Genomic DNA, 125,291 nt, shown 5'->3' on the forward strand with positions numbered 1-125,291 from the left:
GTGCTTTGCTTTTCCTCAACCTATTTAATCGATTACGCCACTCAGCTTTTAAAGCTTTTGAGCTTTCAAATGTGACTTTGACTTAAATCCATCACGTTGACATTCCCAGCCTTCCTAGCTCTCACAAAGGCAGTGTGCTCTGCTCCTGCTTCACTCTGCTATGACTCTCTAGGTGGCACAGAGAGCTTTAATTATGTCCAGTTCCATTTGCACCCACAGTACCTAGAAAAGGTAGAAAATATGTGAAAGCTCAGAATAGAAGTAATTATCCCATAAGGGTCTTTAGCATGGAAGATGTATGCAGAGCAGAGAAGAGAAGCTCCCTTAACCCTGAGTTAGAGACTGAGTCCGAGTTAGAGACTGAGTCCGAGTTAGAGACTGAGACCGAGTTAGAGACTGAGACCGAGTTAGAGACTGAGACCGAGTTAGAGACTGAGACCGAGTTAGAGACTGAGACCGAGTTAGAGACTGAGACCGGGTTAGAGACTGAGACCGAGTTAGAGACTGAGACCGAGTTAGAGACTGAGACCGAGTTAGAGACTGAGACCGGGTTAGAGACTGAGACTGGGTTAGAGACTGAGACCGAGTTAGAGACTGAGACCGAGTTAGAGGCAGAAGGGAATACACCCATTCATGTGATTAATACATGGTTATTATGCACTTCAGAGGTTACATGAAGAGAATCTCTCTCTTAACGAGAGTTTGTTTATTTGGCGGACAATTTCTGAGTCTGAGTTGTGCTGTACAGTACGTTGGGATGATGATGACTCACATAGGCCAGACAGAGATGGGTCACTGCATGGGCTAATGAGAAGGCCTAGCTCTGCAACAGCAAATCTCCATCAACCAACTTCCACTATAGGTGGATTGGAGCTGCTTCCCTCTTTCCATTATCAACCCCAAATAACCACTAAGTAATCAGAACATATTGTCTGTCTACACTGTATGACCGGGAAGGAAGATAGACTAGTCTATGATCGCTAGTTTCTCTCATTCTTTTCGTCTCTCTCTCTCTCTCTCTCACGGTACCTCCTCCTGGCTAGATTGGCCTTTTTCTCATATTGCTTTTGTTTAGCAATCAGAATAAATCAAGGCATCTGACTGGTAATCGTTCTGACTGAAGCGTGAGGACAATGAACGGGATGCATCTGTTATGCCTGTGTAACTGGCTATTATGTTGTGCTCCGTGATTGGTCCTATTCCTATTTCCCACTTCGGGCTTCTGGATGCTACCTGCCGGGTTTTGTTTTGTGGGGTGATGGGGGAAGACAGGGAGGCAGCCAGCTAATTCAAGTCATCACAAACACTTTTCAATAGGGATTTGTGTTTTGCAGTGTCATTCTGTATGAAGGAACTTAACCAAGCTTTTAATCGTTGTTTGTGTGTCTGTCTGCTCTCGTTTAAGTCACCTGGCAGCAATTTGGAAGGTGTGCAACATTACTCAAATTAAAATGAAGTTCACAACACCTCAAACGCCCCCCCCATATACCTCTATTAGATCATACTGTAACATGGTCGTTTGTGACTCTGAACAATATAGAGCAGAAATGGTAGATATTACAGTGCCTCTGTCAAGTCACACAAGATCTTATAAGATGCGACTTTTGCACTCCTCGTGAGAAATCGTTGAGTTATAAAATATGCACGTCACCTTTGGCTCCTTTAGAGAAGCATCTGTGTACTCCCTGGAAGAGTGAGGGGAATTTTAGGCCAGGTCAGTGTGTCAGAAATCTCCTACACACACACACACACACACACACACACACACACACACACACACACACACACACACACACACACACACACACACACACACACACACACACACACACACACACACACACACACACACACACACACACACACACACACACACACACCCTTCTCTACCCCTCTACCCCACTTAGCCCTCTCCTGATGAAACAGGCTGCCAAACTCTCTTCAAAAAAGACCCTCAACTATGAAATGTTCTCCCTGTTCCTCGTTCCCTATGAAATATGAAATGAAGATGAATTATCCAGAGCACCTTCTCATCTGAAATGCTATTATATGTACAACGAATGACGAGGGCATACAAGGGCCTGAACACCTCATTTGGGCGCTGTCTGAATCATTCTCTGGGATCACACCCCAATGTCTTATTGATATATGAAATATTTGATATTGTTTCATTATTGGCTTCACGTACTTGAGGCATTGTGAATCATCACAGGTGGTAGGTTCTTACTCTGAACAGTGTTTAAATCTGTTATAGAGGGACTGAAGTATTTTGGTATGAAGGAATATTTTCAGGTTGCCAGTGTACTGTATATACCGCATTGTAATTCAACTGTAGTGTTAAATCTTCATTTGGAAGTAGTTGCACTGTGGGAAGAATTTTATGACAGTGTGAGTCATTCTGTTGCACTGCAGCCCTTGAAACGTTGATTTTACAGCTAAACCTTGAATAAAAAAAAACATCTTATATATGAATACCTTCCCTTTATTAACCACTGATGCATATGTATGCTCATTTAGTATTGCCCAGTAAGGTGCTTTTGAACAGCTATCTCTCTACTCTCACCGGCATCATTTGCATAAATAGGGATATTTTAAAATGTCAGTATGAAATTAAGCCACCTGACGCACTAATTTACTGGGAGATATAAGACCATTAAGTTTATTAGACTGGCTGAAAATACTCCAGCGTGGGAGGGAGGTACTTCACGTTTGATTCATGTCGTCTGACATTTCTCAGTCAGTATGCTTGGCTTGTTGAATAAAATGTACTGGAGTGAAGACTGTGGAGAGACAGCAAAGACAGTGCCACAGAGTCATATCCCAGACAGGCCCAGCCGAGCTATTGATGTCTGCCACCCGAAAGGCTTGGAGGGGCCTGCGAGGGGATGAAAAAAAAAACTTCTCCGTTTACTCGGCATACTGCTTGGAGGAATCGCTCTTTGTTTGATCTCACATGGAGCTTCACGTGGGAAAGATAACTCGTCTCCCTCTGTAATGCTCAGCCCTGCCCAGCTCACTCTCCTCGCCTTGCCCTCGCCCCAGAAAAGTGAGAGGAAGACTGGGGGATGAAGAAATGGCAGAAAAGGACTTATGAATTCCTCTCTCTCACTCTCTCCACGTAGAGGGGGGGGGGGGTAAACAATGCTGTTTGCACAGAGGGTGTGTGCAGACTTGGCTGTGTGTGTTCATTTTATCTCAATCTCTCTCTGCCTCTCTCGCTCTCCTCATTCTCTTCCCTCCGTTCTCTGCCTTTTAATAGAGAGACCCTTTGTGCTGACTTCTTGAAAGGTCTTGCGGGTGTCAACCTGGCGGTAGTGGGTAATTGCATTTCGCAAATTGGAGGTAATATCTGATCTCGCACAAATGACTGTGACAAACGTCTCTAGTTGTCCCTCCATTGACATACAGTCGTCTACTGTTTCACTTTGCACATATTACTTCGCCTTACTGTGCTGTCAGCATTTATGTTCCGGTTATTTTTGCCACAACCTTACATGTACTGTACAGGCGCATATTGAGAAACAACGCTGACATTTTGTTCTAGTTGAAGCTCCACCAGGGAACTTGAAAGTGAGGAAAGGCCTGGGGGCTTGTGGCATCTCTACAGTTTCACATTTATCCAAGCTCATTAGTAGTTCTTTCATTCACGTAACAGCAAGAGGGCCTATCGTTATTCTGTCTTTAATGCATTATTTTTACTTCATGCTTTTACCTTCTCTAACTACATGGGCTTCTTAGCACAAAATAATGTTTTGCATATTCTTGTTAGTGCTTTCAGAACACAAACTGGCGTATTTGAGTTCCTGAAAGCCTTCTTGGAATAACCGAGGTACTCTGTAATTCCTATTGTCAGAAGCCTGTGATTAAGAACCTCTATAAAGGTTGCTTAGGTTTTTCACATCTTTACATCAAAGCTATCTCTCACAAAGGACTAATGCAATGCAACACATTGTGGGATCTCTCTGTAGACGGATATATACGCTGGGGGAGGTGTTTATCTCTAGAATGGCAAGGTGTGTGAAATTCAAATGGAGTTGTTTCTGGGCAGTTCCACGGTAAAGTAATTGCTCTCAGACTCAGACTATTTCAAATGTGGGCCAAACAAAAACCATTGATTTCAAAGTTTAACAAGCCATACAACTCCATGCACAAGGACTACTTTTAACAGTTTTACACAGAACATTTGTCAGGATTTGGCCAGGGTTGTTCCGGTTTTTGGTCACTAGATGCCCCCATTGTGCTTTTTGACCTTTTGTTTTCCCTTGATCCCCATTATTATTTGCACCTGTGCCTCGTTTCCCCTGATTGTATTTAAACCCTTAGTTTTCCTCAGTTATTTGCTCTGTGTTTGTATGTTAGCACCCAGCCCTAGTATTCTGTGTACTCTTGTTGATCCCGGTGGACTCTCTTGTGGAATTCTGTTTTTTGTTCTTGTTTATTTATTTTTGAGTATCTTTTGAGGCTTTTTATGCTATACCTACCACCTTGTGGATTTACCTTTTTGTCTTGGAGGATTACCTTTGTTTTTGTGGAATTCCTTTTGAGGTTGTGGAGTTACATGTTTTCCTGAAGGACTTCACTTTTTTACTTCATTAAATACACTGTCTCAAGTACTGCTGTGTCTGCCTCATCTTCTGGGTTCTGCCGACTATTCGTGGCTCAGTTGGTTAAGTGACTATTTCTCACTCCGGAGACCCGGGTTCGTAACCGGGTCTTGACAGAAACACAGAGCCAAAAATGAACCCAGAGGCAGCCAGTTCCCAGGACCTTGTTGCCATGCTGTCCCACCACCAGGAGACTGTCCAACGCCACGAAGCCGCCCTGGTTCAGCAAGAGGCCTTAATGGCTAGACATTCTCATCTTCTGTCGGAGATGCTGACTTCCATAAAGCAGATATCTGATCGACTTACCCCGGCAACAGTTCCCGTCCCAGTACCTCAGATTCATGTACCCATGGCAGTTAACCCCCTGGCTAAACCTCGTCTTCCACCTCCCCAACGGTTCTCAGGTGATCCAAGTGCTTGTAAAGGGTTTCTCACCCAATGTTCTCTCTCCTTCGAGCTGCAACCCTCGTCGTTCCCCACCGACCAGTCTAAGATCGCATATATCATCACCCTGCTGTCGGAAAAAGCCCTGGCCTGGGCTACTGCTGTGTGGGATGCCCATAGTTCCTGCTGTGCCAGCTACTCTGCCATTGCTGAGGAATTCAAACGACTGTTTCAAGGCCCAAGCAGTGGTCCTGACTCAGCCAAACAGCTCCTGACTCTCCACCAAGGTCGGCGCAGCGTGACGGACTATGCCATCCAGTTCTGCACGGTGGCAGCAGCAGCGAGTGGCTGGAACAACGAGGCGCTCACGGTGTGCTTTCTGAAAGTCCTTTCCGACACTATCCAAGATGAACTGGTCACTCAGGAACCACCGGACAATCTTGAGTCCCTGATCATGTTGGCCTCACGCATTGACCAGCGTCTGAGAGAGAGAGAACTCAACCGTAGACCTCTAGCCCCTATCAGTCCCAGCTCCGAGTCCCCACCTTTATCCTCGCTGGCTCCACCGGAACCCATGCAGATTGGATGCATCTCCCAGGCTGAGAGAGACCGCCGGATGAGGGAGCGACGCTGTCTATATTGCGGCAAACCGGGCCATTTCCGTTCCACGTGTCCCGGGCTCCAGGGAAACGCTCTGTCCCGTACAGACCGGGGGGAACTGTAACGGGAAACATAACCTCCTCCCATCCGTCCAACTCCCGTCTGCTCATTCCAGTCACCCTTTCCTGGGACAACCACAAGCTTCACCTTCAAGCCTTGGTAGACTCTGGAGCCGCAGGTAACTTCATGGATGGTGTCTGGGCGAAGGAGAATGGCGTTCCCTCTGAACTTCTAAGTGACCCCATGAGGGTTACTACATTGGATGGAAGCCCTTTGGGATCTGGACTTGTCACTCATGTCACTACCTCCTTGCGACTTTCAGTTTCACAACACCAGGAATTGATTAACTTTCATTTGATCTCCTGTTCCAAGTTCCCTCTCGTCCTTGGATACCCCTGGCTTCACAGCCATAACCCTCACATCGACTGGTCTGTGGGCACTATCAAGCAGTGGGGTCCTACGTGCCAAGCTACTTGTATTTTCCCGAATTCCCCGAGTTCTACTCCCGAGTCTTTAGAATCCATCGACCTGACCCGAGTTCCCGAGTGTTACCATGACCTCAAACTGGTATTTAGCAAACAGAGGGCCACCATGCTACCACCCCATAGACCTTATGATTGCCCCATCGAACTGTTTCCGGGCACTTGCCCCCCCAGGGGTCGGATCTTTTCCCTATCTCCACCCGAACGAGCTGCTATGGATACCTACATCAAGGACGCTCTGGAAGCAGGCCTCATGCGTCCATCCACCTCCCCGGCGGGAGCAGGGTTTCTCTTTGTGGCCAAGAAAGATGGTGGATTACGTCCTTGCATCGACTACCGGGGACTCAATGCCATAACCGTCCGTAACAGTTACCCGCTACCCCTTATGGCCACAGCCTTCGAGCTACTCCAGGAAGCAGTTGTTTTCACTAAGCTTGACCTGCGGAACGCATACCATCTTGTGCGGATCAGACCTGATGATGAGTGGAAGACCGCTTTCAACACGCCTACTGGTCACTATGAATACTTGGTGATGCCCTTCGGCCTGACCAACGCCCCAGCGGTGTTCCAAGCGCTCATAAACGATGTGCTTAGGGATATGCTTAACATATTTGTGTTCGTTTACTTGGATGACATCCTCATCTTTTCGAGCTCTCTTCAAGAACACACTAAGCATGTCAGACAAGTACTCAAACGCCTCCTAGACAGCCATCTGTACGTTAAGTCAGAAAAATGTGAATTCCATTCATCCCGAGTACAATTCCTGGGATTTGTAGTGGAACCCGGTCGAGTCCAAATGGACCCCAGGAAGGTAGGGGCGGTAGCGGATTGGCCCACCCCCAAATCCGTTAAGGAAGTTCAGCGTTTCCTGGGCTTCATTAACTTTTACCACAAGTTCATCAAGAACTTCAGCTTGGTGGCAGCCCCTCTCTCAGCTTTAACCAAGGGTGGCAATGCAAGGTTTTTGTGGGGAAGAGAAGCTGAGACGGCCTTCCAAGGACTCAAGCAGCGCGTCCTCTCTGCTCCCATCCTGATACTACCGACTAAGGATGAACCATTTGTGGTGGAGGTAGACGCCTCAGAGGTTGGTGTTGGAGCTGTCCTGTCTCAGAGGGGTGAAGACAAGAAGCTTCATCCGTGCGCTTTCTTCTCACACCGGTTTACCCCGGCTGAGAGGAACTACGATGTGGGGGATCGTGAACTCCTAGCGGTTAAGATGGCATTGAAGGAATGGAGACACTGGCTCGAGGGGGCTTCTCACCCGTTTCAAGTGCTTACGGACCACAAAAATCTGGATTATATCCAGCAGGCGAAGCGGTTGAACTCTAGACAAGCTAGATGGTCTCTTTTCTTCAATCGATTCCAGTTTATCCTCACCTATCGGCCCGGGTCGAAGAATCTCAAACCGGATGCCCTGTCCCGAGTCTACGCTCCTGCCATTCGAGATGACACGGACATGCCTGTCCTTCCTGCTGCTAAGATCGTGGCTCCGATCTCGTGGCAAGTTGAGGATTCCGTGAGACGAGCTCAAGCTATTGAACCGGACCCGAAAGGAGGTCCTGCCAATCGGTTGTTTGTCCCCAAGGCAGTGAGGACTCAGGTCCTTCTGTGGGGGCACTCCTCTCGCCTCACCTGTCACCCGGGCGTAGGTCGCACCTTGGAGTTCATCCAGCGTAAGTTCTGGTGGCCTACCATAAGAGAAGACGTTGCCACTTTCGTCAATGCCTGCCCCGTGTGCTGCCAGGGCAAATCTTCTCACCTCCGCCCTCAAGGACTCCTTCACCCTTTACCTGTTCCCCACAAACCCTGGTCCCATATCTCGTTGGACTTTATTACTGGCCTTCCTCCATCCCATGGCAATACTACTATCCTAGTCATAATCGACAGGTTTTCAAAGGCGGCCAGGTTCGTCCCTCTGACTAAGTTGCCTTCTGCCAAGGAAACGGCTGAGTTGGTAATTAATCATGTGTTCCGAGTCTTCGGCATTCCTCAAGATATGGTTTCTGACAGAGGTCCCCAGTTCGCCTCAAGGTTTTGGAAGGCCTTCTGCCAACTCATGGGGGCTTCTGCCAGTCTATCTTCAGGGTACCATCCGGAGTCCAACGGCCAAACAGAGAGGATGAATCAAGAGCTGGAAACCACCCTCCGATGTATGACTCGTAACAACCCGTCCACATGGTCGTCCTTCATTGTTTGGGCAGAATACGCGCACAACACCTTGCGCTCCTCCTCCACTGGTATGTCCCCGCACGAGTGTCAGTTTGGCTATGCCCCTCCATTGTTCCCGGACCAGGAGGCAGAAGTCAGAGTGCCTTCAGCCTTGAAGTTCGTCAGACGCTGTCGGCTTATGTGGAGGAAGACCCGTCTTAATCTTATGCGTTCCTCACAGAGGTACCAACAACAAGCCAACAGACGTCGCCGTCCCGGGCCTACCCTGCGCCCCGGCCAGAGAGTCTGGCTCTCCACAAGAGACTTACCACTACAGGTGGAGTCTCGCAAGCTGTCCCAAAAATACATCGGTCCCTTTAAGGTTGCCAGGAGAGTTAACCCAGTTTCTTATCGCCTACACTTACCCAGATCCCTTAAGATTAATCCCACGTTTCACATTTCCTTATTAAAACCTGTTGTTTTTTCTCCCCTTGTCCCAGCAGACAGACCTCCCCCTCCGCCTCGTGTCATTGGAGGCCAGCCGGCTTATACCGTCCATCGGATACTGGATTCCCGCCGGGTGCAGCGGTCCTGGCAGTATCTGGTGGACTGGGAAGGCTACGGTCACGAGGAGCGCTCCTGGGTTCCTGCCAAAGACATACTGGACCCTGACCTCATTCGTCAGTTCAGGGCCCTCCACCCCAAGAGAGCTGGTAGGAACGTCAGGAGCCGTTCCTAGGGGGGGGGATTCTGTCAGGATTTGGCCAGGGTTGTTCCGGTTTTTGGTCACTAGATGCCCCCATTGTGCTTTTTGACCTTTTGTCTTCCCTTGATCCCCATTATTATTTGCACCTGTGCCTCGTTTCCCCTGATTGTATTTAAACCCTTAGTTTTCCTCAGTTATTTGCTCTGTGTTTGTATGTTAGCACCCAGCCCTAGTATTCTGTGTACTCTTGTTGATCCCGGTGGACTCTCTTGTGGAATTCTGTTTTTTGTTCTTGTTTATTTATTTTTGGGTATCTTATGAGGCTTTTTATGCTATACCTACCACCTTGTGGATAAACCTTTTTGTCTTGGAGGATTACCTTTGTTTTTGTGGAATTCCTTTTGAGGTTGTGGAGTTACATGTTTTCCTGAAGGACTTCACTTTTTTACTTCATTAATCAAATCAAATCAAATGTTATTTGTCACATACACATGGTTAGCAGATGTTAATGCGAGTGTAGCGAAATGCTTGTGCTTCTAGTTCCGACAATGCAGTGATAACCAACAAGTAATCTAACTAATAATTCCAAAACTACTGTCTTATACACAGTGTAAGGGGATAAGGAATATGTACATAAGGATATATGAATGAGTGATGGTACAGAGCAGCATACAGTAGATGGTATCGAGTACAGTATATACATATGAGATGAGTGTGTAGACAAAGTAAACAAAGTGGCATAGTTAAAGTGGCTAGTGATACATGTATTACATAAGGATGCAGTCGATGATGTAGAGTACAGTATATACATATGCATATGAGATGAATAATGTAGGGTAAGTAACATTATATAAGTTAGCATTGTTTAAAGTGGCTAGTGATATATTTACATCATTTCCCATCAATTCCCATTATTAAAATGGCTGGAGTTGGGTCAGTGTCAATGACAGTGTGTTGGCAGCAGCCACTCAATGTTAGTGGTGGCTGTTTAACAGTCTGATGGCCTTGAGATAGAAGCTGTTTTTCAGTCTCTCGGTCCCAGCTTTGATGCACCTGTACTGACCTCGCCTTCTGGATGATAGCGGGGTGAACAGGCAGTGGTTCGGGTGGTTGATGTCCTTGATGATCTTTATGGCCTTCCTGTAACAACGGGTGGTGTAGGTGTCCTGGAGGGCAGGTAGTTTGCCCCCGGTGATGCGTTGTGCAGTCCTCACTACCCTCTGGAGAGCCTTACGGTTGAGGGCGGAGCAGTTGCCGTACCAGGCGGTGATACAGCCCGCCAGGATGCTCTCGATTGTGCATCTGTAGAAGTTTGTGAGTGCTTTTGGTGACGAGCCAAATTTCTTCAGCCTCCTGAGGTTGAATAGGCGCTGCTGCGCCTTCTTCACGACGCTGTCAGTGTGAGTGGACCAATTCAGTTTGTCTGTGATGTGTATGCCGAGGAACTTAAAACTAGCTACCCTCTTCACTACTGTTCCATCGATGTGGATAGGGGGGAGTTCCCTCTGCTGTTTCCTGAAGTCCACAATCATCTCCTTAGTTTTGTTGACGTTGAGTGTGAGGTTATTTTCCTGACACCACACTCCGAGGGCCCTCACCTCCTCCCTGTAGGCCGTCTCGTCATTGTTGGTAATCAAGCCTACCACTGTTGTGTCGTCCGCAAACTTGATGATTGAGTTGGAGGCGTGCGTGGCCACGCAGTCGTGGGTGAACAGGGAGTACAGGAGAGGGCTCAGAACGCACCCTTGTGGGGCCCCCGTGTTGAGGATCAGCGGGGAGGAGATGTTGCCTACCCTCACCACCTGGGTGCGGCCCGTCAGGAAGTCCAGTACCCAGTTGCCCAGGGCGGGGTCGAGGCCCAGGGTCTCGAGCTTGATGACGAGCTTGGAGGGTACTATGGTGTTGAATGCCGAACTGTAGTCGATGAACAGCATTCTTACATAGGTATTCCTTTTGTCCAGGTGGGTTAGGGCAGTGTGCAGTGTGGTTGAGATTTTATCGTCTGTGGACCTATTTGGGCGGTAAGCAAATTAGAGTGGGTCTAGGGTGTCAGGTAGGGTGGAGGTGATATGGTCCTTGACTAGTCTCTCAAAGCTCTTCATGATGACGGAAGTGAGTGCTACGGGGAGTTAGTCGTTTAGCTCAGTTACCTTAGCTTTCTTGGGAACAGGAACAATGGTGGCCCTCTTGAAGCAAGACTGGTATAGGGATTGATTGAATATGTCCGTAAACACACCGGCCAGCTGGTCTGCGCATGCTCTGAGGGCGCGGCTGGGGATGCCGTCTGGGCCTGCAGCCTTGCGAGGGTTAACACGTTTAAATGTCTTACTCACCTCGGCTGCAGTGAAGGAGAGACCGCATGTTTTCGTTGTAGGCCGTGTCAGGGGCACTGTATTGTCCTCAAAGCGGGCAAAAAAGTTATTTAGTCTGCCTGGGAGCAAGACATCCTGGTCCGTGACTGGGCTGGGTTCCTTCTTGTAGTCCGTGATTGACTGTAGACTCTGCCACATGCCTCTTGTGTCTGAGCCATTGAATTGAGATTCCACTTTGTCTCTGTACTGACGCTTAGCTTGTTTAATAGCCTTGCGGAGGGAATAGCTGCATTGTTTATATTCGGACATGTTACCAGACACCTTGCCCTGATTAAAAGCAGTGGTTCGCGCTTTCAGTTTCACGCGAATGCTGCCATCAATCCACAGTTTCTGGTTAGGGAATGTTTTTATCGTTGCTATGGGAACGACATCTTCGACGCACGTTCTAATGAACTCGCACACCGAATCAGCGTATTCGTCAATATTTCCATCTGACGCAATACGAAACATGTCCCAGTCCACGTGATGGAAGCAGTCTTGGAGTGTAGAGTCAGCTTGATCTGACCAGCGTTGGACAGACCTCAGCGTGGGAGCCTCTTGTTTTAATTTCTGCCTGTAGGCAGGGATCAGCAAAATGGAGTCGTGGTCAGCTTTTCCGAAAGGGGGGCGGGGCAGGGCCTTAGATGCTTCGCGGAAGTTAGAGTAACAATGATCCAAGGTTTTACCACCCCTGGTTGCGCAATCGATATGCTGATAAAATTTAGGGAGTCTTGTTTTCAGATTAGCTTTGTTAAAATCCCCAGCTACAATGAATGCAGCCTCCGGATAAATGGTTTCCAGTTTGCAAAGAGTTAAATAAAGTTTGTTCAGAGCCATCGATGTGTCTGCTTGGGGGGGGATATATATACGGCTGTGATTATAATCGAAGAGAATTCTCTTGGTAGATAATGCGGTCTACATTTGATTGTGAGGAATTCTAAATCAGGTGAACAGAAGGATTTGAGTTCCTGTATGTTTCCTTCATCACCCCATGTCCCGTTAGTCATGAGGCATACGCCCCCGCCACTCTTCTTACCAGAGAGATGTTTGTTTCTGTCGGCGCGATGCGTGGAGAAACCCGTTGGCTGCACCGCCCTGGATAGCGTCTTCCCAGTAAGCCATGTTTCCGTAAAGCAGAGAACGTTGCAGTCTCTGATGTCCCTCTGGAATGCCACCCTTGCTCGGATTTCATCAACCTTGTTGTCGAGAGACTGGACATTGGCAAGAAGAATGCTGGGAAGTGGTGCGCGATGTGCCCGTCTTCGGAGTCTGACCAGAACACCGCCGCGTTTCCCTCTTTTTCGGAGTCGTTTCCTTGGGTCGCTGCATGCGATCCATTCCGTTGTCCTGTTTGTAAGGCAGAACACAGGATCCGCGTCGCGGAAAACATATTCTTGGTCGTACTGGTGGTGAGTTGACGCTGATCTTATATTCAGTAGTTCTTCTCGACTGTATGTAATGAAACCTAAGATGACCTGGGGTACTAATGTAAGAAATAACACGTAAAAAAACAAAAAACTGCATAGTTTCCTAGGAACGCGAAGCGAAGCGAGGTGGCCATCTCAGTCGGCGCCGGTACTGCCTCAAGTACTGCTGTGTCTGCCTCATCGTCTGGGTTCTGCCGACTATTCGTGGCTCAGTTGGTTAAGTGACTGTTTCTCACTCCGGAGACCCGGGTTCGTAACCGGGTCCTGACAACATTTGACAAAAAACACATTCACTGGAAGAGCTATGCAGATTTGCTAAGATATTTTCAGTAAAATCTCCCTCAGTTTTATATGTGACCATGTTTTCCAAAAACTCTGTTAAATACAGTATCTGCTCTGTATTAAGATTCAGTGATGTATGCAGAAAGAATGGGGTGTCAGCCAATGTTCCCTCTAAGCTGTGTAAGTGCGCGGGCGCTCAGTAGCCCCGAGACTGCCACGCAGCTCCCCTAGGACTGCCTTGCAGAATAAATATTAGCCCAAATATTAGCCCACAGAGAAGCGCGAGATTGAACATCAAATCAAATCAAAGTTGATTTTGTCACGTGAGCTTAATACAACAGTGAAATGCTTACTTACAGGCTCTAACCAACAGTGCAATTTTTAAGTTAAAAAAAGGTATTAGGTGAACAATAGATAAGAAATAAAACAACAGTAAAAAAGACTCCACAAGTAGTGAGGCTACATACAGTAGCGAGGCTATAAGAGTAGCAAGGCTTTAGACAGGCAGGCTGATTGAGGTAGTATGTACATGTAGGTATAGTTAAAGTGACTATGCATGTATGATAAACAGAGAGTAGTAGTAGCGTAAAAGAGGGGGTGGTGGGTGGCGGGACACAATGCAGAAAGTCCGGGTGGCCAAATGCAGATAGACGGGCTAACTGAGGTAGTATGTACATGAATGTATAGTTATAGTGACTATGCATATATGGTAAACAGAGAGTAGCAGCAGCGTAAAAGAGGGGTTGAGGCACACAATGCAAATAGTCCATGCAGCCATTTGATTACCTGTTCAGGAGTCTTATGGCTTGGGGATAAAAGCTGTTGAGTAGCCTTTTGGTCCTAGACTTGGTGCTCCGGTACCGGTGGCCATGCGGTAGAAGAGAGAACAGTCTATGACTAGGGTGGCTGGGGTCTTTGACTCTTTTTAGGGCCTTCCTCTGGCACAGCCTGGTGTAGAGGACCTGGGTGGCAGGCAGATTAGCCCCAGTGATGTACTGGGCGGTACGCACAACGCTCTGTAATGCCTTGTGGTCGGACGCCGAGCAGTTTCTGTACCAGGCAGTGATGCAACCTGTCAGAATGCTGTAGAACCTTTTGAGGATCTGAGGACCCATGCCAAATATTTTTAGTTTCCTGAGGGGGAGTAGTCTTTGTACCCTCTTCATGACTGTCTTGGTGTATTTGGACCATTCTAGTTTGTTGATGAAGTGGACACCAAGGAACTTGAAGCTCTCAACCTGCTCCACTACAGATTTAAAACCCCAAAAATATTTCACCTTTATTTAACCAGGTAGGCTAGTTGAGAACAAGTTCTCATTTACAACTGTGACCTGGCCAAGATAGAACAAAGCAGTGCAACACAAACAACAATGGTGTTGAACGCTGAGCTGTAGTCAATGAATAGCATTCTCACGTAGGTGTTCCTTTTGCCCAGGTGTGACAGGGCAGTGTGGAGTGCAGTAGAGATTGCATCATCTGTGGATCTGTTTGGGTGGTATGAAAATTGGAGTGGGTCTAGGGTTTCTGGGATAATGGTGTTGATGTGAGCCATTACCAACCTTTCAAAGCACTTAATGGCTACAGATGTGAGTGCTACTGGTCTGTAGTCATTTAGGCAGGTTGCCTTTGTGTTCTTGGGCACAGGAACTATGGTGGTCTTCTTGAAACATGTTGGTATGACAGACTCAATCAGGGAGAGGTTGAAAATGTCAGTGAATACACCTGCCAGTTGGGCAGCACATGCCCGGAGCACACATCCTGGTAATCAGTCTGGCCTCGCAACCTTGTGAATGTTGACCTGTTTAAAGGTCTTACTCACGTCGGCTACGGAGAGCGTGATCACACAGTCATCTGGAACAGCTGATGCTCTCATGCATGGCTCAGTGTTGCTTTCCTCGAAGCAAGCATAGAAGGAATTTAGCTTGTCTGGTAGGCTTGTGTTACTGGGCAGTTCGCGGCTGTTCTTCCCTTTGTAGTCTGTAATAGTTTTCAAGCCCTGCCATAAAAGACAAGTGTTGGAGCCGGTGTAGTATGATTAAATCTTAATCCTGTATTGACGCGTTGCCTGTTTTGATGGTTTGTCAGAGGGCATAGCAGGATTTCTTATAAACTTCCGGGTTAGAGTGCCGCACCTTGAAAGAGGCAGCTCTACCCTTTAGAGCTGTATCCTGTAATCCATGGCTTCTGTTCGGAGTATGTACGTACAGTCACTGTGGGGACGACGTTCCTCGATGCACTTGTTGATAAAGCCAGTGACTGATGTGGTGTACTCCTCAATGCCATCGGAAGAATCACGGTACATTTTCCAGTCTGTGATAGCAAAACAGTCCTGTAGTTTAGCATCTGCTTCATCTGATCACTTTTTAATTGACTGAGTCACTGGTGCATCATGCTATAATTTTTTCTTATATGCAGAAATCAGGAGGATAGAGTTGTGGTCAGATTTACCAAATGGAGGGCGAGGGAGAGCTTTGCACGTGTCTCTGTGTGTGGAGTACATGTGATCTAGATTTTTTCCCCCTCTGGTTGCACATTTAACATGTTGATAGAAATGAGGTATAACTGATTTAAGTTTCCCTGCATTAACATCTCCGGCCACTAGGAGCACCACCTTTGGGTGAGCGGTTTCCTATTTGCTTATTTCCTTATACAGGTGACTGAGTGCGGTGTAAGTGCCAGCATCCGTCTGTGGTGGTAAATAAACAGCCATCAAAAGTATAGATGAAAACTCCCTTGGCAAATGGTGTGGTCTGCAGAGCAACATCAATTTACAGAAATTCTCATAATAAACATTGATAAAGATATGACTATTATACATGGAACTTTAGATAAACTTCTCCTTAATGCAACTGCTGTGTCAGATTACAAAAAAACTTTACAGAGAAAGCAAACCATGCAATAATCTGAGTACAGCCTTTAGACAACAAAGCAGCCAAAAAGATACCCGCTGTCGTGTCTATACTATCATAAAATTGAAGACTTCGTTTTTATCAAAGATTCTCTGTAATTAGTATTAAGCGATCAAACTGATTAATCATGTAACTGTAATTAACTAGGAATAATAATATATAATTTCCTGATATAACCTTTCAGATATTTTATATCTGATCAAATAGTCTTCTGATTAATTAATTATTTACTTTACCTCACATTAGTCTCATTCCAAATGTTGTAAATTGTTGGTTATCTGCATGAACCCAGTCTTCACTATGAGCCATCCATACATTCACAGAAATGCATAAACAAACAAACAAGGTAAATATGGTTACAATAAATTATAGGGGAATGTGCCCTAGTGGGCTAAACCGGCATCGCGGCTTGGTGGACAAAACGGGGAGTTAGCTGAGAAGTCACTACAGAGTGATAATTATAACAATTGAAATGCTAATCCTTTGCACATGAACGCTCACTCATTCGGGAACAATTGCAATCAATATATATATTTACGCTCAGTGTGTCGACTTGATCGCTGTTGAAAAGTTAGTTTCTGTTTGAGAGTTTCGTTCTCTCTCGCTCTCGCTCTCTGTGTCTCGGTTAGAGCGTATAGTTCAGAGTGACATTCTTTCATTTGTTATAGGTTGGATGTTTTCGCGGTTGTCGTTCTTTGCGTGCAATGATACCGAATTCCTAGCTGCAGACTAGTAATTAATATCAAAGACTTGTTCTTATTCTGTCGGTATCGATAGTCTAGTAGTTTAACCATGTGGTATGTTTAAAAGATTCAGCAATGGTCTGCAACCTTTGTCCCCTCCTAATGGAGAAAAACATGGTCTGCTGATAATTTCTCAAAGTTGGGCTTTATTCGGAATTGCAGAAAAGGGGCTGTCCCAGGATGCCTGACCCTAACTGGGCTCAGGGGCGGTCCTCTGATTTAGTTACACTCAAAAGGGAATTGGAGTTTCCTTCATTAAGCAGTCTAAAATCACATTGTAATATTGTGTAAACAGTATCATACTCACTCATTCATCTTATACAACAATTAGATGTAAACCTCATATCTGAGGCTATTATATAAACAGCGTTATGGTAATGTGGCTACACCGTCTCCCATGAGCTTCCCCAAGTTGTAACAAATGGACCAGTTCGTAGCTGGATTCGTCACTGATCTTTTATACTTTCTCCGGAGCATGAAATTTGTTCGGACCTCAAGTTCTGTGAGGTGGAAGAAATTCCTTTGTTCTCTATGAAAATTCACTCTGTCTCTTATACTGTGTGGCCATGTGGCAGGGTCTTCTCCTCAGGAATTTACGACCTCTCTCTGACCATAGCAGCCTAGTTGAAGGAGGCAAGGGTGAGGCAGGGAGAAGGGGATGGGCTTGCTGTACCCAAAGAGGGCAACGTCATGACATACCACCCCTGGTGGTTTGGATCTTATTTGTCCTTATTTGTCAACATAAAATCATGAACAAGTGATGTCCTGTTTGTGGATCATCGTTGCAGTCCCCTCTGGTGGTTGAACTTGGTAGGCTTCTCTGAAAGCGGAGCAGTCCACCACAAGAATGGCAGTTGATGTCCAGTTGATGATCGCCGTTACGGTCCCCCCCTAGTGATGTACCTTGGTAGGTTCCCTGGAAGCTGCAAAGTACCCCAGGGAGGACTCGCCGTTGCGACCCCCCTCTTGTGGTTTACCTTGGTAGGCTCTCTGACAGCGGGGCATGCCGCCACAAGGATGGGCTGTGTGTGTCCGGATTTGGGGTCGCCGTTCCGGACCCGTTGCCTGGTCGTCGTCCAGACTGGAAGATCTGGGCAGCAACTTAGGCAAATGTTAACCACGCACACACACTCATGAAATATATATACAGTGGGGCAAAAAAATATTTAGTCAGCCACCAATTGTGCAAGTTCTCCCACTTAAAAAGATGAGAGGCCTGTAATTTTCATCATAAAAAATCCAGAAAATCACATTGTAGGATTTTTAATGAATTTATTTGCAAATTATGGGGGAAAATAAGTATTTAGTCACCTACAAACAAGATTTCTGGCTCTCACAGACCTGTAACTTCTTCTTTAAGAGGCTCCTCTGTCCTCCACTCGTTACCTGTATTGAATGGCACCTGTTTGAACTTGTTATCAGTATAAAAGACACCTGTCCACAACCTCAAACAGTCTTAGTTATTGTCCTGCTGGAAGGGGAATTTGTCTCCTAGTGTCTTTTGGAAAGCAGACTGAACCAGGTGTTGCCTGTGCTTCGCTTCATTCCATTCATTTTTATTTTTTTTAAACCTCCCTAGTCCTTGCCAATGACAAGCATACCCAGAGCACGATGCAGCCACCACCTTGCTTGAATATATGAGATTGGTACAGATGTAGGATCTTAATTTGATCACTCTTTTGTTGCTGAGATTTTTCCTGCCCAGCAGGAAATGCAAACTTGTAGTGCATTTTAAGTTTAAAAGGCTTCTAACGATTGTAATTTCCACGTAGAAATGACAGACTTGATGATTTTTGCCCTAACAGAAAATGTCTATTAATTATAATCCACATTTCCTTTTACTGTAGGATTATTTTCCTGGTGTAACAAGCTGGCTCAAATTAAGATCCTACATCTGTACTCTGATGTGTTGTGTTGGATTATCCCCAAACGTAACGCTTTGTAATTCAAGAGATAAAGTTAATTTCTTTGCCACATTTTTACTTTAGTGCCTTATTACTAACAGGATGCATGTTATGGAATATTTGTATTCTGTACAGGCTTCCTTCTTTTCACTCTGTCGTTGAATTTTTATTTAACCTTTTTATCGGTTAAGACCAAATTCTTATTTACTATGACGGCCTACCCCGGACAAACTCGGATGATTCTGGGCCAATCGTGAGCCCTGTGGGACTCCGAATCACGGCCGGATGTGATACAGCCTGAATTTGAACCAGGCACTGTAGTGACGCCTCTTGCACTGAGATGCAGTGCCTTAGACCGCTGCCCCACTCGGGAGCAAATGTTCGCATCGTGGAGTAACTACAATGTTGTTGATCCATCCTCGGTTTTCTCCAATAATAGGCAATCAACTTGGTAACTGTTTTAAAGACACTATTGGCCTCATTGTGAAATCCCTGAGCGGTGTCCTTCCTCTCTGTAATTCCCCGTCTAGTCCTTGTGACTTATCTTTTACCCTTTTTCTCAAATTGTTCTCACTTTAGTTCTTCCCATAGTGGAACTTCTGGAGAACATTGGTCTACGTTTTGATTGTCCTTCAAACCTTTGTTACCCTTGTGCTCTGACACTTTTTGTGGGTTGGGTGCAGGAACGTAGCGAACAGGTTGATTGTAGCGGTAGTAATGTTGATGGCGACGTAATTTACAGTTATTTCGACCGCAGAGGTTATTGGAATCATGGTTTCGTGGTAGAAACTGTTGTTGTGCGTCATCTCTCAACGCTCCAATACCTGATAATGCACCCTCTGACTGGAGAGAGTGCTCCTGGTCAAACTTCAAAACCGAGTGGTCAGGGCTCTTAGCATTGAACTTTTGATGCCTCAAAAGCTGTGCTTGCAAGCTCTCTGAGTTGTAAGATAGGCAAGCCAACGTGGGCGGCAGGGCCCAAGTAGGTAATGAAGGTAGGACGCATGTTCGACAGGAACATTGTTATGCAGGTGAATGAGGACCCAAAAGCGACTTGGCGAAAACAGAGTCTTTATTCCAGTAAAGGATAAAAGCAATACTCCTGGACAATCAAAGCAGAAAACAAAACATGAAAAAAACTTAAATCCACTCGTAGTGACGAGGACAGACTGGAGACTCGACCATTGACTGCAGGTTGCCTAGGGAAGGCACCGACCGTAGCAGACTCAGACACCTGCTCACACGCAGCATCTGAAGGAGACAAGACACGACAGGGCGAGACAATGACACAGCACAGCGAACATCATACAAGGATCCGACAAGGACAGAAGCGGAAAACAAGGGGAGAAATAGGGACTCTAATCAGACGACAAAATAGGGGACAGGTGAAAAGACTAAATGAGTGAGTTAGGAGAATGAGGAACAGCTGGGAGCAGGAACGGAACGATAGAGAGAGGAGAGAGAGGGAGGGGGAGAGAGAGGGATAGAAAAAGGGAACGAACCTAATAAGACCAGCAGGGGGAAACGAACAGAAGGGAAAGCATAATGACAAGACAATATAAGACAAAAGATAACAGTACCCCCCCACTCACCGAGCGCCTCCTGGCACACTCGAGGAGGAATCCTGGCGGCAACGGAGGAAATCATCAATCAGCGAACGGTCCAGCACGTCCCGAGATGGAACCCAACTCCTCTCCTCAGGACCGTAACCCTCCCAATCCACTAAGTACTGGTGACCACGTCCCCGAGAACGCATGTCCATGATCCTACGTACCTTGTAAATAGGTGCGCCCTCGACAAGGACGGGGGGGGGAGGGAAGACGAACGAGGGTGCGAAGAAAGGGCTTGACACAGGAGACATGGAAGACAGGATGGACGCGACGAAGATGTCGCGGAAGAAGCAGTCGCACAGCGACAGGATTGACGACCTGGGAGACACGGAACGGACCAATGAACCGCATGGAGTCAACTTACGAGAAGCTGTCGTAAGGGGAAGGTTACGAGTGGAAAGCCACACTCTCTGGCCGCGACAATACCTAGGACTCTTAATCCTACGTTTATTGGCGGCTCTCACAGTCTGCGCCCTGTAACGGCAAAGTGCAGACCTCACCCTCCTCCAGGTGCGCTCACAACGTTGGACAAACGCCTGAGCGGAGGGAACGCTGGACTCGGCGAGCTGGGACGAGAACAGAGGAGGCTGGTAACCCAGACTACTCTGAAACGGAGATAGCCCGGTAGCAGACGAAGGAAGCGAGTTGTGAGCGTATTCTGCCCAGGGGAGCTGTTCTGCCCAAGACGCAGGGTTTCTAAAAGAAAGGCTGCATAGTATGCGACCAATCGTCTGATTGGCCCTTTCTGCTTGACCGTTAGACTGGGGATGAAAACCGGAAGAGAGACTGACGGAAGCACCAATCAAACGACAGAACTCCCTCCAAAACTGTGACGTGAATTGCAGACCTCTGTCTGAAACGGCGTCTAACGGGAGGCCATGAATTCTGAACACATTCTCGATAATGATTTGTGCCGTCTCCTTAGCGGAAGGAAGCTTAGCGAGGGGAATGAAATGTGCCGCCTTAGAGAACCTATCGACAACCGTAAGAATCACAGTCTTCCCCGCAGACGAAGGCAGACCGGTAATGAAGTCTAAGGCGATGTGAGACCATGGTCGAGAAGGAATGGGAAGCAGTCTGAGACGACCGGCAGGAGGAGAGTTACCTGACTTAGTCTGCGCGCAGTCCGAACAAGCAGCCACGAAACGGTGCGTGTCACGCTCCTGAGTAGGCCACCAAAAGCGCTGGCGAATAGAAGCAAGAGTACCTCGAACGCCGGGATGGCCAGCTAACTTGGCAGAGTGAGCCCACTGAAGAACAGCCAGACGAGTAGAAACAGGAACGAAAAGAAGGTTACTAGGACAAGCGCGCGGCGACGCAGTGTGAGTGAGTGCTTGCTTAACCTGTCTCTCAATTCCCCAGACTGTCAACCCGACAACACACCCATAAGGAAGAATCCCCTCGGGATCAGTAGAAGCCACAGAAGAACTAAAGAGACGGGATAAGGCATCAGGCTTGGTGTTCTTATTACCCGGGCGATAAGAAATCACAAACTCGAAACGAGCGAAAAACAACGCCCTACGAGCTTGACGTGCATTAAGTCGTTTGGCAGAACGGATGTACTCAAGGTTCTTATGGTCAGTCCAAACGACAAAAGGAACGGTCGCCCCCTCCAACCACTGTCGCCATTCGCCTAGGGCTAAGCGGATTCGCGGTTACCCACATCATAGTTGCGTTCCGATGGCGACAGGCGATGAGAAAAATAAGCGCAAGGATGAACCTTATCGTCAGACTGGAAGCGCTGGGATAGAATGGCTCACACGCCCACCTCTGAAGCGTCAACCTCGACAATGAATTGTTTAGTGACGTCAGGAGTAACGAGGATAGGAGCGGACGTAAAACGCTTCTTGAGGAGATCAAAAGCTCCCTGGGCGGAACCGGACCACTTAAAGCACGTCTTGACAGAAGTAAGAGCTGTGAGAGGGGCAGCAACTTGACCGAAATTACGAATGAAACGCCGATAGAAATTAGCGAAACCTAGAAAGCGCTGCAACTCGACACGTGACCTTGGAACGGGCCAATCACTGACAGCCTGGACCTTAGCGGGATCCATCTGAATGCCTTCAGCGGAAATAACAGAACCGAGAAAAGTGACGGAGGAGACATGAAAGGCGCACTTCTCATCCTTCACGTAGAGACAATTCTCTAAAAGGCGCTGGAGTACACGTCGAACGTGCTGAACATGAATCTCGAGTGACGGTGAAAAAATCAGGATATCGTCAAGGTAGACAAAAACAAAGATGTTCAGCATGTCTCTCAGTACATCATTAACTAATGCCTGAAAAACAGCTGGAGCATTAGCGAGACCAAACGGCAGAACCCGGTACTCAAAATGCCCTAACGGAGTGTTAAACGCCGTTTTCCACTCGTCCCCCTCTCTGATGCGCACGAGATGGTAAGCATTACGAAGGTCCAACTTAGTAAAGAACCTGGCTCCCTGCAGAATCTCGAAGGCTGATGACATAAGGGGAAGCAGATAATGATTCTTAACCGTTATGTCATTCAGCCCTCGATAATCCACGCAGGGGCGCAGAGTACCGTCTTCCTTCTTAACAAAAAAAAACCCCGCCCCGGCAGGAGAGGAAGAAGGCACTACGGTGCCGGCGTCAAGAGAAACAGACAAATAATCCTCGAGAGCCTTACGTTCGGGAGCCGACAGAGAGTATAGTCTACCCCGGGGGGGAGTGGTCCCCGGAAGGAGATCAATACTACAATCATACGACCGGTGAGGAGGAAGGGAGTTGGCTCTGGACCGACTGAAGACCGTGCGCAGATCATGATATTCTTCCGGCACTCCTGTCAAATCACCAGGTTCCTCCTGAGAAGAGGGGACAGAAGAAACAGGAGGGATAGCAGACATTAAACACTTCACATGACAAGAAACGTTCCAGGATAGGATAGAATTACTAGACCAATTAATAGAAGGATTATGACATACTAGCCAGGGATGACCCAAAACAACAGGTGTAAAAGGTGAACGAAAAATCAAAAAGGAAATAGTCTCACTGTGGTTACCAGATACTGTGAGGGTTAAAGGTAGTGTCTCATATCTGATACTGGGGAGATGACTACCATCTAAGGCGAACATAGGCGTGGGCTTCCCTAACTGTCTGAGAGGAATGTCATGTTTCCGAGCCCATGCTTCGTCCATAAAACAACCCTCAGCCCAAGAGTCTATCAAGGCACTGCATGAAGCAGCCGAACCGGTCCAGCGTAGATGGACCGACATAGTAGTACAGGATCTTGATGGAGAGACCTGAGTAGTAGCGCTCACCAGTAGCCCTCCGCTTGCTGATGAGCTCTCTTTTACTGGACATGAATTGACAAAATGTCCAGCAAATCCGCAATAGAGGCACAGGCGGTTGGTGATCCTCCGTTCCCTCTCCTTAGTCGAGATGCGAATACCTCCCAGCTGCATGGGCTCAGTCTCTGAGCCGGAGGAAGGAGATGGTTGCGATGCGGAGAGGGGAAACACCGTTAACGCGAGCTCTCTTCCACGAGCTCGGTGACGAAGATCTACCCGTCGTTCTATGCGGATGGCGAGTGCAATCAAAGAGTCCACACTGGAAGGAACCTCCCGGGAGAGAATCTCATCCTTAACCTCTGCGTGGAGTCCCTCCAGAAAACGAGCGAGCAGCGCCGGCTCGTTCCAGTCACTAGAGGCAGCAAGAGTGCGAAATGGAGTAATCCATAATGGAGTAATCCATTATGGATCGATCACCTTGACATAGGGAAGCCAGGGCCCTAGAAGCCTTCCTACCAAAAACTGAATGATCAAAAACCCGTATCATCTCCTCTTTAAAGTTCAGGTAATTGTTAGAACAATCAGCCCTTGCCTCCCAGATAGCTGTGCCCCACTCTCGAGCCCGGCCAGTAAGGAGTGATATGACGTAAGCAACCCGAGCTCTCTCTCTTGAGTATGTGTTGGGTTGGAGAGAGAACACAATATCACACTGGGTGAGAAAGGAGCGGCACTCAGTGGGCTGCCCGGAGTAACAAGGTGGGTTATTAACCCTAGGTTCCGGAGACTCGGCAGACCAGGAAGTAGCTGGTGGCACGAGACGAAGACTCTGGAACTGTCCAGAGAGGTCGGAAACCTGAGCGGCCAGGGTCTCAACGGCATGACGAGCAGCAGACAATTCCTGCTCGTGTCTGCCGAGCATAGCTCCCTGGATCTCGACGGCAGTGTTACGAGAATCCGTAGTCGCTGGGTCCATTCTTGGTCGGATCCTTCTGTTATGCAGGTGAATGAGGACCCAAAAGCGACTTGGCGAAAACAGAGTCTTTATTCCAGTAAAGGATAAAAGCAATACTCCTGGACAATCAAAGCAGAAAACAAAACATGAAAAAAACTTAAATCCACTCGTAGTGACGAGGACAGACTGGAGACTCGACCATTGACTGCAGGTTGCCTAGGGAAGGCACCGACCGTAGCAGACTCAGACACCTGCTCACACGCAGCATTTGAAGGAGACAAGACACGACAGGGCGAGACAATGACACAGCACAGCGAACATCATACAAGGATCCGACAAGGACAGAAGCGGAAAACAAGGGGAGAAATAGGGACTCTAAGGGGGAGAGAGAGGGATAGGAAAAGGGAACGAACCTAATAAGACCAGCAGGGGGAAACGAACAGAAGGGAAAGCATAATGACAAGACAATATAAGACAAAACATGACAAACATTTGTTTGAAAGGTAACAGGTCTTCCATACCTGTTTTAGTGAGTAGGCCAACGTAAGCTGAACGAAGCCTATGGTAGTAAGCTTGTGGGTGTTCGTTCCGAGCTTGTTTGACCTGTGTTAGCCAGTGAGCTATCGTGTTTGCGGGTCACAGAACCACTGAATTCTAATTTCGAAACTGCGTAGTCGTTTAGCACGTGTTGCTGTTGTAGACGAATGAATCTTGTCACGTGTCTATTCGATGTTCGCTTCGACAGGTAAACCCTGTCAGAACCCGTAGCGTTTGGGTAGCCATCCAATGCGTCCTCTATGTCAGCTAGGAACGTCTCAGTATCGTTTGGCTGACCTGGAACAGGGTCAAGGATGGGGATATTCTTGATGAGTTTGTCAAGGTATTCCGTGCCAAGCGGGCGGAGAGGGTTGGCTTCATCATGTGGAGAGATTGGGGCCGAAAGGCCAAGAGGAGAAGCCTTGTTGTTGTTTTTGGCCAAGAAGCGCAATATTACTCAGTGCCGAATGGCCAAGAGGAGAAGACTGAGGGACACATGAGGGAGGCAAGGTCTGAAACCTATCGTCTTTACTCCTGCGAGTACAGGGCTCCGTTTGCTTGGATTGGTAGTCAAGCTGTAGAGCGTGACCATTCTGGACTTCCTCCAGATGGTACCTAAGGGTGGTATTCTGCTGCATTGCAGAGTCCACATGAGTGCTTAGAGTACTGATTTTGGACACGTGAGTCACACTTGCTCCTTTCGGTCTCAAACTTATCTGTCATGGTTTGCAGATAGAGGTCTTGAGTACGGAGCTAGAGATTCAGTGATAAAATTCCCTCCGCTTGCTTAGAAATCAATATTTCCATCTTCATCACCTGAGTTCTCTCATCATTCATTTGGACTTTCTTGGTGACCTCACGTACTCAAAGACTTCAATGAGTTCTGTTGATTTGTCATCCAACTTTGTCATTGTGTTCATTAACTGATCGTCTTTGGTCTGCAGCATTTTGAGTAGAACCATGTTACTTTGAATAACGTTCAACAAAACTGCATGCATGTTATCAAGTTGAGCGCTCCTGTTTGTAGATAACTCTTCAGATTTATCTAGTTTGGCGTGGACATCATCCAATTTAGTTTTGGCTAAATCGAGTTGTTCCTGTATGTCACAGGAAGGCCAAAAAGATCATCAAGGACATCAACCACCCGAGCCACTGCCTGTTCACCCCATTATCATCCAGAAGGCAAGGTCAGTACAGATGCATCAAAGCTGGGACCGAGACTGAAAAACAGCTTCTATCTCAAGGCCATCAGACTATCACTAGCCGGCTACCACCCGGTTATTCAACCCTGCACTTTAGAGGTTGCTACCCTTTATACATAGACGTGGAATCATTGGCCACTTTAATCATTACATTTACATTTAAGTCATTTAGCAGACGCTCTTATCCAGAGCGACTTACAAATTGGTGCATTCACCTTATGACATCCACTGGAACAGCCACTTTACAATAGTGCATCTAAATCTTTTAAGGGGGGTGAGAAGGATTACTTTATCCTATCCTAGGTATTCCTTAAAGAGGTGGGGTTTCAGGTGTCTCCGGAAGGTGGTGATTGACTCCGCTGTCCTGGCGTCGTGAGGGAGTTTGTTCCACCATTGGGGAGCCAGAGCAGCGAACAGTTTTGACTGGGCTGAGCGGGAACTGTACTTCCTCAGTGGTAGGGAGGCGAGCAGGCCAGAGGTGGATGAACGCAGTGCCCTTATTTGGGTGTAGGGCCTGATCAGAGCCTGGAGGTACTGAGGTGCCGTTCCCCTCACAGCTCCGTAGGCAAGCACCATGGTCTTGTAGCGGATGCGAGCTTCAACTGGAAGCCAGTGGAGAGAGCGGAGGAGCGGGGTGACGTGAGAGAACTTGGGAAGGTTGAACACTAGACGGGCTGCGGCGTTCTGGATGAGTTGTAGGGGTTTAATGGCACAGGCAGGGAGCCCAGCAAACAGCGAGTTGCAGTAATCCAGACGGGAGATGACAAGTGCCTGGATTAGGACCTGCGCCGTTTCCTGTGTGAGGCAGGGTCGTACTCTGCGGATGTTGTAGAGCATGAACCTACAGGAACGGGCCACCGCCTTGATGTTAGTTGAGAACGACAGGGTGTTGTCCAGGATCACGCCAAGGTTCTTAGCGCTCTGGGAGGAGGACACAATGGAATTATCAACCGTGATGGCGAGATCATGGAACGGGCAGTCCTTCCCCGGGAGGAAGAGCAGCTCCGTCTTGCCGAGGTTCAGCTTCAGGTGGTGATCCGTCATCCACACTGATATGTCTGCCAGACATGCAGAGATGCGATTCGCCACCTGGTCATCAGAAGGGGGAAAGGAGAAGATTAATTGTGTGTCGTCTGCATAGCAATGATAGGAGAGACCATGTGAGGTTATGACAGAGCCAAGTGACTTGGTGTATAGCGAGAATAGGAGAGGGCCTAGAACAGAGCCCTGGGGGACACCAGTGGTGAGAGCGCGTGGTGAGGAGACAGATTCTCGCCACACCACCTGGTAGGAGCGACCTGTCAGGTAGGACGCAATCCAAGCGTGGGCCGCGCCGGAGATGCCCAACTCGGAGAGGGTGGAGAGGAGGATCTGATGGTTCACAGTATCGAAGGCAGCCGATAGGTCTAGAAGGATGAGAGCAGAGGAGAGAGAGTTAGCTTTAGCGGTGCGGAGCGCCTCTGTGATACAGAGAAGAGCAGTCTCAGTTGAATGACTAGTCTTGAAACCTGACTGATTTGGATCAAGAAGGTCATTCTGAGAGAGATAGCGGGAGAGCTGACCAAGGACGGCACGTTCAAGAGTTTTGGAGAGAAAAGAAAGAAGGGATACTGGTCTGTAGTTGTTGACATCGGAGGGATCGAGTGTAGGTTTTTTCAGAAGGGGTGCAACTCTCGCTCTCTTGAAGACGGAAGGGACGTAGCCAGCGGTCAGGGATAAGTTGATGAGCGAGGTGAGGTAAGGGAGAAGGTCTCCGGAAATGGTCTGGAGAAGAGAGGAGGGGATAGGGTCGAGCGGGCAGGTTGTTGGGCGGCCGGCCGTCACAAGACGCAAGATTTCATCTGGAGAGAGAGGGGAGAAAGAGGTCAGAGCACAGGGTAGGGCAGTGTGAGCAGAACCAGCGGTGTCGTTTGACTTAGCAAACGAGGATCGGATGTCGTCGACCTTCTTTTCAAAATGGTTGACGAAGTCATCTGCAGAGAGGGAGGAGGGGGGAGGATTCAGGAGGGAGGAGAAGGTGGCAAAGAGCTTCCTAGGGTTAGAGGCAGATGCTTGGAATTTAGAGTGGTAGAAAGTGGCTTTAGCAGCAGAGACAGAGGAGGAAAATGTAGAGAGGAGGGAGTGAAAGGATGCCAGGTCCGCAGGGAGGCGAGTTTTCCTCCATTTCCGCTCGGCTGCCCGGAGCCCTGTTCTGTGAGCTCGCAATGAGTCGTCAAGCCACGGAGCGGGAGGGAGGACCGAGCCGGCCTGGAAGATAGGGGACATAGAGAGTCAAAGGATGCAGAAAGGGAGGAGAGGAGGGTTGAGGAGGCAGAATCAGGAGATAGGTTGGAGAAGGTTTGAGTAGAGGGAAGAGATGATAGGATGGAAGAGGAGAGAGTAGCGGGGGAGAGAGAGCGAAGGTTGGGACGGCGCGATACCATCCGAGTAGGGGCAGTGTGGGAAGTGTTGGATGAGAGCGAGAGGGAAAAGGATACAAGGTAGTGGTCGGAGACATGGAGGGGAGTTGCAATGAGGTTAGTGGAAGAACAGCATCTAGTAAAGATGAGGTCGAGCGTATTGCCTGCCTTGTGAGTAGGGGGGGAAGGTGAGAGGGTGAGGTCAATAGAGGAAAGGAGTGGAAAGAAGGAGGCAGAGAGGAATGAGTCAAAGGTAGACGTGGGGAGGTTAAAGTCCCCCAGAACTGTGAGAGGTGAGCCGTCCTCAGGAAAGGAGCTTATCAAGGCATCAAGCTCATTGATGAACTCTCCGAGGGGACCTGGAGGGCGATAAATGATAAGGATGTTAAGCTTGAAAGGGCTGGTAACTGTGACAGCATGGAATTCAAAGGAGGCGATAGACAGATGGGTAAGGGGAGAAAGAGAGAATGACCACTTGGGAGAGATGAGGATCCCGGTGCCACCACCCCGCTGACCAGAAGCTCTCGGGGTGTGCGAGAACACGTGGGCGGACGAAAAGAGAGCAGTAGGAGTAGCAGTGTTATCTGTGGTGATCCATGTTTCTGTCAGTGCCAAGAAGTCGAGGGACTGGAGGGAGGCATAGGCTGAGATGAACTCTGCCTTGTTGGCCGCAGATCGGCAGTTCCAGAGGCTACCGGAGACCTGGAACTCCTTGTGGGTCGTGTGCGCTGGTACCACCAGATTAGGGTGGCCGCGGCCACGCGGTGTGGAGCGTTTGTATGGTCTATGCAGAGAGGAGAGAACAGGGATAGACAGACACATAGTTGACAGGCTACAGAAGAGGCTACGCTGATGCAAGGAGATTGGAATGACAAGTGGACTACACGTCTCGAATGTTCAGAAAGTTAAGCTTACGTAGCAAGAATCTTATTGACTAAAATGATTAAAATGTACTGCTGAAGTAGGCTAGCTGGCAGTGGCTGCGTTGTTGACTTTGTAGGCTAACTGGCAGTGGCTGCGTTGTTGACACTACACTAATCAAGTCGTTCCGTTGAGTGTAATAGTTTCTACAGTGCTGCTATTCGGGGGCTAGCTGGCTAGCTAGCAGTGTTGATTACATTACGTTGCGTTAAAAGAACGACAATAGCTGGCTAGCTTAACTAGAAAATCGCTCTAGACTACACAATAATCTTTGATACACAGACGGCTATGTAGCTAGCTATGTAGCTAGCTACGATCAAACAAATCAAACCGTTGTGCTGTAATGAAATGAAATGAAAAATGTGATACTACCTGTGAAGCGAAGCGGAATGCGACCGGGTTGTTGAGTGCGGAAGTTCTATTCAGTAGACGTTGGCTAGCTGTTGGCTAGCTAGCAGTGTCTCCTAGGTTAAGGACGACAAATAGCTGGCTAGCTAACCTCAGTAAATTAAGATAATCACTCTAAGACTACACGCTCTAAACTACACAATTATCTTGGATACGAAGACAGCAAAGACAACTATGTAGCTAGCTAACACTACACTAATCAAGTCGTTCAGTTGAGTGTAATAGTTTCTACAGTGCTGCTATTCGGTAGACGGTGGACGTTTGCTAGCTGGCTAGCTGCTGGGCAGATAGCAGTGTAGACTACGTTAGGACGACGAAATACGAAGTTGCAATAGAAGTGCTGACTGTTTCACTTTGTTGTCCTCTTTCTTTTCCTTTTTCTTCTGTCCTTCTTTTGTCCTTCTTTTGTCTTCCTTTCTTCTTCTGTTAACTAGATAGCTAGCTAGCTTCTTCCAGGAGAGTCCCTAGCAACTGCTTAGCAACAAGTAAACAATTCTGCTAGCAATTCAGCTAGCTAAGATAACTGTACAATTTTATGAAAAATAGTTAATTTTTCAAAAGCCTGTCTTTTTTGGTTCCTTGTTTTGTCTTCTATTGAGTCTTGCAGTTTTCTCTTGATTTTTTCGATGTACTTCACTCTAAAAAAACATTTAAATCTCAATATATACAGGAGCTCATTTTTCAGCAGCTGCTCAATTTAGAACTCCGGAACACTTATTGATTCATTGGCCACTTTAACACTTTAATAATGTTTACACACTGCTTTACTCATCCCATATGAACAGTATATACTGGATTCTATTCTACTGTATTTTAGTCAATGCCACTTCGACATTGCTTGTCCTAAAATGTATATATTTCTTAATTCCATTCTTTTAATTTTAGATTTGTGTATTGTTGTGAATTGTTCGATACTACTGTACTGTTGGAGCTTGGAACACAAGTATTTCGCTACACCCGCAATGTACGCTACTGTCACGCCCTGACCTTAGAGCCTTTTTATGTCTCTATTTATGTCTCTATTTTTATGTCTCTATTTGGTTTGGTCAGGGTCAGATTTGGGGTGGGCATTCTATGTTTTGTTATCTATGATTTTTGTATTTCTATGTTTTGGCCAGGTATGTTCCTCAATCAAGGACAACAGTTCAAAAGTTTGGGGTCACTTAGACATTCCCTTGTTTTTGAAAGAAAAGCAAAAATAAAACATCAAATTGATCAGAAGTACAGTGTAGACATTATTAATGATTTTAAATGACTATTGTAGCTGGAAATGGCAGATTTGACATGTAATATCTACATAGGCGTACAGAGGCCCATTATCAGCAACCATCACTCCTGTGTCCCAATGGCACGTTCTGTTAGCCAAACCAAGTTTATCATTTTAAAAAGCTAATTGATCTTTAGAAAACACTTTTGCCATTATGCTGAAAACTGTTGTCCTGATTAAAGAAGAAATAAAACTGGCCTTCTTTAGACTAGTTGAGTATCTGGAGCATCAGCATTTGTGGGCTCAAAATGGCCAGAAACAAATACTTTTTTCTGAAACCCGTCAGTCTATTCTTGTTCTTAGAAATGAAGGCTATTCCATGTGAGAAATTGCCAAGAAACTGAAGATCTTGCACAACGCTGTGTACTACTCCATTCACAGAACAGCGTAAACTGGTACTAACCAATAGAAAGAGGAGTGGGAGGCCCCGGTGCGCTCCTGAGCAAGAAGACAAATACATTAGAGTGACTAGTTTGAGAAACAGATGCCTCACAAGTCCTCAACTGGCAGCTTCATAAAGATGCCGAATATATGCTTTATCCAACATTTTGCGGTTACATGAGGTCGCCCACACACACTTTAATCATTTGGATAACAAAGCATTTAAAGCATTTAGAAGATAGAAGCCGCCTGCATTTGTTAATTCGGCTAGTGTGCAGTCTGACAAGGAAGCGTAGCCTGGTAGTGCCTAATTCCTTACAAGGGAGAGCAGGTCATGTCCAGACTTTCTTGGTGACCTCAAGTACTCTGAGACACAGGTATTAATGATGAACACCCGGAGGTGTAGAGAACACTATTGTTCTAAATTCAATCACCGTCTTCATCCTCATCATTCAGTTAATTGAAATTCTAATTTGAAGTCGTGCACAATTATCGGTATCTATTTGGTTTATGTCGGCCATTCATTGTTAGTTAGAGACACATTAGGCCTTGGGACCCAAAAGCCTAATCAGTGCTCTGACTCTAGGCTTAAAACATTTTAAGGGAACATTAGTGTCAGCTATGTCATGACACATTGACTGGAAAATGTTGGTTATTAAATTACAGCATGTGAAGTGGATTTACACCCAGTAACGGAATTGCGGTAACGGAATTTCCGCATTTGTTTCTGATCTGTACTACACAGAAATTCATAATTATGGATATGTCATTCTCTTCATGTTCGGGGCGGCAGCGTAGCCTAGTGGTTGGAGCGTTGGACTAGTAACCGGAAGGTTGTGAGTTCAAACCCCCGAGCTGACAAGGTACAAATCTGTCGTTCTGCCCCTGAACAGGCAGTTAACCCACTGTTCCCAGGCCGTCATTGAAAATAAGAATATGTTCTTAACTGACTTGCCTGGTTAAATAAAGGTAAAATTAAAAATTAAAACGATGACGTATCCTAAATAGCTATATAAATATGCAATATCCTTCTTGACATATTTGGGTATTATTCTACACACTGTCTCTTATTTCAATGAGCTCTGCCCCCCCAAACAAGTCCACATTTTGCCATAGCAAAAATCATAGTAGTCACAAACCACAGTTGGGTTCAAAATTTTGGACAGCTCAGTAAAAAATATCTTAAAGATATGTGTGTTTTTGGTAACAGAATTTCAAGGTACAAGGCAATGTTTCTTAAACTTTGGGTGGGCAAAAATATTTCTCCAAAAAAAAAAGTGTTAATATTAGTTGGCAGGGGTCTTAACTTCAACATTATTCTATTTTTATGTATTTTTTTGACCTTTTTTAAATACTTTTTCTGGTAGATATTTTCTAAGAACCCCTTTCCTTCTGTTTGACAGAAATCAAAGCCTTTGCTTATTCCTAATTTGTTTTCGGATGGAAAATGGTTGGAAAATGTTTACTGTGTATGTTTTAATTTCTCAAAAATATAGATTCTTAGCTTTCATTTGATGCCCAATTTGATTTGCCCCTATGAACGTCACATGTTGGTGCCCATGGGCACTGTCGTAACACAGTTGATATTGCAACTACACTACTACACTACTGGTTCACCAGTGTGAACGAAATCGCAAACCGCTGTTGTCCCCTAAAGATGATAATCTGTTTGCATCTGGCAATTTATTGTCTGTCCAGTATCCAGAAGACCTGTCCCCAGAGCTTCCTATACAGTTAATCTCTTTCCGTAACGTGTTGAGGCCAGCCATTAAGGAGAATGTGAGAAGCTCAATTAAAGATCTTGCCGAACTGCTGCATTTTAATAACCACTCCCTTCTTCCCAGTTTCCCTGACGTTGCTACGGCAATCAAGCTGTTTTTATCATCCCTGTAACTGTTGCTTCCACAGGGAGATCGTTTTCTAAGCTAAAACTCATAAAGAACTACCTAAAAAAGCATTAGGCTCTCGGTCTGACATGCGCTTTTGAGCACCTGAGTAGGCTCTACTCATTGCACTGGCACCATCGTAGCCTTGACGATGGCATGGGTTCACCGATATCCCCCATACACACTCAATCAGTTAATCTATTTCATTTTCAGTCACAGTCCTGAAGCCCAAGATACAAACACTTAGCTTCCTAGTGCATATGCAAATTGAAAAGGTTTATGAATGACACACATGGGCCCCCAGGGCTCGTATCTGTTATGCCAGTGCTCATGGGTCCTTTTGACATGGAAATGACCTTCTTTGTACAACAGAAAGGTGTGCAATATTTAAGCACTACATGATCAAAGCACACTTTTGCTACTTTACGCTCTCCATTACTCTAAGCCTAGGATACAGTGCATGTCAAGCAGCGCTCTCACATTGTCTGCTCTCAGTATGTCTATATCCACTTGTATTGTGAACTGTAGTAGAGATAGACCCAGAATGTAGAGCAAGTGAAGGAACAAAGCGAGGGGTCTTTGTACCTGTGTGATTGTGCCCTGTGTGTTCCCCACTCCTCTAAGCTCCTCCCCTCATGTGTGATCTTTAGATAATGTGGCCAGGCTGTGTCCATCTTGGGGAGCACCATGCCTCCACGCTGGTGATAATGACTATTATTGTCAGGAGAGAGAGAGAGAGAGAGAGAGAGTGTGTGTGTGTGTGTGTGTGTGTGTGTGTGTGTGTGTGTGTGTGTGTGTGTGTGTGTGTGTGTGTGTGTGTGTGTGTGTGTGTGTGTGTGTGTGTGTGTGTGTGTGTGTGTGTGTGTGTGTGTGTGTGTGTGTGTGTGTGTGTGTGCGTGCGTGTGTACTTGCGTGTGTACTTGCGTGCACTTTTGTGTGTTTGTGTGAGCGAGAGCAGCTAGTGGGACAGCAAGGAGACATGATTGAGCAAGGCTGTCAGTGGGGAAACAAAGTATGTGAAGCTATAATGCCTTCACTACAGGGCTGCTGGATAGAAAGAACACAATGTTCAGAAATAGCAGGGAAGTGGATTTAGTACACTGGAGTACATAGCAATGGTATCTGAGCGAATGGGAATTCACATTTTTTGAAGAGCATTCTGACTTCAGGATATACCGGGAAAAGACATCTGAATATTTGTATTCCATTTGTCCTTTTGTTAGATTGACCACTTTTGTCATTTTTCAACAAGTTATTTACATGTAACTTCTCGAAACATTATCTCTTTCGTACTCCACTGAGCATGTCAATCATGACATTAGATGTGATTTGGAACATGAATATAAAACCATTATGTACATTCTACCTCCATGAGTATTCTGAGTCTGAAATGATAACAGTTCAAGAGAAAGATGAAGTATTCAGCCCGCTGTCATCGCCAACACTTTTTGGCATAACATGAATCAGTCTATTGACAGTAGCAGGATAAAGGTTAGCTACTGCAAAAGAGAGAGTGTTTTTTTCTCATATTGTTGTGGTCTGTGCTGAGGGGACCAGGGCTTTGGTGGTGCTGTCATCAGCAGGAAGAAGAGCACCTGTGACAGGTGGACAGGAGCCAGATACACCCCAACAGAGCAGGACAAGCTTTAGGCACTGTTCAGTCACACAGCCATGGGGGGGGATTGGTGTGTGTGTTTGTGTGTGTGTGCGTCTAACGCAAGGAAACTATTGGCACAGATGTTATATCTTAAATTTGCTCACTCTGTTGTCGCAGAGAACAAATTGTAACGTATTCCAGGTTTAAAAAGGCTTCTACAGTTTGTCATTTCCACTTTAAAATGTCAGAATTGATTTATCCTAACAAAAAATGCATCAAACCATACAAACATGATAATCCACATAATAATTCCCTTTTTCCTGTGACTGCAGGATTATTTGCCTGCATTGAAAAACAGGTCAAATTAAGATAGAACACCTGTATATAGATTTAACAGTATGAGTACCTCGATTGCATTTTTTTCTCCGTTCAATCTGAGTGACAACAGTCTGCAATGGATACCAAACTGTAATGCTCGTCTGATGAAGAAGGAGTGGACCAAAGTGCAGCGTGGTCAGTGTTCATGATTTATTTTCAAAACACTTGAACAAAGAGCAAAACGACAACGAACAGCTCTTTCAGGTGCAGAAACACAAAATAGAAAATAACTAACCCACAAAACACAGGTGGGAAAAAGCTGCCTAAGTATGATTCTCAATCAGAGACAACGATAGACAGCTGCCTCCGATTGAGAACCACACCCAGCCAAACACAAAGAAAAAGATAACATAGAAATAAAGAAACTAGAATGCCCACCCTAGTCACACCCTGGCCTAACCAAAATAGAGAATAAAACCCTCTCTATGGCCAGGGCGTGACACAAACAAGTTCATCAGAGCGGCACTTGCTGTATGGTGGAGGGTATCAATCTGCAGCAGCATAAAGGGTAGAACCACAGAGACCGACAGACACGCACAGCAGCATCAGCAGCGTCAACACTGCACTCCACTTCATCAGCTTAGCTCCTCCAAGATGCAGCCATAAAACAAACACACACACACACACACACACACACACACACACACACACACACACACACACACACACACACACACACACACACACACACACACACACACACACACACACACACACACACACACACACACACACACACACACACACACAGTCTCGTGTATATACCAATAGTCTCTTCACTTATCTTCAATTTCCTCATTTGACCGCTCCATATTTCCAGAGGATGGATCAACTCCTGTTTTCTAGCCTGCTGCCAGATGAAAAAGTAAATCATTCCTGATACATCAAACTCCTCATAAAAAACCTTCCCTGAATTAATCAATAGCAAGGTCCTAATTAAATGCTGCTCCAATTTTCTCGTTTTATATTCATACGTGCAGCCTATAATTTTCTGTATATTTCAGTCAGTTCAGCTCATGTTCCAGGTTTTCTTCTGAACCCACTTCTCCTGCGTGCTGTCAAACTACCTTTTCTCTCCTTTTATTGTGCCACAAAGGTGAAACTCAATAAATGTCAACCTCAGTATGGGCCTGGCTTTTGTTAGAGCGATCATAGATTTAGTGCTCGCAATTATGTCACAGCACCGAAAATATATGAAATGCTTTCTTACATAGGACCTGCCTGTCATTTACATAATTTTCATTTCACTCAAAGTTTTGTTTATGGACATATCCATACTGCTCCAGTCACAGTTCATGGCGCATTAGCCGAAAGTGAAACTCTTGTAAAACTTCCAACACCGAGCAAGTATGTTTATTGCCTGATCCATATGCTCATTTTTCATGCTACGCTTTAATGACTATATTACTGAAGCCATTCTTCGTCCCAAATGACACACTATTCCCTGTATATGCACTACTTTTGACCAGGGCACTATAGAGCTATACAGGGAATAGGCTGGGAATAGGGTGTTATTAAGGATGCATCCATGCAGTCTGCTGTGCTTGAACCTCTCTGGGATATTTGCAGCCAGTAAAAGTGCAGTGCACTAAATTGAAAACAACAGAAATCCCATAATTAAAATTCCTCAAACATACAAGTATTTCACACTTTAAAGAATAAACTTGTTGTAAATCCAGCCACAGTGTCAGATTTCAAAAAGGCTTTAAGACGAAAGCACACCAAACGATTATGTTAGGTCAGTACCTAGTCACAGGAGTCACAAAAAGCAGAAATAGAGATAAAATGAATCACTAACCTTTGATGATCTTCATCAGGTGACACCCATAGAGCTTCATGTTACACAATACATGTATGTTTTGTTCGATAACGTTCATATTTTTATAAAAACGTTCAGTAGTTCCAAAACATCCAGTGATTTAGCAGAGAGCCACATCAATTTACAGAAATACTCATAATAAACATTGCTAAAAGATACAAGTGTTATGCATGGAATTTTAGATCCACTTCTCCTTAATACAACCGCTGTGTCAGATTTAAAAAAAGCTTTACCGAAAAAGCACACCATGCAATAATCTGAGTACAGCGCTCAGACAACAAATCAAGCCATACAAATATTTGCCATGTTGTGGAGTCAACAAAGTCAGAAATAGCATTATAAATATTCACTTACCTTTGATGATCTTCATCAGAATGTACTCCCAGGAATCCCAGTTCCATAATAAATGTTTGATTTGTTCGATAAAGTCCATCATTTATGTCCAAATACCTACTTTTATTTTGCGTGCCCAGTAATCCAAACGATCAATGCGCGATTGCGTAGTTCAGACGAAAAGTCAAAAAAGTTCAATTACAGTTTGTAGAAACATGTCAACCGATGTATAGAATCAATCTTTAAGATGTTTTTATCATATATCTTCAATAATGTTCCAACCGGAGAATTCCTTTGTCTTCAGAAATGCAATGGAAGCTAACTCTCACATGAACGTGCATGGTCAGGTCATGCCACTCTGACAGACCACTGACTCATTCACCTTCCATTTCCCCCTCCTTCACAGTAGAAGCATCAGACTGTTGACATCTAGTGGAAGCCTTAGGAAGTGCAATTTGACGCCATAGACACTGTATATTCGATAGGCAATGAGTTGAAAAACTAAAAACCTCAGTTCTCCCACTTCCTGGTTGGATTTTTTTCTCAGGTTTTTGCCAGCCAGATGAGTTCTGTTATACTCACAGACATCATTCAAACAGTTTTAGAAACGTCAGAGTGTTTTCTATCCAAATATACTAATTATATGCATATTCAAGCTTTTGGGACTGAGTAGCAGGCAGTTTACTCTGGGCACCGTTTTATCCAAGCTACTCAATACTGCCCCCCTGTCCCAAAGAAGTTAACACAACAATTTCCTGGCTACAATGGTCTCCTCCTCCTCTGTAATTCCTTCATCAGTGCTGCCTGTTTTTATGCCCTGGGTAAAGTGGCTGCCGCACACAGTGGATGTTCAGCGGAGCGTTGCAGTGTCAATGCGGTGTGCGCTTCAAATCGTTGGGTGTCCTGTCATTCATGTGGTGTGAAGGACAGCAGAGAACATAGAATCTGTGGTTTGGAGATGAATGGCCGGGCATTTCCATTATCAAGGTCCTTGGAGACGCCAGGAGGGTGGCAGAGTTGCCCGAAAATAATGTACTGCAGTGGGGATGCCACACAGCAAATTGGCCATTGTTACCTAGTGTTGATTTTTCAGTGTAGCATTTCATTGTTAATTCAGGTATTATATTAACTCTGGTAAGTGTTCAGTTAACACTCATTGCTCTAAAAGAACCCCATTGTTGGTGTTAATAACCAGTTTTAAACAAAAACAATACACCGTGCATTATCATATTTACCAGCATGCTCTATTGTTGGTTTATTTTTAGAATTGTTTTTTTCAATATTTATGTTTTTGAGCTAGTTCTAGTGCAAATGCTAACTAGGGTTAGCTCAATGACTGCATCGATTCTACATTGATTGATTTAATTAATTTGACACTCAAATATAAATAACATACATTTTTCTACACTGATCAAATGTGACTTGCAGAACTGACAATCTTGAGGCAATTGTATTAGGGTAAAACTAGGCCCTCAAAATAAAGCCTTATTAAATATTTGTTGTAATGTGTTAAATCATTTAATTTATTAATGATATATTCACTTAGGAGCTCACTTTGTAAAGGTCACAGGACTGCAAATCTATGAATACAACAACCATGTCTCTGACACTAACAAATACATTCATGGATGGTAACCAGTGCCACACCAATGTGTCGGAGGAAACACTGTACACCTGGCGAGCGCGATGGGCCAAGGACATCCCGGCTTGCCAAACCCTCCCCTAACCCGGACAAGCTGGGTCAGTTGTGTGCCGCGCTTCAAACCACACGCAGAAACATTCAAGTGGTTTCCACAAGTTCATCTGACTTTGGGGAAGTAGATAAAGGGCCAAAGTCCCAAAGTATCCCTTTCACACGGGAGAATTTGCGGTTCAGAGATAGGGATCCTACTACAAGGCCTATTACCTAGCCTAGTTGTCCCCTCATTACGTATACATTTGCATTTTGGGCAAACCTGGAATCTGATAGAGATTCAATTATTTAAACATTTCACAATGGAATACCTTGACATTGATCGGCAACCACAGTCTTATTAAGAAGCTAAAAGTACTCTAAATCACAATGCCTCATGATTGTGTATCTATCTACTCAGGCCTGTAGAAGTGGTTGGCGAATGCTTGAAAAACTCCCCCAGCCTCAGTTGATTAATCAGTGTTTAATCAGTGTTTAGCTGCTAACAGCTGTGGACATCTTTCCTCTCATTTATTCAGTTTGAACACCCAGTCCGTCAAGCTCTCCCTCTCTGATCTTCAACCATTATATGTTATTATCCCAGTGAGTTTATTTTTGTTCACTGTGTCTGTGTGTGCGTGTTTGGGGGGGGGGGCATGCGTGCAGTTGCGTCATGCTCTTGGGGGCACAAAGGCCCCCAAATGTGTCTTTTTTATGCTAAATTTATTACTGAACTTAATTTTTAAGCCCACGATTTATGATTTATAAAAATGACCTGTCAGCTATTTTGCAGAGGGGGCATACTAACTGGACCAGGCAAAGACTAACCCCCCCCCCCACCCCCATTCTCCCTTGTAAGTGGTTATTTCCAAAGTGCATGGAGCAAAGAGATGCCTAGGCCTGGTGCCTGATTCAGACACTTACCTATGAGTCTCGAAAAGGAGCTCAGGTGCATCCTGTTTCCATTGATCATCCTTGAGATGTTTCTACAGTTTCTTCCAGTCCCCCGTTCCCGCAGGAGGCCTTTGGCCTTTTGATAGGCCGTCATTGTAAATAAGAATTTGCTCTTAACTGACTTGCCTAGTTAAATAAAGGTTAAATAAAAGAAAAAAGAAAAGAAAAGAAATCTCAAATGGAAGAAGTTAGGAACCCCCAAAACTCTTTCTAAAGCTGGTTGCCCGGCAAAACTAAGCAATCAGGGGGCCTTGATGATGGAGGTGACCAAGAACCCGATGTTCACTCTGACAGAGCTCCAGAGTTCCTCTGTGAAGAGGGGAGAACCTTCCAGAAGGACAATCATCTCTGCAGCACTCCATGTCCTTGAGTAGCCCAGCCAGAGCCCGGACTTGAACCTTATCGAACATCTTTGGAGAGACCTGAAAATAGCTGTGCAGCAACGTTCCACATCCAATCGGACAGAGCTTGAGAGGATCTGCAGAGAAGAATGGGAGAAACTCCCCAAACAGCTTGTAGCGTCATACCCAAGAAGACTTGAGGATGTAATCGCTGCCAAAGGTGCTTCAACAAAGTACTGAGTAAAGGGTCTGAATACTTATGTACATGTGATATTAGATTTTTTAAATACATTTGAAAAAATGTATAAAAACCTGTTTTTTCTTTGTCATTATGCCCTCTCTAAAATAACGGCTGCATGGTGTGTGTGTGTGTGTGTGTGTGTGTGTGTGTGTGTGTGTGTGTGTGTGTGTGTGTGTGTGTGTGTGTGTGTGTGTGTGTGTGTGTGTGTGTGTGTGTGTGTGTGTGTGTGTGTGTGTGTGTGTGTGTGTGTGGACCTGTGGTCCTCACAAGGAGAGTAAAACAGCAACAATTCAGAGAAGTAGGGACATTTCGCCAGTCCCAGCAAGGAAAAATGCTATTTTAGGTTAAGGGTTGGTTTAGGGATGAAGGAAAATAGGATTTTGAATGGGAATCAATTGTTTTGTCCCCACAAGGATAATACAACAATAGTTTTCACCTTTACTATTTGAAATGAGTGGGGCCTCGTTCAACAATAGTATCAAGACACATACTCCACAGCTGCTACTTTATTCTTTGGGGTAGAGAATATACTCTATATAGTTTAAATCATATAAACGGTAAACCACACACATATCCTTGCCCACAGCATATATTATTTAATCCATAATGGAAGTTCCAAGAGCCTATACTCTCTTAGAGGGCAACCCTTGTGAGAGACCTCCACATGTTCTCGAAGTGTGTGTTATTTCTTAGCCTGGTCTGGACCTGGCTTCTCGACGTTACCTGAACGCCCATCTGCGGCCTACTAACCGTTAGCTGTCTTACCGGCAGCTCTCAGAATAGACAATCGGACAATTTATTTATTTTTATTATTATTATTATGTTTATTCTTGGGCCTCTATAACTATATCTATTGTTTTTATTTTATTTTTGCTGTTGTGTGATTTGGACTAATTCCCTCTACCACACAGAACCCCACTAATCTACTGACGGAACGCAAGAGGTGGCTAACAACAGACCCCCTTCCTATGCTAGCTTGCTACCGATGTCCTGGCTAGCTGTCTAAATCGCCTTGACCCCGAAACCAACCACTCCACTCTCTGGACTCTTTTGATCACTCGACTAAGGATGCCTCTCCTTAATGTCAATATGTCTTGTCCATTGCTGTTCTGGTTAGTGTTTATTGGCTTATTTCACTGTAGAGCCTCTAGTCCTGCTCACTATACATTATCCAATTTATTAGTTCCACCACCCACACATGCAATGACATCTCCTGGTTTCAATGATGTTTCTAGAGACAATATCTCTCTCTTCATCACTCAATACCTAGGTTTACCTCCACTGTATTCACATCCTACCATACCTTTGTCTGTACATTATACCTTGATGCTATTTTATCGCCCCCAGAAACCTCCTTTTACTCTCTGTTCCAGACGTTATAGACGACCAATTCTTATTGCTTTTAGCCGTACCCTTATTCTTCTCCTCCTATGTTCCTCTGGCGATGTAGAGGTGAATCCAGGCCCTGCAATACCTAGCTCCACTCCTATTGCCCAGGCGCTCTCTTTTGATGACTTCTGTAACCGTAATAGCCTTGGTTTCATGCATGTTAACATTAGAATCCTCCTCCCTAAGTTTGTTCTATTCACTGCTTTAGCACACTCTGCCAACCTGGATGTTCTAGCTGTGTCTGAATCCTGGCTTAGGAAGACCACCAAAAATTCTGAAATTTTAATTCCAAATTACAACATTTTCAGACAAGATAGAACGGCCAAAGGGGGCGGTGTTGCAATCTACTGCAAAGATAGCCTGCAGAGTTCTGTCCTACTATCCAGGTCTGTACCCAAACAATTTGAACTTCTACTTCTAAAAATCCACCTCTCTAAAAACAAGTCTCTCACCGTTGCCGCCTGCTATAGACCACCCTCTGCCCCCAGCTGTGCTCTGGACACCATATGTGAACTGATTGCCCCCCATCTATCTTCAGAGCTCGTGCTGCTAGGCGACCTAAACTGGAACATGCTTAACACCCCAGCCATCCTACAATCTAAACTTGATGCCCTCAATCTCACTCAAATTATCAATGAACCTACCAGGTACCCCCCCAAAGCCTTAAACACGGGCACCCTCATAGATATCTTCCTAACCAACTTCCCCTCTAAATACACCTCTGCTGTCTTCAACCAAGATCTCAGCGATCACTGCCTCATTGCCTGCATCCGTAATGGGTCAGCGGTCAAACGACCTCCACTCATCACTGTAAAACGCTCCCTGAAACACTTCAGCGAGCAGGCCTTTCTAATCGACCTGGCCGGGGTATCCTGGAAGGATATTGATCTCATCCCGTCAGTAGAGGATGCCTGGATATTTTTTTTAAATGCCTTCCTAACCATCTTAAATAAACATGCCCCATTCAAGAAATTTAGAACCAGGAACAGATATAGCCCTTGGTTCTCCCCAGACCTGACTGCCCTTAACCAACACAAAAACATCCTATGGCGTTCTGCATTAGCATCGAACAGCCCCCGTGATATGCATCTATTCGGGGAAGCTAGAAACCGTTATACACAGGCAGTTAGAAAAGCCAAGGCTAGCTTTTTCAAGCAGAAATTTGCTTCCTGCAACACTAACTCAAAAAAGTTCTGGGACACTGTAAAGTCCATGGAGAATAAGAACACCTCCTCCCAGCTGCCCACTGCACTGAAGATAGGAAACACTGTCACCACTGATAAATCCACCATAATTGAGAATTTCAATAAGCATTTTTCTATGGCTGGCCATGCTTTCCACCTGGCTACTCCTATCCCGGTCAACAGCACTGCACCCCCAACAGCAACTCGCCCAAGCCTTCCCCATTTCTCCTTCTCCCAAATCCATTCTGCTGATGTTCTGAAAGAGCTGAAAAATCTGGACCCCTACAAATCGGCCGGGCTAGACAATCTGGACCCTTTCTTTCTAAAATTATCTGCCAAAATTGTTGCCACCCCTATTACTAGCCTGTTCAACCTCTCTTTTGTGTCGTCTGAGATTCCCAAAGATTGGAAAGCAGTTGCGGTCATCCCCCTCTTCAAAGGGGGGGACACTCTTGACCCAAACTGCTACAGACCTATATCTATCCTACCATGCCTTTCTAAGGTCTTCGAAAGCCAAGTCAACAAACAGATTACCGACCATTTCGAATCTAACCATACCTTCTCTGCTATTCAATCTGGTTTCAGAGCTGGTCATGGGTGCACCTCAGCCACGCTCAAGGTCCTAAACGATATCTTAACCGCCATCGATAAGAAACATTACTGTGCAGCCGTATTCATTGATCTGGCCAAGGCTTTCGATTCTGTCAACCACCACATCCTCATCGGCAGACTCGACAGCCTTGGTTTCTCAAATGATTGCCTCGCCTGGTTCACCAACTACTTCTCTGATAGAGTTCAGTGTGTCAAATCAGAGGGTCTGCTGTCCGGACCTCTGGCAGTCTCTATGGGGGTGCCACAGGGTTCAATTCTTGGACCGACTCTCTTCTCTGTATACATCAATGAGGTCGCTCTTGCTGCTGGTGAGTCCCTGATCCACCTCTACGCAGACGACACCATTCTGTATACTTACGGCCCTTCTTTGGACACTGTGTTAACAACCCTCCAGGCAAGCTTCAATGCCATACAACTCTCCTTCCGTGGCCTCCAATTGCTCTTAAATACAAGTAAAACTAAATCCATGCTCTTCAACCGATCGCTACCTGCACCTACCCGCCTGTCCAACATCACTACTCTGGACGGCTCTGACTTAGAATACGTGGACAACTACAAATACCTGGGTATCTGGTTAGACTGTAAACTCTCCTTCCAGACCCATATCAAACATCTCCAATCCAAAGTTAAATCTAGAATTGGCTTCCTATTTCGCAACAAAGCATCCTTCACTCATGCTGCCAAACATACCCTTGTAAAACTGACCATCCTACCAATCCTTGACTTTGGCGATGTCATTTACAAAATAGCCTCCAATACCCTACTCAACAAATTGGATGCAGTCTATCACAGTGCAATCCGTTTTGTCACCAAAGCCCCATATACTACCCACCATTGCGACCTGTACGCTCTCGTTGGCTGGCCCTCGCTTCATACTCGTCGCCAAACCCACTGGCTCCATGTCATCTACAAGACCCTGCTTGTCATGCAGGTGAAAGAGGACCCAAAAGCGACTTAACAGAAACAGAGTTTATTTAAGTCCAAACAGGGAATAACAGAAATCCTCTAGTCTGTAGAGGGGAAATAACTGGAGAAGCGGCCACAGACTGCAGGTCGCTTCGGGTAGGCGCAGGCCGTAGTCGACAGAGACACCTGCTCACACGCAGCATCTGATGAAGGCAAAAAACACGACAGGACAGGGCGATACACAATCACAGCAAAAACACGACAGGACAGGGCGAAACGCAATCACAGCATGGTGAATACAAAACAAGGAACCGACGGGACAGGAACGGAACACAAAGGAATAAATAGGGACTCTAATCAGGGGAAAGGATCGGGAACAGGTGTGGGAAGACTAAATGATGATTAGGGGAATAGGAACAGCTGGGAGCAGGAACGGAACGATAGAGAGAAGAGAGAGCGAGAGAGTGAGAGAGGGAGGGGGAGAGAGAAGGATAGAAAGAGGGAAAGAACCTAATAAGACCAGCAGAGGGAAACGAATAGAATGGGGAGCACAGGGACAAGACAAGATAATAAATGACAAACATGACAGTACCCCCCCACTCACCGAGCGCCTCCTGGCGCACTCGAGGAGGAATCCTGGCGGCAACGGAGGAAATCATCGATGAGTGAACGGTCCAGCACGTCCCGAGACGGAACCCAACTCCTCTCCTCAGGACCGTAACCCTCCCAATCCACTAAGTATTGGTGACCCCGTCCCCGAGAACGCATGTCCATGATCTTATGTACCTTGTAAATAGGTGCGCTCTCGACAAGGACGGGAGGGGGAGGGAAGACGAACGGGGGTGCGAAGAAAGGGCTTAACACAGGAGACATGGAAGACAGGATGGACGCGACGAAGATGTCGCGGAAGAAGCAGTCGCACAGCGACAGGATTGACGACCTGGGAGACACGGAACGGACCAATGAACCGCGGAGTCAACTTACGAGAAGCTGTCGTAAGAGGAAGGTTGCGAGTGGAAAGCCACACTCTCTGGCCGCAACAATACCTTGGACTCTTAATCCTGCGTTTATTGGCGGCTCTCACCGTCTGTGCCCTGTAACGGCAAAGTGCAGACCTCACCCTCCTCCAGGTGCGCTCACAACGTTGGACAAACGCTTGAGCGGAGGGAACGCTGGACTCGGCAAGCTGGGATGAGAACAGAGGAGGCTGGTAACCCAGACTACTCTGAAACGGAGATAACCCGGTAGCAGACGAAGGAAGCGAATTGTGAGCGTATTCTGCCCAGGGGAGCTGTTCTGCCCAAGACGCAGGGTTTCTGAAAGAAAGGCTGCGTAGTATGCGACCAATCGTCTGATTGGCCCTCTCTGCTTGACCGTTAGACTGGGGATGAAACCCGGAAGAGAGACTGACGGACGCACCAATCAAACGACAGAACTCCCTCCAAAACTGTGACGTGAATTGCGGGCCTCTGTCTGAAACGGCGTCTAACGGGAGGCCATGAATTCTGAATACATTCTCAATAATGATTTGTGCCGTCTCCTTAGCGGAAGGAAGTTTAGCGAGGGGAATGAAATGTGCCGCCTTAGAGAACCTATCGACAACCGTCAGAATCACAGTCTTCCCCGCAGACAAAGGCAGACCGGTAATGAAGTCTAAGGCAATGTGAGACCATGGTCGAGAAGGAATGGGGAGCGGTCTGAGACGACCGGCAGGAGGAGAGTTACCCGACTTAGTCTGCGCGCAGTCCGAACAAGCAGCCACGAAACGGCGCGTGTCACGCTCCTGAGTCGGCCACCAAAAGCGCTGGCGAATAGACGCAAGAGTGCCTCGAACACCGGGATGACCAGCTAACTTGGCAGAGTGAGCCCACTGAAGAACAGCCAGACGAGTGGAAACAGGAACGAAAAGGAGGTTACTAGGACAAGCGCGGCGACGCAGTGTGCGTGAGTGCTTGCTTAACCTGTCTTTCAATTCCCCAGACTGTTAACCCGACAACACGCCCATAAGGAAGAATCCCCTCGGGATCAGTAGAAGCCACAGAAGAACTAAACAGACGGGATAAGGCATCAGGCTTGGTGTTCTTGCTACCCGGACGGTAAGAAATCACAAACTCGAAACGAGCGAAAAACAACGCCCAACGAGCTTGACGGGCATTAAGTCGTTTGGCAGAACGGATGTACTCAAGGTTCTTATGGTCTGTCCAAACGACAAAAGGAACGGTCGCCCCCTCCAACCACTGTCGCCATTCGCCTAGGGCTAAGCGGATGGCGAGCAGTTCACGGTTACCCACATCATAGTTGCGCTCAGATGGCGACAGGCGATGAGAAAAATAAGCGCAAGGATGAACCTTATCGTCAGACTGGAAGCGCTGGGATAGAATGGCTCCCACGCCTACCTCTGAAGCGTCAACCTCGACAATGAATTGTCTAGTGACGTCAGGAGTAACGAGGATAGGAGCGGACGTAAAACGTTCTTTAAGAAGATCAAAAGCTCCCTGGGCGGAACCGGACCACTTAAAACACGTCTTGACAGAAGTAAGAGCTGTGAGAGGGGCAGCAACTTGACCGAAATTACGAATGAAACGCCGATAGAAATTAGCGAAACCTAAAAAGCGCTGCAACTCGACACGTGACCTTGGAACGGGCCAATCACTGACAGCTTGGACCTTAGCGGAATCCATCTGAATGCCTTCAGCGGAAATAACGGAACCGAGAAAAGTAACGGAGGAGACATGAAAAGAGCACTTCTCAGCCTTTACGTAGAGACAATTCTCTAAAAGGCGCTGTAGAACACGTCGAACGTGCTGAACATGAATCTCGAGTGACGGAGAAAAATCAGGATATCGTCAAGATAGACAAAAACAAAGATGTTCAGCATGTCTCTCAGAACATCATTAACTAATGCCTGAAAAACAGCTGGCGCATTGGCGAGACCGAACGGCAGAACCCGGTACTCAAAATGCCCTAACGGAGTGTTAAACGCCGTTTTCCACTCGTCCCCCTCTCTGATGCGCACGAGATGGTAAGCGTTACGAAGGTCCAACTTAGTAAAGCACCTGGCTCCCTGCAGAATCTCGAAGGCTGATGACATAAGGGGAAGCGGATAACGATTCTTAACCGTTATGTCATTCAGCCCTCGATAATCCACGCAGGGGCGCAGAGTACCGTCCTTCTTCTTAACAAAAAGAACCCCGCCCCGGCCGGAGAAGAAGAAGGCACTATGGTACCGGCGTCAAGAGACACAGACAAATAATCCTCGAGAGCCTTACGTTCGGGAGCCGACAGAGAGTATAGTCTACCTCGAGGAGGAGTGGTCCCCGGAAGGAGATCAATACTACAATCATACGACCGGTGAGGAGGAAGGGAGTTGGCTCGGGACCGACTGAAGACCGTGCGCAGATCATGATATTCCTCCGGCACTCCTGTCAAATCGCCAGGTTCCTCCTGAGAAGTAGGGGCAGAAGAAACGGGAGGGATGGCAGACATTAAACACTTCACATGACAAGAAACGTTCCAGGATAGGATAGAATTACTAGACCAATTAATAGAAGGATTATGACATACTAGCCAGGGATGACCCAAAACAACAGGTGTAAACGGTGAACGGAAAATCAAAAAGAAATAGTCTCACTGTGGTTACCAGATACTGTGAGAGTTAAAGGTAGTGTCTCAAATTTGATACTGGGAAGATGACTACCATCTAAGGCAAACATGGGCGTAGGCCTGTCTAACGGTCTGAAAGGAATGTTATGTTTCCGAACCCATGCTTCGTCCATGAAACAACCCTCAGCCCCAGAGTCAATCAAGGCACTGCATGTAGCACCCGAACCGGTCCAGCGTAGATGGACCGACATAGTAGTACAAGATCTAGATGAAGGGACCTGAGTAGTAGCGCTCACCAGTAGCCCTCCGCTTACTGATGGGCTCTGGCCTCTTACTGGACATGAATTAACAAAATGTCCAGCAACTCCGCAATAGAGGCACAGGCGGTTGGTGATCCTCCGTTCCCTCTCCTTAGTCGAGATGCGAATCCCTCCCAGCTGCATGGGCTCAGTCTCAAAGCCAGAGGAGGGAGATGGTTGCGATGCGGAGCAGGGAAACACCGTTGATGCGAGCTCTCTTCCACGAGCCCGGTGACGAAGATCTACCCGTCGTTCTATGCGGATGGCGAGAGCAATCAAAGAGTCCACATCTGATGGAACCTCCCGGGAGAGAATCTCATCCTTAACCACTGCGTGGAGTCCCTCCAGAAAACGAGCGAGCAGCGCCGGCTCGTTCCACTCACTAGAGGCAGCAAGAGTGCGAAACTCAATAGAATAATCCGTTATGGACCGTTCACCTTGGCATAAGGAAGCCAGGGCCCTAGAAGCCTCCCTACCAAAAACTGAACGGTCAAAAACCCGAATCATCTCCTCTTTAAAGTTCTGGAACTTGTTAGAGCAATCAGCCCTTGCCTCCCAGATAGCTGTGCCCCATTCTCGAGCCCGGCCAGTAAGGAGTGAAATGACGTAAGCAACCCGAGCTCTCTCTCTAGAGTATGTGTTGGGTTGGAGAGAGAACACAATCTCACACTGCGTGAGAAAGGAGCGGCACTCAGTGGGCTGCCCGGAGTAGCAAGGTGGGTTATTAACCCTAGGTTCTGGAGGCTCGGCAGGCCAGGAAGTAACAGGTGGCACGAGACGTAGACTCTGGAACTGTCCAGAGAGGTCGGAAACCTGAGCGGCCAGGTTCTCCACGGCATGGCGAGCAGCAGACAATTCCTGCTCGTGTCTGCCGAGCATGGCTCCTTGGATCTCGACGGCAGTGTAACGAGCGTCTGAAGTCGCTGGGTCCATTCCTTGGTCGGTTCCTTCTGTCATGCAGGTGAAAGAGGACCCAAAAGCGACTTAACAGAAACAGAGTTTATTTAAGTCCAAACAGGGAATAACAGAAATCCTCTAGTCTGTAGAGGGGAAATAACTGGAGAAGCGGCCACAGACTGCAGGTCGCCGGGTAGGCGCAGGCCGTAGTCGACAGAGACACCTGCTCACACGCAGCATCTGATGAAGGCAAAAAACACGACAGGACAGGGCGATACACAATCACAGCAAAAACACGACAGGACAGGGCGAAACGCAATCACAGCATGGTGAATACAAAACAAGGAACCGACGGGACAGGAACGGAACACAAAGGAATAAATAGGGACTCTAATCAGGGGAAAGGATCGGGAACAGGTGTGGGAAGACTAAATGATGATTAGGGGAATAGGAACAGCTGGGAGCAGGAACGGAACGATAGAGAGAAGAGAGAGCGAGAGAGTGAGAGAGGGAGGGGGAGAGAGAAGGATAGAAAGAGGGAAAGAACCTAATAAGACCAGCAGAGGGAAACGAATAGAATGGGGAGCACAGGGACAAGACAAGATAATAAATGACAAACATGACACTGCTAGGTAAAGTCCCCCCTTATCTCAGCTCGCTGGTCACCATAGCATCTCCCACCTGTAGCACACGCTCCAGCAGGTATATCTCTCTGGTCACCCCCAAAACCAATTCTTTCTTTGGCCGCCTCTCCTTCCAGTTCTCTGCTGCCAGTGACTGGAACGAACTGCAAAAATCTCTGAAACTGGAAACACTTATCTCCCTCACTAGCTTTAAGCACCAACTGTCAGAGCATCTTACAGATTACTGCACCTGTACATAGCCCACCTATAATTTAGCCCAAACAACTACCTCTTTCCCAACTGTATTTAATTTATTTATTTATTTTGCTCCTTTGCACCCCATTATTTTTATGTCTACTTTGCACATTCTTCCATTGCAAAACTACCATTCCAGTGTTTTACTTGCTATATTGTATTTACTTTGCCACCATGGCCTTTTTTGCCTTTACCTCCCTTCTCACCTCATTTGCTCACATTGTATATAGACTTGTTTATACTGTATTATTGACTGTATGTTTGTTTTACTCCATGTGTAACTCTGTGTCGTTGTATCTGTCGAACTGCTTTGCTTTATCTTGGCCAGGTCGCAATTGTAAATGAGAACTTGTTCTCAACTTGCCTACCTGGTTAAATAAAGGTGAAATAAAAATAAAAATAAAAAAAGTCCCAGCTGTTGCTATTTGCTGTATTTTTGCCTTCTAGCAATCTGTGCTCAGTGGGGATATGGGAGTCTTGCTTTGAAAGGTTTTTGCCTGAAGATAAATTGGATAACCTTCTTCTGTCATTAGCAATACCTTTTCCACCGGTGAACACATAGACATTGGGGGCAGAGAGAGAGCAGAGAGCTGAGGTTGCACAGGAGTTGCTGGTAATTACCGGGTCAGAGCCTTAAACAGCCAAGATACCGAGGCACGTCCAACCGAGACATTTCCGTGTCTGCAATCCATCAAGGCTCTCTTTTTTATAGTCTATAGTCTACTGTGTCTGGACATGTTTAAATGTCTAAACGGACACTGTCTCTTTTTGTGAAGAAGTCTCAACAGTGTCTATTTCTCCTGGGATACTGCTTTGGGGTATATGTCTTGATCAGGTGACCCAGAGAAGTTAGGAGGTTAAGGCTTGGCCCCGGCTGGGCCTCCAGGAGGTCCAGGAAGCTTGGCAAAGGCCCACCCCGCTCTCCAAGCTCTCTTCCTAGGGAAGAGTCACGATGACAGGCCCTTCATTAGCAACTTTGTACTGGAGACCTGGAAGGCCCCGCACACAATTAATGTTTCTGTGATGGATTACATGGGTGGATTGCGAACAGCGAACATGTCAGTGGGAAAAAGCAGCAAGAGGATGAATCGACTCCCCCGCTCTCGTCCCTTTCACTCTCTCTCTCTCCTCTCCCTCACCCCCTCCCTACCCGATCGCAGCACCACATCCTCGTTGACTCTTGCTGATTAAAAAGTCACAATATTTACAACAAGAGTGACTGCAGTCTAGGGAGGTACTATAATAATATAATACTAATAATAATAATATAATTACAATATATATACTGTATATATAGGAAAAGCATGAGGCTAATTTACCTATCTTACTAATTCTCCCTGAGCTCTCCATCCCAGAATAGATGCTGCCGGGGCTTCTGACAAATGTTAATCTTTATTATGATATTCGCAGGTGGGATCGGGACGGTTTTTAGCCATAAATCAATTACATCATTAATGATGCAGAAAGCACAGAGGAAATGAAGCCCTGCTGCTGGAGCTGCATCATGCTATGAGGCTCACTATTGGTATGCATTTATTCACCTCAACTATAAAACACAATTCAACGTGAATGCTTATTACTTTGCAATTAATATGTTTTTTTACATAATAAGTTGGTGTTCTCTCTCTAGTAGCTCGCAAAGGTGAGTGTTATAGGGGTCAATTTGATTCAATAGCTACAGAGATGTGTGTGGTTAGTTGCTTAAAATCCTCTCATTTGGATCTTTGCATTATGCAGTTTTGCAGACATAATATATTAGCTACAGTTGAAGTCGGAAGTTTACATACGCCAAATACATTTCAACTCAGTTTTTCACCATTCCTGACATTTAATCCTCGTCAAAATTCCCTGTTTTAGGTCAGTTAGGATCACCTCTTTATTTTAAGACTGTGAAATGTCAGAACAATAGTAAATAGAATGATTAATTTCAGCTTTTGTTTCTTTCATCACATTTCCAGTGGGTCAGAAGTTTACATACAATCAATTAGTATTTGGTAGCATAGCATTGCCTTTAAATTGTTTAACTTGGGTCAAACGTTTCGGCTAGCCTTCCACAAGCTTCCGACAATAAGTTGGGAGAAATTTTGGTCCATTTCTCCTGACAGAGCTGGTGTAACTGAGTCAGGCTTGTAAGCCTCCTTGATCGCACACGCTTTTCAGTTCTGCCCACAAATGTTCTATGGGATTCAGGTCAGGGCTTTGTGATGGCCACTGTCCTTAAGCCATTTTGCCACAACTTATTCTTGGGGTCATTGTCCATTTGGAAGACACATTTGCGACCAAGCTTTAACTTCCTGACTGATGTCTTGAGATGTTGCTTCAATATATCCACATAAGTTTCCTGCCTCATGATGCTATCTATTTTGTGAAGTGCACCAGTCCCTCCTGCAGCAAAGCAACCCCACAACATGATGCTGCCACCCCCATGCTTTCACGGTTGGGATGGTGTTCTTAGGCTTGCAAGCCTTCTCCTTTTTCCTCCAAACATAATGATGGTCATTATGGCCAAACATTTCTATTTTTGTTTCATCAGACCAGAGGACATTTCTCCAAAAAGTACGATCTTTGTCCCCATGTGCAGTTGCAAACCGTAGTCTGGCTTTTTATGGCGGTTTTGGAGCAGTGGCTTCTTCCTTGCTGATCGGCCTTTCAGGTTATGTCGATATAGGACTCGTTTTACTGTATATATAGAAACTTTCGTGCCTGTTTCCTCCAGCATCTTCACGTGGTCCTTTGCTGTTGTTCTGGGATTGATTTGCACTTTTCACACCAGGGTACGTTCATCTCTAGGAGACAGAACCCGTCCTGAGCGGTATGACGGCTGTGTGGTCCCATTGTGTTTATACTTGCGTACTATTGTTTGTACAGTTGAACGTGGCACCTTCAGACGTTTGGAAATTGCTCCCAATGATGAACCAGACTTGTGGAGGTCTACAATTATTTTTCTGGAGCCTTGGCTGATTTCTTTTGATTTTCCCATGATGTCAAGCAAAGAGTAACTGAGTTTGAAGGTAGGCCTTGAAAAGCATCCACAAGTACACCTCCATTTGACTCAAATGATGTCAATTAGCCTATCAGAAGCTTCTAAAGCCATGACATCATTTTCTGGAATTTTCGAAGTTGTTTAAAGGCACAGTCAACTTCTGACCCACTGGAATTGTGATACAGTGAATTATAAGTGAAATAATCTGTCTCTAAACAATTGATGGAAAAATGACTTGTGTCATGCACAAAGTAGATGTCCTAACCGACTTGCCAAAACTATAGTTTGTTAACAAGACATTTCTGGAGTGGTTGAAAAACGAGTTTTAATGACTCCAACCTAAGTGTATGTAAACTTCGGACTTCAACTTTTCCCTTTCTCATTAAGAGTCCAAAATAACCATACATTTTTAGTACTTCCTTGAGGCAATATATCAACACAAACAAATGAAAACAAAACTAATTGCCATACACTCCATATTTTAAGATGAGATCAAGTGGGCTCAAGTGGTCTGACATTTAGCCTAATTGCAACCGTAATAAATATTTATTGCATTATACAATGTTTGTACTCAATCATCTTGCAAGGAAGAGTTCCTCTGATGATTCTCATTGCACCAAGCACTGTTATGAAACTTCATTAAAAAACTAAAAAATAATATTGATGATTGCTGTACTCTAACTGAAAACTGTATGCAGTATATAACTTCATCCAGTGACCTTCGAACTATCCATGCCATTCATCCCGCTATAGCTCCGTCTAATAAGATTTCCATTAAAAAAAAAAGCTCTCAGCTACAGTCTAGTGATCCTGCATAAGGAGGATGTGACTTGCTAAATGATATGTTTACTTAGAAAAGTAATAAAGTGCTGCCTAGTGTCTGGCAGAGCTGGAATAGATTATGCAGTACAAGCTGTTTTCCTGCCTCTCTTCCTCCCCACTTACTGATCATGTCATCCATCAGGTAAAACGGCGAGAAACCAGACGACGACGCCGTGATGCGTTCACACAACATGTCTGTCTTCCCATGAAACTTCAAATGTGTTTTTTTTTATCCACACAGGGATATCGTCTTCACACTGCAGTCACGTTGTCTCTCTTTCCACCTTCGGCCGTCCTTGTATCGTGCCAACGAGTCTCTCACCTTCTTCTGAGCAAGTCTGGTTCTAAGATGATAGTTTTCCTGTACCTCAGTTGTCCGGGTATTTCGTGCAGAGCTCGCCAACTTTATTTTGTTATTTATTTTACTAGGCAAGTCAGTTAAGAACAAATCCTTATTTTCAATGACGGCCTAGGAACAGTGGGTTAACTGCCTGTTCAGGGGCAGAACGACAGATTTGTACCTTGTCAGCTCGGGGGTTCGAACTTGCAACCTTCCGGTTACTAGTCACTACAACACTAACCACTAGGCTACCCTGCCGCCCCACAACTGCCGTTATATATTTCCCTTCGAAGGGAACTAAGGTCATATTCAAGCTGAATCCTTTCGAATTGTTCATGATATTTTTCCTTCATGCTGCTTCAATTGACTTCACAACGTAACCGTGCATATTTTCTTGCGGGAAAACATGTCAACATCCCCGTTTGAGTCATCACACAGCGTAGTCTTACGTAGGAACAGACGTGACGTGTGTACACGTTGCGATTGACGTGCTGACCGGTTTCCCACGACCGCTATGATGTCTATGTTGTTTTGAGAGGAAAAACATCCCTCATTTGTTCACAACACGTCGTGTCAAATGGATGTTAGTTCACATTTCAGAAGAACATGTCCCTCCAATCTAAAAGGCTTACCAGTAAAGCAACAACAGCAAAAAAAAAACATTTTCTTTGTCATGACACGAAATGGGCATTGAAGGAGGCTTGATGTTTTATTAGAGCCTCCTAAAACTGTTTACAACAACTGTGAAATGCTTAGACCTTCTGTTTGCTGCTTCTCATATTCAGCGTTGCATCAGACCTCAATCGCGACAACTAAATCCTTAGACTACACCGTGTAAACCCGGTGTAGCTGAGTCTTCCGTGTCAAACTCTCTCTTTCTTTCGATTTGGTTCAGTCTTGCAGGCAATCTCACTCAAGGCCTGGGGATGAGCAAGATGCTCAGGGGAGGATGATTTCTCACCCCCCCCTCCCCCGTCTCACTTTGCTGTTGAATGTATCCTCCTGTGTGTGTGTGTGTGTGTGTGAGAGAGAGAGAGAGAGAGAGAGAGAGAGAGAGAGAGAGAGAGAGAGAGAGAGAGAGAGAGAGAGAGAGAGAGAGAGAGAGAGAGAGAGAGAGAGAGAGAGAGAGAGAGAGAGAGAGAGAGAGAGAGAGAGAGAGAGAGAGAGAGAGAGAGAGAAATATTGTCAGTTCATGACTAATGTTCAGCTGTCTGCTTTGGCAAATGTGACAGGAAGAAGTTCCATCCTGAAGTTACACAGCCGCTAATTGGACACACACTGAACGCAAGCCAACAACGGATTCATTTAAAACAAATTAGCCGACGTGATAGCCTTAAATTAACCTGAGCTGTTTCCCCACGACCCAACCACGTCTATTTTTTCCACCGTCGCTCGGCAAGATTCTACCTGATAATGTAACACCAGTCTCGGACTCATTTCGCATTCACAGCGAAAGAGAAGTGTGAAGGTATTGTCATTTTTTTTTAAAAATCAGTCAAATAACACCACAATGTTGAGTAATTATAACATTTATACAAAAGTCACAAAAGATAACGCATAAACCTACCTCAATGCAACACCTTCACACATGAGTTCATAGATGCATAAATGCATGAACGAATTAACAAGTGATGATGATTTCTTAGGCATTATGAAGGATGAGATAGACACAGAGCTGTAATGCTCAGTGGAAAAAAGGAATGCCTCTGTTCAAGACGTCATTTACCAAAATGAGATTCCGTTTTTTTTTTTAAATGTCCATTAACCATAATCCAGAAAATAATTCACCTTTCCTGTTGTTGCAGGATCCTTTTCTCAAATGCAGATCCTACAGAGATGTTCAGTACAGATAGATACCACACTTTTCTTTTATATTCTTCTGCCTTTTATGAGGGCCTGTCAGCATACATGAATACCCACATCAAACACACCACATTGATAGAAACCTGTTTCAAGGTCCGTGCACATGAGGCAGGATGGGGTCCAGATAATGAACATGGTTCAGTCAAAACAGGGTTGTCAGAAGCTGGGGGAAAAATACATGTCTGATGAGGACAGACAGACTGGATCCTCCTCCTCTTCTCCACCTTCCCTCCTCCTCCCTCCTCTTCTCCACCTTTCCTCCTCCTCTCCCCTCAGTCGGATATCAAAGGATCAAAAAGGTTATGAACTTGCACCTGCCATATAGTAGAGACACACATCCACACACACACACACACACACACACACACACACACACACACACACACACACACACACACACACACACACACACACACACACACACACACACACACACACACACACACACACACACACACGCACACGCACACGCTCACGCGCACACAAGCACACAGGCACACGCACACAGGAGGAAAGAGACATGCTTTCATGATAGTTTCCATCATCTGGCTCGGGCTCTTTGAAGACACGTTCTGTCCTTTTTTTCCCCTCCCATCACACCATACTGGTTCTTTCACCATTTCTTTAAGTACACCTGTGACATTTTCTGTCAGCTGAACCCAAAGACCTTTCTGTGTCGTTCTCCGTGTCACATCTGAGACGTCTCACTGCGATTTCAAAATATGATTCACATACGGCTGGCTCACTCCTCACAGGCTAGTCTGGTGGGGGAAGATATGGTGCTCATTAACATACTTTCCCTCCAACTTACAGTGCCTTCACAAAGTATTCACACCCCTTGACCTTTTCCACATCTTGTTGTGTTACAGCCTGAATTTAAAATGGATTCATTTTACATTTTCTGTCACTGGCCGACACACCATACCCAATAATGTCGAAGTGGAATTGTGTTTTTAGAATTTTTTACAAATTAATTGCAAATGAAAAGTTGAAATGTCTTGAGTCAATAAATATTCAACCCCTTTGTTACGAGATTCCTAAATAAGTTCAGGAGTAACTATTTGCTTAACAATTCACATAATAAGTTGCATGGACTGTGTGTGCAATGGTACTGTTTATGATGTTTGAATGGCTACCTCATCTTTGTATCCCACTCATACAATTATCTACAGTATGAGGTTCCTCAGTCGAGCAGTGAATTTCAAACACAGATTCAACCACAAAGACCAGGGAAGTTTTCGAATGCCTCTCAAAGAAGGGCAACTATTGGGAGATGGGTAAAAAAAAACAGTCACTACAAAAATATAACTTAGTTACCGGAGAGGAAGGAAACCGCTCAGGGATTTCACCATGAGGCCAATAGTGCCTTTAAAACAGTTACCAAGTTAATTGCCTATTATAGGAGAAAACCGAGGATGGATCAACAACATTGTAGTTACCTCACAATGCTAACCTTTGATCCCGAGTGGCGCAGCGGTCACTACAGTCCCTGGTTCAAATCCAGGCTGTATCACATCCGGCTGTGATTGGGAGTCCCACAGGGCTCACAATTGGCCCAGAATCATATCATCTGAGTTTATCCGGGGTAGGCCGTCATAGTAAATAAGAATTTGGTCTTAACCGATAAATAAAAGGTAAAATTAAAATTCCACGACAGAGTGAAAAGAAGGAAGCCTGTACAGAATACAAATATTCCATAACATGCATCCTGTTTGTAATAAGGCACTAAAGTAAAAATGTGGCAAAGAAATTAACTTTATGTCTTGAATACAAAGCGTTACGTTTGGAGCTAATCCAACACAACACATCACTGAGTACAGATGTAGGATCTGAATTTGAGCCAGCTTGTTACACCAGGAAAATAATCTGTCATGTTTGTCATTTATTGTCATGTCTTGTCCCTGTGCTCCCCATGCTATTCGTTTCCCTCTGCTGGTCTTGTTTGGTTCTATCCCTCTCTCTCCCCCTCCCTCTCTCACTCTCTCGCTCTCTCTTCTCTCTGTCGTTCCGTTCCTGCTCCCAGCTGTTCCTATTCCCCTAATCATCATTTAGTCTTCCCACACCTGTTCCCGATCCTTTCCCCTGATTAGATTCCCTATTTATTCCTTTGTAATCCGTTCCTGTTCCGTCGGTTCCTTATATTGTATTCACCATGCTGTGATTGCGTTTCGCCCTGTCCTGTCGTGTTTTTTGCCGTGATTGTGTATCACCCTGTTCTGTCGTGTTTTGTGCCTTCATCAGACGCTGCGTGTGAGCAGGTGTCTCAGTCGACTACGGCCTGCGCCTACCCGAAGCGACCTGCAGTCTGTGGCCGCTTCTCCAGTTGTTTTCCCCTCTACAAATCTAGAGGATGTCAGTTATTCCGTTTTGAACATTATTAAACTCTGCTTCTGTTAAGTCGCTTTTGGGTCCTCTTTTACCAGCATGATAGAAGGAACCGACCAAGGAATGGACCCAGCGACTTCAGACGCTCGTTACACTGCCGTCGAGTTCCAAGGAGCCATGCTCGGCAGACACGAGCAGGAATTGTCTGCTGCTCGCCATGCCGTGGAGAACCTGGCCGCTCAGGTTTCCGACCTCTCTGGACAGTTCCAGAGTCTACGTCTCGTGCCACCTGTTACTCCCTGGCCTGCCGAGCCTCCAGAACCCAGGGTTAATAACCCACCTTGCTACTCCGGGCAGCCCACTGAGTGCCGCTCCTTTCTCACGCAGTGTGAGATTGTGTTCTCTCTCCAGCCCCACACATACTCTAGAGAGAGAGCTCGGGTTGCTTACGTCATTTCACTCCTTACTGGCCGGGCTCGAGAATGGGGCACAGCTATCTGGGAGGCAAGGGCTGATTGCTCTAACAGATTCCAGAACTTTAAAGAGGAGATGATTCGGGTTTTTGACCGTTCAGTTTTTGGTGAGGAGGCTTCTAGGGCCCTGGCTTCCTTATGCCAAGGTGAACGGTCCATAACGGATTATTCCATTGAGTTTCGCACTCTTGCTGCCTCTAGTGAGTGGAACGAGCCGGCGCTGCTCGCTCGTTTTCTGGAGGGACTCCACGCAGCGGTTAAGGATGAGATTCTTTCCCGGGAGGTTCCTTCAGATGTGGACTCTTTGATTGCTCTCGCCATCCGCATAGAACGACGGGTAGATCTTCGTCACCGGGCTCGTGGAAGAGAGCTCGCATCAACGGTGTTTCCCTGCTCCGCATCGCAACCATCTCCCTCCTCTGGCTTTGAGACTGAGCCCATGCAGCTGGGAGGGATTCGCATCTCGAATAAGGAGAGGGAACAGAGGATCACCAACCGCCTGTGCCTCTATTGCGGAGTTGCTGGACATTTTGTTATTTCATGTCCAGTAAGAGGCCAGAGCCCATCAGTAAGCGGAGGGCTACTGGTGAGCGCTACTACTCAGGTCCCTTCATCTAGATCTTGTACTACTATGTCGGTCCATCTACGCTGGACCGGTTCGGGTGCTACATGCAGTGCTTTGATTGACTCTGGGGCTGAGGGTTGTTTCATGGACGAAGCATGGGCTCGGAAACATAACATTCCTTTCAGACCGTTAGACAGGCCTACGCCCATGTTTGCCTTAGATGGTAGTCATCTTCCCAGTATCAAATTTGAGACACTACCTTTAACTCTCACAGTATTTGGTAACCACAGTGAGACTATGTCTTTTTGATTTTCCGTTCACCGTTTACACCTGTTGTTTTGGGTCACCCCTGGCTTGTATGTCATAATCCTTCTATTAATTGGTCTAGTAATTCTATCCTATCCTGGAACGTTTCTTGTCATGTGAAGTGTTTAATGTCTGCCATCCCTCCCATTTCTTCTGTCCCTACTTCTCAGGAGGAACCTGGCGATTTGACAGGAGTGCCGGAGGAATATCATGATCTGCGCACGGTCTTCAGTCGGTCCCGAGCCAACTCCCTTCCTCCTCACCGGTCGTATGATTGTAGTATTGATCTCCTTCCGGGGACCACTCCTCCTCGAGGTAGACTATACTCTCTGTCGGCTCCCGAACGTAAGGCTCTCGAGGATTATTTGTCTGTGTCTCTTGACGCCGGTACCATAGTGCCTTCTTCCTCTCCGGCCGGGGCGGGGTTCTTTTTGTTAAGAAGAAGGACGGTACTCTGCGCCCCTGCGTGGATTATCGAGGGCTGAATGACATAACGGTTAAGAATCGTTATCCGCTTCCCCTTATGTCATCAGCCTTCGAGATTCTGCAGGGAGCCAGGTGCTTTACTAAGTTGGACCTTCGTAACGCTTACCATCTCGTGCGCATCAGAGAGGGGGACGAGTGGAAAACGGCGTTTAATACTCCGTTAGGGCATTTTGAGTACCGGGTTCTGCCGTTCGGTCTCGCCAATGCGCCAGCTGTTTTTCAGGCATTAGTTAATGATGTTCTGAGAGACATGCTGAACATTTTTGTTTTTGTCTATCTTGACGATATCCTGATTTTTTTCTCCGTCACTCGAGATTCATGTTCAGCACGTTCGACGTGTTCTACAGCGCCTTTTAGAGAATTGTCTCTACGTAAAGGCTGAGAAGTGCTCTTTTCATGTCTCCTCCGTTACTTTTCTCGGTTCTGTTATTTCCGCTGAAGGCATTCAGATGGATTCCGCTAAGGTCCAAGCTGTCAGTGATTGGCCCGTTCCAAGGTCACGTGTCGAGTTGCAGCGCTTTTAGGTTTCGCTAATTTCTATCGGCGTTTCATTCGTAATTTCGGTCAAGTTGCTGCCCCTCTCACAGCTCTTACTTCTGTCAAGACGTGTTTTAAGTGGTCCGGTTCCGCCCAGGGAGCTTTTGATCTTCTAAAAGAACGTTTTACGTCCGCTCCTATCCTCGTTACTCCTGACGTCACTAGACAATTCATTGTCGAGGTTGACGCTTCAGAGGTAGGCGTGGGAGCCATTCTATCCCAGCGCTTCCAGTCTGACGATAAGGTTCATCCTTGCGCTTATTTTTCTCATCGCCTGTCGCCATCTGAGCGCAACTATGATGTGGGTAACCGTGAACTGCTCGCCATCCGCTTAGCCCTAGGCGAATGGCGACAGTGGTTGGAGGGGGCGACCGTTCCTTTTGTCGTTTGGACAGACCATAAGAACCTTGAGTACATCCGTTCTGCCAAACGACTTAATGCCCGTCAAGCTCGTTGGGCGTTGTTTTTCGCTCGTTTCGAGTTTGTGATTTCTTACCGTCCGGGTAGCAAGAACACCAAGCCTGATGCCTTATCCCGTCTGTTTAGTTCTTCTGTGGCTTCTACTGATCCCGAGGGGATTCTTCCTTATGGGCGTGTTGTCGGGTTAACAGTCTGGGGAATTGAAAGACAGGTTAAGCAAGCACTCACGCACACTGCGTCGCCGCGCGCTTGTCCTAGTAACCTCCTTTTTCGTTCCTGTTTCCACTCGTCTGGCTGTTCTTCAGTGGGCTCACTCTGCCAAGTTAGCGGGTCATCCCGGTGTTCGAGGCACTCTTGCGTCTATTCGCCAGCGCTTTTGGTGGCCGACTCAGGAGCGTGACACGCGCCGTTTCGTGGCTGCCTGTTCGGACTGCGCGCAGACTAAGTCGGGTAACTCTCCTCCTGCCGGTCGTCTCAGACCGCTCCCCATTCCTTCTCGACCATGGTCTCACATTGCCTTAGACTTCATTACCGGTCTGCCTTTGTCTGCGGGGAAGACTGTGATTCTGACGGTTGTCGATAGGTTCTCTAAGGCGGCACATTTCATTCCCCTCGCTAAACTTCCTTCCGCTAAGGAGACGGCACAAATCATTATTGAGAATGTATTCAGAATTCATGGCCTCCCGTTAGACGCCGTTTCAGACAGAGGTCCGCAATTCACGTCACAGTTTTGGAGGGAGTTCTGTCGTTTGATTGGTGCGTCCGTCAGTCTCTCTTCCGGGTTTCATCCCCAGTCTAACGGTCAAGCAGAGAGGGCCAATCAGACGATTGGTCGCATACTACGCAGCCTTTCTTTCAGAAACCCTGCGTCTTGGGCAGAACAGCTCCCCTGGGCAGAATACGCTCACAATTCGCTTCCTTCGTCTGCTACCGGGTTATCTCCGTTTCAGAGTAGTCTGGGTTACCAGCCTCCTCTGTTCTCATCCCAGCTTGCCGAGTCCAGCGTTCCCTCCGCTCAAGCGTTTGTCCAACGTTGTGAGCGCACCTGGAGGAGGGTGAGGTCTGCACTTTGCCGTTACAGGGCACAGACGGTGAGAGCCGCCAATAAACGCAGGATTAAGAGTCCAAGGTATTGTTGCGGCCAGAGAGTGTGGCTTTCCACTCGCAACCTTCCTCTTACGACAGCTTCTCGTAAGTTGACTCCGCGGTTCATTGGTCCGTTCCGTGTCTCCCAGGTCGTCAATCCTGTCGCTGTGCGACTGCTTCTTCCGCGACATCTTCGTCGCGTCCATCCTGTCTTCCATGTCTCCTGTGTTAAGCCCTTTCTTCGCACCCCGTTCGTCTTCCCTCCCCCCTCCCGTCCTTGTCGAGCGCACCTATTTACAAGGTACATAAAATTATGGACATGCGTTCTCGGGGACGGGGTCACCAATACCTAGTGGATTGGGAGGGTTACGGTCCTGAGGAGAGGAGTTGGGTTCCGTCTCGGGACGTGCTGGACCGTTCGCTCATCGATGATTTCCTCCGTTGCCGCCAGGATTCCTCCTCGAGTGCGCCAGGAGGCGCTCGGTGAGTGGGGGTACTGTCATGTTTGTCATTTATTGTCATGTCTTGTCCCTGTGCTCCCCATGCTATTCGTTTCCCTCTGCTGGTCTTGTTTGGTTCTATCCCTCTCTCTCCCCCTCCCTCTCTCACTCTCTCGCTCTCTCTTCTCTCTGTCGTTCCGTTCCTGCTCCCAGCTGTTCCTATTCCCCTAATCATCATTTAGTCTTCCCACACCTGTTCCCGATCCTTTCCCCTGATTAGATTCCCTATTTATTCCTTTGTAATCCGTTCCTGTTCCGTCGGTTCCTTATATTGTATTCACCATGCTGTGATTGCGTTTCGCCCTGTCCTGTCGTGTTTTTTGCCGTGATTGTGTATCACCCTGTTCTGTCGTGTTTTGTGCCTTCATCAGACGCTGCGTGTGAGCAGGTGTCTCAGTCGACTACGGCCTGCGCCTACCCGAAGCGACCTGCAGTCTGTGGCCGCTTCTCCAGTTGTTTTCCCCTCTACAAATCTAGAGGATGTCAGTTATTCCGTTTTGAACATTATTAAACTCTGCTTCTGTTAAGTCGCTTTTGGGTCCTCTTTTACCAGCATGATATAATCCTACAGTAAAAGGAAATGTGGATTATAATTAATAGACATTTTCTGTTAGGGCAAAAATCATCAAGTCTGTCATTTCTATGTGGAAATTACAATCGTTAGAAGGGCTATATAAATAAATTCGATTTGATTTGATCAAATTAAGATCCTACATCGGTACCAATCTCATATATGCAAGCATGGTAGTGGCTGCATCGTGCTCTGGGTATGCTTGCCATTGGCAAGGACTAGGGAGGGTTTTTTTTGTTGATAAAAATGAATGGAATGAAGCGAAGCACAGGCAACACCTGGTTCAGTCTGCTTTCCAAAAGACACTGGGAGACTAATTCCCCTTCCAGCAGGAAAATAACTATAAACACAAGGCCAAATCTACAGTAGAGATGCATAGCAAGACAACATTAAATGTGGCCTAGTTAGGGTTTCGACTTAAATTGGCTTGAAAATCTATAGCAGGACTTGAAAATGGCTGTCTAGCAATGATCAACAAACAACTTGACAGAGCTTGAAGAATCTTCTAAAGAATAATTAGCAAATGTTGTACCATCCAGGTGTGCAAAGATTTATCCAGCAAGACTCTGTAAGACTCTCTCAAGCTGTAATTGCTGCCAAAGCTGATTATAACATGTATTAACACAGGGGATTGAATACCTATGTAATCAAGATATATTAACGTGTTATTTTTAATTCATCTTTTACAAATGTTAGAATGTTGCCTTCCACTTTGCCACTACAGAGTATTTTGTGTAGATCGTTGACAAGAAATGACAATTAAATCCGTCAAAATCCCACTTTGTAACACAACAAAATGTGTGAAAAGTCAGGGGGTGTGAATTATTTTTGAAGGCACTGTAAATCATAGGCAGATGTCATTAGAATTTATAAATACAGCAAAACTCCTCCTCCATGCCCTTTTGGGGTTTGTTTGTTGTAAAGTCCCCCTTTGGAAAGCTCAGACTCATCAGTATCTCCCAGTATATCATATTCCATTTTGCGAGCCCACGGTGGACTGTTTAATTGCCCCTGAAAATCAAATAGGTTTGGTCCCCGAGGGAGCATATAATTGCACACGCCTCGTACATAAATCAGCCACTCAGGCCGCTGGAAGGTGGTGGTGTGGTGGCAGTTATATGGGGGCTTGGCTGCGCCACATGGCTGTCGGGAGGAAATGGAACTGTCGGAGGCATGAAATAGTGTGACAGCCGCGTCACTTTGAGGCTGCTGCTCCTCCGTTTAATTATCATACCGGAACAAAGAGTGTCCCAGCTGGCCTGCCGCTGCCACGCGTCTCCCCTGGCTGACACTGCCCATGTGGGAGTGTGTTTTGGGGAGGAGTGTGAGGGTGGATGTGTTTGTGTTTTATGTAGATCATGAGGAAGGCAACAGGTACCACCATACTGCAGCTGAAGCGGTGTGTGTTTGTGTGTGTGTGCGGGTGCATGCATTTCTGTGTGGATTTGAGTGTGTGTTTGTGTGTGTGCCTGGCACAAGGTCAAGAGGTACGGCCGTACTGCAGAGGGAACTCGCATGTGAGGAAGGTGTAGCTTTTTTCTGTAGCTCACATGGTAACCAAGAGACTACTATTCAGTCAAACTAATGAGGAGTCAACTCAATGTGAATCTGCAGAGAGAGAGAGAGAGAGAGAGAGAGAGAGAGAGAGAGAGAGAGAGAGAGAGAGAGAGAGAGAGAGAGAGAGAGAGAGAGAGAGAGAGAGAGAGAGAGAGAGAGAGAGAGAGAGAGAGAGAGAGAGAGTGTGTGTGTGTGTGTGTGTGTGTGTGTGTGTGTGTGTGTGTGTGTGTGTGTGTGTGTGTGTGTGTGTGTGTGTGTGTGTGTGTGTGTGTGTGTGTGTGTGTGTGTGCGTGTGCGTGTGTGTGTGTGTGTGTGTGTGCGCGCACTCTCAGTCCACATTTACCGGTCCCAGGGTCTTCTAAGGTAAAGCTATAAGAGCCGTAGCTTAGAAATGTGTTCCTCTTATTGATTTGTGTGTGTGTGGTGTGCACTCTCAGTCCACATTTACCAGTCCCAGGGTCTTCTAAGGTAAAGCTATAAGAGCCGTAGCTTAGAAATGTGTTCCTCTTATTGATTTGGGTCTGGTTGTAACCTCATATCAGGGCTTGCAACGTTCTCCACCGCATTAAGCCCCAGCTCTAATTGAACTTCCCTGGTCCTATTGCTCTGACATGTCAAAATGCATCAGTCAGTTTAATGGAGCTGTGAGATGGAGAACAATTATTACTGGCTGGAAAGCATGTGACCTTGTAGGAACGACTGAGCAAATCCTCCTCTCCTTTTTCCATGTTCCTTGCCCAGACCAGCCACACTAATTGCCACACGAAGAGGAGCTAACAGCGTATCAATGCAGCAAAGCATCTTGTGTTAGTGTGACCTACTTTGCTGACCACGTGGGCCATACGTTTGTTTTAATTAAAAGCCAAGGTAAGTTGCAGCCAAGGTTAGATGATGGACATTGCATAAAGAACCTGAAACACTGAGTAGGGATTAAGTACACAAATATACTAGCCTAAAATAATGTATAGTAATATCTTTATAATAGACCACAGCAATCAAACATTTCTACATTTGATTTGAGTGGCTTTTTTAAAGCCTTTCTGGATATTTTATTATTTTATTTTTTTAATCAAAAGCCAGGGGGCTACTCTTTACTAAGGTTGACTTTGATATTCCTTTGAAAACATGTTTCTCTGGCTCCTCTGAAATAGAAAGAGAGAAAGTTGGAAACCATATGCTGATTTCAAAATCCTCTCTCCTGCTCCGAATCAAAATGGTCTTCCTTTGAACGTTTTAGACAGGAAATTGTAAACCGTTAAAAAAATACTGTCATTTTTACAGTACATTAGTGGCTGCACAGTAGCCAGCAGATTACTGTAAATGTACAAAAATTTACTGCCAGAGCAGAAGCAAGTAAATTACTGTAAATTTACAGGACCTTTACTGTAACACAGATTTAAAGAATATTACTGAAACAACTAACTACAGCAACATGCTGTATTTATAGAATTTACAGTGCATTAACAGAAGCACAGTGGTTAGTAAACTGTTGCAGATGTATAGTGCAGGTAGCTAGTGCCAACAACGGGCAGTATTTCTGTTACATGTATTTGATATATGTATTTCAATACCTATATTGTCATTTGTATTTCACTGGCCTGAACTACAATTCATGTGGCCTATTTTGGACCAGTTTAAAAAGAATACATGTATTTTGTATTTTCTAATACAAATGCATACTTGCAAATAGCCCGCTTAACTACAACATTCTCTGTACCAGTAACATAATATTTCTACTTCCTATGACTGTGGTATGTTCTTGTTTACCTTTAACACGGACTCTAAGTCAGTCTGGTTAAGAGCGTCTGCTAAGTGACACCCAGCAGTTTGCTTTCCAAATGTTCATTTTTAACATTTACATTTTGGTCATTTAGATGGGGATTAAGAAATCATAGGCCCCCCCGACTCACCTACAATAACGATTAAGATGAAGCCATAGTCTACTCAAGGTGATGGCCGATGCGCTCGTTGTGGCAATAGCCTATCACAAGATGAGCTGCTTTGAAAAAAAGTGCTGCTGTTAGCTACAAATTGTGAGTCGTTGAGAAAACTTGTTTCTATTGGTTCTACAGACAGATTAGTCTTCTCTTTTCAGCAGCGTTTGCTTTCCAAACTGTACGTTTTTCGCACGCAAAAAAAAAAAGGCAAACAGACAGCCGCAGTTCCCATTCAAATCAGGACTGGCATCTATTGCTGGTGTAGCAATGAGTTTAACAGTCAAATTGCCAGGGTGAGGCTACAAAATCCTTCAATGGATTATACGCAGCAAGCTGTAGCCTATATAAGGCACACAATGCTGCCCAAACGGTGGCCTTCCCGACTGTAGGCATACAGCTAACTGCCAAAATAAAGGAAACACTTGCTTCTTGGGCCTGACGGCCTGGGTCCACCAGCGGCTTCAGCCCCGGTAAAACCTCTGCATTGATCTGGCTCTGCATTTAGCAGATGCTCATGTCCAGAGCAACTTAGAGTCAGTGCATTCGCCGAAGGTTGATTAAAAACCTCGTATCAAAGTCATTAGAAAGTACAATGGTCTTCGGCATATCCTGTATTTGTAACAAGACTCCTTTTGAATGTATCTTAGCCTATCTCTGGCTAGTCCATGTTATGTTACCGTAATATTCACAGTAACTAATCACCAGCTTCCTGTACATTACTGAAAAATGCAGAGCAATGACATTACAAGACTGTAAAATGAGCCTGCTATACTGTAAGAAAGTAAATGTGACTGTATTCATGCTGGTATTTTACTGTAATGATATGGGATTAGCGCAAGCAGGTTGGCTGCTAGGCATTTTGATATTACAGCATATTTATGAACATTTGGTGTTTTATATCACTTGCACTTCTAGAGGCCTTAGCAAAGGCTTCCAACCCGGATGTGATTACAGGGACAAAAGGAGACCGTGTAATATTCAACCATTAAAGGTTTAAGACCCACTGTCACTTATTGTCCACAAAATATATTCAATTGTTAGGGCACTACTACCACATATCAGTTCAATTGGTAAAGCGTTCTCACTTAACAGGTGCAACAAATAGAGTCACTTAGAAGGCACGCCTCAAAAATATGTTAAAGAGACAAGCATTTCTTTCCCCTCCCTTTCCACAATGCACCACGATTTACAGAATACTGCAGTAAATTATACGGCAGAACAGCAATACAGTACTATGTTGTTCAATTGCATTTTAACTATAACATATGTATATTACAACATACCAATAACTATTTGGTGTTTCATATTACCGACACTTGTAGAGGCCTTCACAGTGGATTCTAAATCTGGCAGAGACTGTGGGCGAAACACATCAAAAGGGACTTGGCTAAACACTCAACCATTTAATGTTTGAGACTTGCTGCCACTCTGATCTATCCCCTATGTACATTTAATTGTTAGGGAACTACTACCACATATCACTTAAATTGGTACCTCACTCTTACTTACAAAGGTGCAACAAGTATAGCCTCTTTTATAAGGCACACCTCCAAATGTGCTAATGAGCCAGAGATTCTTTCGCTGCTCACAACATTTTCCCACAATGCACCGTAATTCACAGTATGCTGCTGTAAATATAGAACAAAAAAGATAATACAATACTTTACTGTAAAATGTTATTGTAACATTGCATAATGCATTGTTCTGTACAGTACTATAATACAGAATTACAGTAGCTAACTGTAAAAGTTTTGCTGTAAATTTACAGCAATTTGTCACAGTGTATGTACTGTAGTTGGCAGCATCTCAGATCTCACCCCCTGCAGATGAATCACTGGGCACAATGCAAATAGACTGTGGCATTTGCGCATCACTCAGCCATGCCATCTTGGTGAGGAAAGAGAGGGGATATTGAAAGTTTTTGCTGACACAGCACTATTTACCACAAATCATTTATCTACGTGGACCCATAAATCCTTGAGATATTTCTACCTCGGTCTATATGATGAAAACTTATCTCTCTCTCTCTATACAGTTACGAACTATCATTGAGTATGATGTCTGTATGATGTAAATGTCTCTCTCTCTCTCCCCGTCTCTCCCTCTCTTTCTGTCTCTCTCACACTCTCTCTCTCTCTCACACTCTCTCTCTGTCTCTCTCGCACTCTCTCTCTCCCTCCCTTCTACAAGAAATTAGCAACGTTGGCACGTCCTGTAGGGTTTTCTTCCTTCTCGTTCTCCCTCAGACGGACAGATGGAGTGACTGACTGGGGGAGATTGTTGACCTGTCTGATCTGTCTGCCTCGACGTGTTGACCTCAGCAGCCTATACTTGTATCAGGATCTCTGAAATGCCATCTGGCCACTGGGTTCTGCCTGGCCCTCAGCAAACATTGACTCTGATAGGATCATCAGCCTGTCGCCGAGATGGCCATGACAGCTCTCTGTGCGTTTTCTTGTTTTTTTGTGCATGCGTGCTTACGGTGTGTGCTTGTGCCTGCGTATGTGGGTGTGTGCATGCGTAAGTGTGTGTGTGTGTGTGCGTGTGTGATCTGCAGGCATGGGGTTATCTCACTGATGTCGGACACTGGAGAGGTTTAGCTAGCTGCTGGGGCGCTGGCCACACACATACCTGCATGAGAAACAGTGACTGTATCTTATACCTGCCAGTGTTGTCTGTCCTTGTGTGAAGCATCTACTGTTAATTTACCTTATATGGCTTCTGTATGGTTGTGCCAATGATTGTGGTGCTCTGTGGTTTGTAAGCACAAAGCACACTGTTCTCTGTGCCTGTAAAATACATTATTCTCCATTAAATGGCTGGTTAAATAAAGTTGAAATATAAATCATTAAAATACACTGTGGTTGGTTGCCCTATGGTTGCCCTGCATACCAGTCTACACCAGGCAGACTCAGTCTGCCTCTGTGTACTGTACGGTACATGTACTACATGGTGGTAGGTTGTTGATACATTGTTTCATGGTTGTTGGTAGGTACAGTGTGTGCCCACGGAGGTCTCCTTTGCTGTTGCTCTGTCTGTTGATGTAGATGTTGGGCTCTGAGGGCATGTTTCTAGTTTCTAGAAGCTTTGGGAGGAGCTGGTGCAAACCGCTAATGGATCTTCACACACACGATAACGCAGGAAGTGTTTTTCAAACAGGGTCCCTCTTTTCGAACCTCCAACCTCCAGCCAGCCAGCCTGCTTCGTACATTCACCCAGCTTGTTGCTTTTATCACAGGTGTTCTGTAATGAGAGTGGTTTATTCACTAGCCCCGTCCTGAATGCAGCATCCGCAAGGCAATCACTGTCTGTCTCTTTCTCCTGAAAGGATTGCATTCTGCCTCCCCTTTGCCTGAGCACTTTGTATCATAAGCAAAATAAGCAACTGCATAATTATTTGATTTGCAATTCAGTGGCGACAGTTAAGGGAAACGGTCTTGCCAACAGCAAGTCTGTGAATGTCTAATAGGAAGAATAATAAAGAGAGTATCAATATAACATATAGGCTAGCCTATAGTTATGATAATAAGGGACTGACCTATTTTCATTATGATGTGAATTGCAAAGATGGCGCCGCAGGAGATGGCTGCCGTTTTACGATCCCGTAACCAATTGTCCCATTGTGTATGTTTTTTAGTTAATTTGTACGTAATGTTTCTGCCACCGTGTCTTATGACTGAAAAGGGCTTCCAGATATCAGGACAGCGATTACTCACCCCGTGCTGGAGGAATACTTTTTCTTCAACCTCAGGACGAGTATGGAGAGCTGACTCAGGTGACATCAAATCCCGGACTCGCTCCGTCGGGCGGATGTCGTGCCTCATGCACCAACTCCCTCATTACTCTCTCCTCCAATCTCCCCATTAACTTTTTCACTGTCTCTGCTTCGCTCCATTCGCTCACCTCCAATTCCACCCCGACTGGCTCTGGTACCATCGGCGGCTCCTTACGGTAAGCACGGGGAGTTGGCTCAGGTGACTCCTGACTCTGCCACACTCCCCGTGTGCTTCCCCCACTTTTTTTGGGGGGGGGGGGGGGCTGCCTCTCGGTCTTCCTTGCCAGCCATGCTAACTCCTCGTAGTGGTGCCGCTCAGCCTTAGCTGCCTCCAGTTCCTCCTGCAGACGGCGATACTCCCCAGCCTGTGCCCAGGGTCTCTTGCCTTCCAGTATCTCCTCCCATGTCCATTTCTCCAGATAGCGCTGCTCCTCCTTACCACGCTGCTTGGTCCTTTGGTGATGGGTAGTTCTGTATCGACTGTTGGTGGAAGAAGGTGAGGACCAAGGTGCAGGGTGGTACGTGTTCATCTTTTTATTTGGAACTGAACACTGAACAAAGAGCACAACCGAATCAGTTATGTCTGGTGCAGACACAAAAACAGAAAGCAACTACCCACACCACACAGGTGGGAAAAGGCTACCTAAGTATGGTTCTCAATCAGAGACAACGACAGACAGCTGCCTCTGATTGAGAACCACACCTGGCCAAACAACACAGAAATCCAAAACATAGAAAATGAACATAGGATGCCAACCCTAGTCACACCCTGGCCTAACCAAAATAGAGAATAAAAGCCTCTCTATGGCCAGGGTGTGACAACAGGTCCCTAGCGGGCCAACACAATATGACACGTGATACACAAAATGGGGATTTCAAAAGAGAGACAGAGTGAGAGAGAAACACACACTTGCTACGCTGATTTGAACCCTAACCTTGCAACCAACCTGCCTCTCTTATGGGTCAGAATATAATGATGTAATTACGTGTTGAAGGTCTCCAATGGGTGTCTCTGTGTGGACCGGATTCAGACTTCTCTGATGACGATCCGTCTTCGGTTACCGAGTGTAACTCTCTGTTTCTCCTCACGATGTCAGTGTCTTCACTCTTAGTGGTCTGGCTAATCAGCCATGTGGAAGGTTCCAGCGTGTGAAGGAAAACAGTGTAGAGTCCTTAGAGATTGGTGATACAGCTACTCGTCCATAGCATAGGTTGTTAAAAGGTTCCTTTGTCTTCTTCAACCTCGCGTTGCGTTTTGGGTTTGCTTTCCACTCAGACCTTGGCTGCAGCTCAGTGCCACTTAGTCTAATATGTTCATTCTTAACTCACATGTTTTATACCCTCAGGACAGAATTGGGCATTTCCGCCTTTTAGTGCAATTCTCTGGGTGTACCAAGTTACGAGGCAAGGTCTGGATTTTACTCAGATCCAATTTCACATTTCATCTTCACAAAAACATCCTCTTTGATCTGAACATTTTCCACACAAGGTAACAATAAGCAAACATCAGGCACATATTAGGAAAACGCTTAAAGTTACAATGTTTTCATTATAACGTCATCCTTTAACTTTTAATAACAACAAAAATGACATTCATTTTCATATTCCATCTATCGTCATTACCACCATTGTGGCCGACGAAACCTATTGTCCCAAAGTTCATTTATTGCATGTTAATATTCTGAGGCCGGTTCTCCTTACTGAGAGGACAGAGGAATTTTGTCTGCTGCCTTAAGATTTATAATGGGTATGAGGTGTCATAAACCCCCCCCGCCATCTCCATACCTCTCAATCTCTTCCCCTCTGGTGGGTGTGAGAGATCTCTCTGCAGGATTGTGGTCCACGGTAACCTGACCCGAGCAGGCCAGTCATGACAGGTAAGACAAGGGGTGGCGATCTATGTATATTTGTAAACAAAAGCTGGTGCACAAAATCTAAGGAAGTCTCGAGGTTTTGCTCGCCTGAGGTAGAGTATCTCATGATAAGCTGTAGACCTCACTCTTTTACCTAGAGAGTTTTCATTTGTATTGTTCGTAGCTGTCTACATACCACCACAAACAGATGCTGACACTAAGACCGCACTCAATGAGCTGTATATGGCCATAAGTAAACAGGAAAATGCTCACCCAGAGGCGGTGCTCCTAGTGGCAGGAAAACTCAAATCCTTTTTACCTCATTTCTATCAGCATGTCGGGAAAAAAACTCTAGACCACCTTTACTCCACACAGAGAGACACGTACAAAGATTTTCCTCGCCCTCCATTTGGCAAATCTGACCATAATTCTATCCTCCTGATTCCTGCTTACAAGCAAACAACTATAGCAGGAAGTACCAGTGACTTTGTCAATAAAAAAGTGGTCAGATGAAGCAGATGCTAAGCTACAGGGCGGTTTTGCAAGCACAGACTGGAATATGTTCCAGGATTTTTCCAATTGAGGAGTACACCACATCAGTCACTGGCTTCATCAACAAATGCATTGATGACTTAAAATGCATTGTTGGTTAAAGGCTTGTAAGTAAGCATTTCACTGTTGTATTCGGCTCATGTGACAAATAACATTTCATTTGATTTGAATTGTATCAATCCCATGTGATTTTCGAAACCTACCACCTCAGTGGATATGGAGAATGCATCAATTACATATACAGTTAAAGTATTAGTGACATTTGTGAATATGACAGAAAATCTATTTTGGTTATCATAACAAAAGCCCACCTCTTTGCCGAGTGCCTGGAATCCAGCTACTTCAGAATATTTGTTAATTTGGCATTGAGCTTGATTTCTTCTTTTTTTTAACTATTGAGTGGGGAATTGAACGAGTGGTTACAGTCAGAGTTGGGGTAATTTTCTAGAGGAGGAGGCCAAAGAGATGCAAGTAGCTACTTCTGAAATAACAGAGGGAATTGTGGTCATATAGAGAGTCACTGAAGAGTTTTTTTTCCCTTTCGTTTTTGTGATTCAATGGGGATAGACACTGAGGTCGACATTCAACATCATAGCTCCCAAATAGATCCTTTATTGTTTAACCGACATCTGAAAACATCCATTCGGCAGTCCTCCTGTTTTTTATTGACCCCAGTGGGTGTGTGTGTGCGTGCTACCGCTTTTGCTTGGCAAATAAACACACACTCCAAGACTTAGTTGATTCCGATGGCTTATTTTGACCAGAGTTAAATGAGATATCTGTTAGGAGATTGGGTAATAGAAATACAACAGCAAGCTCCAATAAGATGCCAGCCGGTTTGTTGTTTTTCATTTGAGGATGTCCTGTCCTGATTCCACTGGCTGATTGGTTATGTCCTTTTACAGTGAGCTAGCTCATTTATCCGCCCTGCAAATAAAAAGCTATTTAGCTCTCGACTGGTCCCTCTGCCATAGCCATTTGGCAGGTGGCACAAGCATAGCGCTCCATCAAAAACAAATCTATAAAGGCAAATAGAAGGAGTGGGGCCTGCTAGCCCACTGTAATACAAATGGATGTGTGATAAGGCACCTATCCCATCGCGCCATCAGGGTGTAAATGTGTTGTTGTGCTTTTCTGTCAGGCTCTGGTTTCTCAGAGTGTGATTGTTTGTGTTGTAGCTATATTGAGTTTAACTAACTGATCTGACAAGGACCAACTCGCAGGCTAGAACTAGGGTCTGTTGTTTTTTCTAGACCATGCCATGTTCTAGAAAAACTCCTGTTCCTAGTTGCTGTATGATATACTGGGTAAATATTCATACTGACATGTACAGTAATGATGTCACATAGCTGGACAATTTCCACTCTGGGCTCCCGAGTGGCGCAATGGTCTAAGGCACTGCATCTCAGTGCCAGAGGCATCACTACAGACCCTGGTTTGACTCCAGGCTGTATCACAACCGGTGGTGATTGGGAGTCCCATAGGGCGGCGCATAATTGGCCCAGCATCGTCCGGGTTTGGCCGGAAATGTGTTCTTAACTGACTTGCCTCGTTAAATAAAGGATACAAATCTTTTATGGAAGTTATTATAGACTTTAAATAATTCTGTTGATGCAACTGAACTATTGCCCCCTCCAACATGATTTATTTACTATTCTTCTCTATATCAAATTCTTGCATTTTTAATTTTCATGCTGACTGTAGCGCCAAAGTATTTAGTACCAGCAGCCAAGCAGCAGTAAACATGTACAGTTGAAGTCGGAAGTTTACATACACCTTAGCCAATTACATTTAAACTTAGTTTTTCACAATTCCTGACATTTAATCCTAGTAAAATTCCTCTGTCTTAGGTCAGTTAGGATCACCACTTGATTTTAAGAATGTGAAATGTCAGAATAATAGTAGAGAGAATGATTCACATTCCCGTTGGGTCAGAAGTTTACATACACTCAATTAGTATATGGTACCGTTGCCTTTAAATTGTTTAACTTGGATCAAACGTTTTGGGTAGCCTTCCACAAGCTTCCCACAATAAGTTGGGTGAATTTTGGCCCATTCCTCCAGACAGAGCTAATGCAACTGAGTCAGGTTTGTAGGCCTCCTTGCTCGCACACGCTTTTTTCAGTTCTGCCCACAAAATGTCTATAGGATTGAGGTCGGGGCTTTGTGATGGCCACTCCAATACCTTGACCTTGTTGTCAATAAGCAATTTTGCCACAACTTTGGAAGTATGCTTGGGGTCATTGTCCCTTTGGAAGACACATTTGTGACCAAGCTTTAACTTCCTGACTGATGTCTTGAGATGTTGCTTCAATATATCCATGTAATGTTCCTTCCTCATGGTGCCATCCATTTTGTGAAGTGTACCAGTCTCCTTCCTGAGCGGTATGACTGCTGCATGGTTCCATGGTGTTTATACTTGGATACAATTGTTTGTACAGATAAACGTGGGTACCTTCAGGCGTTTGGAAATTGCTCCCAAGGATGAACCAGACTAGTGGAGGTCTACAATTGTTTTCTGAGGTCTTGGCTGATTTCTTTTGATTTTCCCATGATATCAAGCAAAGATGTAGTGAGCTTGAAGGTAGGCCTTGAAAAGCATCCACAGGTACACCTCCAATTGACTCAAATTATGTAAATTAGCTTATCATAATATAATAATTATACCATGCCAAAACCATGCCGTTGTTATGCCTAAGATTGAACCTTCCTCACTTCATTATGCAATCGTGATACACAGGCACACACTTTTACATTTTTGGGGGCGAATAAATGATAGATAAACATAACCTGCGTTTTGAACGACAAACACACGTCTCACTGAAAAGCCATCAGCGGCCGAACCACGACCTGTGATTCACGGCAATAAACTAATCCAGTTGGCCAGAAAATCCAATCAAACGCAATTACCGGCCACTTCTGGTGTTAGGAGAGGGAGCACGCACGCACAGCACTAGGCATGGTGATTTACTCTCTTAGTTGTACCTCATCAGGTACCATGTAGCTGACTAGCCGTTCCTCTTGCTTTTATGCACTTTTTCAGCAGTGGACTGCACACTGGCGGGTACAACTTTTATGTTCCCTGGAATGGGTTGCTGCTATCGTGTCTGCTTGGATGGAAGGCAGCTCATTTCACTTTGGAATTCAAATGTCCCCGTATCACTTCCCCTTAATAGTGACATCTTCAAAGCTGTGTCCTCAGACAGCCTTTACAGAGGAATATATTATGTACTCTTTCCTCTTGCGATGTCGCGGCCGATATAATAAATTGTGTGGGAAATGCAACCAACCTGTCTATCTGTCATAAAAAGACCCGGGTGGAAATTGTCCAGCTATGTGACATCAGTTCTTTAAAATGTCACTATGACGATCAGCATAGGCCGGGGAACCAAGCTGCTCCTCACAGCCTTTGAATCTGATTTGAGTGCGGCGTCTGATCCATCTTGATGAGGTCTCGAGAGGAGAAGAGGAGCGACGGATACCTGCCCTGTCAACAGAAGAAGAAAAAAGCTATCGTACATGGCTTGTCTTCTTCAGTTGATATCTCAAGCACCACCCGTTGGCAATTGATGCGCATGAAACACTGTCACTTACTAGCGACGCTCAGCTGAATAGCCTCTGTTTGGCAATAGGAGTTGAGTTGTGCAGCAAATTGCCTGGGATATCCCCAAGTGTTCCCAGCAGCTCCATTGTGGGCAGGAGAACTGAGAGCCATGTTTTGTCCCCCTCTCCACTGGTATTTTGCCTAATTAGGACCACTGAGGTCTGGGTACAGTGGAGCTGTATGGCATGTTGGACTGCGTGGGGGATCTAAGGCCCTCAGGTAACGATTCAGGAGATTATTATGGGATAAAAGGAAGAGACGACAGCTCTGTTCACATGCTCAGGGATGACTCACTGTATGGAGACCTCACTAATGCAAGGGAGACAAGCAAAAGACGGAACGAGAAAGAGAGCGAGACAGAGAGGCAGAGGTAGGAAAGAGGGATGTGTAAGAGAGATAAAGAGAGAAATCGAAAAAGACCAGCATTTCTCCAGAACAGTTCATTTGTTTTGCGGCAGTGAACCCGGAGGATGGTGAGGATGTACTAATGAGTTTTACTGCACGGTGTGTGCGTGTGCGTCTATGTGAGAAATACCATGTGGGAAAGTGGGTGTGATGGTGGGAGGGGAGTGGAAGTGTCAGTGTGATCTCACCAGATGTCATACCTGTCACACTCAGACGCATGGCAGAAAGGGTGTGGGGTGTGGAACCCCTGTTACAGTTTAGTCTCACGAACAGCATTCATCGTGCTACATGTTTATTCCCACTCTGCTTTCTATCTCAAACCATCAAATGCAACAGAAATAACCCCTGTAGTTCCTAAGACACTCACCAACACCCAAAATACATCTGGATATCTTCCTCAACAGCATAGCCAACACCCCCCCCCCCACCCCCCAAAAAAAATATTTGACCTAAATTGAAATAGAGCTGAAGGTGAAGCCAGTTAACCGGTCTCGACAACCTTGGATTTTCCTTTTGATTTCTGCATAAAGAGGAAGTTGTATACAAATCATTCATTATCCGGCATGATCTGGTGGGTGGGTGTGTTTCTGTCTGTCTGCATGTCAGTGTGTGTGTGTGTCTGAGTTTAGGCCCTTGTCTTGCTGTGCTGTCAAGAGCATGTGCTCCATTCAGACCCCCTCCGCGGGGGCCCTGACCTGCAGCCTCAGCGCTGACGAACATTGATTGGCTGAATTAATTTGTTGTTATCAGATGTTCCTGAAGGCCACCGACTCCTGTCTGTTTCCTCCAGGGCCGGATGGGAATAGGGGGATGGTTGCCTTTGTAGATCACACAGAGAGTGCAATCTGTGCTCAACACTCTCTCTCTCCCCTCAAAGGGCAGATTATAGGGATGGTTCTGTGCCAGCCAGGGACATGTGTGGCTGCTATATGTAATTATATATTACAGCACACTAATTCATATTCTTTGTTTTATATCACTTGCACTTGTAGAGGCCTTAACAAAGGCTTCTAAACTGGCAGTGACAACACGGAAAAACTGTAGTGACGTTATGCTCGGTACCGGAACTCCGAGGCATGCCTCGAAATCTCGAAGCAGTGCGCCGATTCGTCTATCACTTTATCAGAAGTACGTCATCGATGACGTCCAAAGCTTCGTTTGATCACATGCTTTTTCAAACCGTGTGTTGCAAAATTTCACCGTGGTTCTGGGAAGTTTTTTTCCGATTCCAAGCTGCTAACATACACCGACCTTTCCTGGACACCGTACTTGCAAATATAGTTAGGATTTTGTACCAAATCTTTCACTGACCCGTAGCTTAGCATGTAGAGTAGGGAACTATAGCACATCGAGGGTATGTAGTCAAATCCCATTGAATGTACACTATTTAAAAATGCTTCTCTCTGCACTTTTGTTCAAATAATTTGTTTTATTTAAGTATAAGTTTCTGTCTTAAGAAACCTAAATAATGCCATGGATTCTTTAAAAAGAAATGTATAGTCAACTTGAATGCAAAAAAGGGAAGCTTGATGAAAGATGCAAACCTGGTATTCCAACTCATTAGAGGCTACTGACGCCAACGACTTATCGCTGCGGTGTTATTAAAACAATGGAGACAAAAATACCTCTATCTGATAATCAAACGCCGCTATTTATTGCTGACTAGCAGATGTCACTGATGTGAACAGATAATGAAGCTCAGAGTAAAGAACCGTTTTCGGCACGATTTGGTGAAAGCGCCGTAGCCTTTCAGAATTAGTGCTCAACCAGTAAAGGTTTGAGACTTTGCCGCCACTCTGATCTGTCCCCCACGTACATTAAACCGTTAGAGAACTACTCCCGCCTTTCAGTTAACAGGTGTAACAAATAGAGACACACCTCGAACTATGTTCATGAACAAAACAAAACGGGTATGGCACTGTATTCTGTGGAGTGCCCTGAATTACAGTAAAATACTGGCAGCACAGCAGCAGCCAGTAAGTTACCATAGATTTACAGGACAATGTTTTTAGATTTTCAAAAAGACTGTATGGTACTGTATTTTGTGGGGTACAACATTCTCACTAACGCGTGCAACACGTATACACTGTTAGCCCATTGTTGTAATTGTATTCCAATACAATTTAACAATAAAGTACTGCATTGCAGTTTTGCTGTATGTTAACTACAGCATTCTGTCAATGATGGTACATTGTGGGGAAAGAATCACTGGCTCATGAACATATTTCGAGGCATGCCCAGAGTGGCAGCAAGTCTTCAACCTTTACTGGTTGAGGGTTTTGCAAAGTCCTTTTGGTCTGTTTTGCCCTGCAATCACATCCAATTCGGAAGCCTTTGTTTAGGCCTCTTGAAGTGCAAAGTGGTATAAAACACCAATTATTAATAAATATGCTGTAATATAATAATACCTATCAGCCAATCTCCTTGCATGTAAAATACCAATATTATAATTACAGTAGCATTTACTTTCTTATAGTAGAGTAGGCTAATTTGACAGTAACTTGCAGGAAGCTGGTGGAAAGTTATTGTGAATATTACAGTAACGTACATCAAAAGGTATATTGTTGTTAACACGGGGCAGCAGCGTAGCCTAGTGGTTAGAGCGTTGGACTAGTAACCGGAAGGTTGCAAGTTCAAACCCCTGAGCTGACAAGGTACAAATCTGTCGTTCTGCCCCTGAACAGGCAGTTAACCCACTGTTCCTAGGCCGTCATTGAAAATAAGAATTTGTTCTTAACTGACTTGCCTGGTTAAATAAAGGTAAAATAAATAAAAACACAAAATACCTTGACATTTGGGTCACTGCTCTTATCCAGAGCGATTCGCATTCAGTGCATTCAACTAAGGTAGATAAACCACAGTCATATGAAGCAATACAATTATGATACCGTTACCGAGAATGTTGTTGTAGTTAGCGGGCTTCTTGCAAGTTTATTTTTGTATTTGAAAATTCTAATTTCTGGGCACAGACAACAGCATTCTAATTAAATTGTTACAAATACTTTAATTGTTCTTCAGGCCAGTGAAACTCAAATGACAAAATAGGTATTAAAACTACTGAAATACCTATATCAAATACATATATTGTAAATACTGTCCCTCGTTGGCACTAGCTGCCTCTGCACTGTGAATCTGAAACAGTTTCTAACCACTGGGCTTCCAGTAATGCAATGTAAATGTTGCTGTAGTCAAGTGTTATAGTAATATGATGAATTTGTGTTTCATGATAAATTTGTGTTTCAGTAAAGCTCACGTAAATCTACAGGGATTTACTGGCTTCTGTGCTGACAGTATTTTACTGTAAATTTAAAGTAACCTACTGTGCTACTGGTAATTTAATGTAAAATGTCAATCTTTTTATTATTTTTTTACAGTGCAGAGTCCTATATGTTGTTGTGGTGCAAATACAGTTGAAGTCGGAAGTTTATATACACATACTCTTCTGAGAGAACTCTTCCAAGATGGCGTAGCCGTGTCCGTTTGTATATATCTTTTTCCCTCATTTTCTTTGCATATTTTTTAAAAATATTTTCCTAAACCTCAACTTCTAAATACTCTCCTGCAACCCGCCTCACCCAATGTGGTGTGGATCTGATTTTTTCTAAAGTATTTCTATTTACTTCGGAATCCCTCAACTGAAGCTAGCTAGATAACTACCTACCAGCTATCAGTTTGCAAACCATTGCTAGTGGTCATCAGCTAACCTTTAGCTCGGAAAGCTTTCGCCAGTTCGAACAGCGTGACTCAAACCAGAGCATAACGGACCTATTTCTCTCCATATCCCCGGATTCCTATCGCAAACTCTGAACATTTCCATCTGGATCTTTGCAACTAGCTAACCGCAATCCCAGGTGACCACTCCTGGCTAGCGTTTCCATCCCAGAGCATGCACCAATTACAGCATGTGTTTGTGCGGGCATGCAACACATGCAAGCAACACCCCAGATTACAGATACTTTTGAAATATTAGATGACTACTTCTTGGATTACTTCTAAAACCTTGAACATTGAAACTTAAGTCTGTTACACCTGAGTAAGTCTGACCAAAAGTCAGAGACCACTACAATGACCACTCTTCTTTCACTCCCAGTAGCCTTTATGGCAGTCGGCAAGAACCAGAATCGCCTCTGATGGTCGGAAGGGACGTATGTTTGAGGTGAGCCTTGCTGACCTGCAGAACGATAAAGGGGCCTTCTGCAAGTTCAAACTGATATCAGACGACGTGCAGGGTAAGAACTGCCTGACCCAGGACAAGATGTGCTCCATGGTCAAGAAGTGCCAGACCATGATTGAGGCCCATTTGGACGTGAAGACCACCGACGGCTACCTCCTGCGTCTGTTCTGCTTTGGCTTCACCAAGAAGCCCACCAACCAGATCAGAAAGACGTCGTACGCCCAGCACCAGCAGGTCCGTCAGATCAGGAAGAAGACGATGGAGATCATGACCCGTGAGGTCCAGACCGACGACCTGAAGGAAATCGTCAACAAGCTTATCCCTGACTCCGTTGGCAAGGACATTGTGAAGGCCTGCCAGTCCATCTACCCCCTCCACCATATCTACGTCAGGAAGGTTAAGATGCTGAAGAAGTGCAAGTTTGAGTTAGGCCAACTGATGGAGCTCCACGGTGAGGGTGGTGGCAGAAGTACAGCCAAGTCCTCAGGGATGACATCGGAGCTGAGGTGGAAAGGGCCGATGGCTACGAGCACCCCATCCAGGAGACAGTCTAAACAACGGACAGATTTTAAAATGTAAATGAGAAAAAAAAGAAAAAACACATGCCCTTTATGCTGTTGTCTGTGCCCAAAAATGTTTGTAACATGTTTTGTGCTGCTGCTATGTTGTGTTACTAGCATGTTGTTGTCATGTTGTGTTGCTACCATGCTGTGTTGTCATGTGTTGCTGCTAGGGCTGGGCAATATAACCAGAGGTTTGGACGCTTCACGATATATATCTCGATTTCTTGTTTTTCTCTCAACAAATGAAAAAAGGCCAAGACATAATTCTCAATTTCATTTTCTTTCTTAAAATAAAGGCCTATTTGTGCAAAACAAATGAACAACACAGATGAACAACACACACCCACATGTCTATTCTATTGTTTAGGAATGTTTGACCACTAGCTGTTTGAATATGTCATTTATATAATCATGATTAAAAATGTGTTAATTTAGTTCATTTGTTATAATTCAAACTGCCTGTGGTTATTTGCTATTGGATTGGCAGAATGGCACAACTTCTAACACATTAGCCTACAGCTGCCTGAACAACTTTTTTGAATCACTTTAATTATCCAATGTCACACTTACCGATGGCGAGGTGAAGCCTGTGCTTAAAGCATTGCAGGCGGGTCCAGTTGTTCAAGCGCAATGCTTTTATCATGTTGCTCCCGCTGTCAGTTGTCATGCACACCCGTCGGTCTTCGCTCATCTTCCACGATGCCAGAGGGTCTTTAAGACCCTGGGATATTACTTCACCCGTATGATCATCTGGGAAGTAAGACATCTGGAGGCAGACATTTTGCCATTTTCAGTCTTCATTTATGTCGTGGACTGTCAAACTTAGGTATGGCTCTGACGTTCTGCTCGACCATAGATCGGGCTGTGGTGGGGGAAAAAGAAACACTAGCCAGCTTCTCTGCGACTCTTTCGTGGGTGGCAGTGGATAATCGCGGCAGGGCTTCTTCCGTGAAATACTTGCTGCTTGGCATCTGATATTTGTGGTCAACTCTACCTAACAGCTATTTAAAGCCTGGCTTTCTACCGTAAAGATTGGGACCATATCTTTCGCTATGTAATAGGTCTCCTTCCACCTCAAACTTTTCTTGTCATAAGGGATAACGTTTGAAAAGGATGCTGGGTATGGTCGTTTGTCTTTTTAGCAGATGTTTTGGGAATCGGCATTGAGTAGTCTCACGCGTTCCTCCCATTCCACCTGCGTGTTTCAGTTGCAGGTGATGGAAGGGGTTGGTTGTGCTGCTGCTTTCGTAGCAATTGTCTTGGGACAGATTTTGCGCAGGACATTTGTTTTCTCAACATCAGACCTCTTAAACCCGAACCACTTCCATATTACTGAAAAAAACATGGCTGCCCTTTTCGGGGATGATTTCATCCTCATGATAGGCTGAGCTGGCTTCCTCACTTTCCATTTTGCTGGAACTCTTACCGCTGCAAACACTTCTTCTGCGTGGTTACAATTTGGGAAAGGCTGTCTAGGGTTGTGATTGGTGGATAACCTCTGTGAACGTGTTGTCAAGCAATTGTGACATGATTCGACATTGGTCTGACAGAGAAGAGACAGTGAGATGCTGAATTTGGCTTTGTAAAACGTTACAACTTTATAACAGAACCTCAATTCTTGCGATAAAGGCATTTTCCATGTCGCATTAAAACATAAACTGGAATATATCGGAAAAAAACTCAATACATCGCCCAGCCCAAGTTGCTGCCATGCTATGTTGTTGTCTTAGGTCTCTCTTTATGTAATGTTGTGTTGCCTGACATGTCGTGATGTGTGTTTTGTTTTTATTTTTATTTGTCCCAGCCCCCGTCCCGGCAGGAGGCCTTTTGCCTTTTGGTAGGTTGTCATTGTAAATAAGAATTTGTTCTTAAACTGACTTGCCTAGTTCAATAAAGGTCAAATAAAACATTTAATAAAAATGACACATCTTCTCGGGGAAAGTAATCCAAGATCATTTTGGACAGGTAACAAGTAACTGTAACGGTGTGGATGTGTATGCCTGTGTGTATCTGTGTATGAGTGTCTGTGGGCACCAGCCTCTCAGACATACAGTGCCTTGCGAAAGTATTCGGCCCCCTTGAACTTTGCGACCTTTTGCCACATTTCAGGCTTCAAACATAAAGATATAAAAATGTATTTTTTTTGTGAAGAATCAACAACAAGTGGGACACAATCATGAAGTGGAACGACATTTATTGGATATTTCAAACTTTTTTAACAAATCAAAAACTGAAAAATTGAAGAACAAGGAACACACCAGGCAGGTCCGAGATACTGTTGTGAAGAAGTTTAAAGCCGGATTTGGATACAAAAAGATTTCCCAAGCTTTAAACATCCCAAGGAGCACTGTGCAAGCGATAATATTGAAATGGAAGGAGTATCAGACCACTGCAAATCTACCAAGACCTGGCCATCCCTCTAAACTTTCAGCTCATACAAGGAGAAGACTGATCAGAGATGCAGCCAAGAGGCCCATGATCACTCTGGATGAACTGCAGAGATCTACAGCTGAGGTGGGAGACTCTGTCCATAGGACAACAATCAGTCGTATATTGCACAAATCTGGCCTTTATGGAAGAGTGGCAAGAAGAAAGCCATTTCTTAAAGATATCCATAAAAAGTGTCATTTAAAGTTTGCCACAAGCCACCTGGGAGACACACCAAACATGTGGAAGAAGGTGCTCTGGTCAGATGAAACCAAAATGTAACTTTTTGGCAACAATGCAAAACGTTATGTTTGGCGTAAAAGCAACACAGCTCATCACCCTGAACACACCATCCCCACTGTCAAACATGGTGGTGGCAGCATCATGGTTTGGGCCTGCTTTTCTTCATCAGGGACAGGGAAGATGGTTACAATTGATGGGAAGATGGATGGAGCCAAATACAGGACCATTCTGGAAGAAAAACTGATGGAGTCTGCAAAAGACCTGAGACTGGGACGGAGATTTGTCTTCCAACAAGACAATGATCCAAAACATAAAGCAAAATCTACAATGGAATGGTTCAAAAATAAACATATCCAGGTGTTAGAATGGCCAAGTCAAAGTCCAGACCTGAATCCAATCGAGAATCTGTGGAAAGAACTGAAAACTGCTGTTCACAAATGCTCTCCATCCAATCTCACTGAGCTCGAGCTGTTTTGCAAGGTGGAATGGGAAAACATTTCAGTCTCTCGATGTGCAAAACTGATAGAGACATACCCCAAGTGACTGTAATAGCAGCAAAAGGTGGCGCTACAAAGTATTAACTTAAGGGAGCTGAATAATTTTGCACGCCCAATTTTTCAGTTTTTGATTTGTTAAAAAAAAATTGAAATATCCAATAAATGTCGTTCCACTTCATGATTGTGTCCCACTTGTTGTTGATTCTTCACAAAAAATACAGTTTTATATCTTTATGTTTGAAGCCTGAAATGTGGCAAAAGGTTGCAAAGTTCAAGGGGGGGCGAATACTTTCGCAAGGCACTGTATATCCCTTAGTTTACAATATATGTATGATTGAGAGCACACACACATAACGCCAGACGCAATTAATCCATAAATGTATCTGGTCTCTCTCTCTCTCTCTCTCACACACACACACACCCTGTCGTTTTCCCTCGGGATGCCTCCAACCCCTCTGTCAACTCCCTGCTCATCCTTAGCCTCCAAGGACATGCTGGTCAGCGTTTACACTGCCTGGTGATGGCTTTACTGCCAAAGTTATCACAGCCCCATCCCGGCTGCCTGCGAGCCTCTGTTCTCTATATTAACTGTGTAATTAGCGAGACACTGCCGGCCTGGCCCACTGGTCCCCCCCCCCCCAAGGTCTCCCGAGTTAAAGGGGAAGGACGACAGACGTGTACCCTGCCTTGTCCCACTCCGAGCAGGGCGAGTGAATAAGTGAGGAAGTGTGTGTATGCGTGTGCACCGCGTGTGTGTGTGCGATTGTGTGAGAGATGAGAGTAAAGACTGACAGCTTTTTTAATCCCTTAATGAATAACTTGTGGTGGTATATCTATCTGAAGATGCTTCTGGCTTTTCCCCTGTGGAGGACAGAGCACAGCAGAGCAGATGCCTGAGGGATATGTGTCATTCAGCAATGCCAACTTTTGTACTCCACACACTGACTGCATGCATTTTGGTTAAAGAAGATGTTGTCCTATTCCCTGCTAGCTCAGCCATGCGAAATCTCAATGATTTTTGGAAAAAGTTCAACATACCGCATCATGTAGATCTAGGGTGAACCATGAAAAACAACAGGGTGAGCATCTTTGTCCGTGTATTTCTGCTTGTTGAGTTTGGTGGAGAAAGATGGTGGAGAAAGATACCCTCTCAAGGAGTAGAGGGTCTTCTCACAAATATTAATTTGATAACCAGTCAAAAGTTTGGACACACCTACTCATTCAAGGGTTTTCTTTATTTTTACTATTTTCTACATTGTAGAATAATAGTGAAGAGATCAAAACTATGAAATAACACATATGGAATCATGTAGTAAACAAATCAAAATATATTTTATATTTGTGATTCTTCAAACTTGCCACACTTTGCTTTGATAACAGCTTTGCACACTCGTTGCATTCTCTCAACTAGCTTCATGAGGTAGTCACCTGGAATGCATTTCAATTAACAGGTCTGCCTTGCTAAAAGTTCATTTGTGGAATTCCTTTCCTTCTTAATGCGTTTGAGCCAATCAGTTGTGTTGTGACAAGGTAGTGGTGGTATACAGAAAATAGCCTTATTTGGTAAAATACCAAGTCCATACTATGGCAAGAACAGCTCAAATAATCAAAGAGAAACGACAGTCCATCATTACTTTAAGACATGAAAGTCAATCAATACGGAAAATTTCAAGAACTTTGAAAGTTTCTTCAAGTGCAGTCGCAAAAACCATCAAGCGCTATCATGAAACTGGTTCTCACAAGGACCTCCACAGGAAAGGAAGACCCAGAGTTACAACTGCTGCAGAGGATAAGTTCATAAGAGTTACCAGCCTCAGAAATCACAGCCCAAATAAATGTTTCATAGAGTAATAGACACATCTCAACATCAAATGTTCAGAGGAGACTGTGTGAATCAGGCCCTGAAGCATGGAGGAGGTGTGATGATGTGGGGGTGCTTTGCTGGTGAATTCAAGACACACTTAACCAGCATGGCTACCACAGCATTCTGCAGCGATAAGCCATCCCATCTGCTTTGCACCTAGTGGGAATATCATTTGTTTTTCAACAGGACAATGACCCAACACACCTCCAGGCTGGTTAAGGGCTATTTCACAAAGAAGGAGAGTGATGGAGTGCTGCATCAGATGTCTTGGCCTCCACAATCACCTGACCCCAACCCAATTGAGATGGTTTGGGATGAGTTGGACCACAGAGTGAAGGAAAAGCAGCCAACAAGTGCTCAGTCCTTCAAGTCTGTTGGAAAAGCATTCCAGGTGTAGCTGGTTGAGAGAATGCCAAGCGTGTGCAAAGCTGTCATCAAGGCAAACGGTGGGTACTTTGAAAAATCTAAAATATATTTAGAATTGTTTAACACTTTTTTGGTTACTACATGATTCCATATGTGTTATTTCATAGTTTTGATGTCTTCACTAATATTCTACGATGTTGAAAATAGTAAAAATAAAGATAAACCCTTGAAGGAGTATGCGTGTACAAACTTTTGACTAGTACTGTATGTGTATATATGCATTTTTTAAACCCTTATTCTACAGGTTCAATTGACTGAGAACACATTCTCAATTACAGTAACAACCCAGGGGAATAGTTAAAGTGGGTAGAATGGGCCAATTGGAAGCTGGGGATGATTAGGTGGCCATGATGGTATATGAGGGCCAGATAGGAAGTTTAGCCAGAACACCAGGGTTAAGTGCCATGAGATCTTTAGTAAGAGTCAGGACACCCATTTAACGTCCCATCCAAAAGATGGCACCCTTCACAGGGCAATGTCCCAAATCACTGCCCTGGGGCATTTGAATATATATTTTTTTCAGACTAAAGAAAATAGTGCCTCCTACTGGCCGTCCAACACCACTTCCAGCTGCATCTGGTTTCCCATCCAGGGACCAATCAGGACCAACCCTGCTTAGGTTCAGAGGCAAGACAGCAGTGGGATGCAGGGTGGAGTAAACAGGAAATGAATCCAGCCAGGTTTTCTGGAAGATCTGGGAATTTGGGGAAAGTTACCAGGCTTTTGTAACTCTACTGGAGATAGAGAAACACACTGTGATTCCATATGGTATGCTATATGTATTCTAAGCAAAGGTACATACAGCCTTGTAAAAGTACATGCCAAACCATTTCTTCTTTTGTAGGTCCACTACCTAATCCTTCGCAGCAACACGTTTCTGACAGGTCCAACTCATTGCGCGTGATTTATGATCAAAAGCTGAAGGCCATGTCAGGTCGCAGACAAGTGAAGGATGAAATGTTGCACGAGTTGTACAGAAACCCATGCAGATGGGACGTGTGCAGCAGATTGACCTACTCACCAGTTCCCACAATCAGTAGCACACACTACTTCTCTATTCTCACTGTCCTTTACTTGCACAGCGTGACAAACCCAATCTTCTGGTTTTGTTCGCTTTCTCCTTCCGCAGGACAGGGAATCGTCAGGGGAGAAAGGAATGCTGCTATGTTTGCCTCTTTTCAAAGGTAACAAACCCACACACATGATCTCACAAAGAGGCAAGCAAACAGTTGGATGTTTGTTGGTTGATAGTGGGCTTTTCAGCATTATTTAGCTGTTTGGCCAGGGATGTCTGAGAGTCCGTACAGCACTGGTGATGGTTAATGGCATGGTGTTGCCTGTGCTCTTCCCTGTCACCAGCCCCTCCATTAGAGCAGCAGACCAGGCCCACAGATACCCGGCGTTACCTGGGGATGGGTAATTGCTCTGCAGGAGACCGCCCTCTCTTCACGCCTCATTAAGCCATTCGCCACAGTTTGAAACCCTCTACCTTCCCCTTATAGTATGTGCCATTTAACTAACACGTCCGTCCAAAGTGACTGACAGTCCTGTATGTCTGGGTGGCTCCAGGAATCAAACCCACAATCCTGGCATTGCAAGCACTATGCTCTACCAACTGAGCCCTACAGGTTTCAGTCATGTCAATGGTTGATTTTGTGTGGGTCAACCAAAAACACCTGAATGATTGGCGGACAAATAGTGCCTCCCACTAGCCAGACCATGGCTGCATGGTGCAGTTGGTGAGAAGCAACTGCAGCTGCTTGAAGGGGACTTCACAAAACTGCATGACCTTTTTGATCACATGGTATTTGTTTAGTTCATGAAGTAGATATGTAGGCCCAAGTCAAACAATCTTTATCCCCATAATGCAACAATCTTTGAAAGGCGTTGACCAACACTGATCACCGACTAGAAAAAATGGATGTGCTCGAACACAGCCAGAGACAGGACCCGTGAGACACTGGACCCGATCTTCTCTCCCCTGCTCACCTCCTCACCCTGAGAGAGAAGGGGGAGGTCGGTGAGACGGTTCTTCTCAGCAAGATGGAAAAACGTGTGTATGTGTGTGAGCGTTTGTGCGTGCTTCCACTGTTTGGGCTGTCAATGAGTCCTCCCTCTACAAGTCATATTCCAAACTGCATTGTTAAAAAACTTTTGGACAATTCTACACCTCATGGCTGTACTATACACAACATGGTTGTGCAATGTCTTCCGTTTAGGAGCTTAGGTGACAATAACGCTCCTTATACTTAAGTACTACTTAAGTCATTTTTGGGGAGAATCTGTACTTTACTTTACAATGAATATTTGACAACTTTTGCTTTTACTTCACTACATTCCTGAAGATAATGCTATACTTTTTACTATACTTTTTACTCCATACATTTTCCCTGACACCCGAAAGTACTTGTTACATTTTGAATGCTTAGCAGGATAGAACATGGTCCAATTCACATATTTATCAAGAGGACATCCCTGGTCATCTCTACTGCCTCTGATCTGGCGGACTCATTAAACACAAATGCTTCATTTGTAAATGATGTCTGAGTGCTGGAGTGTGCCCCTGGCTATCCGTAAATAAAATAAAAACGAAAAAGTTGTGTCTACTGATTTGTTTATTATAAGTAATTCAAAATGAATCCTACTTTTACTTACTTTTGATACTTACTTTCATACTTAAGTATATTTAAAACCAAATACTTTTAGATTTTTACTCTAGTAGTATTTTACTGGGTGACTTTCACTTTTACTTGAGACATTTTCCATTAAGATATCTTTACTTTTACTCAAGTATGACAATTGGGTACTTTTTCCAACATGAAGCCTATTGTATGTGAATGCTGAAGGACTGTCAAAGGACTGTAGCTACATGAGCTGGCTGTGTGTGAAGCTGTTGATTATTCTCTCGCTCGCTCTCCCTCTCTCTCTCCCTCTCTCTCTCTTTGGCAGAGAATAAGAAGACACGCAGATTGTATAGATGGAATGCCTAGACAAGTGTATGCATAATTTAAATTGCTCATGGAAAATGTATATACCACGGATAACTAATGCATGCTTGTTCCAGGGTTATATTCAATATAGGCCTGTCGAACTGAACTGTCTCGATCACCCCTCTGAACGCATGCAATTAATTCAAATTGGCTAAAGGATCAGCTCATGAAAAAATGTGTACGTTGAGGGGTTTAAACCACCGTTCAATAATTAAATAACATGCCAATTTCTTGAGGCTGTATGTTATGGGTTATTGTGTTGTGGGAGGGATGTGGTCTGTGTGTGCGTGCGTGCCTGTGTGTGTGTCTGTGTGCATGTGTGTGTGTGTGTGTGTCTCCATCCCTCCTGGTAACTAGAATCAGTGAGAGGATCCATATGGCTGGGAAGGATCTCAGAGCCACAGAGCCCGTTCCTGTGATTTGTGGGACAGCTGAGAAATGATTTCCTGGCGAATGAGCCAGCGCTCCACCGAAAGGCCCCATATCTGCTAATAATCGTAAAATCATAGAGCAATCAGCAATGGAGTGTGGACAGCGACAATTCAGGTGCCTCTCTCAAGAAACTCATCTACTCTCCAGACAGGATGGGGGGTGGGAGAGGGGTGGAAGGGAGGATGAGGAGATGGAGGGGGGGGGGATTCTGTTTCGCCAGCCCAGACATTTTTTTCCACCAAAATATCCCTCAGGTACTGATAATGAAGCACAAAATTGCATAATGTGTTATTTTCTAATGCTAATGTTGCAGAGAGGCAGGAAGAGAGGATTCTCTCTCAGGGATACAGCTCCATGCGACCTGTAAGCACTCTTTAGGTAATTATACAAATCTGCATGACAAGAACACTTCCACACACACACACACTTCCACACACACACCACCGCACTGGAGAGGTGTTAAATAAAAGGTATACTGTACATGCATACCTTTTATGCCTATGGTGTTCCTCGGAGATGAGGCATAGTCGATGCCTCTCTCTCTCTCTCTCTCTCTCTCTCTCTCACTCACTCACTCACTCACTCACTCACTCACTCACTCACTCACTCACTCACTCACTCACTCACTCACTCACTCACTCACTCACTCACTCCTCTCTCACTCTCTCACTCTCTCTCCTGCTCTCCCCCTCTCTCCTCTCTCCTGCTCTCCCCCTCTTTCCTCTCTCTCTCTCCGCTCCCTTTCTCTCTCTCTCTCTCTCTCTCTCTCTCTCTCTCTCTCTCTCTCTCTCTCTCTCTCTCCTCTCTCTCCCCTCCCTCTCTCTCTCTCCCTCTTCCTCTCTTTCTTACCAGCTATCTATATTTGATATTATTTTCTTCTTTCTTCCCTTCTTCACCCCTCCGGTAGAATTATTCTCATTACCACTGAATAATGACTGGGTTCCTCCACTGTGTGTCCTTGTGCTGTAGGACAGGAGACAAGCTAGTAGGGTGCACAGTCACCCACAGGTGGGTTACCAAGCGTTAGGGAGAGGGGGGAAGGGAGTAGTGGAGAGGGGAGGGAGGGTGGAATGGAGAGGAGTGGGCGAGTGCTACAGAGGGGATCCAGTGGCAGAGAGAGGGAGTACGGAGGATGTGGGGGATGGGGAATGGAAGGTTGTCATTATTCCATACAGTACAGCAGGGCATATACTGTAAGGGTCCCACAGTACAGGTTCATCTCCCAATGTGGCCTGGTACTATATATCACCAGGTCGTTTTGCTGGTCGGCCACACAGTGCAAAGCCAGGAGAGGGATCAGAGCGGCTAGGGGAAAGAGCAGGCTAGGGGGAAAAGCAGGCTAGGGGAAATCTATCAACACGGGGGAAATAAAGTGTTGACAGTCAAATACAGGAGTCAAGTGCAGAGACTTTACAGTAGCTGCACCATAGAGTACATAGGAAAGGCATGAGCATGCATTCATTAGCTCTGATTACGTATTTTTAGTTTGCTTTATGCATCAACATGGGCTAAAACGGTCTCTCATAGCAGGATATGAATGCCCACGCCTGGTGAGACCGGTCAGAACGAGCGTGATCTAACTGTAAACAAACAAAAAAAGGGCCATCCTGCTCTCCTCCTCTCTGCCTGTATTTCCCTCGCGGTCCCTTCAGTTTCCGTTGAGTCCCGTTAGTTTGGCTGTTCAGCCCTACCTTAGTTATCCCTCACCCATCGTAGCCCTACCATTCCCAACCAATCACAGTACTTGGAAAGGAGGGAATGAACACCGCACCCACCCACTCAGGTCAGTGTTATCGTTGTCCAAAGAAGGAAGACACACATGTCGGAGGACTGTTATTGTGGACGGTAACAAGAATAGGTGAACGTGAACCACAATTCACTCAGAGTAACACAAGTACCATCCCACATATTCCATTCCACCCAGTCCACCCACTCCCAGTCAAAATGAATGTTACGTGACCAATAGGGTGTGTGTGCTTAACGTGTGCTGGTGAAGAGGAAATAAAAACCCAGAAAGGAGAAGCATCAGCATTGCTCTTACGGGACATCCTGTGGAGGGGCAGAACCCAAATCACAGTCAGCATAATTGTAGTACCGAGTGGGGACATTCACATCCGACCGCTCAGACGGGGGAGGGCATACCAGCCAACTATTTTTGTACCAACAGTATTGATGACTGAAGTATCTTACTGTTTAATGTGAACAGAGCAGGAGGTCATCTAGAGCTCTGTTACCTATTGTGTGTCCACATTATTTAGGCCTAACATATGCACATGCAGGGGGGGTAGATTGTGTGTGTGTGTGTGTGTGTGTGTGTGTGTGTGTGTGTGTGTGTGTGTGTGTGTGTGTGTGTGTGTGTGTGTGTGTGTGTGTGTGTGTGTGTGTGTGTGTGTGTGTGTGTGTGTGTGTGTGTGTGTGTGTGTGTGTGTGTGTGTGTGTGTGTGCGCACATACTCAAGTTGCATGCACCTGTGTGTGCACATACTCAAGTTGCATACACCTGTGTGTTGTATTTGTCAGGGGAAGGGTGATCTGATGTACTCGCTGAGCGATGTAATGGTGGCTGTTTTGCGGTTGTGTGCCCCTGTCATCCTACATTACCCATAATTACACCTAAACAAAGACAGCACTCAGACCGGGCTGAGTCTCTTGGGACATGGAGGCAGTGTATAAAAATGTGGCCTGTGTAGAGCTCCTAATTTCCCTTCTTCTCTTCCAGTCTCTCTCTCTCTCTTTCTCTCTCTCTCTCTCTCTCTCCTCTCCTCTTTCTCTCTCTCTCCTCTCTCTCCATCTCTCCTCTATCTCTCTCTCTCCTCTCTCTTCTTTCTCTCTCTCGTACTCTCCCCTCTCTCTCCTTTTTCTCTCTGTCTCTCTCCTCTCTCTCTCGTGCTCTCCCGTCTCCCATCTCTATCTCTCTGCTCTCTCTCTTTCGTGCTCTCCCCTTTCTCTCCCCTCTCTCTCTCTCTGTCTCTCCTCTCTCTCTCTCTCGTGCTCTCCCCTCTCTCTCTGCCTTTTTCCGCTCTCTCTCTCGTGCTCTCCCCTCTCTATCCCTCTCCTCTCTCTCTCTCACTTGCTCTCCCCTCTCTCCTCTCTCTCTCTCTCTCTCTCTCTCTCTCTCTCTCTCTCTCTCTCTCTCTCTCTCTCTCTCTCTCTCTCTCTCTCTCTCTCTCTCTCTCTCTCTCTCTCTCTCTCTCTCTCTCTCTCTCTCTCTCTCTCTCTCTCTCTCTCTCTCTCTCTCTCTCTCTCTCTCTCTCTCTATATCCATTTGGTGCTTTTTCTTGTTCATTTACTTGTATTAAGAAAATTGTGACAACGATGATGTGTATTAAGAGATTGTGACAACGATGATGTGCTTAACAAATCCTCATACAGATTGTGCCAACGAGGATGTGCTCAACAAGACATCGTACAGATTGTGACAGTGATGATGCGTTTCTTCAGAGTCTCATCCTCAGTCTGGCACTCTTGAGTTACTGCCTCGTCTGAGCATGTGCCGTGCGGTTTCTCCAGCGAGCTGTGTCGGTAACCTCATTCGGTTGATAGTGGTCCAGCCACACATTCACGGGGCTCTTCGGAGGTGCTTATCGCATTTGCAAATATCAGTACTATTACAGTATCATTGTCCGTACGAGCGTATGTCGCGTTTAGACTTATTAAAAGGCGAGTCTAGGCAAGCTGCTGCCTCGTCATTTGAAATGAAATGTTGTAATGAATCCAACGCATGTTTTTGAATCAGAGGGGCCAAATGTAAGTGAAAATGGCCTTTGAGTAAAAGTCTTTCTTGGCCCCTCTGTGATTCCGCATACAAATGATTGCTTAGCACGAACCGGAGCATAAACTCATACAACTCCCCCTTTCAACGTTGGAAATAGATTGCCGTGCAGTTGACAACAGCCAGAGAGAGGGGGGGGGGGGGGTTAATCTCACACACCTGATGGATTCAATTTATTTAGGGCACTACGTTTAATACACAGTCTTTCATTCATACGGGGATTCAAAGGCACTTTACACTGCAGAATCCTACAGTGTAGCTGGGTGACGAATGGAGACCACATTGCACCAGTATGCCCCATCATACAGTATTTTGGTACAGAGCAGAGGGTTCAGTGCCAATTTGGCCTGGCCTATTTTCGATACACGTCACAAGACCGCGGTGTCTCTGTGCACTCCGTTGGCCTCTACCAGAACCTTGGATATGCTTCAGGTTTTTTTTTGGGGGGGGGGGGGTCTGGCAGTCTGCACTCCTCATTCAGCCTTTGATTTCAAAGAGGTGAACAAAGAAATACATGACAGTCAGGTTAGGGGCTAAGAAATCACCAGGGAGAAAAAACAGCTGAAAGCTGCAATGGTCGTCTACGGCGCTCTCTTCCACGATCTCTCTCTCTCTGTCTATATCTCTCCAGTAGTGGTGTGTGGGTAATATAACAGAGGAAGCCGAGCCAGTAAAAAAAAAAATCCATATTGCAACCTACGATGTGATATACAGTACAACAAAAAGACAAGTCACGCGGTGGAGGAATTACATTTCAACTGCACATACGTTTGTCTCATCAAAAACCGTTTGTCCGATTTGAAATCTATTGCATGTACCGAGCAGTTATAGGACCTGCAGCATGGTCGAGCAAGGTAATGTTTTCAACATTTTACAAAACAACTACTGATTTAGAACAGCAAGTCAGCGCAAAGACAACAGGAGCGCCGCCTCCGCTATTCCTGCGCCATTTCAACGTCAACCTTTGAACATCATCGAGTCAACAAGGCTATATACTGTATGCTTAATTTAATACACTGAAAGCATTGTTCGTGTTGGCAAAACAGTATATGGCTCTGTTCTTGTTGTCATAGGCTACCTAACTAAAATGCTTGCATAAGGCAACAATGAACCAGCTAAGTTAGCTAGCTAGTTAATGGGTTCCTACCAGGCTACATCTAAGCTACATATTGAACTTCAATTGTCTCAGGCCAGTGGCACAATATGTGAGTTTATGGTTAGATCAGAATCGCCTTCATAATCATTGGCCTCTATAGAGAAGTCAAAACCACAAGTCCAAATCCCCATCTCCATCCATGGCTTAGGAAAGGGCTGATTTAGCAAGCTATCTACTGCTGGACATCAACACAAGCAGACCAGAAACAATGATGCCGTTTTGCTTAGGATGTGATTTGATTGGTGTGAAGCCAAATCTAAACTGGCCTCCCTTGCGGACCGTTTTGCTGCGCCAGGACAAGCCACAGTTGAGCTCAGGTCAACGCTGATTGGCTAATTACTTTTTAAAAAATGTATCAAGGGGGGACAAACGCTTGCTGGCATCAATCAATCAAATGCTACGGTGACAATATGTCATACTCTTTTGTTCCAGACAGAATCAGATGCATGGGCTTCACATACTTAGACAGAGGGGCGCTATTTCCCTCGTTCAGAGGATTTCTCCTGTGAGATTCAGCCACTTGCAAATAGACGGAAAATTATGAAAACACATAGAGACGAAAGAGACATTATTTTCTAACAGTTCATTTTTTTTATTGGTTAAATATTTGGGGAAGCCCAGCTTCCCTTGGCATCCATGAATACACACCACAGTATCTCTCTCTCTCTCTCTCTCTCTCTCTCTCTCTCTCTCTCTCTCTCTCTCTAGAGTTATTACTCAAGGCCGGAGCACACCCTCTATTTCCCATTCTATCTCCTGCTAGGACTTGTAGCCTGTTTCAAGAGAAGGGAAACATGCCCTGACACCAGCACTGTCCAGGATAAAGACGGCTTCTGCAAGGCGCCCTCATGGGGGTGGAAGGGGGGGGGGGGTGCTTAGAGGAAAAGAGGAAGATGGATGAAAGGCTGGGTGTAATATGATGAAGAGTGGTGAGGGGAAGATAAGCGAGAGACAGAAGATAGTTCTTTCTCAGTTTGATGAACAGTAGCAGCGGGGGGCCTGGAGAAAAAGAGAAAGAATAGACAGAAGAGAACAATTGGATGGAGCGGAGGAGGAGAGGTGAAATGAACACCCCTCGTAGAACAACAGATGGGCTGTCTGAAGGGATGGAGGTGAAGAAAGGGTTGCAATTTAAAAGGCAAAGGGGATCTGCAGTTGAAAAGGTCACGTTGAGGTGGTTTGTTTATGTGGCAGGCAGCTTGAATGATGATGTACTCTGCAAACATGAGGAAATGTTGCGCCTTGAGGTGCTGCCTGTATTTAACAGCCCTCTGCAAATGTCTCTGATGGACCACAACTGTCGGACAGCACCTTCAGTCACTAGGAGTAAAAGACAGTCAAGTAAATAATGACTTATCCAGTGTATTATGTATCATAGATCCAGCCATTTTATTTGCCTGAGCCAGAATACTCTACAGTTGTTAGGACAGCACTACCACATATTGTCTTGTGTTTATACTTCTCACGCCTGTTGCTAATGGAACACATGTGGTCTATACACAATATTGCCAGTCAAACGACTGGCTTTATATCTGCATGTTGATTAAACGACTTCAGTTGATTTAAACTGCTCTGCACATAAAACCGACACCAGTGTGGTAGTTTAGCAGTATTAGCTTCCTCCCTCTCTGAGTACAACTCAAGGTAAACTGTCAGCACCACGGCTTGAACCCGGGGCCCTCTGCCTTGCTATCATATGACCGCCCGCTAGATCCAATTCCATAGCACTATTGGCGGCATTTCGAGCTAACTGTGTCGTAAGCTTTACAGCACTTTCTTGTCTCCGTTACACACACTGTGACAGAGTTTGATCATCTACATCCATTATTATCCATGTGCCGTGCATCACATCTATGTGCATAATAAACAGCCTTTCCAACATCGGCTATTATTCCCTTGGTTTTTCTCAGCGTACGACTGACAAAGACAAAAACAGGGATCTTGTATTTATGGTTTTGCATATAATGAATGAATTCAAGCTGTTCTGTGGTGACTGCGCTAAACAGAACTTTGAATCCTTCTGAATTGTGTCAAGATTTCCCGACAATACTTTCTGAATTGCATGTTTGGGTTCATCTAAGGCTCATTTTGAGGTGGTGAAAAGAGTTGTTGTTATGGTTACCACTGGTTTAGTTGATACTGGATTCGTCAATGTACTTTTTATTTGATTTTCTACAGGCGCTTTCGTACATCTTTGAGACTGTATCAATGTGTCAATGCCATGGAATGTAAATCCTGTGTAACATCACATGTACTCATTGTGAACATTCTGCAAATACGATTATTGCACTATTGATTCCTGGAGTGTTTAACTACTACCATTCCTCTATACCTCAGATTGTCTCGTCTGCTCGACAAAGGTTGATGAGTCCTATTGAATTCCATCAGTTGACAGAACCATACCGTTTTGGGATTTTGATACGTCCCCCCCCCCCCCCCCTCCTTGTTCTTGTTTTTTCTCTCCTTGTGTGTCGTGTCAAACAGAGAACCAACCCACAAACTGGCTAAATCATTGTCGTTAACCACGTTATAAAACGTTTAAAAAGTCAACGTGGAAATCTGACTGGAAATACAAACACCTAAATCCAATGACACGCTTCAAATTCCTGGTGATTTGATGTTGAACTCCCGTTAGTTGACAACTCAATCAAATGTAAATCGAAGCATGACGTTGAAATGACGCCAGTGCCTTGTGGGAAAACGCTTTCTCAAGATGGCCATTTTTGTGTAGTCTGGCTATTTATTAGGAAGATGTCTTGACAATGGAACTAATACTCTGTACAATTTAAAGGTCCTTTTCAACTATCGGCATGTCTACCCTTTCATTCTCCCTCAGCTCGTTAGCGTTTCCTCTCCCATGATGTAATGAACTTCAAGTTCTCTTCAAGCTGTTTTCCCCTCTTCTTTACTTCTTCTTGGGCCATAATAACTTTGTTGAGAATAATAATAAGAACAGCGTGAGCAGCACAATGTTCTCGAGCTCGAAGTGGGTCATTGTTATCCTTATTCTGCAACTGTCGCCTTCGGTCTAGAGTGGCTTTCACTCATATGCTCAGAGCTCTGTACGACTGGACCTAGATCACAGAGATTCAGGAGAAACAACCGATAAACAAACCTCTCCCTTTAAGCGTCGTTGGCAAATCAAGGAGATTCGGGTCTAATTAGGCAACTCTCTTTTGTCTGTGATCTTGCAGCGTTACCCATTCGGTAGACAGGCTCGTGAAAGCAGCCCAAGGGTTAGCCACGGTAGCTGTGTGTTTTTAAGGGGTACGTACGCAAGTCCACGTGACGATTTCGTAAGAGCCCTCTCTTGTGAAATCTGTTTGCGGTTCTCTCCCGGTTTTCTCGGTCCGCTGAACTGTACGGCAGGATTTTAAAAGTAGAGCATTGAGAGTGTTTTATTTTTCACTCTAGAAGGTTTAGCCTTATTACGAGCTTACAGTACAGTAAGTATGTGCAGAGCAGCTTACAGTACAGTAAGTATGTGCAGAGCAGCTTACAGTACAGTAAGTGTGTGCAGAGCAGCTTACAGTACAGTAAGTGTGTGCAGAACAGTTTACAGTACAGTACGTGTCTGCAGAGCAGCTTACAGTACAGTAAGTATGTGCAGAGCAGCTTACAGTATAGTAAGTTTGTGCAGAGCAGCTTACAGTACAGTAAGTATGTGCAGAGCAGCTTACAGTACAGTAAGTGTGTGCAGAGCAGCTTACAGTACAGTAAGTATGTGCAGAGCAGCTTACAGTATAGTAAGTTTGTGCAGAGCAGCTTACAGTACAGTAAGTGTGTGCAGAGCAGCTTACAGTACAGTAGGTATGTGCAGAGCAGCTTACAGTACAGTAAGTGTGTGCAGAGCAGCTTACAGTACAGTAAGTATGTGCAGAGCAGCTTACAGTACGGTAAGTATGTGCAGAGCAGCTTACAGTACAGTAAGTATGTGCAGAGCAGCTTACAGTACAGTAAGTATGTGCAGAGCAGCTTACAGTACAGTAAGTATGTGCAGAACAGCTTACAGTACAGTAAGTATGTGCAGAGCAGCTTAAAGTGTGTTACAGTAGTACAGATGGCCAACTGTACTATTCAAATGTACTCCTTTGATCATGGTTATCTGTGGGGAAAGCTATTCTGTCTGTGAGTAGCTACACATGCAACCCTAATTGGGGCATTAGGACCGCTCAGTTCAGAATATCAGCATATTCCCTGTTTGTTTTATAAGTGTCCAGAGCTCTCTGGCCTCTGCTGTAGAGACACACAAAGAGACACCCAGCCAGAGACCTAGAATCAGAACCATAAACCAGAAGCCCCCGCCAAAATCAATAGAACTAAGCCAAGTCTATCCTCTGTTTACTGTATTTGTTGCATACCAACGAGTTTAAATCAGCCAACACAATGAACACTCCCTCTGTGTTGTTACATCATTGGAATGAGACTTCTATTATAGAGAGGATAATGCCATGCAGTCCTTTATTTTCACTTAGGAGGGAGAGGGTGAGAGGAGAATAATTGTGTCTGAGATGCACTCCTTTTTGTCATGGCTGTTTGTTGTCCAAGAAAGTTAGTTGGGTTGTGATAGATTGCTAACGAAATACTCATTTTTTTTACATACTCTATATCCAACTGTTTCATAAAAACAAAATCACATTCAAAAATGTGCAATGCCCTTTCATTCATGAGCTATTTTTACTAAATCGTTTCTGACTGTCAAAGCCATGTGGTCATCGACTCGTACACCAAACGCCAACGATTTGTAGTCGCTGAGAATGGCCCCAACGCTAATCCAAGTCGAAGGCCTCATCTGCTCGAGCTCCCGGTTCCTGAAGATGCTCAACTCGAGTTGCTGGTGTGTCAGGCCCTGCACGGCATCCCACATCTGACCAGGAGGCAGTGGCCAGGTAAAGACCATCTGTGTGAATGACCTGCCAAACATGGCAGACATCAGCATCATCAGTCACCTAGAGAGGAGAGAAGTCAGTGTGGGTGACACCTGACCACCATTCGTCTGTCCATCTGTTTTCTCCCAGGCCCAGCCCGGGCCCCTCTCTCTCTCTCTCTCTCTCTCACTCTCTCTCTCACTCTCTCGCTCTCTCTCTCGCGTTGCTGTCGCTCTCTCTCTCGCTCGCTCTCTCGCTCTCTCTCTCTTTCTCTCTCTCGAGTTGCTGTCGCTCTCTCGCTCTCTCGCTCTCTCGCTCTCTCGCTCTCGCTCTCTTGCTCTCTCTCTCTCTCTCTCTCTCTCTCTCTCTCTCTCTCTCTCTCTCTCTCTCTCTCTCTCTCTCTCTCTCTCTCTCTCTCTCTCTCTCTCTCTCTCGAGTTGCTGTCGCTCGCTCTCTCGCTCTCTCGCTCTCTCGCTCTCTCTCTCTCTCTCTCTCTCTCTCACTCTCTCTCTCTCTGTCAGATGGCTGAGCTGATTCTCTCATAATGTCAGTGAGGCCTTGTAGCATTGCCTTCTACAGTACTTCTTCGTTTTGGCTTGAAAACGTAGGACTATGCTTCTGTACTACATGTCCTTGTTGTTGTCGTTAAATGACAGAGGGAATGTTTATAATAGGTAGAGGAGCATCTGACCTCATTGTAAGTACCATTTCAGTACATGTTCTTACTGATGGGACTTCATAGTTTATTTCATGAAAAAGACACTACCTAAAAACAAACATGCTCAAGAGTTCAACTACAAGGCTCAATCGCCTTGTTCCGATTAGTCCCTTGTGATATAAGCCCTGGTCTGTGTTATTCTATTAGGGAAAAGCTCATGGAAAAAAAACAACTTCCTCTCTTCCTTCCACTCGTCCAAAACAATATTTTGATTGATTAACTGCCATCAAAGCAAGGCGTCATCAGATTGGTAAAATCTCAGCATGTTTCCCTATAGTACGACTAGGAGGCAGTGAATTTAGCAGTGAAGTTAGCAGCGTCTTTAGCGAGACACAGATCTGCTCCCACAATCAGCTGATTCCTCTGCTTTGCATGGGAGATGCATCATTAAGGAAGGAGGAGGGTCACAGAGGTTCATTCATTTGTATAATTTACCTCCGTTCGGTCTCTCCCTTAAAGCACCCGTTTGACCCCCCAATGCTGATGAGTCAAACATAGCATCTAAATTAAATGGCTGAGACTCGGGGAGAATACATGCAGCCAAGTCAATCAATTGATGGGGAAATGATTCTCAGAAATGATGATCATGCCCGACACAGAGCTGTTTAGGCATGAACTGTAAGCAGGAGAAGAGCGAGAAGAAACGGAGTGAGAATGAGAGAGAGAGAACGAGGGAGAGAGAGGGGGAAGAAACGGAGAGAGAGAGAGAGAGAGGTAGAATGAGAGGAAGAGAGAGACCGAGAGTAATGAGGAATGAGAAGTTTCAAGTTTGTCCTTCCAGAGGTGATTTGTGGAAGTGACCCCCAGAAGGAGAAAGATGCTACTGAGCTCTGTGGTATGTATTCCCCCCCCCTCCCTATCCAACGGAGGGGGCTTTAGTTTATGTCTCATAGTCAATCATGAGCCAACCTGCTGAGGGATGGAGGGATGGGAGAGGAGGAGAGGAGGAGAAGAAGTGATTACCCTGCACCGAGCTAAGGGTATGAGAGTAGAACAGGAATATTTTATTTTGTCAATTGAAGTGTGCAAATGGAAATGTCAGAGCGGCCTGAGAGTTAACGAATGTGACAGGGAGAGGAAGTGCCGCCGTCGAACACCTGGTCAATCGCCGCTGTCTTTTGAGTGTTGTTTATGTTTGTCACGCCCTGAACTTAGAGAGCCTTTTATTCTCTAATTTGGTTCGGTCGGGGTGTGACTCGGGTGGGTGCTCTAGTTTTTGTATTTCTATGTTGGCCTGGTATGGTTCCCAATCAGAGGCAGCTGTCTATCGTGGTCTCTGATTGGGGGATCATATTTAGGCAGCCTTTTTTCCCACTGGTTTTTTGTGGGATCTTGTTCGTGTATAGTTGCTTTGAGCTTCACGTTCGTTTCTTTCTTCTTTCTTGTTTTTTTTGCCCGGTTCACGTTAAATATAGATGATGAACCCGAACCCACGCTGCATTTTGGTCCGATTCTTACAACAACGTTCCCGACAATGTTATCTTATTTCGATGGTGCGCTGTGTTGTTGTGAGCTTTGCAGTCAAATGTTCTGCAGATGAAGTGTGGGCCAAGGAAAGGGAGAAAGGATTTGGTGTTTGAAATCCAGAACTGTTTCGTACAAACGTCTGTGCTCAAACATTGGATTGGGCCAATCAAGAGAGAAGTCAATGGAAACAAAAAAGATGAATGAGTAAATGCTAGTCACTACACAGCAGAACTGAAGAATATTAGGAATGAGCCATTCGCTCAAGATTATTCCAACTATGGTCCCAACAATAACAAAAGTCTTACAGAATCCAAAAACACATGTCAAACTAAAGTATTGTAAAAAATGCTTATATTCCAATTAAGTCTGTAAAGAATTTCAAACACCTCAATGTTTTTATCAAACTTCAATGACAGTGAGACTCACGACAGATGTGCTTAGTTTAAATTTAGACCCATCCGACACAATTTAATGGCTTAGAGCTTTGTGCTTGTGCAGTTACATTTCTTTGACTTGATGAGGAGTTGTTGATGCCGAATCGCTATGCGGGATACTAGCGTCTGCAGTATTCTATTTTGACAACCAGGCTAATTTCTGCTTTGGGTCATCAATATTTGTGACACTGCCGTGCTGGTGTAAATATAGCATGGCTCTTTGTTCTGCTTAGAAAGTGACATGTCTGATGACATAGACAGGAATTATTTGGATTTGTTTGTTAGTTTGTTCTGTATTTGCTTCCCTCCAGATTTCACACACACACACGTGCGCGCACACACGCACGCACGCACGCGCACACACACACACACACACACACACACACACACACACACACACACACACACACACACACACACACACACACACACACACACACACACACACACACACACACACACACACACACACACACACACACACACACACACACACACAGCATTCTCCCTATGGTGCAATATCCTTGGACATGTGTACTGTAGATGGCAACTTAAGTTTATCTAACCATTCACTCGAGGCAGGTATGAAAATATCAAATTGGAATGAAATTATTTGACTTGTATTCATGTAGTTTCTGAGACATTCTGCAAAGAATATATAGACTCCCTAGTGACAAGAACTATTGTAAAACAGAGACAACTGTGCAAACTTTTAATAAATTATAATATCTTTGCAATATATTTCATACTTAAGAGTCAGTACTTCAGCTGTTGGCAATCGACAAATCTCTGTGATTCTCTGTGGATTTAAGCCCTCTTCATTCCGAGCTGTTTAGAGAGTGGACTTTCTCTCTCGCTCTCTAATTGACTACACTCATTAGTAGCATCCATTTCTGATTCTGAACAAGGCTTCGTGCCCCTCTCTCTGCCTCTTCTTCTTCCTCTTCTTCTTATTTGAGATTGTGTCGGTCGATCGCATCCAACTTTTAGGTGCATTCACCGCCAACTGCTGTACTAGAGTGTGAGGACAGTCACGGTCTACCTACAATACCATCTGGTAATAAATGACCCTGCTAGCTATTAGCCCTCACAAAAAAAAATCACCCACAGTCTGGGAGGACAGAACACTACCACTTGCGTTGGCAAAAAACAATTGATATTGAAGGGTCTATATGGTGTGGACACAACAGAAACACTCATGTGAAAGCCCCTAGGGGCTCTGGGGGAGTGGGGGTTGTGTAAAGTCTGATGTGATGAAAGCATATAAAATTGAAATGATCGATAAAGCCATGGAAGGAGATATTGATTTTTGCTTTGAACATAGGGAGTCCGATTATTGTTTTGTTGTGTCGTCATGCTGTTTGCTAGCTGAACAGTCCACAAGGGGTAGAGATGGATACTCCTTCTATAGTCATCTGTATAATTCAAGTACACCTATATACAGAAGCAGATGCTATTTACATATGTGGGGATCTTAACAGTCGAATTGGGAGGTTAGATGACTATATCAATGATGTTGATGATATTCCATCGCGTGTTGCTTTGGATGGCTTTGTTAATCATCCTGGAGAAAACCCTATTAGGATTCCTTCAGGACTGTAAAATGTGTATCATTAATGGAAGGATATGCCCCTTCAGCGATAACTTTTACATCCATATCTGGCGAAGGAAAAGCTTTGGTGGACTATGTAGTTACCCTCCATGACTGTCTAGAAAGTTGTTAGGAATATAAGGTGTCACAACCTACACCGACGGTTGGAGATACCGGATGGTTTGACTTGATTGATCTTTTATTTGTGATATTTTCTCAACCAGGTATTAGTACGCATCACTCGGGGCAAACGCTTACATACCTGTACCACGTATAGGCCTAAATGTAAAGAAAATAAATGTGCAAAATGACTTTCTATGTTCTGATATTGGCATGTAGCGCTCTGGTAGAACTCATCACAACTCTGCAAAGTTGCCAAGCAGCAACATTTGATTTAGATGTGTGGTATGAAACATTTTGTGATTTCATATATTCTGAAATGGGGGGGGGGGGGGAATGATCAAATAAAGAATACACGCCCCCAAGTCCAGGAAAGTTTACGCGCCGAACGAGACTTATTGGAATGATGAGTTAACGGACCAAGGGTCTGTCATGCCGCAAGGCTGAGTATTTATTTTTACAGTGTAAATATAGGAATACAAGAGAACGTTTTAGGAGGGAATTTGATTAAAGACGATGCCTAATTCAAACGGAGATACCAGAGAGGGCAGCTATTACACATTGAGGAGATACAGACAAGAAATTGGAGACGAATAAACAAGTTAGGACCAAAAACGACATAAGAAAATTCCAATGGAAGTCTAAGGAGAGCAGGGGGGGCTGAACTCTGATATTATACAGGTACTTAAGGAGTGGGAGAAGGGGTTTGTTAGTTTGTTCTTAGGTAAAGAAAATGTGGCATATTTTGAGGAAGAGTTTTATAAAGACCCATGTTCCTTGAGAACTAAACTGGAAAATACATTGTCAGAACCCTCTTATTTAAGTAACCCATATTTAAATGAGGAGCTGTCTGTGGCAGAAGTTAAGAAGGTGATTGACTGCAAAAAAATGGGAACGCATTTGGCGTTGATGAACTGTCTAATGAAGTTTTAAAATCCCCTAAACAAATTGACGTCCTACATGATTTGCTCAACATTTGTTTCGAGTACAGTATACTGCCATCCACTTGGCATAAGTCTATAGTGAATCTCATTCCCAAATCTTCAAAAAAGAATAGGAAAAACGATGTAATTACCGCCCTTTCCACCACGATATAATGCTTGCTCTTAATTATTCTAGAAAGTATACCAGATATAGAAATGTTTGCAAATATATAAATATATATATATATATATATATATATATATATATATATATATATATATAGTTAAAGTTGGACATTTACATGCACTTGGGTTGGAGTCATTAAAAATATTTTTCCAACCACTCCACGAATGTCTTGTCAACAAACTATAGTTTTGGCAAGTCGGATAGGACATCTGATTTGTGCAAGACACAAGTAATGTTTCCAACAATTGTTTACAGACAGATTATTTCACTTATTATTCACTGTATCACAATTCCAGTGGGTCAGAAGTTTACATACACTAAGTTGACTGCGCCTTGGAAAATTCCAGAAAATCATGTAATGGCGTTAGAAGCTTCTGATAGGCTAATTTGCATCATTTGAGTCAATTGGAGGTGTACCTGTGGATGTTTTTCAAGGCCTACCTTCAAACGCAGTGACTCTTTGCATGACATCATGGGAAAATCAAAAGAAATCAGCCAAGGTCTCAGAAAAATAATTGTAGACCTCCACAAGTCTGGTCCATCCTTGGGAGCAATTTCCAAACTCCTGCAGGTACTAGGTTCATCTGTACAAACAATAGTACGCAAGTATAAACACCATGGGACCACGCAGCCGTCATACCGCTCAGGAAGGAGACGCATTCTGTCTGATGAACGTACTTTGGTCCGAAAAGTGCAAATCAATCCCAAAACAACAGCAAAGGACCTTGTAAAGATGCTGGAGGAAACAGGTACAAAAGTATCTATTTCTACAGTAAAACGAGTCCTATGTCGACATAACCTGAAAGGCCGCTCAGCAAAGAAGAAGCCACTGCTCCAAAACCGCCATAAAAAAAGCCAGACTAAGGTTTGCAATTGCACATGGGGACAAAGATTGTACTTTTTGGAGAAATGTCCTCTGGTCTGATGAAACAGAAATAGAACTGTTTGGCCTTAATGACTATCGTTATGTTTGGAGGAAAAAGGGGAACGCTTGCCAGCCGAAGAACACCATCCCAACTGTGAAGCACAGGGGTGGCAGCATCATGTTGTGGGGGTGCTTTGCTGCAGGAGGGACTGGTGCACTTCACAAAATAGATAGCATCATGAGGTAGGAAAATTATGTGGATATATTAAAGCATCTCAAGACATCAGTCAGGAAGTTAAAGCTTGGTCGCAAATGGGTCTTCCAAATGTACAATGACCCCAAGCATACTTGGCAAAATGACTTAAGGAGAACAAATCAGGGTATTGGGGTGGCCATCACAAAGCCCTGACTTAAATCGTATAGAACATTTTTGGGCAGACCTGAAAAAGCGTGTGCGAGCAAGGAGGCCTACAAACCTGACTCAGTTACACCAGCTCTGTCAGAAGGAATGGGACAAAATTAACCCAACTTAGTTTGGGAAGCCTGTGGAAAGCTACCCAAAACATTTGACCCAAGTTAAACAATCTAAAGGCAATGCTCTCAAATACTAATTGAGTGTATGTGAACTTCTGACCCACAGGGAATGTGATTTAAAAAAATAATAATAATTAAATTAATCATTCTATTTACTATTATTCTGACACTTCACATTCTTAAAATAAAGAGGTGATCCTAACTGAAATAAGACAGGGAATTTTTACTAGGATTAAATGTCAGGAATTGTGAAAAACTGAGTTTAAATGTATTTGGCTAAGGTGTAGGTAAACTTCCGACTTCAACTGTATTTATTAAAAAAAGAAAAAATAGGACATATTACATTTACATACGCATTCAGACCCTTTGCTCAGTACTTTGTTGAAGCACCTTAAGCAGCGATTACAGCCTCAAGTCTTCTTGGGTATGACGCTACAAGCTTGGCACACCTGTTTTTTGGGAGTTTATCCCATTCTTCTCCGCAGATCCTCTCAAGCTCTCTCAGGTTGGATGGAGAGATTCGCTAAACAGCTAATTTCAGGCCTCTCCAGAGATGTTTGAACCAGTTCCGGTCATCTTTCCCTCTATCCTGACTAGTCTCCCTGTCTCTGCAGCTGAAAAACATCCACACAGCATGATGCTGCCACCCCCATGCTTCATTCCTTCGACCTCATGGCTTGGTTTTTGCTTTTTGCTCTGACATGCACTGTCAACTGTGGGACCATATATAGACAGGTGTGTATCTTTCCAAATCATGTCCAATCAATTGAATTTACCACAGGTGGACTCCAATCAAGTTTCAGAAACATCTCAAGGATCGTTAATGGACGCAGGATGCACCTGAGCTCAATTTTGTCACTGTAGACTTCCATGTGTTAAAAAATACTATATGCGGTGTTATTGCATAACACTGAAAGTGTTCATTCACTAACACTGACAAAGTGTAACAGTGTGAACACTAAGCACAGTGTTAATTTATGGCTCTATTCAATCTGTAAAGCCGAAGTGTTAGAGATACTGAGATATAAATGTAAAGGTCATTTCTGATTGAGTCGACATATGCAGCGTTTACCGTGAATACAGTCACCGCTAAAGCGGGAACATTGCCTTTCAATTTCAATCACGCTGTAAAGCTGACGTTCCACGTTTCAAATTGAATAGAGCCCTTAACACTCAAAAGTGTGGACCCGTATAGACACCGGCCCAATAACCCTGTTATTGTTGAGTTAATACTGGAGAATAGAGAGAAAGAGAGCTCTAACAAAGGCCAGTGAAGTCCATGAAAATAGCCATTTCTGGTTTGATTTGAATGATTGTGGCTACGTTGGATCATGGAATATAGGATTGACTGTTGAACTGTGCGTGGGAAAAGAGAGAGGTAGTGAGATACCGGAGCTCTGAGGCATGCGTCACAAAGCATTTTACTTCGAAACAGTGTGTCGTTGCTTGTATCACTTTATCAGAAGCACAATGACGTCCAAAGGTTCATTTTGTCGAACAACCACCTGATTGGTTTGGTATCAGTTTTGGGCAAAAGGCTACTCTGTGCACACGCTATGGCGTGTGCGACGTCATCTATAATAATAGGTTTGTTTTAACTTATTTTGACCAGCAGGAGCCACTAATGTACACTGTTTTGATCAAAGCCTCTGGTAATTAATCTATTTTTGACACAATTGGCTGGAAATGCTAAATGCTTCAGGAATCTTTGTTGCCCAATCACTAGAGAGAGGGAGAGGTGCCGCTAATGGACTGAGGCTTCAGAGAGTGAGGATGATCCTCATTATCACCGTTTCTTTCGACTGGATTGAGAGAGTGTTAAAAATGGAGAGTTTAGGACTATAAGATTCTATCTGCAAAAAGATGATTATAAGATTATTGACTTTAAAGTTCCAAACCCTCATTGGTTTGAATGGTGTCAGCGATGTTTATTTTGTATTCTTTTGAACTGAACAACATGAATTGGGGGTATTTCGGGTACTTAAGTAAGATATGCGGTATATGAATTTAACATGAACAGGAATGGAATTTACTCTCACAGTTGGCCAAAAATAACTGAAAGCCTGGCCCCCAATAGGCAATACTTTTTGATTACACAAACATGGGTTAATTTCACCATCAATTGGGGTTTTATTCACTTTCATTCTGGGTCTTTGTTAATATAATCTTTAAATTACGTTCAGGAGGTGTGGTCTAGTGGGGGTGTGGCTTTCAGTGAGTTATTTTTGGCCACCCGTAAGATTAAATGTCATTCCCGTTCATCATGTTAAGTTTGTACACTGCTTAAATGTGTATATTAACTTTGAGAAGCTGATTGTGGCGCCAATGTGTGTCGCTGTAGTCTCTCCTTTCTCATTTCAATTGCACCTAATCTGATGAAGTCATCGTCAATATAAAATTGCAGTTAGTTTTTGCAGTGATCTGGTTTAATTTGAAGGATTTGTATTTTCCGGAATGAGAGGAGACAGCTGGAGAGAAAGGGAGGAAGAAATCAGCTCGAAGGATGATGAACATAAAACACATGATTTATTTTTTGCTTGGGCAATTGTGATTTTAGTTTCTAAGGAACTGTGTAATGAACTGAAAGGATATGACATTTGCAATTCTACAGTGTGTCACAACTAGAATCCGTATATTCAGTCCCGCTCGCCTATTATGGATAATACAGTATAGGTATTTGTATGTAACAACGAGACCTGACTGAACACAATCTCGATAGGCACCAGTGAGACTTGATATCAAAGCATGTTCCAGCTTCCTGATAAGTTTAGCATAAAAGCTGAACCAGGAAGCAGTGTTGACAAGCATCAAAACAACAACCAAGGCAACCGAATGATGTGGTGAACAATGTGCCTTGCTTACATATTCTATAGATGGATAATAATGGTATGGAATGTCGATAACATGAAAAGAGAACAAAGGATTCCACAGAGACGCTTTAGGAACGACTTAAAAGAAATCTATACAAATCTAATTAGGCATCTCTTTTTGTCAACAAAGGGCCGATTCAAAGGGGTTTCAGTACATTTGTCTAAAGCCATCCCTTTAAATTTGGTGTACCTTTAATTATACATTTCTTGGATAGATGAAGAAAGCCATGTAAATTTACACATATTCTCCTTTCCAGCACCAATTGGTAGATTTAAAAAGTATTGTGTTCTGACTAAAGTTGTTATGAATAACACAAAAACACTGGTTCGGAGAGCCTTTACACACAACATATATTATATAGTGGTTTGATTCATCCTGAATGCTGCCATTTTAAATAGTTTAATCCATGAAATATTGGAAGGTGATAAAATTGTACAATAAGGGGTGAACAGTCCTATAAATCTACCTCTGTAATCTTCACTCATCATGGAACTGTGATGACAACAGTCCAGTCGTCGTGAACCGTGCTCCAGGCTCCACGTTTAAACTATATAATAATAATAATATATGCCATTTAGCAGACGCTTTTATCCAAAGCGACTTACAGTCATGTGTGCATACATTCTACGTATGGGTGGTCCCGGGGATCGAACCCACTACCCTGGCGTTACAAGCGCCATGCTCTACCAACTGAGCTACAGAAGGACGGCCTGCGTTACATAATGATTCAAATACATGTCCCAAACCTGTAATACTTTTAGCCTAACATGATCCACTACTTCTAGCAGGATCAACCACATGACCACGTGACAGAGGAAAGAAAGGTCAAATAACGATGCAAAGGAATAATGCAACATTTAAAGGAAACTAACACTTAAATCAGTGACTGTTACAAATGTATGTGGGTATAACTGATGGTGGCTACCGATCGTGGCTAATATTTAACATCGTGCAAATTGTTTTTTTTTTAAACACAGTGAAAAGTCTGGGCATGTAATTAAAACGTTCTAGAAATCATAAATAATTTCGGTAGGTTTGGCGCTATACTGTCGTCTGCACCTGGCTACAGAAACGAGGTACAGACACATAGCTTGTGTCTCCAAATGTCATCCCAAGTTATGTCAGCATTTCATAAACTTCACTGTGGAAAAGGTTATATGTTGATATACTTCAGTTTGCTGCCATCTGACTGGTTTCACATTTGTCTCCAGCGATCTATCATAAGGTAAAATAGATCTAAAACACTTGTCATTTACAGTGCCTTCAGAAAGTATTCATACCCCTTGACTTACTACAAGTTTTGTTGTGTTACAGCCTACATTGATTAAATTTGGGTTTTTTAGAAATCTTTGCAAATGTATAGAAAATGAAATATCTAATTTACATAAGTATTCCCACTCCTGAGTTAGTACTTTGTATATGTACTTTTGGCGGAGTTTACAGCTTTGAGTCGTCTTGGGTATGTCTGGATCTACTTTGCACATCTGAATTTCAGGATTTTCTCCCATTCTTCCTTGCAGATTTTCTCAAGCTCTGTTAAGTTGGATGAGGAGTGGCAGTAAACAGCAATCTTCAAGTTTTTCCTCAGATCTTCACTGGGATTCAAGTCTGGGCTTAGGCTGGGCCACTCAAGGACTTTTACATTCTTGTTCTGAAGCCATTCCAGTATTGCTTTGTCTGTAGGCTTTAGGTCATTATCCTGTTGGAATGTAAATATTCGCCCCAGTCTAAAGTCATTTTACTCTGAAGCAGTTTCTCATCAATGATTTGCCTGTATTTGGCTCCATTCACTGTTCCGTTATCCTTATCAGTCTCCCAGTCCCTGTCGCTGAAAAGCATCCCCATAGCATGATGCTGCCACCACCATGCTTCACTGTAGGGATGGTGTTAGACGGGTGATGATCTGTGCCTGGTTTTCTCCAGATACAGGACTTTGCATTCAGACTAAGGAGTTACATTTTTGTTTCATCAGACCACAGAATCATTTGCCTTATGATCTCAGAGTCTTTCAGGTGCCTTTTTGCAAGCTCTAGGTGTGCAGCCATGTGCCTTTTTCTCAGGAGTGGCTTTCCGTAAAGTTGCGGTGACACCCCAAGGCTGATCAAAGGAAACTGGATGAACCTGAGCTCCATTTAGACTCGGAGTGTCATAGCAAAGGGGTGTGAATACTTATGTAAATGACATATTTCTGTATTTAATTTTCTATAAATTTGCAAAACATGTTTTCACTTTTTCTTTATGGGGTTTTGTGCCATAGCAAAGGGGTCTTAATACTTCTGTATTTCATTTTCAATACATTTGTAAACATTTCTTTCACCTGTTTTCACGTTGTCGTTATGGGGTATTGTGATCCATTTCTAATGCAGGCTGACGGGTGAGAAGAATGATTTAGGCTCTAACAACAAATGGTGTAATAAGTGAAGCGGCTTGCATACATTCTGAAGGCACTATATATTTACAATCCCCTTATCCAAACAATTTACTCATTTGCTTAGCAGTTATCAATAGCGCTTATCCATTTGTAAATTGCAGTGCATAGACAGTGGTGTTATTTCTATCAGAAAAAATAAAGTAGATGATGTTCCACTTGGAACCGAGAGGTTGCTGGACATTGTTTGTTTGTAATTGTTTGTAATTAGAAGGGAATTAAGTCTAGGTCCGAATACAGTGGACTGTATCTCGACCCCGCCCTGTGCAACTGGGTACTGGACTTCCTGACGGGCCGCCCCCAGGTGGTGAGGGTAGGCAACAACATCTCCTCCCCGCTGATCCTCAACACGGGGGCCCCACAAGGGTGCGTTCTGAGCCCTCTCCTGTACTCCCTGTTCACCCACGACTGCGTGGCCACGCACGCCTCCAACTCAATCATCAAGTTTGCGGACGACACAACAGTGGTAGGCTTGATTACCAACAACGACGAGACGGCCTACAGGGAGGAGGTGAGGGCCCTTGGAGTGTGGTGTCAGGAAAATAACCTCACACTCAACGTCAACAAAACTAAGGAGATGATTGTGGACTTCAGGAAACAGCAGAGGGAACACCCCTATCCACATCGATGGAACAGTAGTGGAGAGGGTAGCTAGTTTTAAGTTCCTCGGCATACACATCACAGACAAACTGAATTGGTCCACTCACACTGACAGCGTCGTGAAGAAGGCGCAGCAGCGCCTATTCAACCTCAGGAGGCTGAAGAAATTCGGCTTGTCACCAAAAGCACTCACAAACTTCTACAGATGCACAATCGAGAGCATCCTGGCGGGCTGTATCACCGCCTGGTACGGCAACTGCTCCGCCCTCAACCGTAAGGCTCTCCAGAGGGTAGTGAGGACTGCACAACGCATCACCGGGGGCAAACTACCTGCCCTCCAGGACACCTACACCACCCGTTGTTACAGGAAGGCCATAAAGATCATCAAGGACATCAACCACCCGAACCACTGCCTGTTCACCCCGCTATCATCCAGAAGGCGAGGTCAGTACAGGTGCATCAAAGCTGGGACCGAGAGACTGAAAAACAGCTTCTATCTCAAGGCCATCAGACTGTTAAATAGCCACCACTAACATTGAGTGGCTGCTGCCAACACACTGTCATTGACACTGACCCAACTCCAGCCATTTTAATAATGGGAATTGATGGGAAATTATGTAAATATATCACTAGCCACTTTAAACAATGCTACCTTATATAATGTTACTTACCCTACATTATTCATCTCATATACATATGTATATACTGTACTCTACAACATCGACTGCATCCTTATGTAACACATGTATCACTAGCCACTTTAACTATGCCACTTTGTTTACTTTGTCTACACACTCATCTCATATGTATATACTGTACTCGATACCATCTACTGTATGCTGCTCTGTACCATCACTCATTCATATATCCTTATGTACATGTTCCTTATCCCCTTACACTGTGTATAAGACTGTAGTTTTGGAATTGTTAGTTAGATTACTTGTTGGTTATCACTGCATTGTCGGAACTAGAAGCACAAGCATTTCGCTACACTCGCATTAACATCTGCTAACCATGTGTATGTGACAAATAAAATTTGATTTGATTTGATTTGATTTGATTTGACACCCCTTCTCCACCTTAATTTCTTTGATCTCCACCCCCATGCTATTCTCATGCTTAAGGTCATCAGAATACGCTTAGAGAGAAACGTGCATAAAAAGATAATTATGTTCCATTTATGTGTGCTTAACGCGAGTCGGAAGTCCAACAAGCTCTCACAGTCTTATGTCATAATTAGACGTTCATCCATATTTCTCAAACCAAATTTCAAACTGGTTCCAAACGTCACATTTTTTTGGGGGGGGGGGGGATTCTGGCCTCCCAGAAAGAGTTCTGGCCTCCCAGAAAGAGTTCTGGCCTCCCAAAAAGAGTTCTGGCCTTCCAGAGAGAGTTGTGGCCTCCCAGAGAGAGTTCTGGCCTCCCAGAAAGAGTTCTGGCCTCCCAGAGAGAGTGCTGGCCTTCCAGAGAGAGTTGTGGCCTCCCAGAGAGAGTTCTGGCCTCCCAGAAAGAGTTCTGGCCTCCCAGAGAGAGTGCTGGCCTTCCAGAGAGAGTTGTGGCCTCCCAGAGAGAGTTCTGGCCTCCCAGAAAGAGTTCTGGCCTCCCAGAAAGAGTTCTGGCCTCCCAGAAAGAGTTCTGGCCTCCCAGAGAGAGTGCTGGCCTTCCAGAGAGAGTTGTGGCCTCCCAGAGAGAGTTCTGGCCTCCCAGAAAGAGTTCTGGCCTCCCAGAAAGAGTTCTGGCCTCCCAGAAAGCAAATGAATGCATCATAAGCCATGAATTACTATTGTTTATGACAGGAAATTTGCTTTAAAACTGCAACATTTTCTCTCAGCTTCATGGAAAAATGTGTAAAATAGCAGGACATTAGTTCAGGGATTCTTGAAAGCCAGGAAAATCCTTTTCCGGCAGGGAAACCTTATTTCTATAGTTGAAACAATTTATGTTGTTGCATTATTTGAGAAAAACCTTTACATTTGGGGTAATTTTATAAGTAAAATATTTGTTTTGGGAATTGTATAAATACTTCAAATTAATAAATACTTTTGGCTCTATGTCTGGAAATGCCCTTATCCAAAGCAAAGGATCACAATTTCAAACTCTCCAAAAAAGTTTTTAAAGTAAAAAAACTGGCAATAATGGATATTAGCTGAAACATTATCTTACAGTATGTAGTGTGTTGCCCTCCGTGACTTTAAATAATACTTCTGTCCAAACTGTGGTTCCTAAAAGATGTGTCCGGAGAATTGGTCAACTCCGTCAGATTTGTCTAAAACCCTAAATGAATCAGGAATGAACAGGGCCAGCTATACCATAAGGACCCCTTATTCATGTCCTTATTATATATAGTGCCAGAAGACAATTCATGATCTGTAACGTTTTATTTTAAACAAACAATATTGTAATCACCATGGTCACAACCATAAACTGTCAACTCCATTTGCCTTATAGAATATTAATTTTGGTTCAAATATGTTACATTTAATTACGTTGTTGAGTCATAAAGCAACTGAGTAAAATCAAAATTGCTACAGTGTATACCACTTTAATGTAAAATAAAATGTTTATTTTGTCAACTCTGTAACACATTAACTCCGTCAGAGGGCTAAAAGATCTGATAGAATGATTATGTTTTTATTAGGGATTTTGAAAGTAATACTTTTCCATATTTTACAAATGTTTATACTGAACTTCTATTTTTAGAGGCAAAAATATGTCTGTTTTGAATATCAGTCGCTTGTCAACTCCGTCACTGATGGCTAACCCAATTAAAAAACATATTTGAATCACAATTCTGCAACAAATGCTTAACCGGTTGAAATATTTGCTGCGCTAGACCTAAGGGATAATGTTTGCTTTAGAAATGTTGTTTCATGTACTAAATCTAGAAAAAACATGCCAAAATGCTAAGGAAATTAGCATTGGAATTCACCACATAGAAAATAACTCATGAGAATGGAAGCATTCTAAGCACATGCTGGACACATGCTCTATTTTTGATAGATGAAAATATACAAATTAATAAAGCATCAAGATAGAAATGTATAATGAATGATGTACAGTGCCATCTGAAAGTATTCCCACTTTTTCCACATTTTGTTGTGTTACAGCCTGAATTTAAAATGTATTACATTTTGATTTTTGGTCACTGGCCTACACACAATACCCCATAATGGTATATCTTTAAAGAGTAACTTAAATAATCCCACAGACATTGAATATCCCTTTGAGCATTGTGAAGCTTTTAATGACATTTCAGAGATTGTGTATCAATACACCCAGTCGCTACAAAGATACAGCCGTCCTTCTTAACTCAGTTGCAGGAGAGGAAGGAAACCATTCAGGGAATTCACCAGGAGACCAATGGTGACTTTATTAAAACATTTATATAATTCTATGGCTGTGATAGGAGAAAACTGAGGATTGATCAACAACCTTGTAGTTACTCCACAAATTCAATTTAATTGACAGATTGAGAAGAATGAAGCCTGTACAGAATAAAAATATTCCTAAACATGCATCCTGTTTGCAACAAGGCGGTAAAGTAATACTGCAAAAACATGTGGCAAAGCAGCAAACTTTTTGCCCTGAATACAAACTGTTACATTTGCGGAAAATCCAATACAACACATTACTGAGTACCACTCTCTGTTTTTTCAAGCATAGTGGTGGCTGCATCATGTTATGGGTATGCTTGTAATCGTGAAGGACTGGGGAGTTTTTTTAGGATAAAAAATCTACGGAATGGAGCTAAGCACAGGCAAAGTGTTTAGAGGAAAGCCTGGTTAAGTTTGCTTCCCACCAGACACTGGGAGAGGAATTCACCTTTCAGCAGGACAATAACCTTATACACAAGGTTAATTCTACACTGGAGATGCGTACTAAGAAGACAGTGAATGGTTTTAAGTGGCTGAGTAATAATTTTGACTTAACCCTCCTGCTGGGTTCTGGTCGAATTGGACCGATTCACAAGTTTTCTCTCTGAAAAATGTAGGTCATTTAATCTGATTGTAATAAGGTTCCATGACTTGTCTACACAGGGCATATGAACACACAAAATACATTTTGATGATTTTTATTACATTTATTACATTTGAACTCTTGTACACCTGTGGTGTTCCCTGTCAAAAATGACTTGTCATTAGAAATGAAAAACTACAGTTAGTGTATGAAGTTGAGTTCAGGCACATGCCCATTCATCAGATGGACACACTTCTCTCAGACCCCCACATGCATGTGTGTTTGAGCACACACACACACACACACACACACACACACACACACACACACACACACACACACACACACACACACACACACACACACACACACACACACACACACACACACACACACACACACACACACACACACACACACACACACACACACACACACACACACACACACACACACACACACACACACAAGCACAAACATACACCTCACTCCTCTTCTTGGCTTCCATGTCAACCCCCACAGAAACCTTTCCCCCATGGGAACCATACCTCTTGGCATTCTCACAAACAATCGCAACATTGTTTCAATATTATATAGAACTTTTCTTGCAGTTCTGGTATGTAAAGCTTTTTTGAGGCCTTGCCCACAATTCATTCTGTGGCAGCACAATGACCAAACAATATACCGTATGTGAGGCTCTTGATCATATCTTTGATCATGACACTGGTGAGGTGAGAGTACATGATCAACTTTGACGCAAAGTAGTATGTGATAAATAGCACAATAGGTTTCATCTGAGTATTTGTTATAGTCAAAATAATCCATACATTATGCTTTTTCTTACTCAAAAACTAGTTGTATGAGCTCAGGTCAATGAGGCCTACAGGCCATAAGTAGAAAATAGAAGTTCAAAACATGTAATGTTCACAATAACTTCATTTGATAAAAAGATCTAACACAACATTAGCTGATAATACAGTGGGGCAAAAAAGTATTTTGTCAGCCACCAATTGTGCAAGTTCTACCACTTAAAAAGATGAGAGAGGCCTGTAATTTTCATCACATTGTAGGATTTTTAATGAATTTATTTGCAAATTATGGTGGAAAATTGGTCACCTACAAACAAGCAATATTTCTGGCTCTCACAGACCTGTAACTTCTTCTTGAAGAGGCTCATCTGTCCTCCACTTGTTACCTGTATTAATGGCACCTGTTTGAATTTGTTATCAGTATAAAAGACACCTGTCCACAACCTCAAACAGGCACACTCCAAACTCCACTATGGCCAAGATCAAAGAGCTGTCAAAGGACACCAGAAACAAAATTATAGACCTGTACCAGGCTGGGAAGACTGAATCTGCAATAGGTAAGCAGCTTGGTTTGAAGAAATTAACTGTGGGAGCAATTATTAGGAAATGGAAGACATACAAGACCACTGATGCTAGAGAGCATTTGGATGATCCAGAAGAAGATTGGGAGAATGTCATATGGTCAGATGAAACCAAAATATAACTTTTTGGTAAAAACTCAACTCGTCGTGTTTGGAGGACAAGGCCTCCAAAGAACACCATACCTACTGTGAAGCATGGGGGAGGAAACATCATGCTTTGGGGCTGTTATTCTGCAAAGGGAACAGGACGACTGATCCGTGTAAAGGAAAGAATGTATGGGGCCATGTATCGTGAGATTTTGAGTGAAAACCTCCTTCCATCAGCAAGGGCATTGAAGATAAAACGTGGCTGGGTCTTTCAGCATGACAATGATCCCAAACACACTGCCCGGGCAACGAAGGAGTGGCTTCGTAAGAAGCATTTCAAGGTCCTGGAGTGCCCTAGCCAGTCATTGCCAACAAAGGGTATATAACAAAGTATTGAGATAAACTTTTGTTATTGACCAAAAACTTATATTTCCACCTTAATTTGCAAATAAATTCATTAAAAATCCTACAATGTGATTTTCTGATTTTCCTCATTTTGTCTGTCATAGTTGAAGTGTACCTATGATGACAATTACAGGCCTCTCTCATCTTTTTATGTGGGAGAACTTGCACAATTGGTGGCTGACTAAATATATGTATATGTATTATTATGGATTTATAATCAGCTATAATGGGGCGGTCATTCTGGACCGGGGAACACAGAATTAATTCAAATGAAACGAACACAACAGGAGGGTTACATTTACTTCTATGGCAAGACCTGAAAATGGTTGTCTAGCAATGATCAACAACCATATTTGTCAGAGCTTGAAGAATGTTGAAAATAATAATGGGCAAATGTTGCACAATCCAGGTGTGGAAAGCTCAGAAAGACTCACAGCTCAAATCGCTGCCAAGGGTGATTCTAACATGTATTGACTCAGTGGGTTGAATATTTATCTAATCAAGATGCTGTATATTAGTGTTTATTTGTGTATTTGTGTATTTTTTTTTTTTACAAATGTTCTAATATTTCTTCCACTTTGACTCTACATTATTTTTGTAGGTGGTTGACAGAAAATGACAAATAAATCAATGTTAATCCAACTTTGTAACACAACAAAAATGTCAAGGGGTGTGAATACTGTTTGAAGGCACTGTATGTATGTGGCCTTCCTTTTGAGGGTTGCCATTTGACATGTACAGTATTTCCACAACACACGATTGTCTGGTAAATATAGCTATTCCGGTTTTTGTGAATGACGGGGGAGTAATACGCTTGAGCAGTATAATCATGAATCTCTGACATGTCATTTATTTAGCATGTTATTTCTTCATGCTACTCTGAGCCCAAATGGGAAATACCATTATATATTATAAGCCTGCTTCGGATGCGGGTATATCATTATCATAATGCCATATTGGGCTAGGTACCTGCTTTGAGGATATTTCTCGAAGTCAATTTGATAACACTGAGAATGACCTCTCATAGATCATTAGAAGTACTGTAAATTAAAGGAAACCCATGGATTCAATTAATACTCAGAGACACAGCAAGGGCATTATAAAACAGAACATGTTAACTCCCATACCAGTAACAATGACCTAATAACGACCTTTTGTGAGACCTCAGTTAAATGAGAGCACATAGTATTTGCTGTGGATGTGGCTTTTGACTGTCTCTGTTCCTACATTGAACAGGCCTCCAGAGCCTTCCTTCCTCTCTCCATCCCCATCTACCAAAATTCATCCCTACTCTGTCATCATTACATCACCAGAATGAGGCCACCTCTCACGGAAAGCAGAACACACAGAGAGATGAGTTCCATCAAGGCCAGACATCTCATCTCTCCTACAGAGCAAAATAGCAAATGGCAATTGTGATGTATTCTTAGAGCAGGTTCTAATCTAGAACATGACCCTGGACAGCCAGGATTCTAGAACATTTAGAAAACACCGCCCTCTCATCATGATCGTGTTGCAGCTGACACACGCTCGGAACTCTTTCACTCTTTCTCCCCCGTCATTGCAAGCACATGCATGTGGAGGACAGCTCATTAGGTTCGCTTGCCATTGATCATCTGTTCATAACATTTGCATGCAGGCATAGCTCCGCTAGCTGGGGAAACAGCACAGAGACAAGAGAGGAGTGTAGTCGATCCACCAATGATCAGGAAACCAATGATCCATTTGGCAATGGGAGGATGGGATGGGCAATTAGTACAAAAACCACCACATGGTGTCATGTCCTTCCTCCATTCATTTTGAACCAGATTTTCTCATTGATGGAAAGATGTACAGGACACATTGTCAATAACGTCTCATAATGTTTACATCCTAATGTGTGTGTCTAACGGATACTATGCTTCCATTGTCTTCCTTCCTCACTCCGACACGACCCTCGTCCCTCAACCGGCACTGCAGACGAAGGCACGGAGTCGTCACTCTAGCTGACGTAAGACAATGCTATACAATGCCTATAGAACGCTCTGATGTAAAGGGAATTTTGTTTACTTTTTGCAGGGTTACTTTTTGTTATTTTAATGTCAAAGACACCCAAGTGTGCACGTGTGGTAACTTTACTGGCAGTGCCAGGTTGGTAATCAAGTGAAACATGCAAATGTGATAACAGTCCTCTATGGATCAACGCTCTATTAGCCTCACAGCCGAGCTCCAATCAATTTGGCTCCGTAAGAAGAAAGCGACTGATGATTGCAGATGTGTTTTTGGAGACTGTGTGTGTGTGTGTGTGTGTGTGTGTGTGTGTGTGTGTGTGTGTGTGTGTGTGTGTGTGTGTGTGTGTGTGTGTGTGTGTGTGTGTGTGTGTGTGTGTGTGTGTGTGTGTGTGTGTGTGTGTGTGTGTGTGTGTGTGTGTGTGTGTGTGTGTGTGTGTGTGTGTGTGTGTGTGTGTGAGAGTCAGTGTCTTTCTGTCTTTGTGTGTCTGCATGTGGTGGAAGGTCGGACAGCGTCTCTTTATCTGAGAGGGAGCAGGAGGTAGGAGAAAGGATATGGGAGAGATGGTTGTTTAGATGGAAATGGAGAGGCCAGGCAGAACTGAAAGTTACAGACAAATGGCGATTGACCATTTTCCCTTTGACAAGCTATGGCAAATTCACCGTGACGTCCTGTCTCTACTTTTCAGGAAATACATTGCAATGCATGTCAGGAATGGAGATTGTCTGGACCAATGCTAGATTCGTGATAACAAAGGTGCTTAGTTTGGAGTACACAAAATGTCTATCTCTGTCATTTGATATTATTATCAGCTATTCCAGGTCAAGGTTTGTGGACTGGGTGGGTTATCTACAAACAATACAATTGACTTTGCATTTCTGTGATGCAAATGATTGATTTGTCATATAGGCTAAATGGAGAACGCAAAATATAACGCTGCCTGAGAAATTGAGATTGGTTTTCTAATGTGACAAAGATGAAAAGTCATAGTTCTGTTGTCACAGTAAATCGTCAAATGTCAACTTGGCTGTTCTTGTGATTGCTGGCTACTCAGGTAACCTCCAAGAGAAATAATCACATTTAATACATTGGAGGTGCTATAGCTGCACTGGGATTATAAATAAATGTTGGCATTTCACTTTTATTGGAAATGTTGCCTGCAGCTGCACAGGCTGACCTATGTAGGTATGTCTAGCTGTAATAAGGTATATGGAGAGCTTATAGAGTTGTTTGACCTCTTTTATAGTACCTGCTACTGGCATATACAGCTAGCTGTGTGTGTTTTCCATACATGGCGTAAAATTATATGAAATGATTCAATTCAATAATCCCCTTTTGACCTCTGGTGTGAATAAAGGAAATGGTTCAGACAATACTATTGATGTATACATTATTAGTATTCAAAATCATTTGAAAGGTTTGCACTCTGTATGTTGTGTAAATGTTATCGTGGATCTACTAACAAAATAACAACTCGAGTATAGATGAATCTTTCCGCTGAAGAATCTCTGGCTGGACTCCAAGCACACATGACTACGGACAGTGGAAACCGATAGATTGCAACTTTCTACGGAGATGCCGAGAAAGATGAAGGAGAGTGTCCTTATTGCTTCCAATGGAGGATTTACTTATTTTACTGAATAGTACACAGTAGTACACACTGACTGTCACCACTACATTACATATGGCATTACGCATACTTTGATTTATACATTCACATGGATAATTATAAAACAATGTTATACTTATGAAATCCTCTTTCATCATCACACACGCAATAAATATAAATCAAGAAAAGACTGAAGGAAACAAATATAAACTAACCATTATTACTGCATTTGTCTTAAAATGTTAGATACATTTGTTTTATTACATAAGAGCTCTTTAATAATAGCTTCTATCACCATGGAGATTGACATTGGTAGTGATGATCCTTGCATAATTAAATGGAACTGTATAACTGGCAGAAATACCTTAATATACACATAGACAACAAAAGAAAATGTGCACAGAGAGAATGCTTAAATATCTCAGCATTGCAGATGGGGATTTTTTTTTTTTGAATAGTAGAAAGTGATTCAAAGAATATATTTGAAGATTCATCAGAAACTCTCTCTCTTTTTACGCCCTCTGTGGATTAAATGGCTGCACCTCACTGGCTCTTTTCATGTAGGATTTAAGTTAAATCCCGATGTCTCTCATATAGGTGGCTGTGAATGTACAATTACAGGGAAAAAGCTATCACCTGAGTTCTTACCCGCTGAGAGAGAGAGAGAGAGAGAGAGAGAGAGAGAGAGAGAGAGAGAGAGAGAGAGAGAGAGAGAGAGAGAGAGAGAGAGAGAGAGAGAGAGAGAGAGAGAGAGAGAGAGAGAGAGAGAGAGAGAGAGAGAGAGAGAGAGAGAGAGAGAGAGAGAGAGAGAGAGAGAGAGAGAGAGAGAGAGAGGGGGGGGGGGTGTAGACAGAGGGGAGAAACGAATTTGTGGATAAGTCTTGAGTCTGTTCATCCAAGGATGTAATCAAATCATGGGTTCGTGATAAAAAAATAATAATACCCCACGAGCTGTTGGTTCTTCTAAGAACACACTGTTCTCCTTGTGGGCACATTGAGCACACAGCTTTTAGCCACAGTAGCACCTCATGATGTCTTCAGGGTAAAGATATCACAAGGTGTGTGTGTATTTATTTATTTATGTGTGTGTGTGTGTGTGTGTGTGTGTGTGTGTGTGTGTGTGTGTGTGTGTGTGTGTGTGTGTGTGTGTGTGTGTGTGTGTGTGTGTGTGTGTGTGTGTGTGTGTGTGTGTGTGTGTGTGTGTGTGTGTGTGTGTGTGTGTACTACTGTTCAAAAGTTTGGGGTCACTTAGAAATTTACTTGTTTTTGAAAGAAAAGCACATTTTTTTGTCCATTTAAAATAACATCAAGTTGATCAGAAATACAGTGTAGACATTGTTAATGTTGTAAATGACTATTGTCGCTGTAAACGGCAGATTTTTTTTATGGAATATCTACATAGGCATACACAGGCCCATTATCAGCAACCATCACTCCTGTGTTCCAATGGCACGTTGTGTTTGCTAATCCAAGTTTATCATTTTAAAAGGCTAGAAAACCCTTTTCCAATTATGTTAGCACAGCTGAAAACTGTTTTTATGATTAAAGAAGCAATGAAATAAACTGGCCTTCTTTAGACTAGTTGAGTATCTGGAGCATCAGCATTTGTGGGTTCGATTACAGGCTCAAAATGGCCAGAAACAAATAACTTTCTTCTGAAACTCGTCAGTCGATTCTTGTTCTGAGAAATGAACAGCGCAAACTGTCTCTAACCAGAATAGAAAGAGGAGTGGGAGGCCCCGGTGCACAACTGAGTAAGAGGACAAGTACATTAGAGTGTCTAGTTTGAGAAACAGACGCCTCACAAGTCCTCAACTGGCAGCATCATTAAAGAGAGAGCAATAATTTCTTAGAGCAAGAATAGACTGATGAGTTTCAGAAGAAAGTTTCTGGCCATTTTGAGCCTGTAATCAAACCTACAAATGCTGATGCTCCACGTACTCAACTAGTCTAAAGAAGGCCAGTTTCATTGCTTATTTAATCAGCACAACAGTTTTCAGCTGTGCTTACATAATTGCACAAGGGTTTAATAATGATCAATTAGCCTAATAATGATAAACTTGGATTAGCTAACACAACATGACATTGGAACACAGGAGTGATGGTTGTTGATAATGGGCCTGTGTACGCCTATGTAGATATTCCATAAAATAATATTTACAACGTTAACCATGTCTACACTGTATTTCTGAAAAATGTGATGTTATTTTAATGGACAAAAAAATGTGCTTTTCT

General features: G+C 44.4%; 1 pseudogene; it reads left to right on the plus strand.

Annotated features, from left to right (window-relative positions):
* Positions 1–287: 287 nt before the first annotated feature.
* On the plus strand, positions 288–82,198 carry LOC124013578 (annotated as a pseudogene).
* The last annotated feature ends 43,093 nt before the right edge of the window (positions 82,199–125,291 follow it).

Source organism: Oncorhynchus gorbuscha, linkage group LG25 (genome assembly GCF_021184085.1).
Source record: "Oncorhynchus gorbuscha isolate QuinsamMale2020 ecotype Even-year linkage group LG25, OgorEven_v1.0, whole genome shotgun sequence".
Taxonomy (NCBI): Eukaryota; Metazoa; Chordata; class Actinopteri; order Salmoniformes; family Salmonidae; genus Oncorhynchus; species Oncorhynchus gorbuscha.